At 41.2% G+C, this 144,179-nt stretch overlaps 3 protein-coding genes and 2 pseudogenes across 8 annotated transcripts in view; 2 read left to right on the forward strand and 3 right to left on the reverse strand.

The window, feature by feature from the left end:
- Positions 1-17,577: 17,577 nt before the first annotated feature.
- On the forward strand, positions 17,578-41,926 carry ZKSCAN2 (zinc finger with KRAB and SCAN domains 2). Of its 3 annotated transcripts, XM_028518135.2 has the most exons (7): positions 17,578-18,722; positions 19,707-19,884; positions 24,537-24,628; positions 30,147-30,273; positions 32,623-33,303; positions 35,224-35,715; positions 37,997-41,926. In XM_028518135.2, the coding sequence occupies exons 1-7, from the start codon at positions 18,330-18,332 to the stop codon at positions 38,914-38,916; spliced, it is 2,883 nt and encodes a 960-aa protein (XP_028373936.1). In that variant the 5' UTR covers positions 17,578-18,329; the 3' UTR covers positions 38,917-41,926. The 3 variants fall into 3 exon arrangements, with proteins under 3 accessions (XP_028373936.1, XP_035877256.1, XP_035877257.1); XM_036021363.1 differs by lacking the exon at positions 35,224-35,715 and having other exon boundaries at positions 17,973-18,722; XM_036021364.1 differs by lacking the exon at positions 32,623-33,303 and having other exon boundaries at positions 17,982-18,722.
- A 4,336-nt stretch (positions 41,927-46,262) lies between these two features.
- AQP8 (aquaporin 8) lies at positions 46,263-80,247 on the reverse strand. Its single transcript, XM_028523480.2, has 6 exons — positions 80,191-80,247; positions 79,294-79,547; positions 52,082-52,208; positions 50,238-50,452; positions 48,753-48,887; positions 46,263-47,585 (listed from the first exon to the last, which is right to left on the reverse strand). The coding sequence occupies exons 1-6, from the start codon at positions 80,245-80,247 to the stop codon at positions 47,537-47,539; spliced, it is 837 nt and encodes a 278-aa protein (XP_028379281.1). The 3' UTR covers positions 46,263-47,536.
- A 5,294-nt stretch (positions 80,248-85,541) lies between these two features.
- LOC114513126 lies at positions 85,542-86,485 on the forward strand (annotated as a pseudogene).
- Positions 86,486-94,942: 8,457 nt separating this feature from the next.
- The window catches only part of LCMT1 (leucine carboxyl methyltransferase 1), a 69,608-nt gene continuing 20,371 nt past the window's right edge, over positions 94,943-144,179 (reverse strand). For 2 of the 4 annotated variants that reach the window (XM_028523246.2, XM_036021366.1), the window contains exons 2-11: positions 141,158-141,249; positions 135,458-135,579; positions 120,877-120,953; positions 119,073-119,134; positions 109,396-109,498; positions 105,931-106,051; positions 101,383-101,484; positions 100,412-100,503; positions 97,229-97,326; positions 94,943-95,154 (exon numbers count right to left, since the gene is read on the reverse strand). In XM_028523246.2, the coding sequence (XP_028379047.1) occupies positions 95,132-95,154; positions 97,229-97,326; positions 100,412-100,503; positions 101,383-101,484; positions 105,931-106,051; positions 109,396-109,498; positions 119,073-119,134; positions 120,877-120,953; positions 135,458-135,579; positions 141,158-141,249 (892 nt within the window). In that variant the 3' untranslated portion in view covers positions 94,943-95,131. The remainder of the gene's footprint in view (positions 95,155-97,228; positions 97,327-100,411; positions 100,504-101,382; positions 101,485-105,930; positions 106,052-109,395; positions 109,499-119,072; positions 119,135-120,876; positions 120,954-135,457; positions 135,580-141,157; positions 141,250-144,179) is intronic. The other 2 variants (XM_036021365.1, XM_036021367.1) reach the window with 2 other exon arrangements.
- Positions 114,820-116,588, reverse strand: LOC114503074 (annotated as a pseudogene).

The raw sequence follows: 144,179 nt of genomic DNA on the forward strand, positions 1-144,179 counted from the left end.
TGATTCTCACTGCTAGGTCACATTCCTAGCTAATGGTAGAGCAGAGGCTAGAACTCAGAGCTATACTGTCACTTCATATACAGAAGATGACATAGATATATAGATGACATAGATACAGGCATAGCTATACATATTGAATTTGTTTTTCAGTTACTAATGAAGAGCACCTTAAGTATAAAATGCACCATGCACTATTTCCTCTTCTCACTCCATCCTCTCTTTCCTTCTACCTTCTACAGTGGTCACCAAAACTCCTGAAGGCAATACTCAAATATTTAACAACCAGGCAGCACAGACACTGGTCAATTGGAAGGGACCCTAGACTTAGTGTTACAGCAAGATGCAGACTTTAACCTTTATATCACTGGGTTCTAAAGATGCGAGGGATTTCCTAGGGAGTCACAATGTGTCACTCAGTGAGCTCAAGACAGCAGTTGTTTACTAACTGGTATGGAAATAGTTCAATATTTTAACAACTAGTACAGTATTGCCAGTGTCTGCCTGTGCCTAGACTGAAGTCTGAGTATTTATTTATTTAGTATTTTTAAAGGTTTTTCTAAGACGCTGTGCTGGTCAGGCAACTATTACATGTCTCTACCCAAAGACTGCTCCTTGAGTGTTCAGAGAAAAAAGAAGAGCCTGGCAAGCAATCTGTGATCCCTACCAGCTATGTGTGCCTAGCAGCCCCTGCTCCCAGCCCCACTCATTGCCAGCTCCAAAGGGGTTTGTTATGTTGCTGGTTATGCTGGTTATTGCCACATTTCCATCCTGAAGTGGCAGCTCCAGTTGTGTTTCCCAGATAATTTCCTAGATGCTAATTACCACCTGCTGATTTCCTGTAAACACTGCTTTACATATATGATTAATCAGAGAGCTGTGGACTGTTCTAAGGAAACGGACATACATTCGTGTGTGTGCACACAACTTTCACTACTGTAGCAGCTTTTTTTGTTGTTGTTAAATATTTTGTTTATTTATTTTTAGAGAGGGAAGGGAGGGAGATAGAGAGAGAGAGAGAAACATCAATGTGTGGTTGCTGGGGGTCATGGCCTGCAACCCAGGCATGTACCCTGACTGGGAATCAAACCTGCGACACTTTGGTTTGCAGCCCGCGCTCAATCCACTGAGCTACACCAGCCAGGGACTGTAGCAGCTTTAAATCACATGCAATGTTTGCTCACAAAACTGCATTAGCAAAACCAGAGGGAAAACAAAATTATAAAACCCCATAAACTGCAAGTTCAGAGACTGTACAAACAGCTCGAGTCAGCCAGACAATTCACTGAACTCTGGAAGTGAGCAGCATCTATAAAAGAGACTTTGAATCATAGGTGCTTGCGTTTCTTGAAGAAGCTGAACCTGAAAACACTTTCAAAGGTTTCTGGTAAAGTACATTCTCTTTAGATTCAAGATTAACTTTATGTCAAATCCTAGATCTTTCACTGACTACATGTAAGATCCATGCAAATTACCTGGACCTTCAACTCTCCATTTTCTCATCTGTAAAATAGAAATGATAATTTCTAAAGTCACCCGGAATAACATGTAAAATACTTATTCGGTGCTATAGCCAGAATCATTTGGGTTGTAAGTGACAGAAATTTAATTCAAACTGGCTTAAGCAAAACAAGAAATTTATTGGCTCAAAAAATGAAAAAAGCCAGGGGCTCTGGCTTCAGTTGCTGTTGGAACTGCGAACTCAGATAATGACTTCAGAAAACTCTAGGACACCCTCTGCATTTTTTGAGCCTTGCTTTCCTCCATGTGGACTTTATTCTGAGCAGACTATACTAATAGCAAGCTAGCAGGCTAGCTAACAACTCCATGCATATAACTTATCTTGTCAGCAACCACAGAGAACTGGTATAGATAGCATCTTGCTTGTAAAATGATCTACTAGCCAATTCTCAAACCACTTGCTTTGGATAGGATTAAGTTCCTACTCCAACTCCAGAGATATGCCCATAACCAGCCACATAGATGAAGACACAGCTGGGCCTCTGACCCCAAACCAAACAAGACAGTTTGAATGGCAGCCAGCCACATCTGACAGGATTCATTAAGGGGAAAATCAGGAATTCCAAACTCAGAATCTGAATTCTAGGAGTGATACTCAACCTTCCATATAAGTAGATGTGCTGTATGAGCAGATGGAAACAGAGAGGGGAGTCTGCTCAACTCAGAAGTTGGTCAGCACTTCCTACACATGCTCACATAAAATTAGTTCATTTCAGTGCTGGGACAACTGTGGAAAGTAGATGATTCACAGACTCAAACCCAGGCATATCAGGCCAGGGTAATGATTTGACATTTTCTTTCTAAGCCTCTCTGAAAGCTCATAACATTTCAACAGGAAATTTTCATAGTATAGTTGTCCTCACTTATCCACAAAGGGTATGTTCCAAGATTCCCAGTGGATGCCTAAAGTTGTTGACATTACTGAGACCTATATATACTATATTTTCCCCTGCATACATACACATACCTTTTCACTTAAAGAAAGCACCCATGGCTTCTATTTAACGTATCCAAATTGCCAGCATCATTATTCTTATACTTTGGGTCTATTATTAAGAAAAATAAGGGTGGATTGAGCACACGCACTATGATATGGCAAGCTGATCTGAAAACCTAGAAAGCTACTAAGTGAGTAACAAGTGGGGAGCATATGTACCAAGGATATGGGGATGAAGGAATGATTCATACCCCAGGAGGGACAAATGTGATGGTGCAAGATTTTATCATGCTACTCAGAATGGCATGCAAGTTAAAACTTATGATTTATTTCTGAAATATTTCATTTAATATTGTTGGACCACAGTTGGGTGTGGGTAACTGAAACCACAGAAATCAAAACCATGAATAAAAGGGGACTACGATATTGCAGCCAGTTCTGGTCTTAAAGGTATAAAACTAACTGCTTTATCTAATCACTTAGTAACATTATCCCACCCTACCCCCACTACTGTAGCAAGATGGGGTCTTCTGTCCCCTTTGTTTCCATTGTCCATCCTCCTTGACTTCTCCCCAGATGTGGAAAGTGATAATGCATCAAAGTTATCCTATGAGAGTTGATCAATATTAGTCATAGGGGTTTGATTGTCTTCAGGCTCTAAGAAATGTGAAGTTCAAGTTTCAGTCCCTTGTGGTCAGAGAAAGTCCTTGGTATGATTCCAATTTTCTTGAATTTGTTGAGGCTTCTTTTGTGTCCTAACATGTGGTCTATCTTTGAAAATGTTCCATGCACATTTGAAAGGAATGTGTATTTTGCTTCTTTGGGATGGAAGGTTCTACAAAAATCAGTCAAGCCCATTTGATCTAGGACATTGTTCAATGCCACAATATCTTTGTTGATATTTTGTTTGGATGATTTATCCATTTTTGACAATGGGGTGTTAAAATCCCTTACTATAATTATGTTGCTGTCAATATCTTTCTTGAAGTCCTCCAAGATTTTTCTTATGTATTTAGGTACTCCTATGTTGGGTGCATATATATTGGGATTTTATCCTAAGAATTTAGAAACACCAATCCAAAAGAACTTATGCACCCCAGTGTTCATAGCAGCACAATTTACAATAGCCAAGTGCTGGAAGAAACATAAGTGCCCATCAGTAAGTGAATGGATCAAAAAACTATGGTACATTTACATGATGGAATAGTACACAACAGAAAGAAAGAAGGAGCTCCTACCCTTTGTGACAACATGGGTGGAACTGAAGAGCATTATGCTAAGTGAAATAAGCCAGGTAGTGAAAGATAAATACCATACAATCTCACCTTTAAGTGGAACCCAAACAACAAAACAAACAAGCAAGCAAAATATAAGCAGAGACATTAAAATTAAGAACAGGCAGTAACCAAAGGGAAGGTGGGTGGGGAAAATGGGGGGAAATGGGTGAAGGGTTATCAGAAACAACTATAAAGGAGACATGGACAAAACCAAGGGGGGTGGAATCATAGGAGGGAGGTGGGGATGGCTGCGGGGGGGGAGTAATGGGGGAAAAAGACAGATGACTATGCTTGACAACAATAAAACTTTTTTTTTAAAGACTTTATTTATTTATTTTTAGAGAGGGAAGGGAGGGAGAGAGAGAGAGAGAGAGAGAGAGAAACATCAATGTGCGGTTGCTGGGGGCTATGGCCTGCAACCCAGGAATGTACCCTGGCTGGGAATCGAACCTGGGACACTGGTTCCCAGCCCGTGCTCAATCCACCGAGCCACACCAGCCAGGAATAAAACTTTTTAAAAAATGAAAATAAAATAAAACCAGAGTATACAAAATGGAGAATTTTTTTAAAAAAGAAATGTGAAGTTCGGGGTAAATGGGTCTTATCATAACAGGTAAAAGGAACAGGTGCCCAAGAAATCTGGAGATCTCATCAGAAAAGGATGGACGGACAAAAATTAAAACAATGGGGACTTCTAACTGTATATGAAAGGCAAACTTAGATTGACCAAAAGGTCATGCACATAAAACAGAAAGCAAATGTTAATAGCAACCTTTGGACTCAGAATCTCTTCCTAGCTAGCTATAAAGAGCATTAAAGTCCTTCATATAATGCACTGAGCTCATTTGCCTTTCCAGGCACTGGGGTTAAAGTAAAAATTAGAGCATAAAATGATGGTGAAGAGCATAGACTCTGAATTTAGGTCATATGGATTTGAATCTAGAATCCTCCACTCTGTAGCTAGAACATCTTGCACATGTTATTTAATTTGTGTCTCAGTTTCCTTGCAGGTAAATGAGGATAGTAATGGCATCTACCTCTCAGTGTTGGCATAAGAAGGAAATTAGTTAATATATATTAACATTATATATTATATTACTATATCATGTATTATAATATGATATTGTCATATTAATATTACATTATATTAAATATTCTATTATATATTTTAAATAATATAAATATTAATGCAAATAATATATTATATAAGTATTATATTAAATGTGTTGCATATTAAATATTAAATTATTACATAATCTTTATATTATATAAATGTTAATACAATGTAAATTATGTTATTTATATAATTTACATCATATAATGTATATTATAGAAATAAATCATATATAATATATTATATAATATATTGTTATATTATATCGCATATATATTTTGTTATATAATATGAAATAATAAAGTATATTATGTATTATGTGTAATGTAATATTATATAACAAATTATATACATATATTACATGTATTATATGTAATCTAGCATTATATTATATGTGATGTAATATATAATATATTGTATGCAATATATGTGTTGTATATGATATGTGATGTGTAATGTGTGGCATATATAGTGTGTGTGACATGTGATGTGTATGTAACATACATGATGTACATTATAACATGTATAATATAAGTTGTATTGTGGCATATAATGTATTGTGTATTGTAATTTATTGTGTTATAATATATTATATATTAATATATAATACATTGTATATTCTATATGATTATATAGAATAGTTAATACTGAACCTGGCTCACAATAAACACTGAATACATATTAGCTATTCTACAGGCAAAAACCTGGACTCCCTTCCTCCAGGACACTCTCATGTCTATATGGTTGATTGGGTAAGTACACCAGGAGTCATGATGGGTCTCTCCACAGACTCACAGTGGCAAAGTGGGGGTACCCAATAGGGGCATGGCTTGTACCCAAGAGCTTTGATTTCTCACAAGCTGCTACTTGCTTTTGCTGCACTTCATTTTCTTGTTTGGGAGAGTTTTTCTTCCAAACTCCTTGGAGGAATTGTTTTGCAGTGTTGCAGCAACCTCTTCTATTGGTTTACTCTGAAAATGGAGAAAGGTCTGCAGCACATTTTTCTTGCCCTAGGACAAAAAGGCTTGGCAGTCAATTATAGGGAATGATGTCGGCTGGTCACAGGAGGGCATAAATAGGCCCTGGACTTTGATAACAACTGGGAAGCAGCATCACAAAGCAGGCATTGGAGTCAGTAACAGGCATTCTCAGAACTCCAGAGGCAAAAGCCAGTTTGAACCCAAAAGCATCATCCATGCATCAGAGATAAGGGTGAAGAATAGCTCAGGCAAATTTTGCCATAGTAGCCTAGAGTATCTTGTCAATGTCATCTTTACAATCCAGCATTTCCAATCTTCCTCTGTTTCACCAATTATCCACTCAGGTCACTTGGTCCACAAAATATGCTGATTTCACTCACTTCTAGAATTCCTTTTCTTTATCAAGTTAATTCCTGCTCCTTCCTCAATGTTAACTAAATTTAAATCTCCTCTCTGGAGTTTGCTTTGACCACTTCCAAACCCTCTTAACTGAAAGCTCTTATTACCTGATACAATCAAATGAAATTATGTACTGTCTTATCACACCTCTTATACTAGGGCCTTGTAGGAGAAAGAACCTGTATAGCCTCCTTTATTCCTTCTTTTGGTAGTAAAAAGAAAAAAAAAGTCCTTCTAAGCTCTTGTTCCATGTGGCTCAGAAATCTAGGATCCAGGGATGGACATGTGACCCAAGCCTGACCAACCAGTTTTCCATCCCTTGGTCACAATAATTGGTTAAGGAAAGAGCACATGACCTAAGTCAACCCAATAAGTGTCACCCCCAGGACTTCTGCTGAAATTATTGAAAAAAGGTGGGGAGATCAACAGCCCCAGAAAACCTTCCTGAAAACAAGGCTGATTCAGAAGAAAGCAGAGCCAAGTAAAGGAAGGATTCAGATGCCAGGGGACATGATCTGGTTATCTGTATAAAGCCATGCCTGAACCTAAACTTACCCTGCACATTTCAGCTATGTGAGACAATAAATTCTCTTAATTCATGCATTAATTCAACAAATATTGATTGAAAGTCTATTGTGTGACAGGCACTGTTCTAGACACTAGAATACATCAGATAACAAGATAACATTTTTTAAAACTTAACATGGTCTTCACTTGCAACTGAAACAGCCTGGGTCAATAGATTTCATGTTGCTTCATTCCTGCATTATTTAACATATTTCATGCAAATAGATCACAAATTGATTAATAATAAAGACCCCACACTGTATTTTTCTGCATGATCAACTATGGTATGTACATAGTAAATAATCAACAAATTATTGGGTTAGCCAAAAAGTTCATTTGTTTCTCTTTTTCTGTAAGATGGCTATAGCAGTGCTTAGTTGTCTTTAACTTCATTCAAAACAATTCTGTTAGATTGTATTCAGACAGCTTTCAGTGTGCATTTTTTTAATTATCAAAATTAGTGAATATTTGTGTAGCTGCTTTAATATTGAAGATGGAAGAAAAGATACAACTTTTAGCATTTTATGCTTTATTATTTCAAAAAAACAGTTAAAGTACTATGGGAAAACACACACACAAAAAAGATTTATACAGCATAAGGAGAAGGTGCTGTGACTGACCAAAAGTGTCAAAAGTGGTTTGTGAGGTTCATGCTGGAGAAATCTCACTGAATGATGCCCCCAAGTTGGGTAGACCAGTTGAAGTGGATAGCAGTCAAATCAAGACATTAATTGAGAATAAACATTATACCACACAGGAGCTAGCTGATGTACTCAAAATATCCAAATCATGAAGTTATTGGTGAAAATAAAGTCTTTTATTTCAAAGAAAAAACTAAATGGACTTTTTGTCCAACCCAATATTTGTTAAATCAATAAATAAAGGTAATATATATTGGAAATTTCCACTGGTGGTGTTGATTCAAATACCATCATTCAGAAGAAATGTCAAATGATATTTTCCAGTGAATTCTGATTAGAACACAAATATGGCATGATGATGGAATCAATATAAATCCACAAAAAAGGAATATATCAGAGGTTTGAGTCACAATGTCAGGACACAGCATGTGCCTGCCTCTGCTCTGACACGGCCACCGACCGGCAGTGACCACGGAACGCTGTGGATGGCTCATCAAAACACAATGAAAAACATACACAGAGACAACCAGGTCCTGTGGGGAAATAGGAATGGAACAGCCACTCTCTCTAGTGGGGAGCACCTTGGCCACCCTCCCTAGGGGAGAGTGCCTCGTTCTCCCACCCGAGCAGGCTTTTATTGGGTTCGTTTACACACGAATTCAGGTAAAGCTCATTAATCATTGCCAGGAAGTAAGGATCAAACAAGAGATAACAAAGAACTCTGAGGGCCTATTTTGAGTCAGGGTCAAATAGCTAAAGAGCTGTAAAACTTTGAGGAACAAACTTACTTCTTGCTTGGACCTTTATCATTTCATTGAGAGCATTCTAAACAAAGCAGGTTTCACAGGATTTTACATATTCTTTCTTAAGCCTGATTGCCCAGGGAACTCGCCCTTCCCAGCACAGGGCTGCACCACCCTCTGTCATTGTTTCAGGCTTAGGTGGAGCAAGGGAAGTAAGGCAGCCAAGAGATTAGGAGATTTTCCTGTAGACAATGAGAATTCAGGCTATGTCAAAGCTGAGGGGCGAGGGTCCATCACCCCCTTTTGCTGTAGCCCCCAAAATCCTTTCTTAGGGGCCTCCCATGTGATCATGCCTGTCTTAGGTCATTCCCCCCTTTGGGAATCTTATCCATCATTAGCTAACTGACCAAGCATTGGGGACCAGACAGGGTGAAGTAAAAGGAGCAGAAGTGGCGCTCCTTCCAGGGAGATAAGCTTTTGTCTCCTTGCTGGCTTATGGTCCAAGGTCATTCCCTCAGCCTTAGCCATGGCGGGGGTTACGCTTCTGATACCAGGCAGGGTGGTTCCCAACACTGCTCTGAGTTCATATTCCTAGAAATGAACATAAGGAAAAGCTAAAAATGTGGACAGGAAGTGAAGATGGTAATGGTTCTGGGGATGGTCCAAATTCAGAATAGGAAGAAGTGGACAGTGAATGGTGAATGGAGTATTTGGAGAATTGATTTCAGCACAACTGAGTGGTCAACTCATTCACTGAGATTCTTATGCCATTGAGGAATAGGCAGCAACTATCTTTTCCCACAGAAGATGGCATGACTAAGGACACAAAGGAGGAAGACATAGAATGCTACCAAAAGTATCTTCCAACTCCCAGAAGATATAGGGAACATTCAAGTCAGAAAAAAAAAAAAATCTACCAGCTCACTCTATGTGGCAACATAACCAGTCTTTTCTAACAGCTAAAGATAAACTGATAAAGCAAAAATAATCACCAATAGGTAAATATCAAAAGTCAATCTCAAATATGAGAGGTGGGGGAATAAGAATGCCCAAATGTATTACAAAATCTAATCTAATTGTCCTTTTCCTATCCTCTTCTTATTTATCAACAGCTTTTAATAAAAGTTTTGACCACTCCCTTCTTGAAATACTTGTTTTCCTTGGCTGCCATGACACTATATTCTAGTGATTTTTCCTTTACTTCTCTAATGACTTCTATTTACTCTTGTATGCTAGGTCCTTCTATTAGTTTGCTAGGGTTGCCAGAACAATATACCACAAGCTGAGTGGTGTAACAGAAATTTATCAGGGGTTCTGGCCAAGGTGGAGGTGTAGATAGAAATGCTTCATTTCTTTGCACAACCAAAAGAAGGATAACAGCCAACTTAAAATCAATAAACAATCAGAAGTGCCAGAAAATCAAACTGCATGGGACTCCAACAACCAAAGAATTAAAGAAACATTCATCCAGATGGGTAGGAGGGGCAGAGATGGGAGAAGAAATGCAGCAAGGCAACAGACCCAGTGGGTAAGGTGGGGCTGGCTGAATGAGAAACAAAAGGCTCAAAACCTCTAGATGTAAAATATTGCAGGGTTGCCATAGTGGGAGAAACTCCCAGTCGCACAGGAGAGTTCGTTGGAAAGAGGGGCTAGAGACAAGCAAGTGAGCCACATCGTTCCCTCTCTGACTCCTCCCCCACAGACAGTGCCACAACACAGCAAAGAGGGCCACCCCACTTTGGTGAATACCTAAGGTTCTACCCCCTTACAACATAACAGGTGCACCAACACAAAAATATGGCCAAAATGAAAGAACAGATAAAAAAAATCCAGAAAAAGAGCTAGGAAACAAGGAGACAGACAACCTATCTCATGCAGAGTTCAAACACTGGTGATCAGGATGCTCAGAGAATTGATTGAGCCCAGTCGTAAAATGAAGGAAGAAATGAAGGCTACCCAAAGTGAAATAAAGCAAAATATACAGGGAACCAACAGCGAAGGGAAGGAAATCGGGACTCAAATCAATGACTTGGAACAAAAGGGAGAAATAAACATTCAACTGGAATATAATGAAGAAACAAGAATTCAAAAAAATAAAATGAGGAGAACCTTAGGAACCTTATGGGACAATTTTAAGTACCCCAACATCCAAATCATAGTGGTGTCAGAAGGAGAAAAACAAGAGCAAGAAATTGAAAACTTATTTGAAAAAATAAAGAAGGAAAACTTCTGCAATCTGGTGAAAGAAATAGACTTCCAGGAACTCCAGGAAGCCCAGAGAGTCCCAAATAAATTGTACCCAAAGAGGAATACACCACAGCACATCATAATTAAGTTACCCAAGATTAAAGATAAAGAGCGAGTCCTAAAAGAAGCAATAGGAAAGGAGAGAGTTAACTACAAAGGAGTTCCCATAAGACTATCAGCTGATTTCCCAAAAGAAACCGTGCAGGCAAGAAGGGGTTGGAAAGGAGTATTTGAAGTCATGAAAGGCAAGGACCTACATCCAAGATTACTCTATTCAGCAAAGCTTTCATTTAGAATGGAATGACAGATAAAGTGCTTCCCAGATAAGGTCAAGTTAAAGGAGTTGATCATCACCAAGCCCTTATTATATGAAATGTTAAAGGGACTTATCTAAGAAATAGAAGATCCAAAATGTGAACAGTAAAATGACAAACTCATAACTATCAACAACTGAACCTAAAACAAAAACAAAAGCGAAGCAAACAACTAGAACTGAAACAGAATCAGAGAAATGGAGATCACATGGAGGGTATCAGTGGGGAGTGAAGAGGAAGAATGTGGGGGGGAGGTACAGGGAATAAGAGGCATAATTGGTAGGCATAAATTCACAGGGTTGGGGGAGGTTAAGAATGGTATAGGAAACAGAGAAGCCAAAGAACTTATATGTACAACCCATGAACATGAACTAAAGGTTGGGGGTGGAATGCTGGAGGGTGGAGGGTTACAGGGCAGAAGAGGGATAAAGGGGAGAAAAAATTGGGAAAACTGCAATAGCATAATCAATAAAATATACTTAAAGAAAAAAGAAATTTATCATTTCACAGTTCTGGAGGCCAGAAGTCTGAAATCAAGCAGTCAGCAGGTCCATGAACGCTCTAAGGAGCGTTCCATGCCTCTCTTCTAGCTTCCGGTAATCCTTCAGTTTGTGGTAGCGTAACTCCAAGCTTCACATGGAGTTTTCCCTTTGTGTGTTGTCTATTTCCAAATTCCCTCTTTTTACAAAGACACTAGATATAATGAATTAGGGGCCCACTGTACTCCTCATCTTAAGTAGTTAATTAAGTACATATGCGGAGTATCTATGACCTCATCTTAAGTAATTATAGCTACGTTATTTCTAAATAAGGACACATTCTGAGGTACTGGGTTGGGGCTGGCGGGGAGGTGGTTAGGATTTCAACATAAAAATTTGAGGCCCTGGCCAGATAGCTTAGTTGGTTATTGAGTGTTATCCTGATATGCCAAGATTGCAGGTTCGATCCCCAGTCAGAGCATATACAAGCACCAACAAATGAATGCATAAATAAGTGGAACAACAAATTAATGTTCTCTATCTCTCTCTCTCTCTCTTTCTCTCTGCCCCTCTCCCCCCACCCTCTCTCTCTCTAAAATCAATAAATAATTTTTTAAATATGAATTTGAGGGGACACAATTCAACTACAACAACTCTTCCTTTCAACTATCTGCTAAATGATAGTGTGCTATATGGCATGCCATCAAGTCGTTCTTTCCTTTCTCTATACTTTTTATGTTTTCATCAAGTCTGATGGCTTTAAATATATGCTGATGACCCTGACTTTATCTCACTACTGACCTCTCCCTAGAGCTATATCCAACCGTCTACTTGATATTCACATCCCTAATAGAGATCTCCAAATTGTTGCATCCAAACAGAATTAATGCTTTTCCCAACCACAACTCTACTCAACAAACCAGTCCTCCCCATATCAAAAACTGTAGTGCTACCAATTCAGCTGCTCAAATAAAAAAAACCTAAAGGCCATCCTTGATCTTTCTCTTTCTCTTATGTTCCATCATATGTCCTGAATCTTCTGCATTCAAAATATAGAACATACCCATTTCTCTCCACCCCTATTATCACACCCAAGTCCAAGCCAGCAGCACTTTTGCCATAACTAAAGCCACAGTCCTATACCTGATCCCTCTTGCCCTCTTTCAACTCACTCTCAAAATCATCCAGTGTTATTGTGATAGAGCATGCATCAGATTATGTTACTCAGTAACTTAAAATCCTAAAATGCCATTTTTAAAAATCATCTACGTGCATCTTACCACAGCCTGAAAGGCTCTTCCAACATGGTCTGCAACTAACTCTGGTCCCATCCCTCCACTTGTTCATAATGCACCAGCCAAATGGTCTCTCAGTTTGTAGAACATTTCACACTGTTCCCCATCTTGAAGACTCTACATACACATGCTATTTTTCCCATCCAGAATGCTCTTCCACAGACTGTGTGCATGCATGGTTCCTTCTCATCCTTCAGCCTCCTTACAGCAAGCCTTAGAGAAACTTCTCACTAATCAAACTTTATAAATAACCCTGCTCAGTTACTGTCTGTCCCACCCCTATTTATAACAACCTAAACTTATCCTGTTTATATTTATGTTTATTTGTACATTATTTTTCTCTTCCAATCTCCATTAGAATGTAAGTTCCTCAAGGTCAGGAATCAAGTCTGTCTTTTACCGCCATATACTCAGTATTATTTTACCTGAAACACAATTAACTTCTATATATATAGGGCTTAATGTATGGGCAGATGAATAGAAAAATTAATAGACCCTAGAAATCACCTTATTCAAATCCCTGTATATTAAGTATGTAAACAGTGGCTCTAGCCCAGGAGCCTATGTGGAAGAGAACTTTCTTCCAGAGGCAGAGAGATGCCCTCACCTTCCTACAGCAATGGGCAAACTCCCCACTGCCTTCAAAATCCAAATTCTCTCCAACCTGTGCGCACAACTTCATCTTCTACAACTTCCTTCCCCCAACCTAAGATCATAAATACCACTCATGTTCATGATGTTACTTCCCTTTACAATGCTTTTTTCCCCCTCCTGCTAAACATCCTTCAAGATTCCCTCTATTGAGCTTTTCCTTGTAGCCATTGCTACTACTCTGTACTGTCATGGGCCTTCATGCATAGCTCTGCCACATTTATTCTAATGTATGACAATTATACAATTAATTTCCCCCATTTTACTGTTAATACTTTGCATAAAAGTTATGTTTTATGTATCTACCCACTAGTGCCTAGCATGGTGCATCAACAAAATATAGAGAAGAATGTGTTGACTGCTAGCTATGTGCATATCAAGAAACATTTGAGAATATTTCATTATTGCTCCATGGAGTGAGAGGAACTGGAACATTTTAATGCTTGTTATTCTGCCAGCTATCTGACCACCATTAGTGAGCCAGTGGGAGAGGAAATTTTTAATTTGTGAAATGGACATTTGTTAGTTATAGCTTATCACATTTGAAAATATTTACACTATGTCCAAAATGGACACACCAGTACACATAGACCCAACCTTTTCACCTCCAATTTTCAATTTTTAAAAGTAGTAAGAGGTAGCTGGAATTATTAGGAAATTCTCCAGCTTGTACTTTTTTTAACTTTTAGCATAGGCACAGAAAGCACTTCTTGAAACTATTTAATGTGTATTTAATGTTAACTTTTATAATAACCGTACATTCAATCGCATTGGTCAAAGCAAGTTATAGCTCTTCCGTTTGCCGACCAAAGGGTGGGTTGATCAGCACCAAGGACAGAGGAACATTGTGCCAAAAGATAGCCTTTTTTGCTGGTTTTTCTAATAATAAACAAATGTAAATGCCATTTGCATGGTAGAAATGTTTAATTTTATTTTTTAATTGCAGTTTACATTCAATATTATTTTGTATTAGTTTCAGGTATATGGCATAGTGGTAGACAATCATAGACACTACAAAGTGATCACCCCAATATTTCAATTACCCATCTGGCATCTAGAGGGTATTATGCTGAGTGACATAATTCAGAGATAGAAAGACAAATGCTTTAAAATAAAATTTAAAAAAAGAAAGACAAATGCCATATGATTTCACTTATTTGTGAAATCAAAAGGTCACTCTTAAGGCTGCTTATAAAATGACAGCTATGATATCAGATGTTTTACCAAGAAAACACTGGTTTGAATGCTCCTCTAGGGGTCATGAGAAGAGAGCTCCTCTGGATTTGGGTCAAATCAGAGGATGGGGTCTTAAGAAAATAACCATTCCTCTGAGATGTCTCCATGTAGCATGATTTCCTTTATATATTGACCTATGTTTATTCACTTTTTCCCTTTTTAAAAAAGATTTTTTTAAATTTATTTTCAGAGAAAGGGGAAATGGGGGAGAAGGGAGAGAAATGTTGATGTTCGAGAGATACATCAATCAGTTGCCTCTCACACACCCCCAGCTGAGAACCTGGGCCAAAACCCAGACATGTGCCCTGACTTGGAAGCAAATCAATGACCTTTTGTTTCACAGGCCAGCACTCAATACACTAAGCCACACCAGCCAGACCAATTCACTACTTTTTTGACAATGTGTTTTTCTTTTCCCAAACCGCCAACATTTTCATGCTGAAGTAACTGTAAACACCTACCTAGAAAATGTGGAGAAAATTTGCTCTTTTTACCTGTCTAGTACTTATGATCCTTTTTGCCTTTGCAAACCACCTTTCAAACAAATAAGCTGTTGTAAAAAGATACTAAGGAATTTTTTATGCTTGGAGGGGTAAAGATTTTATTGAAGTTGTGTTTAAAATGGGAGTCCCTGTCTTTCAGCAATAGATTCTGATAGTTACAAATAAAGTAATTTGATGTCTGGGATTTGCTTTAAAATAATCCAGGATCAGGGGTGTAGGTAGATATAAAGGGAAAGAAGACAAGATTGGCTATAAGTTGCTAAATGTTAAAGCTGGAGGATGGGAACATGAAAATTAATTCTACTTTTTCATATGTTTGAAAATTTCCATTAAGATATACATATATGTAAGTGTACATGCATACATGCTATTGAGAGGCCACAAAAAAACCCAGTGATTTCTGAAGATCTTATGGACCTGCACCTAAGAGATAATGAAGAGCAAGCTCTAATACTTCAGCTCTAAAAGCAGCTTAAAGAAGGCCAGGTTATAACTGTCCTGTGAAGATTTGAGATTTTGTCTTGCTCAAGCCCATGGGATGAAATAGGAAGTTCAGATGTCTAGGCATGATCACTTTCTTCTGGAGGAAGATGTCTTAGGAGATAAACTTCTAAAAAATGAAACCTTTCATGTACCTGCCTGACAAAAATCAGCTTGGGGCAGCCTAGAGTTGCAGGAGCTGAGGCTGAGCATAAGGAGGGGGTGCTTGGTTTGTAATGATGAATCCAAAGTCAAAACCTAAAGTTCTAGGTAAGAACCAAAAGAAAAGAAAACAAAAAGATTTTTAAATACAAAATGGGCTGGATATGTGCAGGGAACCAAGATATGATGCTACACACAACAGGATGGAAAGGAGCTAAAATGAGGAGGGTGGAGAGGTACAAAAACACACGTAAATATTCTTTGTGGGTGGGGGCTGGTAGTAGTTTTTCATGAAGCAGCCATGTCAGAAGCAAGGAGCTGACAGAGACAGATGTATAAAATTTTTAAATGAAAGTAAAAGTAAACCTGTGAAACTGCATACACAGGAAGAACTACTGTGACGCTATGGACTGTAGATAATGAGGTAGAATGTCAACCATTTGTGAGGCACACTCTAAGCACCTGCCATACGTAGTTTTTAAAAAAAAAAAAAAAAAAACCTGCAACGAGCTAACATTCTATTGGAAGAAATAAATGTATTTGCCAATTATTTAAAAATGCAATAATTTCACTTTTCATTTACACAGAAAGCATGGCCTCCAGTTTGCTGCAGTCCGCACCATTCTCTATTGTCTAATATCCTTCCTACTTCACTCAATTTATGTTATCTGCCTGAGCCCCTCAGGCTTTTGTGTTAGTGACACCAGGTCTCTAATGTCCCTGGGTTACTTGTAACACTAGGCTCTCTTAAAACCACCAAATTGCCCAAGGACTATATAAAAGACCCTATTCTTAGTTGAATATGAATTCTGGGCTGTCAATACAAAGAAACGTTGGGCAATGATATACCACTTCGCTGATATCTCAGCGTCCTTAACTCTAAAGTGAAGGTAATCCTATCTCCTTTATAGGATTTCTGTGGGACCAGACATAGGTCAGTTCTTACTCCTGCTTTGGATCTCATCCCTAACATTACTTCCTCAAAGAAAGCTTCCCAGACTTCCTGACTAGGTCAATAAAATATGTAGGTTCACAGCATCACGTTTCGCAGTTGCAACTGTACCTTAGTTTGTTGTCTATTTCATTAACCACACTGTAAGCTCAGAGGTGGCAGGGATCCTCTTTGTACTCACAACCTATCACCGTGCCTGGCATAAAACAGGTGTTCAATACAGATTATTTTAAAGACGGAGAGAAAAAGAAAGAAACGAAAGACAAGAAAGCCGGTTAGACCATCCCTGGCCTCCATGAGGTGCACTGCAGCTTCTCTGACCCTCTCTCACAGAATGCCTGAGGAGGGAGTGCCAGTAAGGCACAGTATGCTGGGCACAGCATGATCTGGGGTTCCACCGAAGCTGGCAGACTCCGGCAGCCGGTCCTGGTGCCACCAGGGCCGCCTCCGCCAGAAGGGGAAGTAGAGCCCGGGGTGGGTGCGCAATAGGCAGAGATCTCCTATCAGGTCTAGCCGCACCGCTTCCTCAGAGCTCGGGTGGCCAGAACTCCAACGCCAAGAGGCGGCCTCACCCTGCTTCTTCGAATGTATGGAGCTACGCACAGGTGCTAGTGCACAGGTGGTCCACAGGACAAAGACTGTTTCCCCCACACGCAACGCGAGACCGCCGCAGGTCCTCTCGAAAGCTACCGCCTGCACTAGGCCCGCCAACACGTCACCGAAACGGGAAACGGGGAGTAACAACCCCTACGCTTATCCCTCCGTAGGCCCTTCTTCTGCTGATGAAACGGCTTTGCACCTCCTCCCGAGTGGTGCGCCTCCCAGTGGGAGCCATCCCCGGGCCTCCCACATTCCCCAGGGTGAGGGAGGACTCCACGGCCCGTTCTCGCACTGTCCACTAGGTCCCGCTGTGTCCCTGAGCCCAAGGAAAGAGCCTCAGTACCCTTACTCCCTCCCGATGCCTCTCAGCAACGATTCTCAGCAATACGCGCTCTCGCGAGACTCCACCTACAGCCGCTCCCACCTCAGACCCTCGCGGGCGAGAAAGTACGTCCAGGCCCCCCGCAGCGCGAGGTTGCGGGCGGCGCATGCGTGGCCGCGGCTCCCAGTGCGCCCCGCGCAGATCTTGGGAGGAGTGGACGCGGTCGTACACTGGGAGCCAGCATCCGCCCCCTGAGGGGCCTGGCTTGGTCCCCTCTGCTGCTTTCCCTTCACAGGCGGAATCGCTTCGGGGCCCGTCCTCGGCGCGCGGAGGTTTCTTGAGGACGGCCAGGCAGCCTAGGGCCAGGAAAGTCGGTGCTGACCCCAGACACCGCTGGCCCTCACAGACCACCACAGCGGCCTGGGCACGCTTCCCTCCCCGAACCTACAACCCGAGGCCGGGCAGGGTCGCACATCCGGCGACTCCCACCAAGAATCCTCGCCTCTCCCCAGCCCAACCCTTGGTATACGGCACAACCCCTCTGTATCCGGCACAACCCCTCGGGGCGTGGCTGTGCGCCCTCGCCCATCCTTCCTTCAGTCCATTCGGTTTACTCCCAGCCCTCGAGCCTCGCCCTGTCCTCCACGGCACTAAAAGAAATGCGACCTGGACAGCCACATCGTGGGGACACATCTTATTCGGAGGAGAGGCCCAGTTTGGGGACTTAAGTGTACACATTTACCGTGTCAACGGCCGAGGGTATTTGATTAATTTAATCAGCTTGGAATACCAGTTCGGGCTGATACTGTTGTTTTCTCTCCCCACGTGTCCAATGAAGCAGGTTGCCCTGGGAGGTGTGCTTTATTTGAGTCTACTTTGAGCTGAACGTGAGGTTGACCCCCGTGTGAGAGCATGGACCTTCAGACGGATGTTCCCCTGGAGGTTGGGGGGCGCCTGATAATGAAGGTGGAGCAGGACCCCAGGTGGACATCAGAGCTGGGTCTGAAAGAACCGGGGAGCTCAGAATCTGAGAACTTCCGCAAATGCTTCCGGCATTTTTGTTATGAGGATGTGAGTGGACCCCACGAAGCTTTCAGTAAACTCTGGGAACTTTGCTGCCGGTGGCTGAAGCCAGAAATGCGTTCCAAGGAGCAGATCCTTGAGCTGCTGGTCGTTGAGCAGTTTCTCACCATTTTACCAGAGAAGATTCAGGCGTGGGCACAGAAGCAGTGTCCGGAGAGTGGCAAGGAGGCAGTGGCCCTGGTGATACATTTGGAGAAAGAGGCTGGAAGACTAAGACAACAGGTGAGAGGGCATTTTCAAATTTTTATTTTAGAAAGAAGGCGGTGAGTAGAGTATGTGTGCACTGCAGGAAGTGCTCATTATGTGGAAGGATAGTGGTATATACTAATGAAAGAAAGACCTTTGAAATGAAGAAAGACCACTTGAAAGGGAATCAGAATTTCATATTAAGTAGAACAAAAGCTTTAATTGAAATAGTATCTTGCAAGTAAAACTAAACAGTATTCATCTAAATATTTGTTTCAAGTCTTTGACATAATGTTTCCCCAAAAATTCTATGAGAGAACTTATGCTTCACAGGGTTTGACTTTTACAGCTTGGTCCTAAAGAGGGCTGTGGGGGGGGTGGAAGGAAGGGAGTAAGGATTTAAGTTACCCCAGGGTCTTCTCTAATCCTTTAATATTCTAATCAGTGTCTTCTTCTGAAGTGACCTCAAAGCCATCATCCTATCAGACTTTTCCATTTAACTGCCAGGTCTTCATTTGTCAGTGGCTTTGCATGGTCTTCTAGATATTTTTCAACAGCCCTTCCACTAACCTCATAAAATCCTGCAAGAATTGCAGGATTGCATTTTTGTAAAGATCTGACTACAAGCATGTTTCTGTTTTGGTCAGAGATAGACACTAAATGTGGAGATTATGTTTTCATTTCACTAGAGAATTTGTGTTCTGATAATTTACTTCTCTATGAATCTAGTCAATATGAGGACTCAAATAATATCTATTTTAAACAAGAAGGCTCTGTATTTCGTGCCTGACGGATTTCCCTCTCTGTATATTGATAAAGAGCACTCACCATTCCCTTATGTCCAGTCTTATGGACAGTACTATTAACCCAGTGCCCTTGGAGCCTCTGTTGGGAATAGACTGAAATTTTCACTCCTTTTCACATCTTCTGTCCTTCTTTGATGTCTTTCCTGGGGTAGTTTGGTCCCCATCTGGCCCTCTTTTCCTCTTGTTTTATTACGGCTTTGGTTTTATTCCCCAGGTTTGCAGTCCTGAGCACTCAGGGAAGCAAGCCCCACTTGAAACAGTGTGGGATGTGGCAGACTTTCAACCAGAGACCCAACCCAGAGTGATGTCTAGGGAAGAAGCTGGAAGCCTGCACTCAGGACACCAGGAGCAGCTGAACCCAAAGAGAGAACATCAGCCCTTACCCAAGAATGGTAAGAACTCAGAAGACGCCCAGTGCAGACAATGGCAGATTTATTTTTAAACTTTTAATCTGATTTACACAACCCCTCACCAAGAGGCAAGATCCACTACTACATATCCCACTTCCTTATCTCTCCCAAAATTCATGTTATGATAGAATGCATTAAAAATATTTATGGTTTCTGAATTTTCTGGTGTGTATTCACAGCATCTAGGTTCCCTGCTCACATGGATTAAATGCTCCCAGTTACTTTAGCTGATAAACTTAGTCCAGTAAATCCCTGGTGTTGTTTGATTCTGCCATAAATGGTAGGTAGAAAATAGAAAATAGAATTCCAGGGTGATAAGGAATTCCTAAAGTAGAAAGGTTTGTTCTGTTGAGGTACTTGGGTTGCGGAGAACAGAAAATTTGTGGGATAAATTTCTCAGAAAGGTGAATTCATTCTAAAAGAAGACCTGTGGCAGTCCGGGCTCCTGGGGAGCCAGAAAGCGGACGGAGAGTGTCAGGGCTCGGCTCGGGCTCGGGCTCGGCTCGGCTCCGCTGCAGGCCCCGGCTCCTCCCCGGCCTCCGCGCCGCACTCCGAGCCCCTCCCCCTCCCCCGCCCGCCGGGCCGCCGCCGCTGCCTCCCCGCGCGGGTTGAGGAGGAGCGGGCGGCACGGAGCTGCGGGCCTCGCCGCGGGGAGGCGCTGCGCCTGGGGAGCGGCGTCGCTGCACTCCCGCTCCCTGGCGACCCGGCCACTGCCCACGGGGACTGGCGCCGCCCTTAGTCCCCTCCAGCCGCCACTTGGACGCCTGGCTCCGTGCATCTCTCCATCCACCCAAGGTGCCAACCTCCTGCCCTGTATCCGGGGATTCCTGCGTTCGCACCCTACACGAACTGTCCATTCCGATTTGACACTAATTCTGATGAGAAAACTATGACTGAGAAATATTGACTGTGTCTCCACTTCCAAGGTGGAGGTGGGTACGCTTGCTTCCTCGCACAACCAAAATAAGGACAACAACCAATTTAAAAACAACCAAAACTGCCAGAAAATCTAACTGTGTGGAAGTCCAAAAAACAAGGAGCTGAAGAAGAAACCAGACTGGTTTCTTGTCATCCAGACTGGTGCGCTGAGACAAAGAAATACGGCCCAAATGAAATAACAGATCAAAGCTCCAGAAAAAGAACTAAGCATCAAGGAGATAGCCACCTATCAGATTCAGAGTTCAAAACACTGGTGATCAGGGTGCTCACAGAAATGATTGAGCATTGATGCAATATAGAGGAAGAAGTGAAATTATGTTAAATGTTAAAGGGACTTATCTAAGAAAAAGAAGAAGATCAAAGCTATGAACAGTAAAATGACAACAGACTCACAACTATCAACAACTGAACCTAAAACAAAACAAAAATAAAAATAAACTATGCAAACAACTAGAACAGGAACAGAATCACAGAAATGGAGATCACATGGAGGGTTATCAGTGGGGAGGGGGAGGAAGGAGAATGAGGGAAAAGGTACAGGAAATTAAAGCATAATTAGTAGGTACAAAATAGACAGGGGGAAGTTAAGAATAGTATAGGAAACTGAGAAGCCGAAGAACTTATATGTACAACCCATGGACATGAACTAAGGGTGGGGGGAATGCTGGTGGGAGGAAGAGTGCAGGGTGGAGGAGGATAAAGGGGAGAAAAAAATGGAACAACTGTAATAGCATGATCAATAAACTTTACTTTAAAAAGAAAAAAAAATAAAAATAAAAAAATAAATAAAAGAAGACCTGTGATTTCAGCCATGTGTGCTTAAGGGAATAATAAGTTTCCAAAGAAGTGATTGGATTTGCTTCTGTAGAAAGTAGTAGAGCAAGCCCTGACTGGCATAGCTCAGTGGATTGAGCATGGGCTGCAAACCAAAGCATTGCAGGTTCGATTCCCAATCAGGGCACATGCCTGGGCACCTGGGTAGCAGGCCACAGCCCCCAGGAACCGCACATTGATGTTTCTCTCCCTCTCTCTCTCTCTCTCCCTCTCTCTCTCTCTGTCTCCCTCTCTCCCTCCCTCCCTCCCTCCCTCCCCTCCCTCTCTAAAAAAATAATAAAAAATGTTTTTTAAAAAGTAGTAGAGCAATGATATATATATTTTTTTCCATCTTTTGAGGGTTGTGTTGCCTGTCCAGGACCATGTAACTTCTTTAACATACTAAAGGGGATTAACAGGCTAGAGATTGCAAACTGGTCACTCACATGCCAAATTAGATTTGTTTTGTTTCACCTACAAAGGGTTTTTGATTTGGGGAGTTTATTGGTTTGTTTTTAGTTCTCAAGTTTTAAGACTTTCAACACTTTACACAAAAGTCCAGAATTCTGGCTTCTATTGAAAAATTTAGAAGCTCAGCTATTCCAGGGCCATAGTCTCACAAGGAAGCATCAACTGGGGCTAAACATTGCTGTACCTTTTGAAATGCAACATGTACTCCCACACACCTTACCTGGCCCTTTTCATGATGCACTCTGTTTGCTTACTCTAAAAGGATTAGCATTTTTGAGTTCTGCTTTAGGTTACCATGGTTACAGGCATAGTTCTGAACTCATTGAGAAAGTGATCAATTTGTATTTCTTCCTTTTTTAAAATTTTTATTTATTTTTTTAATGTATCTTACTGATTATGCTATTACAGTTGTCCCATTTTCCCCCCTTCATTCCCCTCCGCCCTGCACACCCCCTGCCACACACATTCCCCCCATTTAGTTCATGTCCATGGGTCATACATGTAAGTTCTTTGGCTTCTACATTTCCTATACTATTCTTAACCTCCCCCTGTCTATTTTCTACCTACCATTTATGCTACTTATTCTCTGTATCTTTTCCCCCTCTATCCTCTTCCCACTTTCCCTCTGATAACCCTCCATGTGATCTCCATTTCTGTGATTCTGCTCCTGTTCTAGTTGTTTGTTTAGTTTGTTTTTGTTTTTGTTTTTGTTTTAGGTTTGGTTGCTAATAACTGAGTTTGTTGTCATTTTACTGTTCATATTTTTATCTTTTTCTTAGATAAATCCCTTTAACATTTCATGTAATAAGGGCTTCTTGATGTTGAATTCCTTGAACATGGCCTTATCTGGGAAGCACTTTCTCTGCCCTTCCATTCTAAATGATAGCTTTGCTGGATAGAGTAATCTTGGATGTAGGTTCTTGAGTTTCATGACTTGGAATACTTTTTTCCAGCCCCTTTTTGCATTCAAGGTCTCTTTTGAGAAATCAGCTAACAGTCTGATGAGAACTCCTTTGTAGGTAGCTGTCTCCTTTTCTCTTGCTGCTTCTAGGATTCTCTCCTTATCTTTAATCTTGGCTAATGTAATTATGATGTGCCTGGTGTGTTCCTCCTTGGGTCCAACTTCTTTGGGACTCTCTGGGTTTCTGGACTTCCTGGAAGTCTATTTCTTTTGACAGATTGGGGAAGTTTTCCTTCATTATTGTTCAAATAAGTTTTCAGTTTCTTGTTCTTCCTTTTCTCCTACTGGCACCCCTGTGATTCGGATATTGGAACATTTAAAGATGTCCTGGAGGTTCCTAAGCCTCTCCTAATTTTTTTGAATTCTTATTTCTTTATTCTTTTCTGGTTGAGTGTTTCTTTCTTCATTCTGGTCCACACCGTTTATTTGAATCCCAGTTTCCTTCCTGTCACTGTTGCTTCCCTATACATTTTCCTTTATTTCACTTAGCATAGCCTTCATTTTTTCATCTAATTTGCAACCATATTCAACCAGTTCTGTGAGCATCGTGATTACCAGTGTTGTGAACTGTGCATCTGATAGGTTAGCTATCTCTTCATTGCTTAGTTGTATTTTTTCTGGAGCTTTGATCTATTCTTTCATTTAGGCCATTTTTTTTTGACTCCGCACACCTATTACACAATAATGAGCAGAGCCTTAAGTGTTCACCAGGGCAGGGCAACCCATGTCCCTGCTCATGGACAGGTTGTGGTGCTGTATGTGGGGGGGGGTCCAAGAGGGGACAGTGGCGCTTGCTCCACTCTCTGCCAGTGTTCAGTCACTTCCCCTGCTGCCCACAATCAAATTGGGCCCTTCTGGTGCTGATTCTTGGGCAGGTGGGCTTGTGTACATTCTAGGACCCTGTGGATCTCTCCAGTGAATTCTTCTGTGAGGCTGGGAGTTTCTCCTGCTGCCACAACCCCCACAGGTGTTTTCAGTCAGAGGTTTGTCGCTTTACTTCCCCTCACTGAAACTGTCGGTTGCACCTTCTGTCTCGCTCCCCAGTTGTTTCTCCCAGTTTATCTGCCCACAAATGTGGGACCGCCCAATCTGCAATCCCTCGCCGGATCCTCCAGCCTTGCCCACCCGAGTCCTCCAGCTGCCGCCTTGCCACGAGTCTTCACAAGGCTGTCTGTCTCCGCCCCTCCTACCGGTCTAGATGAATGTTTCTTCTTTACCTCCGTGGTTGTTGGACTTCCATACAGTTTGATTTTCTGTCAATCCTGGTTGTTTTTTGTTTTTGAATTATTATTGCCCTTCTTTTGGTTGTGAAAGGAGGCACAGTGTGTCTACCTATGCTTTCATCCTGGCCATAAGTTCTTTTGCTTTTTTTACACACTCATTTCTTAAGAGACACAGCATGAATTCAAGGGCCAGAGACCAGAACACTAATTGTTTCTTTCTCTTATAGCTCAGTCTTCTCCCTGGATTCCCATCCCTGCTGAAGAATGGAACACCACGGATCAGGAAGTAACAACCACAAAACTTCCTGTTGGGTTTCAGGTAAATGGTATTGTTCTCTCTGACCTTCCTTTGTAGGGTATGCAGTCACAATGATTTCCTGGGCCTCCACAGTCCTCAGATTGTTATACTCCCACCAGGAGACCTTTTCCCCCTTGTTCCTTTTCCACAAAAGACGGCCATTTTTTAGTACTGGAACACCACAATGGATCATCTCTCTTAGGATTCTTTTTTTTAAGTAATTTTTATTGATTATGCTATTACAGTTTTCCCATTTTTTCTCCTTGTATCTCCCTGCACCCTGCCCCTCCAACCCTCCAGCATTCCCCCCCTTAGTTCATGTCCATGGCTTGTACATATAAGTTCTTTGAGTCCTCTCTTTCCTATACCATTTTTATGCCTACTAATTATGCTCTCCCCGCCTATTTTATGCCAACTAATTATGCTTCTTCCCTGTACCTTTTCTCCCCTATTCCTCCTTTTCCCCTCTCCACTGAAATCTCTCTGTGTGATGTCCATTTCTCTGATTCTGTTCCTGTTCTGGTTGTTTGCTTAGTCTGTTTTCGTTGTTTTTCTTTTTGTTTAGGTTCAATTGTCAATAGTTGTGAGTTTGTTGTCATTTTACTGTTCATATTTTTTATCTTCTTTTTCTTAGATAAGTCCCTTTAGTGTTTCATATAGTAAGGGCTTGGTGATGATGAATTCCTTTAACTTGACCTTATCTGGGAAGCCCTTTATCTGCCCTTCCATTCCAAATGAAAGCTTTGCTAGATAGAGTAATCTTGGATGTAGGTCCTTGCCTTTCATGACTTTAAACACTTCTTTCCAGCCCCTTCTTGCCTGGAAGGTTTCTTTTGAGAAATCAGCTGATAGTCTAATGGGCACTCCTTTGTAGGTAACTGTCTCCTTTTCTCTGGCTTCTTTTAGGATTCTCTCTTTATCTTTAATCTTGGGTAACTTAATTATGATGTACTTGGTGTGTTCCTTTTTGGGTGCAACTTCTTTGGGACTCTGTGGGCTTCCTAGACTTCCTGGAAGTCTATTTCCTTTACCACATTGGAGAAGTTTTCCTTCATTATTTGTTCAAATACGTTTTCAATTTCTTCCTGTTGTTCTTATTCTGGCACCCCTATAATTAGGATATTGGAATATTTCAAGTTGTCCCAGATGTTCCTAAACCTGTCTTCATTTTTTTTGAATTCTTGTTTCTTCCTTTTCTTCTGAATGGATGTTTCTTTCTTTCTTTTGTTCCAAATGGTTGCTTTGAGTCCTGGTTTCCTTCCTGTCACTGTTGGTTCCCTGAATATTTTGTTTCATTTCACTTTGAGTATCCATGGTTTTTCATTTTTTGACCAAGCTCAACCAGATCTGTGAACATTTCGATTACCAGGTTTTTTAAATTCTCCATCAGATAGGTAAGCGATCTCCTCCTCACTTAGTTCTCTTTCTGAGGCTTTGCTCTGTTCTTTCATTTGGGCCATATTTCTTTGTCTTGGTGCAGCTGATATGTTGTAAGGGGGCAGGGCCTTAGGTATCCACCTGGGCAGGGCAACCCTCTCTGCTGTACTATGGGGCTGTCTGTGGGGGAGGGACCAGAGAGGGAACAGTGCAGCTCGCCTGCTCATCTCTGACACACTTTTCAACGAACTCTGGTGTGAAACTGGGAATATCTCCCACAATGGCAACCCCAGCCATAGCCCACAGTCAGCTCTGAGTCTCAGTTTTCCACTTAAGTCAGCCTCTCCCACACAGCCCTGGAGCTAGGCAGCCAGCCCTGCCCCCAAGGCTGCCACGTCGATGCGGTTTTTCTGAGTCGACCAGCAAGGTTCACCACTTCCCAGTCTGGTTGTTTCAGTTGATTTTTTCTTTAATTCCTTGGTTCTCAGAGTTCTGTGCAGTTTGATTTTCTGGAGCTTTTGGTTGTTTATTGATTTTAGATTGGTTGTTATCTTCCTTTTGGTCGTACGAGGAAGTGAAGGGTTTCTACCTACGCCTCCATCTTGCCCAGAACTCTGATTGTCTCTTAGTATTCTTTTTTTTTAATTGATTATGCTATTACAGTTGTCTCATTTTCCCCCCTTCACTCCTCTCCACCCTGAACACCCCGTCCCACACACGTTCCCCCGATTTAGTTCATGACCATGGGTCGTACATATCAGTTCTTTGGCTTCTACATTTCCTATACTGTTCGTACCCTTTCCCTTTCTATTTTCTACCTACCATCTACTTATTCTCTGTACGTTTTCCCCCTCTTTCCCCATCCCACTCCCCTGCTGATAACCCTCCATATGATCTCCATTTCTGTGTTTCTGTTCCTGTTCTTGTTTGCTTAGTTTGCTTTTGTTTTTGTTTTAGGTGTGGTTGTTAATGATTGTGAGTTTGCTATCATTTTACTGTTCATATTTTTTATCTTCTTTTTCTTAGATAAATCCCTTTAACATTTCATGTAATAAGGGCTTCTTGATGATGAATTCCTTGAACTTGACCTTATCTGAGCAGCACTTTCTCTGCCCTTCCATTCTAAATGAAAGCTTTGCTGAATAGAGTAATCTTGGATGCAGGTCCTTGCCTTTAATGATTTGGAATACTTCTTTCCAGCCCCTTCTTGCCTGTAAGGTTTCTTTTGAGAAATCAGCTGATAGTCCTGTGAGGACTCCTTTGTAGGTAACTGTCTCCTTCCTCTTGCTGCTTTTAAGATCTCTCCTTATTTTTAATCTTGGCTAATGTAATTATGATGTGCCTTGGTGTGTTCCTCCTTGGGTCCAACTTCTTTGGGACTCTCTGGGCTTCCTGGACTTCCTGGAAGACTATTTCCTTAGCCAGAATGGGGAAGTTCTCCTTTATTATTTGTTCAAATACGTTTTCAATCTGTTGCTCTTCCTCTTCCCCTTCTGGTACCCCTATAATTCAGATGTCAGAATGTTTAAAGATGTCCTGGAGGTTCCTAAGCCTCTCCTCATTTTTTTGAATTCTTGTTTCTTCATTCTTTTCTGGTTGAATGTTTCTTTCTTCCTTCTGGTCCACTCCATTGATTTGAGTCCAGTTCCTTCCCATCACTGTTGGTTCCCTGTGCATTTTCCTTTATTTCACTTAGTGTAGCCTTCATTTTTTTCATCTAATTTGCAATCCTATTCAACCAATTTTGTGAGCATCGTGATTACCAGTGTTATGAAGTGTACATCTGATAGGTTGGCTGCCTCTTCGTCACTCAGTTGTATTTTTTCTGGAGCTTTGATCTCTTCTTTTGTTTGGGCCATTTTTTTTTTTTTTGCCTTGAAGTACCTGTTACATAGTGAGGGACAGAGCCTTAGGTATTCATGGGGCGCAGTAACCCACGTCACTGTGTTGTGACGCTGTATGTGGGGCAGGATCCAAGAGGTAACAATGGCACTTGCTCTGCTCTCTGCTGGATTTCAGTCACTTCCCCTGCTTCCCACCAGCAAATTGGGCCCTTCTGGTGCTGATTCCCATTTGGGTGGGCTTGTGTACATTCTAGGACCTTGTGGGTCTCTCCAGTGAACTCTCCTGTGAGGCTGGGGGTTTCTCCCGCTTCCACAGCTCCCACAGGTATTTTCAATCAGAGGTTTGAGGCTTTATTTCCTCCTCCTGGGGCCCTAGGTTACGCAGTCTGTCCCACTCCCCAGTTGTTTTTCCCAGTTTATCTGCCCGCAAATGTGGGACCACCCAGTCCACAATATGCTGCCTCTCGGGGTCTGCCTGCTGTTGCCTTGGCAGCCAGCTGCAGCCTTGTGCACCCCGCTCCACAATTCACCACCTCACTGGGTCTGCCAGTCACTGCCTTGCCCACCCTGGTCCTCCTCCACCACCTTGCCACGAGTCCTCTCCACCTGGCTATCCATCTCCACCCCTCCTACCGGTGTGGTGGAATATGTCTTCTTTAACTCCTTCGTTGTCGAACTTCCATACAGTTAGATTTTCTGTCAGTTCTGGTGGTTTTTTGTTTTTGAATTGTTGTTGTCCTTCTTTTGGTTGTGTGAGGAGGCACAGTGTGTCTACCTATACTTCCATCTTGGCTGGAAGTCTGTCTCTTAGGATTCTTTATAGTATCTCCTGCTTCATTTGTCACAGAATGTGTGAAATTTGTCCAGAAAGTATCCAGCAATGTGATAGGAAAAATAGAGGTATTTATTGAAAATACAAGATACAAAAAAACATTGTACATAGGCCATTGACACCTCAGTCCCCTTCAAAGTAGGCATCTTAGAACCTCGCTCGGTTATTCCAGTGTCTCTTCCTTCCACTGTCCAAACCACTCTGCAAAATCCTTTGTCGGAATTGACATTAGCTGTTCCATTGTATTTTCCTGAGTCTCATCAACAGTCTGAAATTTCTTCCCTTTCAAAGGTGATTTTAGTTTTGGGAAAAGCCAGAAGTCACAGGGCACCATATCTGGGCTGTAAGTGGACTGAGTTGCCTGGGTGATTTGATGTTTCATCAAAAAACTCTGCATGAGACATGATGCATGAGTGGGCAAATTGTCATGATGAAGTTGCCAATCACCAGTTGCCCATAGCTGTGGCCATTTTCATTGTATTGCATCTCTCAACTGGTGGAGAACATTGAGGCAGCACTCCTTATTAATTGTTTGGCCTGGAGGGGTATACTCATGATGTACAAACACTTTCCCAATCAAAAAATACAGTTAACATGGTTTTGATCTTACTGCAACTTTGTCATGCCTTCTTCAGGTGTGGAGAACCAGGCAACTTCCCACTGGGACAACTGGGTCTTTGTTTCCGGATCATAGCCATAGACCCACAGTTTATCGCCGGTTATGACCTTCTTCAGGAAATCTGATTCATTGGTAGCAGTTTGAATCAAGTCATTAGCAACTGCAGCACAATGTTCCTTCTGCTCTGGTAGCAGAAACTACACAACAAATTTTGCCACAGCATGTTTCATGCCCAGATCCTGCATCAAAATCTCAGACATAGTAGTTTTTGGAATTCCCAGATCAGTTTCTAATTCTCACACTGTCAGTTGCCAATCTTTGTTGATTGCAGCCCGTGTACATTCAACATTCACAGGTGTTCTGCGTGTAGCAAGCCTTCCAGAATGTGAATCATTTCGAAATATTCCCAACCACCTTTGAAGTGTTTGTGCCACACTTTTATTGGCACTGCACTTATTGCATCATCCTTGAAAGCCTTCTGAATCGTTTGAATAGTTTCTGTGGAGGAGTGTTCCAGCTTAATGCAAAATACGCAGATCCGTTCCTTTACTCACTCAAGTGATGGCCACACAATACAAATGCTCATTCAGCGGCATCTACCACCCCCACTAACTAGTACAGTGAAGTCGTCATTCATGCATGCACATTCCAGTCCACCCTCCTTAGCAGCCAAGTTACATTGATGTCACACAAACTATTCTCATTATATTAACAATAGCTGGACTTTTTCTGGATGGACCTTGTCGTACACTCGGTTCCTTGGTTTTAATTATTTTTTGAAGCCTTTCTGTGCTTCATTCAATATTGTTTATCTTTCAAAGACCCACATGGTTATATTGGTAGTCATTGTTCTTAGTGTTGTTACAGGGACCAGTGAAAGATGTCCTTACGTCAAAAGGTATTTCCTACAAAAAGAGTGTACATCAGATTCCTGTTCACAGAGATGTCTACCGGGATACTAGAGAAGAGAGTGTTGGGAACATGGTCTCCCTGGGTAAGGATTCTTTCCCTTTTCAGATAAAAAATTTGGGGATTTCTAATATACTCATTCTGTTGATGATAAAATAATTATAGATGATAACACTTAAAGGACTTTCATGGGCTGTCTAATCATTTTTCACTCTAGCTTACCAGATCTTGTAATCACTTACCCATATTCTCTTGCCTCATTCATCCCTTTTTTCTAGTTTATAATTTACGTATTTTTTTATAATTTAGTGATTAAAACATTGGACAGGTATTATATATGACTGTCATTTATATTATTTAAATGTAAACTTACACACATTGACTAGTTGTTTTTGTTTAAATATAGTAAACACAACAATTTTCACAGAGCCTGACGTATGGGTGGGTACCCAGTGAATATTTGTCGGGTGAATGGAAATCATGTAAATGGAAGAAAAAAATTTTAATACAGTAACCTCAATTGCATGTTGTGAATTATTTAAATGGCACAAATTCACAGGCACACATTACCACTAAAGTGTCACTTTAACAGCAAACTTCTGCTTCAATAGTAGGGCTAAATATGATTCATTCATATATATGTAAGCCACAAGTCAAAGAGTACTTATAAGTAAAATTATAGGCCTAAAATGTGCACTAATACATACTGTAGCTACTTTGTGTTGTATAATAGGGTAGCCACTAGCCACACATGGCTATTTAAATTTATAAAATTAATTAAAGTTAAAAATTCAGTTCCTCAGTGGTAGTGGCCACAGTTAAAATGTTAAAGAGTACATTTAAGGAATTCAGTAGCCATGTTGGACCCTGTAGTTATAGAACATTCCTATCATCCCATAAAATTCTGCTGAACAACACTACACATAGACACTAAAAAGTATAGAGATTATAAAATAGGCCATGTCAAACTGAATGAATAAGATACACTGACAATTGTTTATGTATTGATAGAAAACAATTTTTTTTAAATGACCAACTTCAGACCAACTGATGACAAACCAGTAACATAGCACTCTTCCCAAAACAGCAGGTATCCCAGCTAGTTGTGTGCAACTAGGCATTTATCTAATTGTGTACATGATGGATGTTTCCTAGTGTTGTCTTGGATCACACAGCATCCAGAGCTAGTAAATGCTGCTTGAGTGGGATAGGGACCATACTTTAAGAATACAGGTTTAGCCCAGCACCTTCACATATAATTATAGATTATTAAAGACTCAGGCCCCAATTTTTTATCATAGATTGTAAATGAATGGCTCATGGACTGAATCTAGCCTATACATGTATTTTGGCCTTGCACAGAGTTTTAATTTAAATTTAGATTGTAGGTCTGGATTTCCAGTATCTTGAAAAATTAAACCCAAGGCACTGTGGACCCAGAGTGACTTCCACAGAATAAGAGAGCTCATGCTGAACTGTGGCTGTTCTCACTCCTGCCGTCTCATGCAGTTAGGTTGCCAGGCTTGTCCTTATAGATACTGAACTTTCACTGTCTGTACACTTACTTCTCCAATGTAAAAATAAAGAGCAAATCTCCAATCCCAGGGTTCTTTCAGAAGGGGTTTGATTTGATGCTTCTTATCTAGGAGAATTCCATGAAGCTTCTTTTTGTGTTACCTAGAGAAGAAATATAGTTTTATTATAAACTTATTGGGCATTGGACACTTTACAAATCATCATTTATTTGATATTCCTAGCACCATCTTTGAATAGATGATATTATTCCCTAGGAAACTGAGGCTAGAAAGATTAAGAAACTTCCCTGATCAAAAAGTAAAGTGGTAGACCTAGGATGCACATTTAAGGCAGGTTGCTTTCTAGGTATTGTAAGTTAATATACTCTCAGTTTGCTTCCCTATTCTTACATTGCTTCCCTATTTAGCTTGCCAGATGTGTCCAGAAATCCTTGACTTCTCATCTCTCGTGGCTCAGTATGTATGTGTATGTTATGGGAGTGGGGAAGTATGGGGAGCAGATGTAAGCACACTTTATTTTATAAGTAACAAACAGTGGTTAGGAGGATACTTTGAATCTAATGCAGTGTAGGATACTATGAGGGATTCAAAGGTAATAAAATATGTTATTTACCCTTAAAGTTTTTCCTTTAAGAACCAGCTGGAGAAATAAGTGGTATGTACGTGGGAAGTAAAATGAGAGTATAAGTTAGTAGATGATTGTGCCAGAGAACTCATGTAATAGTGACTACAGTGCGTGCCATCATGGTTGAGTAGGGCCCTAGAAAAAGGTGATTGGACAAGACTTGAAGGACAGGTGTGAACAGTGGTTCAGGAGAGCATGCTGCCAGCAGAAGACTGGGGCATGCCGTAACGAATGACCTCCATGTCCACTATGAAGTATGTTTCTCTTACTATAGGAAGTGCAGTATCTAATTCTAACAAGATAGCCCAGGTGGAGCAAAGAAAGGAGCCATGGACCATAGGTCTGCATTCCTCTAATAAAAGGAATATTCTACAAAGCAGCTACATCAAGGAAAAGTCAGTGCATACTATTCAGATTCCTGCAAGAAGTACAGGGAAGATGTGGAGAGAACAACAACAGTGGGGCTTAGAAGATGAAAAGATAGCAGGTGTGCATTGGAGCTATGAAGAAACAAAGACTTTTCTTGCAATTCTCAAAGAGTCTCGATTTTATGAAACACTTCAGGCTTGTCCCCGAAACAGCCAGGTATATGGTGCTGTAGCTGAATGGCTGCGGGAGTGTGGCTTCCTCCGAACCCCAGAACAATGTCGGACCAAGTTCAAAAGTCTCCAAAAGAGCTACCGAAAAGTGAGAAATGGCCACGTGCTTGAGCCCTGTGCCTTCTTTGAGGACATGGATGCGTTGTTGAACCCTGCAGCCCATGCGTCATCCACTGACAAGCCAAAGGAGACTGTGTCTCTCCCTAGACTAAAACAGATTGGTATCAGCGCTAAAGAACAGATCAGTCTGATGGAGGAGGAAGCTGCAGAAGAATCTGATTGTGAGGAAATGGGCATTGAGTTTATCCAGAAGCCCGAGATTCATGGTACCCCTGTCTTGTTTCAGAACCTGAGCGGTAAGAATTATGCTTTTTGTTTGGTTTGAAAATGGATGATGCAGTCTTGTGGAAAAAGGAGTAGTCCTGGGGAGTGATGTCATGCATACCTTGCCTCTAATCCCTGTAACTAGCTAGAAGTATTCTCAGGGTTCTATTGCTGCCCACAGTGCAGTCTGAGTACAGCACTGAGTGGCCATGGAGGATTCATTTTGAGGTTAGAGTACAGCATGGATTTTGAGTACTTGGGGCCTGTGGAAGGAAGAGAAATGGAGTTAGAGGGCTCTAAGGACCTAATATTATCTGAGAATTGGTGTAAAGCAGTCAAGTGCATTAGATTGTAGTAAGTCAAAGATACATTTTTATACTATCTAGAATAACCAGTGAAAGACTGTGTAACAAAAAAAGTAAAAAAATGAAATCCTAAAAAGTCAAGAAAGAGAAAAGGTAGATATAAATCCAAATATATCTTTTTTAAAAGATTTTATTTATTTATTTTTAGAGAGGGAAGGGAGGGAGAGAGAGAGAGAGAGAGAGAAACATCAATGTGGGGTTGCTGGGGGCCGTGGCCTGCAACCCAGGCATGTGCCCTGACTGGTAATCGAACCTGCGACACTTTGGTTCACAGCCTGAGCTCAATCCACTGAGCTACACCAGCCAGGGCCAAATATATCTTTAATTACAAACTTAAAAGACTGTTATACATTTAATAAATAACTATACGATGCTTACAAGAGATACATCTTAAATATAATAACACAGAGACACTGAAATTAAAAGGACAGCAGATATACCATATACCATATAAAAGAAAGCTGGTGTTATAATTTGGAGGCTGGAATATGTAGGACTAAACTGCCAGTTAATAACTGTGTGACAATAGACACGTCATGTAAGTACTTTGAGCTTCAGTTTTCTTATCTGTAAAGTATGCCTGAGAATGCCAGAGTTATTAAATGAGATGACATACATGAAGGCATTCTGCAAATGTTAAAATGCAATAAAATATTGCCTGGTATCACTGTTATTAGTAATATTTCCCCATCTTATAAAAAGGTAAATTTTTAGATAGAATGAAAAAATAAATCAGGCAGGAGATCTGGGAGTGTACATATGACTGTACCCGTTCAAAAGAAATAGATGGAAAAAGATGGGAAGATGCATTGTTATGTGTGCACAGGTATTCACCAATCTGGAAATCCATAGACATAAGGGTGGGGCTCTTGATATGGTTTCAAATAGGAGAATCCAGTGATAGAAGTGGAAGAGACTACCCAGTAAGATAAGGACAGAATTGACTTTTTCCTACTTACAAGACATAAAAAGCATTGTTTAACAAACTATATTCTATATCCTAAAAAGTTTTATTCTTCTATAAAAGCAGAACCTCTGCTTATCTTACAGAACATTTCATCTCTCAAAATATAGAGGACTCACTGATGTCAAAAACCACTCTGAACTTAGCTCTATTCTTTGAGGAAGACTGGTTTAAAAAGTTATAGGAATTTCGGGGGTTGTGGGGAATTTTTACTGGGTGTCTCAGTCCATTATTCTTAACTGGGCTTAGCTAATCACCAGAGCAATGTCAGATTGGGGGACTGCATTTTTAGCCTACCAGGTAAACTGAGATTAGTTTATTGATTTTAGTTAAAAATCCTATTGGGATTTTTTACTTTATAGATTCATCTGAGAATTGATATCTATATAATTTGAGTTTTCCTACCCAAAAAAACATAGTATCTCTTCATTTTTTAATGAAATATTATAGATTTCTTTTATACACCTCATTTTTGACAAACTTTATACCAGGCATATAATAGTTCCTGCTGCTACTGTGAATGGGATTTTCTTTCTTTTACATCCTATATGTTTTATTGTAATATTGTATAGAGGCTACAAACTCCTTTTCTTATAACTTCAAACTTTATCCTTGAATTGCAGGTGTACACTGGGGCTACGAAGAAACCAAGACTTTTCTTGATATTCTCCATGAGACTCGGTTTTATGAAGCACTTCAGGCTTGTCATAGGAAAAGCAAATTGTATGGGGCTGTGGCTGAACAACTACGGGAATGTGGGTTCCTCCGGACACCAGAACAGTGCAGGACCAAGTTCAAAAGCCTTCAGAAAAGCTACCGCAAAGTGAAAAATGGCCATGTGTTAGAGTCCTGTGCTTTCTACAAGGAAATGGATGCCCTAGTAAACTCTCGGGCATCTGTCCCCTCTACCAACACCCAAGAAGAAGTCCCACCACCCTCAAGGCAAGAAAGAGAGGATATTGAGGTTGAATCCCAGGAACCTACAGGTTGGGAACCTGAGGAGACCTCACAAGAGGCAATAGTGGAGGATTCTGGCAGCGAGAGAATGAGTGAGGAGGATATTGTACAAGAGTCAGAATTCCAAGGACCTCCAGGTCTACTGCAAAGCCCAAGTGGTAAGGATCATCAAGGGGTTGTAGCCTAAAAGAAAGTAAATGTGATTTACTGAAAAATTACTAGACCTTGCCTGTCATTCAGGAGTATTTTTTCATTAAGCAAATATATGAGTGCCCTGAGCTGTTTGAAGGGCAGGGGGTATAGCAATGAATAAAACAGTCTCTCTGCTCGTGGTGCTTCTATTCAAGGAAGGAGCTTACATTCTAGTGATTCAGTCCTTGGGATCTCAGCCTATTTTTTCTGTATGGGTCAAGGAGTGTTTTGTATCTCCAGAAAATACTATGGGAAAGAAATTTTGGAATCTTACATAAGAAAAAACCCAGATAAAGGAAGTGTATCAGTGTGCCCAAAACAGAAATGTCTCAGTGATATGTGATGTGCATGAGAAAAAAAAAAAAAAACACAGGCAGAGATCAAATGAGAGAGAGGGACTTTATCCTGGTTGTCAGCTCCACCTGCATATTTCCCACTGACTGCTGGAAACCCTTTTCGGCATCTCATCATGCTTAAAATTTTCAAAACTAAAATCACCATCTTCCTTCCCATACCACGGCTCTTCCCTGTGTCCTCCTACAGGCCATCAGACTGAAAACTTTAGAGATATTTCTGATGCTTTCTCTCTCATTATTTACACCCAGGCAGTAACACTTTTTTCCCCCAACTATTGTAGAATTTTTATCTGTCCCTTATCCTACTCCATACCCTAGTGCAGTCTTTTCATCTATTGCCTAGACTGTTGTGAAGGTCTCCAAACCAGTTTTCTACATCAGTCTTGTATTAACATTCCACAGTCATCCTTACTCTGAGCTGTTATCTTTCTGTCCTTACCCACTATTATTTCCCTTCCAAAACACTATACTCATTCAAAATAAACATTAGAGGAAGAAATTCCTACACATGCTCTCTGGTAGTATTTATGTGGGAAGTTATAGTATGAAAGCTGAAATTGTAAATCCTACATAACCCTGGTTTCAATAACTTGAAAGAAAGCCCTGTGGCATCATCTCCTGTGAATTTTCTTTTAAGTTGAACTCCAGATCTTCATCAAATTATCGGGCTCTCTGTGAGCCAGGCTATCACTTCTTCCAGACCCGAAAGCAATGTTAGACCCAATCAGAGCACTTTAAAAGAACTGCTAAATGGACTATGACATTGTCATGGCTTTTTACTTAAGTTAATGGATTAATTGATGGTTTCTGCCTCCCCACAGCCCATGCTACAGCTGCCCTACTTGGGACAGAGGACTATCAGCAGTTTCAATTATATGGAAGGAAAGTAATGTTGAAACTGGCAAGTAGAAGTGAGGCAGTATAGCAAAGTGCTTATGAACAAGTGTTTGATAATCAACCAAGCCTTCATTGGACCTAAGTTAACACAGCTTGTGAAATATTTATGGATGAAATAATACAATGCCTGGAATTCACTTCCAAATAATCTGGGTAGAGGGAAGAGGGAGTGTGTAGGAATAGACATGGAGCAAGATTGGCAGTAAGAGATCATTGTTAAAGCTGGTGAGTGGTTCATGGAAGTTCATTGCACATACATACAATTCTCTACCTTTCTGTATATTTGAATTTTTCATAGCAAAATGTTAACACAAAACTACATAATTAAATGACCAGGACAGACTCAGAACCAGAGCTGATTCCAAAGATTGTGTCTCTTCAACATTATATGTTCTCTGTCCAGAAAACCTTGGAAAAGCTGGAATCCAAGATGTACATTGTAGTGAACATGGGCTGTAGGTGAAAAAGTGAGGAAAAGATCATGGGAAACAGAACTAAGGTTGAATTAGTGTGACCTGTGTGTATGACAGCCAGAAAAACAAAGTAACAGGAACAGTTGAGGAGAAGAAAGAAACACCCTTTGGTAGGATATGATTAGATATTGATGAACTTTAAAGTTCATTGGGGAATTTGAACTTGATCACTAGAATCTACTCTAAACACTAGTGATGTTCATGTATTTTAGGATAGAACAAATTTTGAAAGGATGAATTAGAGTGAAACTTCAGGGAGATAAACCAAGTTAATCGGGATATGGATGAGGAATAATGGCTTGGATTACAATTCAATTCAGAGGACATTTCCTGAGACATTTGAGCTCAGTGTTATTATTGGATGTCCTTGGAACTGAATGGCAATAAGGCTTAATGAATCAGGGAGGAGTAACAGGACCTGAAGCCAGTTAAGAGTACAGGGATCCTAACAGATAAAGCTATGAAGGCCCTGTTTATGTTAATATGGACCTGCTCTGAAGTTTTTATTATCTTTTTTTCAGATTTTGAATTTGGAGGTAGTATCAAGGAGGATGCAACGCAGGTAATATTTAAGGATATGGAGCAGCACAGGGCATTAATAGAAAAGTCTAAAAGGGTCGTTTCCCAGAATACTGATCCAGGTAAATATTGTAAAAAGGAATGCATCTCAGGAAGACACTGGGAAAACCATCAAGGAATCAGACAGGGAAAGTTGATGTCTCAGCCTAGAGATTTGGGGAAAGCTGTAGTGCATCAGAGGCCTTTCATGGGAAAGAGATCCTACAGACTTCTCAAGTATGGAGAAAGCTGTGGAAGAAGCACTCGTCTTCTCTGCCGGATAACCCACCAGAAGGAAAATTCTTATAAGTGTAGTGTCTGTGGGAAGTGCTTTGGTAGAAGCAGGAGCCTAATCAGACACCAAAGAATCCACACAGGAGAAAAACCTTTTAAATGTCATGACTGTGGGAAAAGCTTTAATGACTCCTCAAACTTTGGTGCCCACCAGAGAGTCCACACTGGGGAGAAGCCCTACAGCTGTGGAGAGTGTGGAAAGTGCTTTAGTCAGAGCTCAAGTCTCATCATACATCAGAGAACCCACACAGGTGAGAAACCCTATCAGTGTGGAGAGTGTGGGAAAAGCTTCACCAACAGTTCTCATTTCAGTGCCCACCGCAGGGTCCACACCAGTGAGAATCCCTACAAATGCATGGATTGTGAAAAAAGTTTCAATAACTGTACACAATTTCGAGAACATCGGAGAGTGCACACTGGAGAGAAGCCCTATGGGTGTGCCCCCTGCAGCAAACATTTCAGTAAGAGTTCTGTTCTGACCAAACATCAGGAGGTCCACGTGAAAGAAAAGGTGCCGCATCCTCCATCTGTGTACTACCCAGAGAACCCACATAAGGGAAGGACTGATGACTTCAGGAAGACTTTTTGATGATGATCTCTTCCCTTCCTCAATGCCCTTTAGCCATCCTACCCCGATCTCACTCTTGGGATCTTTTGTTGGCTATAAAGTGTAACTCCCAAGAGTTACACTTGAGAATATAAATAAAGACTTGGATCCTGTTCTCACCTCTGCCTCTAATGTGACCAGCCCATTTTTCTCCTTTTATGTGTCTCAGCGTCTCCCATAAAAAAGTGGAGAACATACATTGTCTGAGTTCAGAATGGAGCTCTCGTCAATATATCAAGTCTACTGCTATGGGATCACTACAACCAGCAACATTTAAGATCCTTCTGTGTAGGTGAGAGTTGTTTTCAAGGAGATGAAAAATGCTGAAAGGTTTGTTGTTGTTTTGTTATCTGCCACATGAAATCCTGGATGCAGCTTGACCACAGAGTTTCATGTTCGGGTAGAGCTTTCAGAAGTCTGGTCAGTACTACATCAAGTCCATTTTCATTCTGAAGATATCAAAAGGAGACTGAAAATTTTGTAGCTTCCATAGGAAGTCTGTTGCAGTGTACCTTTTTTGTGTCAAGAACTTGACCTAGAAAGCTAGGGTAGAATCCCTGTGTTGTCCCTGAAGTCATGTTAGCGATGCTTTGACCTCCACTGAGATGAAAAGCAATTGATTACCCATAATCCTCTGTATACCTACTGTTTCTTTCCCTGAAGACTGAATCCCCTTAGCTGCTGCTTTCCTGCCTGTAAGAATCTAGTTCCTGTTATCATTTACCATATGTCCTACACTTACCTCTTTATGTTTTAGGTGCTCTTATCTGTCTCTTCTGAGCTCTCACATCCTCCTCAGATTGACTAGGCTGCATGCTCATGGTGTGTTTTATTAAGATAAAGTAGTATTTCAGGCACATTCTAGTTGTCTCCTGTAACTTCTCCAGTTCTTACCTAGAACATGATGTATGTTGGCATATTTATGCCTTCCAACCTCACACTTTAAGATTATATAATCATAGCTTTCTAAAACTTAAAAGGGGTAGAAAGAAGTAGAGACCTGAAATATTTCTAAGACCAGTCAGATTTCTTAGGCCTGCTAAGGTTGGATAGCCACCTTAATCCAGACAAAACCTCTAACGTTGTTTATCAAATATTCTCTTTTTTGAGTTCTATATCCTATTCGTAGGATCATGACCCACACTGTAGAGCCTTGAGTAATTTGTAGAATTCTATAGCTCATTGAGTGAAAGCAGAAATATTTACCGAAACTTCCAATCCAGAACATGTGTTTTCTTCATTTACCTGTTCATCTGAAAAATCTTTTTGATAATAACCCCCTAGCTCTAGCCCAATAAATAGTGAAGGAAGGGTTCAGATGGATGGATAATTCTTTCATCTCTGGAAGTTACAGATGAAACCCAAGAATTTGGTCGTCCAAGACTAGTTCCTTTAGGCAGTGAAAAGTCATAGTTTGGTGGAAAAAACCAGAGTTGGGTAGATTTTTCTTTTGATCTTATCTCCTTTCTTTTATCATATCCTCTCATTTTAACATATGTGGAGATAATATTTTTTCTTTAACTCTGTTTTAATCTGTTGAAACTTGTTCAGCAGAATACCAAGAAAGGTAGGCAGTTACAATGCCAACATAGGGTATGGCCTTCTGGAAGGCAGGTGACTCAGGTAAATGTTGATAAATGTTCTGATTTACACTTGTTGAAAATGTTATGCTTGTTCACATCTGAATAGATTGATTTCCTCTGTGTTCTCTGAATCATAGACTTTCAATGGTGAATGCAGCTTTGTGTTAGTAATATGCCTAGCACAGTAAGACACATTAGTGCCAGTGGGAGTATGCTTATATTGTGTGGATGTTCTGGAATTCCAGCTCTAGAGAAGGTGAACATTAATAGAAGTAACCACTTAGTAATACACACACAGGATTGATAATTATATCAACTTATACATGATTCAGGAAAGGTGTCTATTCATAAATATTTATTAAGCACCATTATATGTTAAGGCCGTGTTCTAGGCACAATAAGAGATACAAAAGTGAAAATGGAGGCATGGTACCTGTACTCAAGGAACTTGAAATATGATAGAGGAATTATTATAGCAAAAGTCAATGCCAATTAATGCATGTAACTTACAAAAGTCAGTGACTCAATCATGAGAAAAGCACCTTTACTTGCAAAAGACTTTTTCTAACTTGCCTAAAATCATATTCTTTACTTCTGTCTTTCAGACTTCCCTAGTAGCAGGGAAGGTTCAGACCCAATCCATCTCCAGTGGGACAAGCTGATTCTGGTTTAGTCTCCTATGTCTGGGATCAAGCTAAGTTGGAACTTGGATTCCCCTACTGATATTTGTAATTGTAACTGGGCAGCTGAGACATGTGTTAAGTTAACTCATTGAAGTTTGTCTCTTCTTTCTGAGGAGACAGAAGGTTCTGCCCACATTAGACAAGACTCCTTGCATTTTATCCTTTTTCAGCTGGAACATGAAAGTCCAAATGAATGATGTGTCTTTTATATCACATAGCACTGCTTTATGACAATCCGTAGGAACAGGCTTTTTTTTTTTTTTTAAGATCTCAGTACCAGGGGAAGCTACTCTGATCCTAAGCAAAAAGAAAGAAAAGAAAAGAAATTAAAACACTGTGATTTTTATAACTTACTGTTTTTCTCTTTGGTTCTGGCTACTGCAAAGTTCAACAAAATTTACAACCTACCTTACCAACTACCTAAAATCTATATTTATTTAATCCTGTCTTATTTGTTTCAAAATTGTCCCAAATCCTATTTTTAATGTTACTAATAAACGTATTTTATTTTGTGACACCTTACCCAAGGCACTTTGGAAACTGGCTTGTATTCCCTGCCAAGGCTTGCTTGTTACTCTCACAAATGCCTCCAGTTCTTACTAGTCACTTTATTACACATACAACCTAATTTATTCATATGGAAGGAAACCTTACTTTAAAGAGGAAAACTTCACACATATGCCAACACAGCTCAGGGCCGCCTGCTGTGGTAAAGTAAGCATTGGACCAGAAGCCAAAAAAGACAAGTTTTAGCCTTGTTACTGCCACTTACTGACTCGTTCAACAGGCCATATCCTCTCTCTGGGTCTTAGCTCCTTCTATGAAGAGAGGTCGAATCTGATTACCAAGACTAATTAGAACCCTGGCTCTAATGTTCTGTGAGGCTGTGGAGCATGGTGTGGATGAGAAAGAGTTTATAAGACCAGGCTACCCAGCCTGGCTCAACATTGCACATAGTGTCCCCACCACACTGAGTCTATTTCCTACTTCAGGCAGAGGGATGCTGTGCATAGCCCAAGAGCTTACTCAGTAGAAAAGGAAAATATCCCTCATGTCTTACAGGTACCTCTGACTCACTCACCTTGATGGCCAGTTGCAGATAGCCAACTCAGTAAAAAGCTTATTTTGTGAGGTCTGGTGCCTAGTGATGGACAAGATTCAACTGTGAGGGAGCTGGGGAAGCCCCAGTGCAAGTAGTGTCCAAGTGACTTGTATGGCTACAAGCCTTTACCTCAGTCTGAATGTATTCCAAGTATGTGTCTCTCTATTCATTGTTTTTGTATTGATGTTCACTTAGATGTATCTTCTTAAAAACGTATATGTGAAATAAATGTCTGCAATAAATGACTCCCATTGGTTTTCTCCATAATTTGAAGGATATCCTTTATTAAGGGAAAAGAGAACTTGTCTAAGAGGTAATAAAGCTAATCCTAGTAGCTAAAGAATTTCAGTCTTGTTCCAGTTCACTGTTCTCCCCCACAACTAGTGGGATCTTTTGTGAGTCCACAGCCATTCCTGTGCAGCTATCCTCCAATAGTGGCCATTGCCATTGTCTCAAATAATGGTTGGATCTAATTCTAGGGTGGGATTAGTCTTGGGTTCATACCTTGCGTGTATCTGGAGGATGCACTCACCCCACAGCCTTTTATGGTGGAACTAGACCCCACAATTTCCCCCAAAGGTATACAGTATTCCTCTTCACTTACTATTTTGATATAAAGAGTTCCACTGGCTTCCACTTAGTCTTTTTTCCAGAACGATTCCAACTCTTAAAATCAATGTAGAAATTTTGCTACTTGCTGAGCATGTATTTCCACTATACACATGAACTGGAGGAACCACAGGGTGGGTCACCAAAACATGAGATAGATTCCAGACAAAGTGCATCTCCCACCTGGACTTTATAAGCTTCTACTCTTTGCAGCAGACTGCAGTAATACCCAAAGTTCTCAAGAATCATAACTTCTCAGACAGTATTTGAGAGCCCCTGTAAGCTTCCTATATTTTCACTGAGTAAACAGCCATCACCTTTAGGAGGAAAGCTGTGATAAAGGCTCTTAATATATATGATGTCCTATCTGAGTTCTCCCACAAGAATACTGACCTACCTGTATTAGAGATTGAGGTCTGTGAACTGACTCAGGTTGGGATTTAGATGAGAGACTAAATCTTTAAGGGCCACAAATCTTCAATTCCTATAAACCAATTAAAAAATTAAGGGAAGAGAATGAATGCTTTTCTGTTCCAAGCACTTAAATGAACATGACTAGTCATACCCTCCAAACTCCACAATGGGTGGGACTAGAAGGGAAAACAGCTTTGGGTTCCAAGAGAGGCCAATGTCTAAACCCACCCTGAGGTGATAGAACTCTGGAGGAGAATGGCAGTGTGGGTAGAGGGGTGAGGGAGGAGGCAGGCTTGAAAGACCTCAGCCTTAAGGGTTGCTTAGATACACCACAGAGTCTGGAGAGCATGTGGGTGTGCTTGGCATGGAAGCTGTGGAACTGTTAGTAAAGGACTCCTCTTTCAAGGAAACGCCCCCCCAGCCTGGTCAAAAGTGCAATTTAGCAATAGCACACACATCAGAGGACCACTCCAATGGCAGTACCATGAGACAGAGGCAAATGGCAGCATACAGGGCACAAAGTAAAAAATTACATGAGAGTAAAAGATTGGTATGTTCCCCTTTTTGGATTGTGTAAGCTCTCAAGAGTTCTTGGAAGATCTGGTGAGGGAGAGGTACAAGAGTTTTATACCAGGCTTCCCAGCATTATGACATGTGAGGACTCAAGCTAATTGTAGCAATAGGGAAGAAGTCAGTACTTGCACCCCAAAGGTCTACAGCAGGACATGCCTGTTGCAGTAGGAAGAACACTAGACTGTCCAAAATCCTGGTCCAGCTCTGCCATTAGGTCACTCTGTGATTATAGTCGATTTATTCAGCCTTTCTTGGTTTTGGGGTTGGATAGCATGAGTGCTTCCCAAGCTTTGCCCATCAAGGGGCCCAAAGAGCCTTATGGGGGTAGCTGATTGAGAAAATATATTTGTACCAAGTGCATTTAGAAATTCTACCCACTTGCCCTGATTCTGATACCTGCAGGTTGCAAAACCATTGATTATAGTAACAATGAATATAAGAGCTGATACATTGTCCACTCACAATGTACTATATATGCTCATGCTTTACAAACGTATTATTTAATTCACACAAATATTCTGAGGCAACATTTCCATTTTACAGACAAGGAAACTGAGGCTGAGAGGAGTTATTGATAAATAGTTTCTCAAGTTTATACAGCAAAAGAGTGAATGTTTGAGCTTTAAATTTGTATCTTTCTCAGAATCTAAACTCATAGCAACTACATTTTACTGCTACTATAGAGTTTCCAGCTCTAACATTTTAAAATTTCACAGAATTCCTTGTTCTTGAAAAGATGGGAGGTGCAATAGAGGTGAACTTAGGAGATATGGGTCAATTCTGGATTCTACTCTGTAGGGTCAGAATGAATTTGGGATTCACTGGGACCAGCCTGTGCATTCTTTCAGTCAACGAGTACTTAGTCCCTTCAATGTAGGAAGCACTAAGCCAAATGTAGTCACAAAGATGAATTATCATTGAATTTCCTCTTGAGAGCTCATGGTCTAGAACTTGACAGGGAGGCCAGGACTTCAAATCCATGGAGTGAGAAGTTAGGAGTGAAAGGAGTTATGATGCATGTCTGTCTGTTTTTCTCTTAATGGGGACAAACAAGCAATTAGAAGACAAGGCAAGGGACATATTGTCCCTTATTCAGAAACAGTAAAATGTGATTACAAAGGTCCTCGACCTGCAGTGAAAAATACCTGATCTTAAATTTTAGCTCCTTCAGGCCAAATGGAGGCATCTTTGCTGGGGGTCACATTGAGTTGCAAGCAGCATCAGGGAGCCAACAACATGGCAGAAGACTTCAAGACTAAAATCAAGAACTACAAGACTACCCTTTTGACAGCTGCTCCCCCAACCAGAACCAGACCTGAAATTACTGGCAAAACTACCCAAAATTCCACCGCTGTGAAAAGGCAATGACTGCTAAAGGGGGTGATGGTTCCATGTGCAAATGGTACCAGCATGTATGCCAGTCCCTTTGCCCCATATCCTGGTTTTCAGCCTGGGATGACTGCTGGGAAGAAGATATGTTTCCTAGGAAAATCTAAACTAGCTGTATCCCACCTGTCCTCTGTCCTCATCCTTCTCCCAGGGAGGTGAAGGGGCACCTGGGTACATCCTACCCTAGAATCCTGAATTATAGCTTAACTAATAATAAATACTTATTGGAAAAGTGTGAAAAAAAATTTGGCTCCTTCTACTTGTGAGATTTTAGATGATGTCATCTCTTGGAACCTCCATTTGCTCCTCTGGAAAATGGGAAGAATAAGAGTTACCTACCTGTATTAGTTTCCTGAGGCCAGCTTAACAATACCACAAACTTGGTAAAAACAGCAGAAATTTATTATCTCATGGTTCTGGAGGTCTGAAGTCTGAAATCCAGGTGTTAGCAGGGCCATGCTCCCTCCAAGGGACATTGGGGCAAATCCTTCCTTGCCCCTTGTAGCTCTTGGTGTCTCCTAGTGCTGTCATGTAGCCACCACCCTTCTCCACGTGCCTCCTTCTCTGTATCACTGTGTGTCCTTTTTGTCTCTCATAAGGACGCACATTGGATTTAGGGCCCACCCTAACCCAGTCTGATCTCACCTTAATTGACGCTTCCTCAATTATGTTCACAAAGATCTTATTTCCAAACAAGGTCACATTTTTATGTTCCAAATGGACATGAATTGGGGGGGACACTATTCAACCCAAATAGTAGGACACTACCCTACCTTACAGACTGTTGTGGGGAAGAAATGATATAATGCATGGAAAGAATTCTACACAGTGCTGGGCACGTAAACACAATAAATGTTAGCTACACACATGTACGCATATATAACTGTTCTGTTACTAGTTTACCAAAGGCTTATTTCATTATTTATTTCACCAAAAGAAACGGTAACTTTCAATATTCTTTGCTCTTTATGGGTGTTCTAATTTGGTTGTTTCTGATGTTATCATATTATTTCCTCCATTTTTCTTTTCTTTAGGTTTGTGGTTGTTATTCATATTTGTCTTTCTCTTTTTCTCCAAAAATGTCCTGGATGTTTGGGCACATAGTATCCATTTCTCAGTAGGCAGTCTCTTATTATATGGGTGATTTTTCTCCAGTGAACATTTTATTTTTTTCTCAGGCAAGTATTTTGATCATCTTGTAGAACTGGGTGAGCTTTTTGTTTGTTGTTGAGAATGGCCATCTTCCATAAATAATGCATAGATTCTTACAGAAAAGATACACCCTCTACTTACAAGGGGCGATGTTTAGAATATGTCTTTTTATCCTTTTTTATTCTTTTTTATCGGTATACTCACATCTTCCATCCAAATGTCCTTCCCGAGGAACACATGTGTATTATGCCACATTATCTATTTCTTCAGGAAATCTTTGCAGATCTGACCCACCCCACACCCACAACTCATCCCCATCTGGAGTGTAGCGAGTGGGCCAATCCATGTTCTGAACAGGTCTGGATCCTAACCCAGACCCAGAGACTGCAGTGGGCTTTTCAGCAGGGTCCTGAGATCTGTGATCCAGAATTGATTCTTACTAGCATCCAAACTGGATTCTAGATTGGTCTCTGAGCTCCAGACAGAGTTCCAATGGGTCTGGCTACATGGGAGACAGATTGAGTTGGCCTGCACCCTAAATACTTATACTAAGCTGGACTCAAGCCTTAACTAGACTCTGGATAAACAAGATCAAACCTGGAATTTTCTTCCTCCCCAGCAGTGCCCATTTCTGAAATGAAAGGCAAGCCAATGGGCATGTGAAAAGAAATATGAGACTATTAATTACAAAGCTAGATTGGAAGCTCAGGAAGCAAGGAAATAGAACAGAAGGCTTCTCTGTAACAGAGGACTCAGGGCACAAGAGGACCAAATAAGGGGATGGGGAAGTGAACTGCTATATAGAGAGAGCCCCCTTTTCCAACTGCTTCTCTGTTCCTGGGACTGTCTTTCTGATACATGCTAGCTACATGTTCCCCAGGTTGAGGGCTCTGATGAGCACAGGGGAATTCCCAGAACCTACAGCACTCTCAGGACCTAGTAGCAGTCTGTCCATCTGAGAAGCAAGGCCTCAGTCTGGGGAAGAAGTTGGTTGCTCCTCTGGGTCTGTGCAACAATAGGAAATGCAGCTGCCCTGTCTGCAGGCCAGGATCGGTCTGCTGAGGGCACCAGGGCAGCAGGAAGTCCACCGTCTCAGTTTAGCATCCCTTTAGGATGAGGCGAGTTTTCCCATCTCCAATAAAGAACCTACAAAAACAGTGGCCCAGTGAGGTCTCTGAGCCCCTGAGAGAGAGATGTTGAGCCCTTCATCAACATCTCCAGGCCCAGAGTTTTCCAGAGAGATGCCTTCCTGAGCCTTCCCAACCTCAATGATTGGATCCCCTTGGGGAGAGGGAGAAACCCTTTTCTGCTTAGTGTCCAGTCCTTTTCCTAAAGATGCTCATCCCTGCTATTATGAAAGCAGCAGAAAGAATAATCAGTGGCGCTTCTCACTAATCCATAGGCTCAGCCAACACTGCCAAGTAGTGGTGATGCAGGGATTCTAGATCAGCCCAGCCCAATAACTATCCTCTCCCAAGACAGCAGGAGGTAGACTCAGCATGTATCAAATCTAGACCCTATCCCTGCACAACCTGGAGCAGGAAGAACAGGACCCTGCAGATACTGGAGGCTCCCAAAAAGATTGCCCAAGGAGAAGCAGTCAAGTAGATATTATCCCTCTGGTAACATCACCTTGTTATCCATTACAGAAATCTACAAAACATTGTCCACATTGTATTTTATGTAAATGACATCCCTGATGTGCATGCTCATGGGGGCACTATGTTCATAGTTTTGTATATGAGTAGGGCCTCCTGGAGTTGGACATCATCTCTACTCTTGGACCATGCCCCAAATCCAGGATTAGGCTTATGGTCCAAATATAGCCAGTAGGAGTGCCTGACCCCATGTCCACAGTGACTGATTCAGAGGTAGGTATGACCCAGATGGGCTAGTCCAAACAGTGAACATCAGACCCAAGATCAGCTACAGCTGTTGCTCTATTTCCTCTGCACCTGGTAAGCATCTCTGCCTCTACTGGGGAGCCTGCCTAAGCATGACGCCAACACAGAGGACAGAGTCTATGAGAAAGGCTGAGTCCTGAGACATTGTTTGGGCACCTACCTGAAACCAGTGCTACCTGTGTATTTTTCAATTATGTAAGCCAATGAATTCTCCTGTATGACTTATGTTGTGTTGAGATGGATTTCTGTCACTCGCAATCAAAGCTTCCAGAATCATAATATTTGCCTCTGAATAAGGCTTCCTCTTCTCTTCTACAAACCCAAGTGAAATCCTAGTCTTCTAGCCTTGGACACCATGGGAACTATCACCAGGTGGCCATCAGATAGTGACCCTGTGTCACATTCCTACCTGATAAACACTCCCACAAGCAGGCTGGCCAGGAGTGGGACCAGCCAGTAGATCCAGTGGAAGTCCCAGTGGTTGGCCACCGCAGCAGGTCCAAAGGCACGGGCAGGATTCATGCAGGCTCCAGATATAGTACCCCTGCAAACACCCAGCCACATGTCACCAGGATTCCAGCCAGGCACCTACTCACTTCAGGTTCCTTTCCCCAACTAGGCCTAGGTCACTCACCTCCCCAAAAACTTCCTTATCATGGGGTTCTAGAGGCTTCCAAAGAAGACACAGGTAAAGAGGCTATTAGGATTGGGTTTACAGCCTTCCACTCTGCACATGCCCTTCTAGAAGAATTTCCAGGAGGAGTGCCTGCTCGGGGATGGTGGGAAGAGAAAAAAGGTAGATTTTCCCTCCAAAGTTGATAAAGCAAAGTCAAGCAGTTGTCAATCATGTGAACTTCGGAATCAAGTGGACCTAGATTCAAAACCTAAACCAGCTGTCTCTAACTGCGTGACCTTTGTCTAACCTTTCTGTATTTCAGTTGAGGTGAAAATATCTATCTCATGGATAGTGAGAAAGCACATATATAGCCCATGTCTCACATATAATGTATGTACAGGTGTTAAATCTAGTTGTCCTAGTACCTCCTATGGGGAGACTGTGGCCCAGGTGCACCTCTCTATTTCTGGAATCTAAATCTTTGTCCCATTCACTCAAGTTGGGGTTCTGCAGACTGGGTCCCTCACCAGACCCTGCATCGAGTAGCCATGAGAATGAGCATGCAAGGAAAACGATAGCCACTAGGGGGCAGCAAAGCATCGCCACAGCTTTCCACACACGTTCAACAGATCCTCTCTGGCTTCTCCTTCCTGCTCCCAAGAATGAAATGGAGTTGGAGGGCAGAGCCAGGAAATTGTGTCAAAGAGAAAAGAAAGAGCTGGACAGTAGGGAGGGGCTCCCTCATCCTCTTTAGCAGGAGATTTGGGCTCTGGTCTCAGATCCGTCACTTAACGTGCTGCTGCAAATTCAGTAAGTTACTTCTGTCTTCTCTGAACCTCAGTTTCCACTTACATAAAATGAAAGAAATAACACCTCACCCAACCTTATCTCTTTAATCCCCTTCCAAACACACTAACGAGCTCAACATGGACAAATACATCCTGCAGAAATGTTTTACTGATACTACAAAAATAATTTCACATAAAAATCCAGTTTTCTGACTTTCTTGGAATGAAATTAAAAGGTTCCCTCCAGGCTCACACTCTCACATAGCAATACATTCCCAAAGGTGAATAGTGGTACCTCCAAAGATACCACAGTCCTCACCACTCCCTATTGTCTGCCTAATGCCAGCCCATTTCCCCCATTTGTATTACCTTCCTGGCCCCCATTGGCACTGAGTCTATGTCCCTCAAGTAAGTTCTGCAGGCTCCACCTCCAGAGCCAAGGCTGGGCTCAGGGCCAAGGACTCCAGTCCCATAGCCAAGGGACACTCACCCTGCCAAAATATCCACAGTGATGGAAAAGCCGATGGAGAATGGGGCCAGAGGGCCCTGTATCTTCTTGTTGATGGAGCCCATACAGACAGCCAGTGCCAGCAGTACAGTCAGGACAATCTCTGCCACCACTGCCCCCGCCACTTGCCCTGGCTCCTGAACTGTCACAAAGGCTGCCCCAGATGCATTCCAGAATCTCTCTTCTGGACTCACCACCTGCGGAGAGAAGCCACTCAGCCCCACAGTGAGGGTGAAGAGGTGGCCAGGATCCGAGGGGAGGAACCCACAAGAACATACCCTGACCATTAGTGATCCCACTCCACTCGTTTTTGCCATATGGCAATGTGTGAGCTATTGAACTCCTCTGAGCCTGATTTTGCTCATCTGTAAATGGGGATGACCAGTGGTGGCTCCAGTAGGTCTCAAACCTATGTAACTTAGATGAACCTCCTTCAGAAAGAAAATATAAAAATACCATATTTTACAAATTTCACAAACACACATGACCAGGTCAACACATTGCCAGCCCATATAAGGGGCAAGGGGAAGCTTGAGGCTTAAGCTCCATTGGTTTCAGAGAAATCAGCCTCAGGGGTCATCACAGCTCCTGGAGCGGGAAGACAGCAGAGCAGACAAGGTTCTGGATCCCAAACCCAAATCCGGCCCTGCTGCTCAGCAGCTCATCTGAACTTGGGCTAGTTACCGACTTCTCTGTGCCTCCATTTCCTCTTCTATATGGGAATAATAATAGCTCTGTCCCCAGGGAGTGAGCGTCCTCTAAGGACTTGTGAAATTGTTGAGAAATGAAATGAGAGAAGATATGTAGAGTGCTTGGCAGAGAGGGTGCGTTTAGTGAGTGGCAACTACTGCTTTGTACCAATCACTGTCAGGTTTGACAAGTTTGCAAGTGGCCCAACCAGAGGCAGTCTGAAAACTGCTTTTCACCAAGGATCAGAGCAGAAAGGTACAGGCAGAGAACAGGGTTTTGAATGGGGGCATTGGGAGACCAGGGCAGGGAAGAGAGCATAATGGACTTTGAAACTAAGGTCTACAATGGCCCCGAGCTTAGAGCCACAGGCCCAGCCAGGCTAACAGGGCGGCCCCTCCCCCACCACTACACTCCCCACTCACACACGTGCCATACAAGGCCTACATCTTGAACGTCCTGGTTGAACTGACATTTCAGGGCAGCAAGCAAGAAAGAAAGAATGAAAGGGAGAAGAGATGCAGGAAGGAAAGAGGGAAGGAAGGAGGGAGGGCATCCACCCATGGAGTTATGTGTAGAGCTCTGAAAATTCCAGGACAAAAAGGAAGAGGTAGACTTCCTGTTGGGATGGGAGGATTCCAAACATAAATTGAATATTAACTTCCTTCAAAGGCAGAGAACTTGGTTTAAATGGGAGTGGGGGCAAGCTGGAGAATACACAGATAAGTAAGTCAGTTCAAGAGTTTTTCAAGAATAACCATATTTACCATGTATCCCAGTTAGTGCTTACTGAGACATTTGTAGAATAAATGAACAAGTGAATGAACAAATGAATGAATGAACATGAGAAAAAATATTAGAACTAGCAAATCCACTCCAAAGCCAGAAATGAACTTGGGAAGAAAAACTTCTAGTCCTGAATTCTGCTTCCTGATCTCTCCTGGTTTGTCCAGACATGAAGACAATAGGTGGGTTTGTAGTGAATCAAAGGCCCTTGGAGTATCCCCCACCCGAGTAGAGAAGGGTCCACCCAGTCCCACTGGAAAATACAAGAAAAGTTTGACAGTCCCCCTCCTTGCCCCCAGCAGCCCCATTAGAGCAGAAACCACCAGCCTAGCCTGCCACTGGGGGTTACCCACCTTGACCAGGGTGGCCCCAATCAGCCCTCCACACAGCTGGGAGATCCAGTAGGGAAGGAGCATCATCAGGTTAAGACCTCCTATCAGCATGGCTGCCAGGGACACGGCAGGGTTAAAGTGTCCACCGCTGTCAGTCACAGAAGCAGAAGGTCAAGGTTCAGGCTGTGGCCAAGGGTATGCATCCCAACAAGCCATCTAGGCTGTCCTTGCCCTGCTAGTCAGGCAAGGGCTCAGCCCAAGTAGAAAGAGGCACTAGTGGGGCTAGGGACCTTGCTGGAGCCCAGGAGGGGAGAGCAGCCCAGTCTCTGGATGCCCCAGTATACACAGAGGAAGAGCACCTCATCTCCTTCCAGACTCCCTCAGAGACCCCTTCCAGCCCTTCAGAGATGTGGCCACAGGTTAGAATGAGACCTCAGACTCCAAATTAGTAGCCTAAGAGAGGCATCCTGGTTTCTTTCCCCTTGTAAGTACCATCTTTTGCCATGTATAATACGCTCCCATATATAATGCACACTCAAGATTTTGGACCAAACTTTTAGGAAAAAAGTCCTTTGTTTTAATTTTTAATTCAACTTTTCATTTATTTATATTTAAATAAATGAAAAAATATTTGTTTTTTTATTATAAAGGAATTTTAGCATTTGTTTTTTAATATATTATGGTATAAGATATTTTATGTAATAAATAATTACAAAACACAAGAACAGATACAAGGTATTTCAGGTACCACCCATGTGTAATGTACATCCTCGTTATCACCTCAAAAATTGGGGCAAAAAAGTACACATTACACATGGCAGAATATGGTAACTGAGCCTTGAACAAATGATCTTGGTTGGTTGAACTGCTCAACCAATAAAAATCCTATTTTGTTTTTATTGAGGTACTATTGACAAATAACATCTTAGTTTCAGGTGAACAATACAATGATTCAATATTTGTATATATTGCAAAATGATCAGCACAATAAATCTAGTTCACATTTGTCAACACACATACAGAATTTTTTTCTTGTGATATTTTTTAAGACCTACTCTCTCAGCAACTATCAAGTATACAGGATAGTATTATTCACTATAGTCACCATACCAGAACTTACTTATTTTATAACTGGAAGTTTTTACCTTGTGACACCCTTCACCCATTTCACCCCCACCCCATGCCTCAGGCAAACACCAATCTGTTCTCTATATCTAAAAGTTTGGAAAACCCCTGTTTGGGGGCTGAATGTGTAATTAGTGTTGAAGATAAAATAGAGAGTAGAGCTTTAGGTTGGATGTGGCATTGAGAATCAGGAGAGAGGTTAGAAGTTCACAATAGGGTTTGGGATTGGGATCTAGAGTTTGGGATGTGAAGGGGATGGATGGGTAGACAATGTCAAACCTAGGGCCAAAGGGCAGGTTCAGGTTGGCTGGCCTCTCCACTGGCCATGGGTAAAGAGCCTTCCTTTCCACCAAGATGCTCAACTAGTGAGGACTCAGAGCCAGCAGGCCCCCAACACCCTCCTACCTGTGTCAGCATCCCATTTAGTCTTGCTATCTTCAGAGGATGGCCCATTAAATTCCTCTGGTGCAAGGAGTGGAATGGACACCCTCATAAGAAGAAAAGTGACCCCAAGATGTTAAGAGCCCACAGTGGATCTGGCCTCAGCAGATACAAGGTATCAAACAAAGACTGAACAGAGGAACTTGGCTCTGGACGAAAGGACTTTGTCCAACATGCTGATGTCTTGGTACAAGCAACCCACCTCATCTGATCCAAATCTGTGCAGAGGCCCTTGAATGAGCTTCCTGCATGACTTGGAAGCCCAAGGTGTAGCTCAGACTCAGGTGGGCAGAGGGTAGCCAGATCAGTGTGGCCTCCATTTGGATCCATTACCAAGTTCAGCCTGAGCTCCGCCAAAGCAGAGATGAAGTAGGGTGGGGGGCCTTCCATGGGAGACTGCAGAATTAAAGCCTTTTTCTCCAGCCATCAGCCTCTCCTCCACCATCTCACCTGGCCCAAACAGTGAGAGAAACTTACTCAGAGTATGGCTCAAACCGGAGAGGGGTAGGCTATCTGGGATACCATACAAATTCCCAGGACAAACTAGGTATTCATTAACAATAACACAATCAAGACACTGAGTTTATTCATTCCTTATGTGCTCAACAAATATCCATTCAATACCTACTATGCGCCAGGTGAAGTGTTGGGTGTTTTACATATCTTACCTTGGTTCCACTGAGCAACCTCAAAGTCAGTGGCTGGTGCACAGTGGGTGCTGAATAAATATTTGTTGGATTTACTTATATTCAGCAGACTTACAGTGTACACCTCTTGTGTATGAGACATTTTTGTGGCACCTTGGTTAATAAAAAGAGGAGCAAGCCTAGCCCTTGCTTTAAGGAACTTAGATCTGTTTAATTTGTGAACAATAACATCTCTATGAGGGGGGAGAAGATGACGGTGAGGTAGGTGGGAGTGGAGCCCAGTTCTCCCTGTGCCCAGCTGGAACACCTAGCTAATCTTCTGAGGAACAGAGTCAACAGCCAATGGAATCCCAGCTTATATGAAGTTTGGAGGCCAAAAATTGCAGAGGACATTGAAAAACAGGCAGTGAGGAGATTGCACTGGGATGGTAAGGTCCCTGGGATCTGCACCAGCCTGGGGATCAAGGCTACTGCAGCCCCCTGCCTGGCACCTGCCACAGGATACGGGGAGGAGAGTTAAATCACCAGTTCCCTCCCCAACCAGAGCAGGGAGGGCAGCCCCATATCAGGAGGGACCTGGATGGTGGAAGTCACTGAGGGGAATAGAGACAAAGTGGGAGACACATGGAGGTAGTACACATCTGCTGGGACTGTAGACACCTGCACCAGAGAAACTGAGGTGCCAGGTCACACCTGGAGAAGGGAGGAGTTGGGCTGTGTTGGACCCTGACTCAGTCTCCGGACTGGTTGGAAAGTTGGGCTATGAGAAAAGCCATGTGCTTGTTAAGAATGGAGGGCAGCTGCTTTCTAAGGAACTCTCAAGCAGTAGCTGGCTTCCCCCAAGTGTGATTTGAGCTGCATATGACCAGAGACTAAGTGGCTAAGTGGAACCACGCCCAAGCTGGTCTCATGATGCACCCAGAGGCTAAATGGCTGAGTGGGACAGCACACCCAAGATTGATTCATGCTGTGTGCCCAGAGACTGAGTGGCTAATTAGAGTCTGGCAGCTCAAGGACGACCTGGGCAGGAGGCTGCACAGCTGTGAATATTGCAGCCCAGACCTGGTCCCCATCCTCTCAAACCCATAGGAAGGGAGAAAAGCAAAGCCTAGCCCCACTCTTCCTGTGGCATCTAGGAAGACCAGCAGAACTCCCTGAACAGGTTTAAAGTCAGCACGAGGCTTATTTTTGTTCCTCTCTCTTCTTTTTCCTTTTTTTCCCTCCCCCAAGTGGACAATAAGACTTGGAGTTACAAAGGGTCCAGAGACAGATCCAAAGGGGGAGCACAAGGCTAAGTCCAAAAATTGAGAAACTGAGACAAATGTCACTTTGCTATCCCATAGAGCTGGCATTTTATTGTTTATGTGTATTATTATTATTATTATTATTATTATTATTTCATTATTTTTACCACTTTTATTTTATTAGTTGTTGTTTTTTTATTTCTCTTCCTTGTGTTTAGTTTTCCTTGTTTTATTTCTATGTTTAATTGCATTGTTTGGCTGGTTTTCCTTATTCTCTCTTTATTCTACTTTAATTTTCCTTCTTTCACTTCACCCATGTTCCAACAACACACAACTCTTGATCAGGTACTTAATATTCTGGTTATCCAAATCATATATTTCTTGTCATATTATTGTTGTTCCAGTACTATTATAAATAATTGTTGTTCCATACAACTGCACTACTACACAGCAACCCTCCCTGATCTTAGCCCACTTCACTAATTCTTGATCATTATTATTGTTGTGGTTAACTCTATTCTCTCTTACACTATGCCTACTTTCTATCCTTTAATCTCACTATATCTCATCATCTAACCTTGCATAAGAGCTCTATTTTCTGGCTTCAGCTCACAATCTTCCTCCCCTCTAACAAGCATCTTATCCCTCTTTCACCTTCTATAAAATGTGGCTGGTTGGGTAAAATATCATTTAATGCTATACTTATCCAAAGAATTACATATCGCTTCTCTACTTGCTGGTACTTTAAATCCCATAAAATACTCTCCCACTGTCTTAATCCATTTTGCCTATCTCCTGCCACTGATCACATACAAGAATAGGTAGGAGCTGTGAACATCGTTATACCTGCTGGAGGAGAGACACCACCACCAAAGGAACCACCAAAAAGTAAAAGCCCAAGTACAACAAGAGAGCTCACACAAACAGAAGAATGGGAAAACCTAGAGCATCCAGAAAAGGAGATTAAAAAGAACACACCACTGAACCACATACAATTCCTACCATAAAAATTCACCCTACAAAGACAGCTAGCAAAGTGAAACATCAGGAAGCACAGAAACAAACACCTAAGAGTCACCTAAAATGGGGAGACAAAAAAAAAAACAATATGAAATCAAAAGGAATGAACTCTCCACTAAAAGAGCTAAATGAAATAAAGGTAACCAAACTATCAGATACATAATTCAAAATAATGGTTATAAAGATACTCAAGGAACTCACAGACAATTACAAGGAACTGAGTGAGAACTATGACAGCATGAAAAATGAAATAGAAACAATAATCAGGAAGAAATGAACAATAAAATCTAGGAAATAAAAAGCACACTAGAAGGAATTATAAGAAGACTGGATGAAGCAGGGGATGAATCAGTGAACTGGAGGACAAGATAGAAAAAAATACCCAGATAGAGTAAGAAAAGGAAAAGATCCTCAGAAAGAATGAATAGGTGGTAAGAGACTGCAAGAAAACTTGAAACAATAATATCCATATAATGGGAATACCAGAAGGAGAAGGGATAGAAACCTCTTTGAAAAAGTAATGATGGAAAACTTCCCTAATTTGATGAGAGAAAAGTCACACAAATCCAGGAAACACAGAGAGTCCCAATCAAGGGGAACCTAAAGAGGCCCACTTCAAGACACATCACAATTAAAATGGCAAAATTCAAGGACAAAGAGAGAATCTTGAAGGCAGCAAGGGAGAAACAGGAAGTGACATACAAGGGGCCCCAATAGGACTAGCACGTGACTTGTTAATGGAAACACTCCAAGCCAGAAGAGAATGGCAAGAAATATTCCAAGTAATGAAAACTGGAGGGCTGAAACCAAGACTACTCTATCTGGCAAGACGCAATTAAAATGGAAGGCCAAATAAGGAGTTTCCCAGACAAAAAGAAATCTAAAAGAATACACCTCCACCAAACCATCTCTGTAAGAGATGCTAAAGGGACTGCTTCAAGAAAAGGAAGGAAAAGAGTGAGAGAGGAACACAAGCATGAAAAAATGGCAATGAATAAGTACCTATCAACAATAACTTTAAACATAAATGGATTAAATACTCCAATCAAAAGATATAGAATAGCTGAATGAATAAGAAAGCATGACCCACACATATGCTGCCTACAAGAGACTCACCTCAGAGGGATCTAAGATGGCGTCGGAGTAGGAAGGACCAGATTTGGCTTTCCTCTGCTCAGGGGAGAGTCCTGACCGATCTTTGGAGTGGAAAGGCAAGCAACCAACATATTTCAGCATTTTTGAGAACGGAGGACCAAGGATTGTGGCAAAACCGAAAGAACAAAGAACAGATCGCTGCATCAAGGTAGGCTCCCGGGACAGGCGTGTGGTACCGGGGCTGCAGCCCCAGGCCCGGGGGCCGCGGCTGGGTTTGCCGTAGGGTTAGTGGGAGAGAGCCAGGTCGGCTGCTCCCTCCCCAGCCGAGCAAGGTCTGGGCGGCTCTGGGAGGAGTCCAGGTGCTGGCGGGCACACCGGGTGGCGAGCAGCTTTGGAGGCGGTGAACGCCAGAGCCGAGTCGCGCTGCGGACCCGGACTCCCAGGGTCACCGTTCTGGCTGGAGCTTTGGTGGTGAGAGAAACCGGGCCATTGGAGAGCGGCAGGCTCGATCGGGAGGAATTTCCCAAGAGGAAGGAGTGAATGGACACAGACACTGTTTGGGGAATTCTCCTGAAGTGATCAGTGGCTCTGGCCTGTTTGCTCCCCAGCTGTGAGCGCGCAGGCTGCGGACAGGCCGCGCCCGCCCGCGGGGGCACCGGCGTGCGGCAAACGGCCGTGCAGGCGCAGACGGGCCGTGCCCGCTCACCGGAGCACGGGGAGCGAGGGTCGCGCGGGTCGCGCCGGGCGGCGGACGGGCCGCGGAGCCAGTGCGAACCCCACGGGCCTAGGAAGAAAAGCCAAACAAGTCATCCTTCAGACTGCCTCAGCCAGCAAGAGCAGAAAAACTGGTTTGGCCACTTTGAAATCAAGAGACTTTTTAATTTGATTCTATTTTTTTAACAATTTTTAATTTTTTAAGTTTTATTGTTTTTATTCTCTTTTGATTTCTTTTTCCTCTCTTACCTGATTTCTTGTTTTATTCCTTCCTCCTTCCTGTCCTCCAATTTTATCTCTTCTTCCTGCCTTCGTCTGCCTTTTCTATTTTTTTTCCTTTTTTAAATTTTTTCCTAAATACCTACAAGTGAGACAAAATCCTGGAATGGTGAAAAGACCAAAGTTGAACCCAAAGAAGGGGCATCACAACAGCTGGGACAGTGAGATAAATGTCACTCTGCTATTACAAAGAACCTGCAAGTTATTGCAAATTTGTATTATTATTATTTTTCCAGTGTTCCTACATCCTTTTTTTTTTTAAACAATATTTTTATATCCCTCTTATTTTTGTATAGCCTGCTTTGCTAGGCTGGTTTTATTGTATGACCTGACAGCTTTCCCCTGATATCTCTTTCTATACCGTATTACTAATCTACTGTCCATTAACTCACCTGTGTCCTATAAGCATACTACTCAATGTTCGGTACTTCATATCCTTATTACCTAGATTTCATAGACTCTGCCATATGAATGTTGCCATAATATTATTGTAAATAACTGCTGTTCCATGCAAGTGTAATTACTTCACAACACCCCCCCCCCCCCCAATCTTAGCCCATTTCAAAGTTTCCTGAACTCTATTACTGTAGTGGTTAACTCTATTCTCTCATACACTACACCTATTTACTACCCTTTACTCTCACCTTACCCCAGAATCTGACCGCCCACAACCTCTCTGCTTTATAGATCCAACTCACAATCCTTCCTCCCCCAACAAGAGTCTTATCTTCTTTCCATCCTTTCTAAAAATGAGCTAGCTGGGTGGAAGACCACGGTTGACACTATACATAGTGAAAGGATCTCCTATATCTTCCCTACTTGCTACTACTGTAAATAGCATAGAATTCTCGGTTGCTGTCTTAAACCATTTTGCCCTCCCCTCCATCTGATGACAAAAAAGAATAGGTGGAGGAGGTGAACACCAGGATACCCACTGGAAGAGGAAACCCAACAACTAAGGAACCACTAACAGATAACAGCAGAAGAAGGTGAAGGAGGGAGTAGTAACCACACAAACCTCAATCCAGGGCTTATCTGGAAATACAACTAAACAGTAGAGACAGTACCCAATACAAACAACTGAACAAGATTTCTTTAAACCTTGTACACACAGAAGAACCAGCTTCAACACAACCTGCCCTCACCAGCACAACAAAATATAGAAGGTGGTGGACAGAGTGACCCACATTTAACCAGCTGGCGGGAAGGAACCACCAAAGAAAGACTCAACAACAATCAGAACCCAAAGGCAAACACAAAGCCAACTTAAACAACAGCCCAAGACCAGTGAGCTTGGGGGGTCAAGGAAACAGTACCACTGAAACTCACTGCTACTCTACTAAAGAAGTTTACATCATAAACCGAGGGAGCCAGAACAGATCAATATAAGAAGCTGAGGTGAACAAGAAGAGTCTCACAAACAATGGGAAGACAAAGAAATACTCCCCAAATGAAAGGAAAGGAGGAAGCCTCAAAAAGAATGCTAAATGAAACAGAGGCAATTCAACTATCAGATATTGAATTCAAAGCAGTGATTGTCAGGAAGCTCAATGACCTCACAATGAGCTACGAAAAACTACAGGGAAGCTACAATGAACTCAATGAAAACTACATCAGCATAAAAAAGGAAATAGAAACTCTCAACAAGGGCCAAGAGGAAATGAAGAATACAATCTCTGAAATGAAGAACACAGTAGAAGGAATGAAAAGCAGGATCAATGAAGCAGAAGATCGGATCAGCGAGCTAGAGGACAAAATAGAAGAAAACACCCAGAAAGAGCAAGAAAGGAAAAAGAGGCTCAGAAAGAATGAAGAGGGATTAAGAGAAATGCAAGACAATATGAAACGTAATAATATCCGTATAATAGGGATACCAGAAGGAGAAGAAGAAGAACAAGGGATAGAAAACCTAGTTGAACAAGTGATGATGGAAAACTTCCCTAATTTGATGAGACAAAAAGACACACAAATACAGGAAACACAGAGAGTCCCAATCAAGAGGAACCCAAAGAGGCCCACCTCAAGACACATCATAATTAAAATGGCAAAATTTCAAGACAAAGAGAGAATTTTAAAAGCAGCAAGGGAGAAGAAGGAAGTAACATACAAGGGGGCCCCAATAAGGCTAACAGCTGACTTCTCAATGGAAACACTCCAAGCCAGAAGAGAATGGCAAGAAATAATCCAAGTAATGAGAACCAGAGGCCTGCAACCACGACTACTTTACCCAGCAAGGCTCTCAATTAAGATAGAAGGCCAAATAAGAAGCTTCTCACACAAAAGAAGTCTAAAAGAATACACCTCCACTAAACCAACTCTGCAAGAGATGCTGAAGGGACTGCTTTAAGGAAAGAAAGGAAAAGAGAGAGTGAGAGAGGATCACACGTTCATAAAAGGGAATGAATAAGTACCTATCAATAATAACCTTAAACGTAAATGGACTAAACGCTCCAATCAAAAGACATAGAATAGCTGATTGGATAAGAAAACATGACCCACACATATGCTGTCTACAAGAGACCCACCTCAGGATAAAAGATCTGCACAGGTTGAAAGTGAAGGGCTGGAAACAAATTTTCCAAGCAAATGGACAGGAGAAAAAAGCCGGGGTAGCAATACTCATATCTGACAAAATAGACTTCCAAAGAAGATCCATAAAGAGAGGCCCAGAAGGTCATTTCATAATACTCAAGGGAAGAATTCACCAAGAAGACATAAACATAGTAAATATATATGCACCCAACATAGGAGCACCTAAATACATAAAGAAAATCTTAGAGGACTTCAAGAAAGATATGGACAGCAACACAATTATTGTGGGGGATTTTAACACCCCTCTATCAAAAATGGACAGATCTTCCAAACAAAACATCAACAAAGATATTGTGGCATTGAACAATACCCTAGACGAGCTGGGCTTTACTGATATTTACAGAACCCTCCATCCCAAAGAAGCTAAATACACATTTTTTTCAAATGTACATGGAACATTTTCAAAGATTGACCACATGATAGGACACAAAACAAGCCTCAACAATTTCAAAAAAATTGAAATCATACCAAGCAATTTCTCCAATTACAAGGGACTGAAACTAGAAACCAACCACAAGGAAAAAAACCCAAAACACTCAAATTCGTGGAGATTAAACAGCATGCTATTAAACAATGAATGGGTCAAGAATGATATTAGGGAAGAAATCAAACGGTTTTTGGAAACAAATGAAAACGAACTCACAACAACCCAAAACTTATGGGACACAGCCAAGGCAGTCCTGAGAGGGAAGATCATAGCGATACAGGCCCACCTAAAAAAGTTAGAAACATTTCAAACAAACAACCTAACCCTACGTCTACAAGAACTCGAGGAACAACAACAAAGACAGGCCAGAGCAAGCAGAAGGAAGGAAATAACCAAGATCAGAGCAGAATTAAATGACATAGAGGCTAAAAGCACAATTCTAAAGATCAATGAATCCAAGAGTTGGTTCTTTGAAAAGATAAACAAAATCGACAAGCCTTTAAGCAGACTCATCAAGAAAAAAAGAGAGAAGACCCAAATAAACACAATCAGAAATGAAAGAGGAGAGATTACAACAGATACCACAGAAATACAAAGGATTGTAAGAAATTACTACAAAGAGCTGTATGCCAAGAAATTTGAAAACCTAGATGAAATGGACAAATTTCTAGAAAAATATAACCTTCCAAAACTCAATAAAATGGAAGCAGAAAGCCTCAACAAACCAATAACAGCAAAAGAAATCGAAGCAGTAATCCAAAAACTCCCAACACACAAAAGCCCTGGACCAGATGGTTTCACAGGAGAATTCTACAAAGCATTTAAGGAAGAACTAACACCTATCCTTCACAGACTATTTCAAAAAATCCAAAAAGATGGAAGACTACCAAACTCTTTTTATGAGGCCAACATCATCTTAATCCCAAAACCAGATAAAGACACAACAAAGAAAGAAAACTACAGGCCAATATCGCTGATGAACATTGACGCTAAAATCCTCAACAAGATACTGGCAAACTGCATCCAACAGTACATTAAGAAGATCATACACCATGACCAAGTTGGATTCATTCCAGGTATGCAAGGATGGTACAATATACGCAAATCAGTAAATGTAATACATCACAGAAACAAAAGCAAAGACAAAAACCACATGATCATATCAATAGATGCAGAAAAAGCATTTGATAAGGTACAGCACCCATTTATGATAAAAACACTCAGTAAAGTGGGAATAGAGGGAGCATTCCTCAACATAATAAAGGCCATATATGAGAAACTTACAGCCAACATTATACTCAATGGGCAAAAATTAAAATCTTTTCCACTAAGAACAGGGACAAGACAAGGATGTCCACTTTCACCACTTCTATTCAATATAGTACTGGAGGTTCTAGCCACAGCAATCAGACAAGAAAAAGAAATAAAAGGAATCCAAATCGGAAAGGAGGAAACAAAACTGTCACTGTTTGCAGATGACATGATAGTGTACATAGAAAATCCTATAGACTCCACCAAAAAACTGCTTGACCTAATAAATGAATTTGGTAAAACAGTGGGATACAAAGTCAATATCCAGAAATCAAAGGCATTTCTGTACACCAACAATGAAACAGCAGAAGCAGAGATCAAGAAAAAAATCCCATTTGAAATAGCAAAAAGGAAAATAAAATACCTAGGAATAAACCTAACCAAAGAGGTAAAAGACCTGTATTCAGAAAACTACATAACACTGAGGAGAGAAATCAAGGAAGACACAAACAAATGGAAACATATACCGTGTTCATGGATTGGAAGAATTAATATCATTAAAATGTCCATACTACCAAAAGCAATCTACACATTCAATGCAATACCGATTAAAGTACCAATGGCATATTTCACAGACATAGAACAAACACTTCAACAATTTATATGGAACCATAAACGACCCCGAATGGCTCCTGCAATTTTGAGAAAGAAGAGTAAAGTAGGAGGAATCACAATACCTGACATTAAACTATACTACAAGGCCACTGTAATCAAAACAGCCTGGTACTGGCATAAAAACAGGCACATGGACCAATGGAACAGAACAGAGAGCCCAGAAATAAACCCAAGCCTCTACGGTCAATTAATATTTGACAAAGGAAGCAGCAACATAAAATGGAATAAAAATAGCCTCTTCAACAAATGGTGTTGGGAGACCTGGACAGCTACGTGTAAAAAAATGAAACTCGAGCACCAACTTACACCTTATACAAAAATAGATTCAAGGTGGATAAAAAACTTAAATATAAAGCATGACACCATTAAAGTCCTAGAAGAGAACGTAGGTAGGAAAATCTCAGATATTTGACGCAGAAACTTTTTTACTGACTTGTCTCCTAGAGCAAGGGACATAAAGGAAAGAATAAACAAATGGGACCTCATCAAAATTAAAAGCTTTTGCACAGCTAAGGAAAACAGTATCAAAATAAAAAGAGAACCAACTGTATGGGAAAACATATTTGCTAATGATACCTCAGACAAGGGTTTAATCTCCAAAATATATAAAGAACTTACGCGACTCCACTCTAAGAAGACAAGTAACCCAATTAAAAAATGGGCGAAGGACTTGAACAGACAATTCTCCAAGGAGGACATACAGAAAATCCAAAGACACATGAAGCAATGTTCAATATCGCTAGCCATCAGAGAGATGCAGATTAAAACCACAGTGAGATACCACTTCACACCAGTCAGAATGGCCATCATAAACAAAGCAACAAACAACAAGTGTTGGAGAGGATGTGGAGAAATGGGGTCCCTAGTGCACTGTTGGTGGGACTGCAGACTGGTACAACCATTATGGAAAGCAGTTTGGAACTTCCTCAGAAAACTAAAAATGGATCTGCCTTTTGACCCAGCAATTCCATTGCTGGGACTCTATCCTAAGATCACTAAAACACCAATACAAAAGAACCTTTGCACCCCGATGTTCATAGCAGCACAATTTACAATAGCTAGGTGCTGGAAGCAACCTAGATGCCCCTCAGTAAATGAATGGATCAAAAAACTATGGTACATTTACACAATGGAATTCTATACAGCAGAAAGAAAGAAGGAGCTCATACCCTTTGCAACAGCATGGATGGAGCTGGAAAGCATTATGCTAAGTGAAACAAGCCAGGCAGTGAAAGACAAATACCACATGATATCACCTTTAACAGGAATCTAAACAACAAAACAAAACAAAACAAAAAACTAGCAAAATATAACCAAAGACACTGAAATAGGGGATAGTCTGACAGTGGCCAGAGGGGAGAGAAGAGGGAATTTCAGGGGGGAATGGGTAGGGATTACAGGAACAAATTTGGAGGACACATGGACAAAAACTAAGGGTGGGGGGTAATGGGGGGAAGGGGGGAGGGTTGGGTGGAGGGGCTGGAATGGGAGTAGGGGGCAGAAAACTGTACTTGAGCAATGATTGAAATAAAAAAAAAAGAGAGAGACTCACCTCAGAACAAAAGACTGACACAGATTGAAAGTGAAGGGTTGGGGAGGGGAAGATGGAAGCTTTGCTCTAGTCAGCGTGTTTCTCGGCTTCTGTGAAGAGAAGGGAAACTCGTGGTTCGGTGGAGAAGCGGAGCAAGTGGACTAGGTTACCGAATCACTTTTGAAAGCAGGGCATCAAAAATTATTGTGATCATTGAAAAACCAGATGGTAAGGAGACTGCTTCAGGACAAAAGGGACCTAGGGATCAGCACGGGGACTAGGGCTGTGCAGTCCCCAGGCCCGGGGCTCCCGGGAGAGGGGAGTCACTGCTCCCTCCCCTGGATACGGGGGTTGAGCAACTCCAGGGGAGGGCTTGTTGCTTGAAGGCACAGATTGGCCAGTTGGACTGGGAGGGAATCGCCCAGGGACTATGAACACCCACCCAGAGACCTGGGAGAAGTGAGGGCCTCCAGCTGGCATAACCAGGGGCAGCCTGGAAGAGCTCCCGCACCCCTAGCCTGGTGGAAGTGCAGATCGGTAGAGGACACAGAGCCAGCAGGGGCTCGGGCATTCTCAGGTCTCCGGAGCCTGCAGTTGTGATCTGGGGAAGTGCACCCCATCGGGAATCTTGACTTGCACGCTGTGACCCTGGAAGGGACGCGGCGCTTAGTGCCTTCCTATAGCCCGAATCTCAAAAGTTCAGTGGAGGGGCGTGCCCTTTTACGACTCCCAGGGAGGGCGCAGTGAATCCCAAAATGTTGCAGGTGCCTCCTGAGATCATAGAGCTGGAACCCTGCAGGGGCCCCAGAGTCTGGAAGAAGGTGGCAGTGAGCTCCAGAGAACGAGTGTGCTTGGGAGTGCCCAGGGTTCCTGAGGGACTTGATGATATCTGGCTGGGAAGAGAGAGAACCATTTCAAAGGTCCCTCAGCCAGCTGAAGCCAGCAAGATCAGAAAAACTGGTCTGGCCAGTTAGAAACCAACAAGAGTTTTTTTTTGTTTGTTTTTCTGTTTTTTGTTTTTGTTTTTTTTTTTTAATTTTGTTTGGTTTGGTTTGGTTTGGCTTGATTTTTGTGGCTTTTGTTGGATGATTGATTTTATCTTGTGTTTTATGTGACATTTTATTTTTCAATTCTTACTATTTTTATATCTCGCAATCCCTTATGTTTCTCTTCTATTCATCCTAATAATATTCTTCCCAATCCAAATTTATCTCTCCTGCACTCCATCTTCTGCTTTTCTTTCCTTTTCTTTAATCTTGCAAGTTACTGTAAATTTGTATTATCTTTTTCTCACTTTTCCGACATCTTTTATTTTAATAATATTTTGGTATTCTTTTTCTTTTTGTATAATCTTCTTTGCTTGGCTGGTTAAACTGTCATTTGATAGGTTCCCCCTGGTATCTCAGTCACAGTGTGTTGATAATTTACTGTCCTTCATCTGTAATACACCTCTCAAGGTTCTATACTCTTTATTTTTGTTATCTGGATCTCATCGATTCTGCCACAAGACTGTCACTTTACTATTACTGTTAGTAAGACCTAGAGTCCTTACAATTGTAAATACTACTCAATACCCCTACCTGATCTCACCCCACTTTGCAATTTCCTGAACTATACTATTGTGGGGGTTCTCTCTATACTTTTACACACTACTCCTATATACTAATCTTTAATCCAACCCTACCTTAGAATCTGACCTCCCACAGCCTCACAGCTTTCTAGATCCAACTATCAATCCTTTCATCCCCAATAAGAATCTTACCCTCTTTCCATCCTTTCTAAAACGTGGATAGTGGGGTGGAGGATCACGGTTAACACTATAAGGAGCCAAAGGATAACCCATCTCTTCTCTACTGGTTGCTAATGTAAATATCATAGTACACTGTCTTGCTGTCTTAAACCATTTTGCCTTACTCCTCCAACTGAACACAAAAAAAAAGAGGAGGGGGAAGCTGTGAACACCAGAATACACGAAGGAGATTGCACCACTGAATCCCACAAGTATTCTACCACAAAAGTTCACACCATAATTGCAGGGAACCAGAACAGATCAATTTAAGAAACAGAGGCTAACAAGAAGAAAGCCACAAACAATGAGAAAACAAAGAAACAACTCCCAATTGAAGGGAAACAAGGAAGCCTCAGGAAACATGCTAAATGAAATAGAGGCAGCTCAACCATCAGATAGTGAGTTCAAAACAATGATTATCAGGAAGTTCAATGAACTCACAAAGAGCTATCAGAAATGAGAGGGAAACTACATAAATCTGACTGCAAACTATATAAACATGAAAAAGGAAATAGAAACTCTCAACAAAGGCAAAGAGGAAATGAAGAATACAATCTCTGAACTGAAGAACACAATAGGAGGAATGAAAAGTAGGATCAATGAAACAGAGATCGGATTAGCGAGCTAGAGGACAAAGTAGAAAACAACAACCAGAAAGAGCAAGAAAAGGAAAAGAGGCTCAGAAAGAATGAAGAGGGATTAAGAGAAATGCAAGACAATATGAAATGTAATAATATCTGTATAATAGGGATACTAGAAGGAGAAGAAGAACAAGGGATTGAAAACCTAGTCGAAAAAGTAATGAAGGAGAACATAGCTAATTTGATGAGAGAAAGAGTCACACAAATCCAGGAAACACAGAGAGTCCCAATCAAGAGGAACCCAAAGAAGCCCAACTCAAGACACATCATAATTAAAATGGCAAAATTTCAAGACAAAGAGAGAATCTTAAAGGCAGCAAAGGAGAAAAAGGAAGTAATATACAAGGGAGCCCCAATAAGGCTAACAGCTGACTTCTCAATGAAAACCCTTCAAGCCAGAAGAGAATGGCAAGAAATACTCCAGGTAATGAGAACCAAAGGTCTGCAACCAAGGCTACTTTATCCAGCAACGCTCTCAATCAAGATAGAAGGCCAAATAAGAAGCTTCCCAGACAAAAGAAGTCTAAAAGAATACACCTCCACCAAACCAGCTCTGCAACAGATTCTAAAGGGACTGCTTTAAGGAAGGGAAGGAAAAGAGAGAGAGAGAGAGGAATACGCTCACATAAAAGACAATGAGTAAGTACCTATCAATAATAATCTTAAATGTAAATGGATTAAATGCTCCAATCAAAAGACATAGAATAGCTGAATCGATAAGAAAAAATGACCCACATATATGCTGTCTACAAGAGACCCACCTCAGGATAAAAGACCTGCACAGGCTGAAAGTAAAGGGCTGGAAACAAATCTTCCAAGCAAATGGACAGGAAAAAAAAAGCCGGGGTAGCAATACTCATATCAGAAATATAGACTTCCAAAAAAGGGCCATAAAGAGAGACCCAGAAGGTCACTTCATAATACTCAAGGGAAGAATCCATCAAGAAGACATAAATATTGTAAATATATATGCACCCAACTTAGGAGCACCCAAATACATAAAGAAAATCTTAGAGGACTTCAAGAAAGATATGGACAGCAACACAATTATAGGGGGAGATTTTAACACCCCACTATCAAAACTGGACAGATCTTCCAAACAAAATATCAACAAAGATATTGTGGCATTGAACAATACCCTTGATGAAATGGACTTTACTGATATATACAGAGCCCTTCATCCAAAAGAAGCTAAATATACATTCTTTTCAAATGTACACGAAACATTTTCAAAGACAGACCACATGATAGGACACAAAACAAGCCTCAACAATTTCAAGAAAATTGAAATCATACCAAGCATTTTCTTGTACCACAAGGGACTGAAGCTAGAAACCAACCCCAAGGAAAAAAAAACAAAAACACTCAAAATCATGGAGATTAAATAGCATGCTATTAAACAATGAATGGGTCAAGAATGATATTAGGGAAGAAATCAAAAGGTTTCTGGAAACGAATGAAAATGAACTCACAACAACCCAAAATTTATGGGACACAGCCAAGGCAGTCCTGAGAGGGAAGTTCACAGTGATACAGGCCTCCTAAAAAGTTAGAGACATTCCAAACAAACAATCCAACCCTGCGTCTACAGGAACTCAAGGAACAACAACAAAGACAGCCCAGAGCAAGCAGAAGGAAGGAAATAACAAAGATCAGAGCAGAATTAAATGACATAGAGACTAAAAGCACAATTCTAAGGATCAATGAATCCAAGAGCTGGTTCTTTGAAAACATAAACAAAATCGACAAGCCTTTAAGCAGACTCATCAAGAAAAAAAGAGAGAAGACCCAAATAAACACAATCAGAAATGAAAGAGGAGAGATTACAACAGATACCACAGAAATACAAAGGATTGTAAGAAATTACTACAAAGAGCTGTATGCCAAGAAATTTGAAAACCTAGGTGAAATGGACAAATTTCTAGAAAAAATATAATCTCCCAAAACTCAATGAAAAAGAAGCAGGAAGCCTGAACAGACCAATAACAACAAAAGAAATTGAAGCAGTAATCCAAAAACTCCCAACACACAAAAGCCCTGGAACAGATGGTTTCACAGGAGAATTCTACAAAGCAATGAAGAAGGAGCTAACCCCTATCCTTCACAGACTATTCCAAAAAATCCAAAAAGATGGGAGTCTCCCAAACTCTTTTTATGAGGCCAGAATCATCCTAATTCCAAAACCAGATAAAGACACAACAAAGAAAGAAAACTTCAGGCCAATATCACTGATGAACATTGATGCTAAAATCCTCAACAAAATACTGGCAAACCGCATCCAACAATGCATTAAAAAGATTATACACCATGACCAAGTGGGATTCATTCCAGGGATGCAAGGATGGTTCAATATTTGCAAATTGGTAAATGTAATACATCACAGAAACAAAAGCAAAGACAAAAACCACATGATTATATCAATTGATGCAGAAAAAGCATTTGATAATGTACAGCACCCATTCATGATAAAAACACTCGGCAAAGTGGGAATAGGGGGAGCTTTCCTCAACATAATAAAGGCCATATATGAGAGACCTACAGCCAACATCATACTCAATAGGCAAAAATTAAAATCTTTTCCACTAACATCAGGAACAAGACAAGGCTGTCCACTTTCACCACTTCTGTTCAATATAGTAGTGCAAGTTTTAGCCACAGCAATCAGACAAGAAAAAGAAATAAAAGGCATCCAAATCGGAAAGGAGGAAACAAAACTGTCACTGTTTCCAGATGACATGATAGTATACACAGAAAATCCTATAGACTCTACCAAAAAACTGCTTGACCTAATAAATGAATTTGGTAAAACAGCGGGATACAAAGTCAATATCCAGAAATCAAAGGCATTTCTGTACACCAACAATGAAACAGCAGAAGCAGAGATCAAGGAAAAAATCCCATTTGAAATAGCAAAAAGAAAAATAAAATACCTAGGAATAAACCTAACCAAAGAGGTAAAAGACCTGTATTCAGAAAACTATATAACACTCAGGAAAGAAATCAAGGAAGACACAAACAAATGGAAACATATACCATGTTCATGGATTGGAAGAATTAATATCATCCAAATGTCCATACTACCCCAAGCAATTTACACATTCAATGCAATTCCCATTAAAGTACCAATGGCATATTTCACAGACATAGAACAAACACTTCAAAAATTTATATGGAATTATAAACGACCCCGAATAGCTGCTGCAATTTTGAGAAAGAAGAGTAAAGTAGGAGGGATCACAGTACCTGACAATAAACTATACTACAAGGCCACTGTAATCAAAACAGCCTGGTACTGGCATAAAAACAGGCACATAGACCAATGGAACAGAACAGACAGCCCAGAAATAAACCCAAGTATCTATGGTTAATTAATATTTGACAAAAGAGGCAGCAACATAAAATGGAGTAAAAATATCCTCTTCAACAAATGGCATTCAGAGGACTGGACAGCCACATGCAAAACAATGAAACTTGAACACCAACTCACACCATATACAAAAATAAATTCAAGGTGGATAAAAAACTTAAATGTAAAACGTGACACCATTAAAGTCCTAGAGGAGAACATAGGTAGGAAAATCTCAGATATTTCATGCAGAAACTTTTTTACTAACATGTCCCCTAGAGCAAGGGACATAAAGGAAAGAATAAACAAATGGGACCTCATCAAAATTAAAAGCTTTTGCACAGCTAAAGAAAACAGTATCAAAATTAAAAGAGAACCAACTGTATGGGAAAACATATTTGCCAATGACACCTCAGACAAGGGTTTAATCTCCAAAATATATAAAGAACTTACAAGACTGCACTCTAAGAAGACAAGGAATCCAATTAAAAAGTGGGCAAAGGACTTGAACAGACACTTCTCCAAGGAGGACATACAGAAAATCCAAAGACACATGAAACGATGTTCAATATCACTAGCTATCAGAGAGATGCAAATTAAAACCACAATGAGATACCACTTCACACCAGTCAGAATGGCCATCATGAACAAAGCAACAAACAACAAGTGTTGGAGAGGTTGTAGAGAAGAGGGAAACCTAGTGCACTGTTGGTGGGACTGCATACTGGTACAATCACTATGGAAAGCAGTATGGAACTTCCTCAGAAAACTAAAAATGGATCTGCCTTTTGACCTAGCGATTCCACTGCTGGGACTCTATCCTAAGAACACTAAAACACCAATCCAAAAGAACCTGTGCATCCCAATGTTCATAGCAGCACAATTTACAATAGCTAGATGCTGGAAGCAACCTAGATGCCCCTCAGTAAATGAATGAATCAAAAAACTATGGTACATTTACACAATGGAATTCTATGCAGCAGGAGGAAAGAAGGAGCTCCTACTCTTTGCAACAACATGGATGGAGCTGGAAAACATTATGCTAAGCGAAACAAGCCAGGCAGTGAAAGACAAATACCATATGATCTCACCTTTAACAGGAACCTAAGCAACAAAACAAAGAAACAAAATATAACCAAAGACATTGAAATAGAGGACAGGCTGACAGTGACCACAGAGGAGAGTAGAGGGAATTTCAGGGGACAGTGAGAAGGGTTCACGGGAACAAACTTAAAGGACACATGTTCAAAAACTAGGGGGAGAGTGGTAATGGGAGGGAAGTTGGGAGGGGTGGGAGGGGTGGCTGGACTGGGAGTAAAAAGGTGAAAACTGTATTTGAACAATGATTAAAATAAAATTTTAAAAAAAAGAAACAAAAAAAAGAAAGAAAGTGAAGGGTTGGAAACAAATTTTCCAAGCAAATGGACATTAAAAAAAAAAAAAAGCCGGGATAGCAATACTCATATCAGACAAAAAAGACTTCAAAAATAGGGCCATAAAAAGAGACCCAGAAGGTCACTTCAGAATACTCAAAGGAAGAATCCATCAAGAAGACATAAAGATTGTAAATATATATGCACCCAACTTAGGAGTACCCAAATACATAAAGAAAACCTTGGAAGACTTCAAGAAATATATTGACAGCAATAGAATTATAGCAGGGGATTTTAACACCCCACTGTCAATAATGGATAGATCTTCCAACAACATATCCACAAAGATATTTTGGCATTGAACAATGTCCTACATCAAATGGACTTAACTGATATATACAGAGCCTTTCATCCAAAGAGGCAAAATACACATTCTTTTCAAATGCACATGCAACATTTTCCAAGACAGACCACATGATAGAGGCAAAATACAAATTCAAGAAAACTGAAATCATATCAAGCATTTTCTCTGAACACAGGGACTGAAACTAGAAACCAACCTCAAGGGAAAAACTCAGAAACACTAAAACTCATGGAGATTGAATAGCATGCTATTAAACAATGAATGGGTCAGAAATGAGATAAAGGAAGAAATCAAAAACTTTCTGGAAACAAATGAAAATGAACCCACAGCAACCCCAAACTATGGGACACAGCGAAGACAGTCCTGAGAGGGAAGTTCATAGAGATACAGGCCTACCTAAAAAATATAGAAACATTTCAAATAAACAACCTAACACTACACCTACAAGAACTTGAAGAACAACAACAAAGATAGCCCAGAGTAAGTAGAAGGAAGTAAATAAATAAGATCAGAGCAGAATTAAATGGTATAGATATTGAAAGTGCAATTCTTTTTTTAAGTTTCACATTTTTATTATTTTTGTAAAACTAATAACAATGAAATTTGTTGATACAATTGACATATTTTTGAAGGCTTTCAAAAGTGTTTGCAGTAAAGAGTTATACATTTATTTATGCTATTATTATAAGGGATGACAAAGTCTCTTCTGTCTTTTTTTTCTTTTAATTGTTGTTCAAGTACAGTTCTCTGCTTTTTCCTCCCATCCCAGCCTACCCCCTCAGCCCTCCCCACCTCCCTACCATTTCCACCCCCACCCCCTTGTTTTTTGTCCATTAAAAGGCACAATTCTATGGTTCAATAAGTCCTTTTCAAGGAGGTCCTTCCTTGAAAAGATAAACAAAATCAACAAGTCTTTAAGAAGAGTCATCAAGAAAAAGAGAGAGAGAACCCAAATAAACACAATCTGAAATGAAAGAGGAGAGAATACAAATCATACCACAAAAATACAAAGGACTGTAAGAAATTACCACAAAGAACTATATGCCAAGAAATTTGAAAACCAGGTGAAATGGAAGAATTTCTAGAAAATATAATCTCCTAAAACTGAATGAAGAAGCAGCAGAAAGCCTGAACAGTCCAATAACAGTTGACTAACTTGAAGCAGTAATCAAAAAATTTCCAGCACACAAAAGCCCTGGACCAGATGGTTTCACAAGAGAATTCTACAAAGTATTTAAGGAAGAGCCAACCCCTATCCTCCACAGACTTTTCCAAAAAACCCAAGAAGATGGAAGACTCCCAAACTCTTTTATGAAGCCAGGATCATCCTAACCCCAAAGCAGATAAAGACACAACAAAGAAAGAAAGCTTCAGGCCAAAAATATCACTGATGAACATAGATGCTAAAATTCTCAACAAAATATTGGCAAACCACATCCAGAAATACATTAAAAAGATCATACACCACGACCAAGTGGGATTCACCCCAGGGATTCAAGGATGATACAATTTTTGCAAATCAATAAATGTAATACATCACATAAACAAAAGCAAAGACAAAAATCACATGATCGTAGCAATAGATGTGGAAAAAGCATTTGATAAAGTACAACAACCATTTATGGTTAAAAAAACACTCAGCAAAGTGGAAATAGAGGGAGTGTTCCTCAACCTAATAAAGGACACGAGAGACCTACAGCCAACATCATACACAATGGGCAAAAACTAAAAACTTTCCCACTAAGATCAGGAACAAGACAAGGTTGTCCACTTTCACCACACCTATTCAACAAAGTATTGGAAGTCCTAGCCACAGCAATAAGACAAGAGAAGGAAGTAAAAGGCATCCAAATGGAAAGGAGGAAGCAAAACTGTCATTGTTTGCAGATAACAGGATAGTGTACATAGAAAATCCTACAAACCCTGCCAAAGAACTGCTCAACCTTATAAATGAATTTGGCAAAAGAGTGGGATACCAAGTCAATATTCAGAAATCAAAGGCATTTTTGTATACCAACAATGAAACAGCAGAAGCAGAAACTGAGGGGAAATCCCATTTCATATAGTAACAAGAAAAATAAAGAACCTAGGAATAAACCTAACCAAGGAGATGAAAGACCTATACTCAGAAAACTACACAGCACTAAAGAAAGAAATTAAGGAAGACACAAACAAATGGAAACATATACCATGTTCATGGATCAGAAGAGTTAACATCATCAAAATGTCCATACTACCCAAAGAAATTTATAGATTCAATGCAATGTCTATTAAAGTACCAATGGCATATTTCACAGATATATAATAAACACTTAAAAAATTATATGGAACCATAAATGACCCTGAATAGCTGCAGCAGTTTTGAGAAAGAATAGCAAAGTAGGAGGGATCACAATACCTATTATCAAACTGTATTACAAGGCCACTGTAATCAAAATAGCCTGGTACTGGCATAAGAACCAACCCATGGACCAATGGGATGGAATAGAGAGCCCAGAAATAAACCCAAGTCTCTACAGTCAATTAAAATTTGATAAAGGAGGCAGAAGCATAAAATGAAATAAAAATACCCTCTTCAACAAATGGTGTTGGGAGAGCTGGACAGCTACATGCAGAAAAATGAAACTCAATCACCAACTTACACCATACAGAAAAATAAATTCAAGGTGGGTAAAAGACTTAAATATAAGTGGTGACACCATAAAAGTCCTTCAGGAGAACATAGGCAGGAAAATCTCAGATATTCCATGGAGCAATATATTCACTGATATGTCCCCTAGGGCAAAGGACATAAAGGAAAGAATAAACAAATGGAACATCATAAAATTAAAAAGCTTCTGCATGGCTAAAGAAAACAACATTAAAATGAAAAGAGAACCAACCATATGGGAAAACATTTGCCAATGATACCTCAGACAAGAATTTGATCTCCAAAATATATGAAGAACTCACATGACTCCACTCTAAGAAGACAAGCAACCCAATTAAAAAATGGGCAAAGGACTTGGACAGATACTTATTTCTCCAAGGAGGACATACAGAAGGCCCAGAAACATATGAAAATATGCTCCATATTACTAGCCATCACTAGCCACCACTGCAAATTAAAACCAAAATGAGATACCACTTCACATCACTGAGAAGGGCCATCACAAACAAAACAACAAACAACAAGTGTTGGAGAGGTTATGAAGAAAAGGGACCCCTGGTGCACTGTTGTTGGGATTGCAGACTGGTGCAACCATATGGAAAACATTAAGAAATTTCCTCAGAAATCTAAAAATGGAACTGCCTTTTGACCCAGCAATTCCACTGCTAGGATTATATCCTAAGAACCCAGAAACACCAATCCAAAGAATTTACGCACCCCAATGCTCATATCAGCACAATTTATAATAGCCAAGTGCTGGAAACAACCTATGTGCCCATTAGTAAATGAATAGATCAAAAACTTATGGTACATTTACACAATGGAATTCTATGCAGCAGAAAAAAGGAAGGATCTCCTACCCTTTGCAATAGCAAGGATGGAACTGGAACGCATTATGCTAAGTGAAATAAGCCAGGCAGGAAAGACAAATACCATATAATCTCAGCCTTAACTGGAACCTAATCAACAAAATAAACAAGGAAGCAAAATATAACCAAAGACATTGAAATTGAGAACAGGCTAACAGTGACCAGAGGGGAAAAGGGAGGTGGTAATGGGGGGAACAGGTAAAGGGTTTACAGGAACAACTATAAAGGACACATGGACAATAACAAGGGGTGGTGGAAACAGGGGGAGGAGGTGGGGAAGGCTTGAGTGGTGGGGAAGGATGAGGGGAAAGGCAGAAACTGTACTTGAACAACAATTTAAAAAATAGTGTTAAAAAATGATTGGATAAAAGTTTTGTATTAACACTTCTAACCAAGATGGAAGCATAGGTGTATACACTGTGCCTCCTCATACAACCAAAAGAAGGATAACAACAACTTTAAAAACAACCAGAACTGTAAGAATGTTGAACTGTATGGAAATCCAACAACCAAGGACATAAAGAAGAAACATCCATCCAGACCAGTAGGAGAGCCAGAGATGGGTAGTCAGGACAGAGAGGACTCCCAGCAAGATAGCAGCTGGAGGACTGGGGTGGCAGCAGCAGCTGGTAGACCAGGTGGTCCCACATTTGCATGTGGATAAACCAGGAAGAACAACTGGGGAACGAGACAGACAGCGCAACCCAGGGTTCCAGCATAGGGAAAGAAAGCATGAAAACCTCTGACTGAAAAAACTTCTGGGGGTTGTGGTGGCAGGAGAAACTCCCAGTCTCATGGGAGAGTTCTTTGGAGAGACCCACAGAGTCCTAGAATGTACACAGGCCCACACACCCAGGAATCAGCGCCAGAAGGATTCAATTTGCTTGTGAGTAGTGGAGGAAGTGACCGAAAGCTGGCCAAGAGCCAAGCAAGGAGCATTGTTCCTTCTCGGATCACTCCCCCACATACAGTGCCGCAATGCCTCAACATGGGTTGCCCCACCTTTGCCAATACCTATGTCTCCGCCCCTTACCATGTAACAGGCATGCCCAGACAAAAGAATATGGCCCAAATGAAAGAGCAGATCAAAGCTCTAGAACAAATACAGCTAAGCATTGAAGAGATAGCCAACCTATCAGATACAGAGTTCAAAACATTGTTAATCAGGATCCTCTCAGAAATAGTTGAGTGTGGTCACAAAATAGAGGAAAAAGTGAAGGCTATGTAAAGTGAAATAAAGGAAAATGTAGAGGGAACCAACAGTGAAGGGAAGGAAACCAGGACTCAAATTAAAAATTTGGAGCAGAAGGAAGAAATAAACATTCAACCAGAACAGAATGAAGAAATGAGAATTCAGAAAAATGAAGAGAGGCTTCAGAACTACCAGGACAACTTTAAATATTCCAGCATCCAAATCATAGGGATGCCAGAAGGAGAAGAGGAAGAAGAAGAAATTGAAAATTTATTTGAAAACATAATAAAGGAGAACTTCCCCTATATGGCAAAGGATATAGACTTCCAGGAAGTCCAGGAAGCTCAGAGAGTCCCAAAGAGTTTGGACCCAAGGAAGCACATACCAAAGCACATCATAACCTAAGATTCAAAATAAGGAGAGAATTTTAAAAGCAGCAATACAAAAGGAGAGTAACCTACAAAGGAGTTCCCATCAGACTGTCAGCTGATTTCTCAAAAGAGACCTTACAGGCAAGAAGGGGCTGGAAAGGAGTATTCCAAGTCATGAAAGCCAAGGACCCACATCCAAGATTGCTCTATCCAGCAAAGCTTTCATTTAGAATGGAAGGGCAGATAAAGTGCTTCTCAGATAAGGTCAAGTTAAAGGAGTTCATCATGACTAAGCCCTTATTACATGAAATGTTAAAGGGACTTATGTAAGAAAAAGAAGGAAATAAAAAATACAAACATTAAAAGGATAACAAACTTACAACTATCAACAACCAAACCTGAAAAACCAAAAAATGAACTAAGCAAACTACTAGAACAGGAGCAGATTCACAGAAATGGAGATCACACGGAGGGTTATCAGTGTGGAGTAGGAAAGAAGGAGAATGGGGGGAAAGGTACACGGAATAAGAAGGAAAAATGATAGGTACAAAATAGACAGGAGGAGGTTAAGAATAGTATAGGAAATGTAGAAGCCAAAGAACTTATATGTATGACCCATGGACATGAACTAAGGAGGGAAGGGGGAATGCAAGTGGGAAAAGGAGTAAGGGCAGAGGGTAATAAAGGTTGACAAATGAGATAACTGTAATAGCATAATCAATAAAATATATATTTAAAAAAGCAAAAAATGTTTTGTATCATAGAGAGGTAGTCTATCGCAATACATAAAATTGGTCTCTCCAGTAGCTGGTTTGGATTGAAATCCCAGCTATGTCACTGAATACCTGTGTGACCTTGTGCAAGTTACAGGTGCTGTGCAAGAGAAGCCCCTCCTCTCACTGTCCTCTCTGGTCACCACTCAATGGGCCGGAACCACTCAGGTTCATGGACATCCAAGTGCAAAATTCGTCTACAACCTGCTTTCCCCAGGGAAAACGTGAGGCAGGAATAAAACCCCATTCTAATATTAACAGCAACAAAGCAACCAATAGTGACTGAGCCCTTAATGTGTACTAAGCTTTTCACATAATTTCATCCTCCTGCTTCCCCCAAGAGACTCTTGTGTTTAGATGCTGTAGGTAGACAGCTTGGCTTGTCTCCTGGTTCTGCCCCTCACTATCTGTGTAAGCTTGGATGAATGACAGGTGTTCTCTGTCATAGCTGGGAAATGGGGATAATAAGAATACCTACTGCACAGGGTTGTTGTGAGGATTACTTGAGTTAATATCTGTAAAGTGCTTAGAACTGAGCTTGGCACATGTTAGCAGTATAGTATATACATGGGCTTATGAAAAAAATAACTTTAAACATACTCTATGGTTCCCATTTTCTAGATGGAGAGGTTCAAATTTGAAGAGTGACTTTCCCAAAGTCAAAGAGCTTATAGGCTGCAGAGTGAGGATTTGAACCCAGGTAGTCTTATTCCAAAGCACACTTATCCACAGTGCCCCCAGTATTCTGAGTGTATATCCAGGGGTCCCTGCTCATAGCTCAGCTCCCCAGGTTAGCACTGGCTGAATGCACAGCCTGCCCTCACCTGATATTCCCCAGCATGGCAATGATGAGTCCCAGGGCCAGCCCATGGGCCAGGGCCGGCTGCAGCAGCCCAGTTTCTGGCTTGTTCTCGATGAATGACAGGCACCCAGTGAAGATAAAGAGGGCAGAGCCCAGCAGTTCAACCAGGCAGGGCTGCACAAACCGCTCATACCAGGACCCACGCCACCTGTACTCCATGCTCAGCTCCTTTCCTTCACCACTGCCAAATTCAAGGTCACCTATAGATGCAGTTGCCTGCAGAAGAGGAAAGGGAGAGTGGACTTGGAAGGATGGGCATCCCAGGAAGAAGCTCGCCACCTGCCAACCTTAAATTGATTTTCAGTAACCTGGAAGGGCCAGGCTGGAGATGAAATGGCAGTGGTGGGCTCACCTCTGTAGACACCAGGGCTAAGGCCACACAGAATAGACTGTGCCTAAACTGGCTGGGAACCCGCACCTGCTCTCCTGGATTCTCTTATCTCCAGAGCCAGAGTTGCTGATCCCATCACAGGCTCTGCCCTTTAAAAGGGTGCCAAGAAAGCAATAAAACCTGGGCGGGAGGTGGCCCTGAGGCCCAGAGGAGGAAAGATTTTTTAAAAATCTGAACTGAGCAGAGCAAGTGGTGGTCAAGGATTGCTGAGCTTTCTGCCATCTAGGGGGAAAGGTGCTGGCTGGGGGAGCCTCTGGGCCTTCCCCAGAAGAAGAGGGAGGACCCAGCTCCCCGTGATCACCACCAGGATCCAAAGGAGACCCTCATGTCCAAAGTGGACATGAGGACTGCCCCACTGGGTTAGAATCACACATGGAAGGTAACAGCCAATTCATCTTCAGTGTCTTTTCCACCGATTCCCACAGACATCCCCTCGTACATGAAGTCCCAACACCTCCACTCACTTACCCGGATCTCCTGATTCAGGACTGAGTTGTGCACAGATGACTGTCCACTGACAGGCATCAGAGGTAATTTGGCCCCATGGAAAAGCCATGCCTTTAGAAACAGGCTGCCTGGATCTCAACCCCAAGTCTGCCATGTACTAGCTATGTAACTTTGAGCATTTACTTACACTCTCTGCACTTTAGTTTTCTCCTCTACAATGTGCAGATCATAGTGACATAGGATCATTGTGAGATTTAAATGAGTTAATACTCATATGTAAAGTACTTACAACTGTGCTAGACATATGATAAGCACAATCCCAGGGTTCCCTGATTCACAACACATATATATACATAATTCAATATTTATTGAGCACTTTCCATGTGCCAGACACTAGGCTACATACCTTAAATGTATTATCTCATTTAAACCCTAAAACAACCTATGAATAGGTACTATTATTACAGCCATTTTACAGATGTGGAAGTGGAGATTCAGGAAAATTAAGTTTCTTTTTTTAATATATATTTTATTGATTATGCTATTACAGTTGTTCCATTTCCCCCTTCACTCCCCTCCACCCTGTACCCCCTCTCCCACCCACGTTCCCCCCCCTTTAGTCCATGTCCATGTGTCATACTTATGAGTTCTTTAGCTTCTACATTTCCCGTACTATTCTTGCCCTCCCCCTATCTATTTTCAACCTACATTCTATGCTACTTATTCTCTATACCTTTTCCCCCTCTCTCCTCCTCCCACCCCTACTGCTAGCCCCCCATGTGCCCTCCATTTCTGTGGTTCTGTTCCTATTCTAGTTGTTTACTTAGTTTCTTTTGGTTTTGCTTCAGGTGTGGTTGTTAATAATTGTGAGTTTGCTGTCCTTTTACTATACATATCTTTTCTTTATCTTCTTTTCTTAGATAAGTCCCTTTAGCATTTCATAAAGTAAGGGCTTGGTGATGATGAGCTCCTTTAATTTGACCTTATCTGAAAAGCACTTTATCTTCTCTTCCATTCTAAATGAGAGCTTTGCTGGATAGAGCAATCTGGGATGTAGGTCCTTGTCTTTCATGACTTGGAATATTTCTTTCCAGCCCCTTCTTGCCTATAAGGTCTCTTTGGAGAAATCAGCTGACAGTCTGATGGGAACTCCTTTGTAGGTGACTGTCCCCTTATCTCTTGCTGCTTCTAGGATTCTCTCCGTTTTTACCTTGGCTAATGTAATTATGATGTGCCTTGGTGTGTTTCTTCTTGGGTCCAACTTCTTTGGGGCTCTCTGCGCTCCTTGGATTTCTTGGAAGACTGTTCCCTTTGCCAGTTTGGGGAAGTTCTCCTTTATTATTTGTTCAAATATCTTTTCCATTTGTTGGTCCTCCCCTTCTGGTACCCCTATAATTCAGATGTTGGAATGTTTAAAGGTGTCCTTGATGGTCTTAAGCTTTTCTTCGATTTTTTGAATTCTTATTTCATCATGCTTTCCTGCTTGGTTGATTCTATCTTCCTTCTGGTCCACTGTGTTGTTTTGAGACTCAGATTCCTTCCTTTCACTATTGGCTCTCCTCCGTATATCTTCCTGCATCTCTTTTATGGTAATCTGCATTTTTTTCATGTAATTTGCATCCAAAATCAACCAGTTCCGTGAGCTTCCTGATCACCAGTGTTTTGAACTGTGCATCTGATAGATTGGCTATTTCTTGGTCACTCAAAAGGATGAGTCCTGGGGGACTGATCTGTTCTGCTGGAAACATGTCTTCTGTCTTTCCCTGTCTCTCCTATTATTTTATTTATTTATTTATTTTTTCTCCGGTCTGGTCGCTCTTGTTACGGTGGGGGGTGGAGCCTTAGGTGTTCACCGGGGCTGGGCGCCCCAGTCGCTAGATTGTGACGTTATATGTGGGGGCAGGGGCGCGAGCGGGGACAGGAGGGATCAATGGCGACCGTTCTGTTCTCCTGGAGTCAGACACTGCCCTGGGCTTCTGGGCCGTGAGCTCTGCCCTGGTCCATAATCGCTGCCCCACTGATTCCCCCAGCCGCTGCTTGCGTACTCAGGAATCACCGCTGCACTGCTGCGCTCTTGTGCCCCGGATTGCTGTCGCGCCGATTTTGCGCCAAATTTCCCCTGACCTACGCGTGCCTGTGACCCGCGCCAGCCCTGCGCCCACTCGGCTCGTCGTCCCCTACCAGTCTGGATGTACGGGTCTACTTCAACTTCTTGGCTGTCCAACTTCCATTTTGATAAATCCTCTGACAGTTCTGATATTATGACTGCAAATCATTGTTGTAAATTATTGTTGTTCTGTTCTTGGTTGTGCGAGGAGATACAGTGCATCCACCTATTCCTCCATCTTGCCGGAAGTCTAAGTTTCTTAAGAACATACAACTTTTATGATTGCAAAACTTGTAGGCCAAGTCAGAAAAAGGACAAATACTATATGATTCCACTTAGAAGTACCTAGAACAGTCAAATTATCAGAGAGACAGAATGTACAATGGTAGTTGTTAGGAGCTGGGAGGAGAGGAGAATAGGGAGTTATTGTTTAACGGGGACAGAGTTTCAGTTGGGGAAGATGAAAAAGTTCTAGATATGGATGGTAGTGATGGTTGCACAACAGTGTGAATGTACTTAAAGCCACTAAATTATACAGTTAAAATGGTTAATGAGGTAAATTTATGTTATGTATATTTTACCATAATTTTAAAAAAAAACTTTGAGTTAGGCCACTATACTTGACTGCCTTTCTAAGAAGGATGGATGGTAGGAGGGAAAGAAGGCAGGAAAGGAAGAAGGAAGGAAGGGAGGGATGGATGGATGAAAAGAAGAAAAGAAAGATGGATTTTTCTTATTCATCCATTTAACAAATATTTGGGTACTATTCTGAGAGCTGTGTGGAAATATAGCAGTGAACAAGACAAACAAAGATTCTGTTCAGTGCTCATAAGCATCTCAGTGTTTGTATGTACAGATAGAGAAATTGTGTCATGAAAGTGAGAATTTGGATGATCATTTCTACCCTTTATTGACTTCTCACTAACATGGTGCTAAGCCCTCTGCATGTATTCACAATAACCCTAGAGATAAGTCCTATCATTTCTTATCCCCATCTTCAGATGATAAAAACAAGGCACTAAAAACTTGCCCAAATTTTGTAGATAAAAATGTATCTGCTGAATTCTGGCCAAGATAGAGGCATAGGTAGACACACTGTGCCTCCTCACACAACCAAAATAAGGACAACAACAATTTAAAAACAAAAAAGGAACCAGTACTGACAGAAAACTGAACTGTATGGAAGTCCAACAACCAAGGAGTTAAAGTAGACACATTCATCCAGACTGGCAAGAGGGGCAGAGTCAGGGAACCCAGACAGACAGGGCTCACAGCAGGGTGGCTGGCAGACCCTGGGCACCACAAGGCAGCAGTGGGCGGACCGAGCAAGGTGGCAGATTGTGGAGAGGTGTGGTGCAAAAAGCAACTGGTGGGCCTGGTGGGCCCACATTCACGTGCAGATAAACCAGGCAAAACTGGGGAGCAGGAGAAACTGCACAACTCAGGGTCCCAGTGCAGGGAAATAAAGCCTCAAAACACCAATTGAAAACACCTGTGGGGGTTTAGGTGCAGGGAGAAACTCCCAGCCTTACAGGAGAGTTCATTGGAGAGACCCACAGGGACCCAGGATGTACACAAAACCACCCACATGGAAATCAGCACCAAAAGGACCCAAACTGCTTGTGGGAAGTGACTGAAATCTGACAGAGAGCAGAGCAAGTGCCATTGTTCCCTCTCGGACCCCTGCCCCACATACAGTGTCACAATCCAGCCACTTGGTTGCCCCGCCCTGGTGAACACCTAAGGCTCCACCCTGTACTACATAACAGGTGTGTCAAGACAAAAAAAAAAAAATGGCCCAAATGAAAGAAGAGAACAATGCTCTACAAAAAGTATCACTAAGCAATGAAAAGATAGTCAACCTATCAGAGCACAGTTCAAAACACTGGTAATCAGGATGCTCACAAAATTTGTTGAATTTGGTCACAAATTAGATGAAAAAATGAAGGCTATGATAAGAGAAATGAAGGAAAATGCACAGGGAGGCAATAGTGATGGGAAGAAAACTGTGACTCAAATCAATGGAGTGGACCAGAAGGAAGAAACAACCAAACAGAAAAGAATGAAGAAACAAGAATTCAAAAAAATGGGGAGAGGCTTAGGAACCTCCAGGACATCTTTAAACGTTCCAACATCCAAATTATAGGGGTACCAGAAGGAGAAGAAGAAGAGCAACAAGTGGAAAAGTTACTGGAGCAAATAATGAAGGAGAACTTCCCCATTCTGTCTAAGGAAATACATTTCCAGGAAGTCCAGGAAGCTCAGAGAGTCCCAAAGAAGTTGGACCCAAGGAGGAACACACCAAGGCACATCATAATTACATTAGCCAAGATTAAAGATAAGGAGAGAATTTTGAAAGTAGCAAGAGAAAAGGAGAGAGTTACCTTTAAAAGAATCCCCATAAGACTATCAGCTGATTTCTTAAAAGAAATCTTGCAGGCAAGAAGGAGCTGGAAAGAACTATTCAAAGTTATGAAAGGCAAGTACCTGCATCCAAAATTATTCTATCCAGTAAAGCTTTCATTTGGAATGGAAGGGCAAATAAAGTGCTTCCCAGATAAGGTCAAGTTCAAGGAGTTCATTATCAAGCCCTTATTATATGAAATATTAAAAAGACTTATCTAGGAAAAAGGAGATAAAAAATATGAACAGTAAAAGGACAACAAACTCAACTATCAATGACCAAACCTAAAAAAACAAAAATGAACTAAGCAAACAACTAGAACAGGAACAGATTCACAGAAATGGAGATCACATTAAGGATTATCAGTGGAGAGGAGGAGCGGGGACAATAGAGGAAAAGTTACAGGTTATAAGAAACATAAATGGTAGGTACAAAATAGATAGGGGGAAGTTAAGAATAGTATAGGAAATGTAGAAGCCAAAGAACTTATATGTACAACCCATGAACATGAACTAAGGTGGGAGAATGATGTTGGGAAGGGGGTACAGGGCAGAGGGGAATAAAGGAGAGAAAAATGGAACTGTAATAGTATAATCAATAAAATATATTGAAACAAAACAAAACAAAAAGCTGAATTTAAGAAAGGTAAACACAATTGCACTAAAAATACAAAACATCCATAGAGAAAAACAGAGATACATGCAGAGACTAAAGATAAAGAATAAACTAGGAAAATATTTTCATATGTAAGACAGACATGGGCAAATTAATTTCTTCACTGGCAAAGTACTCACATTTGAATAAGGAAGGCCTTTCTTTCAAGCTGAGCATTTTGGTGGTGGGTCCCCATGTACATTTAACATGTGTATCGAGAAGTGATATTTCTGTTCCAGGCCCATATACTCTGGCCACAGCATGTTGTTCATCTGCAATGACCGCAAGTTGTTCAGGTTCTGTAAATCCAACTGTCATAAAAACTTCAGAAAGAAGCACAATTCTTGCAAGGTCAGGTGGACTAAAGCCTTCCATAAAGCAGGTGGTAAAGGAGCTTATAGTTGATAATTCATTTGAATTTGAAAAATGTAGAAATTAACCTGTCAATTACCAGTGAGAGCTGTGAAATAAAATCAGTGATGCAATGAATAGAGTCAAGGAGATCAAACAGAAACAGAGAGCTAAATTTATAGTGAACAGGTTGAAGAAAAATAAACTACAGAAAGCTCAGGACATCAAAAAAGTCAAGCAAAACATTCATCTTATCTGGGCCCCTTTATACGCAAAGGAAAGCAGCTGGAAGACAAAGAGGATGTGGACATGGAAGTTATTTCTGACAATCTTACTGTTTAGTTATTTCTAGAGCACAATGGAAAATCTCCTTTAGAGATTTAGATGATCTGAGTTATTGATTTATTTTTTACATAAGGTGACTCAAATGAAAAAGTGATTAAAATCACATCTCTTCTGCATTACTATCTGAAAAACATCAGATAATATGGATGGTAGATTGCACCTCACTGTTAAATCTTCACCAATAGATTTACTTACGTAAAACATGAAAATTCTGTAAATACAAAGTAAATTGCAGACATAAAATGATCGTGCCACTTGGATAATGGAACCAGCATTATGTAATAACTATTGACAAAAATTCATGGCTAGTGGTATATAAAATAAAATTTTCTTTGCAATAAAAATATTCCCTTTATTAATGTTATAGAAGGAGAGATACATTTAAGGAATAACAATCTGTATGATAATTAGCCTCAAGTACTAATATCTTTTGTTTTGATTTTGGCATTTCATGTTTTGGTTTATTAACATCTTAGAAGAACATAATGGCCTCATGCATTGAAGCTTAATTCTCTCGGACAATTTCACCTAGTTTAGCTGTTAGGGCAGGCAGTGGTAGATGTCATTTCTGAAATCGCACTCTGCTCTCTCACTGCCACTTTGGAGACAGTTCTAACTTGAGATTCCTGATAGAACAGGCTTTATTTATCCAGCTCAACAATGATTTAGAAGCAGAGGAAGTTAGAGGCTTTTAAAAATTTTTTTGTGTGCTTTTCTTTTAAAAAGCTAATTGGGGGAAATTTGAATTTATGGGTAAAATGTCTATACATTATTTACACATAAAATCATTTCTATGGTTAAGTGCCTATATATTTATTATTTGAAAGTACTAAACACAGTATCAATTACTTGGAAGAAAATAACTTTACTCACATGTACTACTGAAGTAGGAGATATATTTTAAAAAATATATAATACTTAATACTTCATGTTTCTGTATTTTTACATTACTTAGGAGTAAGTATATTAAGAGTATTAAGTAACTCAGTTTTATATTTTTTAGGACAGAATTTAGAATAAATTACAAACTCTTAGGGTTATATATATATATAATTATATAGTAATGGATAAATTTTTATTTTAGTATTAGTAATAAAGTGGACTAATTACTGGACCAAGTATAAAAGAATTGTAAAAAAAAAAAGAACAGGACTACACTGTTTTTAATCAGGCAGAATATTGATAAAGATATGGCTGATGAACATAGGAAAAGTTGCTCAATTTCACTCACTATGACTTAACCATACTCATAGTTGTAGGAATGCAAACTGATGCTTTCAAACCCCACTGGTGGAAAGTACAGGCTTATTGGGAGAAAATTTGTGGAGCATTTTTCAATGTGTAAAATGTACACTCCCTCTGATTCAGCAATTTCATTGCTAAAAAATTACCCTTTAGATAACTGCACAAAAAACTTCCCATAACATGTATTTAAAGATATCTGTTGCAACATTTTAAATAAAAGCAACACACTACAAGTTACGGAAATGACCATCAATGGTTAAATACTTTCTGCTAAATCTAAACACAGGTGATAAAAATGAGGTCAACCCATGTGTACTTACATGGAAAAACAATTAAGTATTTTATTAAATGGATCTAAAAATGTTTTATCACATGAATTAAAAAATAAACAAGGTATGGTGTCTACAGCATGAGTGCTCTTGTGAAAAAATTTTAAAGAATGTATTTGTATGCCCTGGCTGGCATAGCACAGTGGATTGAGTGCAGGCTGCGAACCAAAGCATCTCAGGTTCGATTCCCAGTCAGGGTACATGCCTGGGTTGCAGGCTATGACCCCCAGCAACTGCACACTGATGTTTCTCTCTCTCTCTTTCTCCCTCCCTTCCCTCTCTAAAAAATAAATAAATAAAATCTTTTAAAAATGTATTTGTATGTGTGGGTGTTGCAGCTGCAAAGAATGCAATTTTCAGTGTATTGTAAACATTGCAGTTTCAAGTTAAAACCATTACGTGATTTTTTTTAAAGATGCACAATAGAATACAAATACCACAGTGACCTTCAAATTTACCCAACATCTATTTTAAAAATAATGAACAAGCTCATCTTTGGCTTTGGAAATTCTACATGATTGCCATAACTCCTCTAACTTGTATGTTCAACCTAACCTCCCACCTTAGATTTTTTTAAGTTTGAACATTTTTTTATTGATCATCTATCACACCACTCCCCCAAAATTATATAATAATACATTAGCATATATAGAGCATGCATATATTTTACACAGGGAGCGAGAGAAGGAGAGATTAATACTTTTATAACTTTTCTGTGGCCATTGCCTCTAAATGTTCATTTTATTCCCTTCTGGTTTGAGTTATCACTACCATTACTATTAGCAGAAAATCAATCAATACAACCCAACTCTACTACAAATGTAGATAACTAATTATTAAACATAAAAAAAATTCTATTGCAAATGTGTTTTTTCATGAAAGGGATAGAAGAGAGGGTTTTACTTATTTTTTCAATGGGGTCAGACATGCCAGGATGCCTATAGTTTATTTCTGTGAGACTCACTCAGTTCAGCTTCGCTTAGGTCTCCATTATTTTTTACAGATGCAGGCATGAAGAGACCTTCCACAAAATAAATAGGTGATTGTAAAAGGTTTTCTACAGCACTGCTACACACTTCTTTGTATACCTTTTGGGTTGTATGTCAAAAATAACCTAGTATCTATTCTTTAAAAAATATTTTAATCAAGCTAATAATGCCAACATACTCCTTCAATTTTGTTGAAAACAAACAATACTTCTCATACATAAAAATAGGATTTGCTAATTGGTCGCTATTATTATCACTTTCTTGATGCCCACACATTTTTCTCATTATCCCCCACCCCATGTTTTAATCTCTGAGGCAAAACAGCAACAAAGATTTTCGATGAGTAAGAATTATGCTGTTCTGTGAGATGGAAGGAGGGTGAGGGAGCAGATCACACGAGGTGAGGATCCAAAGATGAATTCCCTTAAAACCAATGTTTCTCAAACTCTTTTCCATCGTCTCCCCCTCAATGGAGACATTCTAGACATTTTTCTTCCTGAGTACCCCTCCATTACATTTAATACCACAGACAGGCTGTGAATCTGTTTCTGTATGGTGGCTGTTTAGAGGGCTACAAACTGCTATCCAAGAATCAGTGGTAGCAACACTGGGGGCAATATCATGTCCAATGGCAATGGATGCCTTAAAAAGTATCCTTGTGAGGTTATGTGGAGAAGAAAGCCAAGATGGCAGCCTAGGTAAATACAGCTTGCCTCCTCAAACAACATCAAAATTACAACTAAACTACAGAATAATCATTACTCAGAACCACCAGAAATTAACATGAATGGAGGTACTACTGATAGGGGAACTCAAGGATTAAAGATTTTAGCCTTAGTTGATAGACTTAGGTGATTAATGTGTTTGGAAGGCTGTTACTCCAGGAACTGGAATGCATGACCACAGGACTCCATGGAGTCAGGAGGTCCACAAGCAATTCAACCTTTGTGCCCCAGAGGTCTGGAGAAGTTATCTGAGCCATTGTGTTCCAGGGAGGGATGAAGAATTGTTGATCAACAGATAATGAAGTACTAGTAAAGTTGTTGCTGGACTATAACCCTTATCCAGTTAACTTTTCCAAACCCCTTACCTACACTTCCTTCTTATAAAAAATGTTGGCTTGAAATGAGATGTTAAGATGGTTTCTGAGGGTACATAACCTACCATCTTCTCAGATCACCAGCCATCTGAATAAAGGGGCCCATAAAGAGTCAAGCCTCAACTCTACTTATTGGTTCTGGTAGTGACAGGCAGCACAAACACCAACTTTTCCTACAACTACAGAATTAAAACAGAAACCATATCGAGACTGGTAGGAGTGGTGGAGATGCAGAAAAGGCTGGTCCTACGTGACACAGAGAGATCTGATCAGATCACTGGGGAGGAGTAGGGCGTGGCCGTAGGAGGAGGTTGCCCGAGGCAATAGTAAACAGTCTAGGACAGGATTGGCTGAGAAGCTCAATGCCTCCAGAAAGCATGGATTTGTGGGTGAGAAAGTTTGAAATAAAGAAGGGATCTTCAGCTCTTGAGCTTGCTGGTTTTCTGACTCTCCTTCTTCCCAAGTATGCCTGGATGATTGTGCTGCAGCTGCCTGCATTTCCCAACCCAGAGGCAAATGGGGAGGAACTGAAGTGTCTGGAATAAGGGCAAGAACTGGGGGGCAGCTTTGTGCCAGACAAGTGCTGACAGAGGTTACTGTTGCTTTCCTGAGGCTCCCCCCACCCTTAAAGAGCTCGCTAGCAAGTGCCATACCTGAGGCTCTGTCAACCTGGTTTACACTGTTTGCCCCACCCTGGTGATCCCCTGAGGTTCCACCCCACCCAACATTCAAATCCACTCAAGTTGTTTCCAGTAGCTTTTCCATTCAAACAGCTTGTCTTGGCTCAAGCTTCAGATTTTCCTAAATTCTAACAAGCAGCACCTGGCTATAGCAAGCCCTATATCTCTTGCTAAGGGGTCACAGGCCTGGCATTAGCAGAAGTTGGCCTTGGTTCATAGTTTGGCCTTTCTTGGGCACCTCCAAGACTGGCTCAAGTAGCAGCCATCTACAGATTGTTGTGTAGCTTATACCAGGTGGCATTGGACCAAACACAGGCAGTGCCTGACCTTGGTCTGCACCTCCTGGGAAGCCCCAGAGCCTGTACACCTAATGGACAGCTACGCATCATGTTGGAGTATCACCCAACCAACTCCACAAATGTTACACTCAATGGATGAACTCAGCAGGTACCAGAGCCTTACTAAATTAAGTCCTGCTTTGTTGAGTGGTCCTCTACATTGCTGATCTTCCACAGAGATCAAAGATTGGCAGTCAAGGGTCACAGCCAGTCCTTGAAGCTGATCAGCTTTGGGTAATCCCTACCATTGACTTTCTAACAGCAATCAAGTTTCAACCTTAAGAAGAGGATGTACACAGCCCACACAAAGGGCACAACTCAAGTAAGTACCCAGTTTGGGTGATGAGGAGGCTATGTCCCTGAACCCTCCAGGACATGTACTACATTAGGCCACACTACCAAGACACCGAAGTCAAAGCAGCTCTACCTACTACATAGAAATAAACACAGGAAGGCTTTCAAAATGAGGAGACAAACAAACATGGCCCAAATGAAAGAACAGAAAAAAACTCCAGAAAAAGAACTAAACAAAATGGAGATAAGCAATCTATCAGATGCAGAGTTCAAAACACTGGTTATAATGATGCTCAGTGAACTCAGGTGAAGAGCAGATGAACTCAGAACTTCAACACCAAAAAAATAAAATGGCATGGAAACCGTAAAAAAAAAAAAAACCAGTTAGACATGAAGGATACACTCAGTGAAATGAAGAACAATTTACAGGGAATCAACAGTAAAGGGGATGAAATTGAAAATCAAATCAGCAATCTGGAATATAAGGAAGCAAAAAACGCCCAATCAGAACAGCAAGGAAAAAAAATTTTTAATGAGAATAGTGTAAGGAGCAACTTGAGCAACTTCAAGTGTACCAACATTAGCATCATGGGGGTGCCAGAAGAAGAAACAGAGCAAGAAATTGAAAACCTGTTTGAAAAAAATGTCAGAAAACTTCCCCAACTTGGTGAAGAAAATAAACATGCAAGTCCAGGAAGTGCAGTGTCCCAAACAAGATGAACCCAAAGAGGTCCATAACAAGACACATAATTAAAATGCCAAAGGTTAAAGACAATGAGAAAATCTTAAAAGCAGCAAGAGAAAAGCAGTTAGTTAACTATAGGGGAGTTCCCATAAGACTGTCAGCTGATTTCTAAAAAGAAACTTTGTAGGCTAGAAGAAACTGGTAAAGAAATATTCAAAGTCATGAAGATCAGGAAACTACAGCTGAGACTGCTCTACCCAGCAAAGGTATCATTTAGAATGGAAGGGCCGATAAAGTGCTTCTCAGACAAGAAAAAGCTAAAGGAGTTCATCACCACCAAAGCAGTATTATATGAAATGTTAAAGAGTCTTCTTTAAGGAGATCAAAAATATGAACAACAAAATAGCAGTAAATACATATGTATAATAATTGAATCTAAAAAAAACACACACAGAAATAAACGAACAACTAGAAACAGAATCATAGATAGAATGTTTTGATGGTTGCCAGATGGCAGGGGCACTCAAGCAGATGGGTGAAAAAGATGAAGGGATTAAGAAGTACAAATTGGTTGTTACTAGTCATGGGGATGGAAAGTACAGCACAAGGAATATAGTAGCCAAATAACATATATGCATGACCCATGGACAGGGACAATGATATGGGGATTGCCTGAGGGAGTGGGCAGGTTTGGGTGGAGGGGTAAAAGTGGGAAAAATTGGGACAACTGTAATAGCATAATCAATAAATTATAATTTAACTTTTTTAAAGATTTCATTTCTTTATTTTTAGAGAAGAGAGGGAGATAGAGAGGAAGAGAAACATCAGTGTGTGGTTGCCTATCATGCACCCCCTCCTGGGGATCTGGCCTGCAACCCAGGCATGTGCCCTGACTGGGAATCAAACCAGTGACCCTTTGATTTGCAGTCGGGTGCTCAATTCACTAAGCCACACCAGTCAGGGCTAATTTAAATTTTTTAAAAAATATCCTTGTGAGCCCCTTGGAATATCTTTGCAACCACACAGGGGAAATGTGTGCCCCTTTAAAGCACATGACTCCAACCAAGGGGAATTATTCTGTCTACCACTCCATACTCACAGTCAGAAACTCTTTCTTTCCTCTTTGTCGACCCCAGATGCCACCCGCTTGGCATACCCTCTGACCTCAGTTTACACAGCTGTCTATGCAGCATCTTGCAGATCTCCCTCCTGCAGTGGTCACAGGACACTGAAATGGCCAAGCTCTTCACTGGGGCTACTACTGGATGATACTCTTGTGAGCACAGACCATGTCTGCTGGGTCCATTGTTAAATTTGCACACCAGCACACAGCTTCACACAGAACATACATTAATAAAGGAAGCAACCTACTGATAATTTGCTTTCTTCCCCCAACCCACATCTTCACCTGTATTGGTTACCTACTGAGGAGTAACAGACTCTCCCCAAATCCAGTGGCTTAAAACAATCACCATTCATTTTGCTCACGATTCTACAAGTGGGCTGGGTGGTTCTGGTTTGGGCTGGCATGGTCAGCTGGGTCTAGGCAGGGCCTCGTCTGGGACAGCTCATGCCTGCCCTACTTGGTCTTCTCACTCTACAGGCAAGCCCTCCTCCCTCAAACCAGAGTCACCACGTGCTTCCCAAGAGCTGCAAGTGAAGGGGAAGCCCAGTGTACAAGCACCTACAAGCTGCCACCCATGTCTGCTTTTGACTGTCCCATTGGCCATAGCAGACCACACAGCTACTCTCGATGGAGACTCTGGTGGACATCTCTGCAGTCTACCCCAGCACATCACCAACACTGAGGTGGACGCTGCCCTTTGTAACTCCCCTTCATGTGATGTTCCTTTCAGTGCAATTTCACCAGGATACAATTAGGGTCCCAGTCCCTGACTCCCACTCAAAGATACTCACCCCTCACTCCCATAGTGGGTTTCATTTCCTTGTCTTTAAATTTTCTCCACTCTGCCCTCTGGAAGCCTTGATCCACCTCAGGCTTCAGACCTCCAGGACCAAGCTCACCCACAATTGAGACAATGAGTCTCACCTGAGTTCCCAGGGCTCTCCCAGATCACTTCATTCCTCAGTCACTGAGTTTAGCAAGTTCTGTTTGCAGAGATGAAGATGATTCCCCACACTAAGCTGAGCGAAAGCTTAGATCTAGTTCACTGACTTGCCTTTCCCTCCAGAGGTTCCACAGGTGGCAGTCCAGCCTTGACAGGCACCAGACTTTATCACCACAAGACCTGTTGCTACTGGAGGCTAGAGGCTTTTCTCTTGTGTTGATCTTCAAGCTGACAAATGTGAAGAACCACAGGCCCCAAATGGAGTCACTTGTGCCTAACCTGTGACAGCGAACCAAGGCTTAATACCTGACTTATCCACAATTTCAACCTTCTCCAGGAATGCAATCTTAACCAATCAGTCTGGAATTTTCTGGTCAGTACCATGAGATAGTCTGTCATGATACATAAAGGTGCTTGATAAATACCTGTGGGATGAATATGAATAATAACAAATGCAGGCAAGGGCCACAGAGGCAGCAAACAGGATGCTGAAGTTACAAACACAGGGTTTTAAGGTGGATGCAGCAGATCCATTTTGTATTTGAAGCAGCTGCTTTGCAATGCTCTGCCTCTGGTATCAGCTGTTTCATTTTCCAATGAAGACCTTAGCCCTACCCTCCACCTTTAAAACAGTTAAGCATTGTGAGCTCTTAACATTTTTGAGGTGAGCCACTCAGTAAATTTGACCTCCAGGTCTTCGCCAAAGGTTTAGACTTCACTGATATAGAATCGGGTAAAAGGCCCAGTTTTCAGGAATATTTAGACAGCAATTCTGCAGGCCTTCCATTGTTTCTAGATTTTCTAAATTATATTCTTGTGTCCCAGAGATATATAGCTTCATTCCCCCTTACCTGTGGGGGTACCTTCCAAGACATTTTAGGAGGCCCTCATTTGGCCTCCACAATAACTGAGAGGAAAGAGTACTTCTGTAGGCTAGTCTGGTGGGGGCAGAAACAGGAGCGCAGAGGAGCTCCTACACCCGGTGGCCCAGGGTCAAGGTACAGGTGCATCGTCAGCTGCTGCAAACAAGAGCATATGGAGTAAATCCCAAAGGATGGGAGGGCAAGAACTGCATGTGACCCCAGGCAATCAGCCAGGTCAGAGCAGGAGCCGAACCTTGGGTTTCAGCTCATGTGGAAGAAAACCACAGCCCACCCAGGGAAGGGAAGGACAAGCACACAGGCAAATGACAACTGAGATTTATTTAAATGATGAGTCAACAGAACAGGAAGTGGTGCAACAGCCCTAGTAACTGGTTTCTCAACTGTGGAATGATTGGTCGATGAGGCCTGGCCATCACTCAGGAGACTTGTATATCAACTTCAGGAAGGTCAGTGGCTGCAGCTTCTGGCTCAGCATGAGCCTGGAAAAGGTTAATAAGTGATCTCCTCCAAACCTGAGGGAAACAAACACACAGCTGAGTGACTCCAAGTGCCAAGGAGAGAAAACACAGAGGTGGGAGAGTGTGACCCCTCTGGGCCCCAGCTTCCATGGCTGGTCCTGAGCACAGGCCATACCATGGGTGCTGGCCACACCCCTAACCCCTGCAGTTCTGGTCTCCTGCTTCCTGAGATTTCACCAGGAAACAAGCTGTGTACAAGACTGTGTTCATTGGTGGTTTTAAAGGTATGAAGCAAGCACCATCAGCCCTGGCCAATGTGGTTCAGTTGGCTGGAGTGTCATCCCAAAAACCGAAAGGTCACGGGTTTGATTCCTGGTCAGTGCACATGCCTAGGCTGTGGGTTCGGTCATCACTGTCAGGGTGCAAATGAGAGACAACCAATCAATGTTTCTCTCCCTACCCCTCCTTTTCCTTTTCTCTAAAATTCAATAAGCATGTCCTCGAGGGAAGATTAAAAAAAAAAGACAGAAAGCATTGTCATAGTTTAAGGGTTCTCACAGTTAACACCAAGCCTGTCTTTTAAGGGCTGAACTCAGAGCAAATGTAGACATGCTTCTTCACCACACATGTACACTGCAGGACATCATGGCACCCAGATAAAGTAGGGGCAAAAGTCCCCATCACAACAATGTTCAGCATACTGTTACTCTGTAAAACCCAAAATCAACTCAAAATATTACACACAACCCACGTTTCCAAAGTTTGGGAAAGTTAAGTAAATTTGGAAATAGCCTCATGATGGAATTTCATGAAGCCATTCAAGTTACACTCGGTGAGTTTTTAATAGCAAGAGGGGATGCTCATGTTATAATGCTAAGTTGAAAAGATCAGGAATCAAAGTTACACAAATCTATAAATTCAACTCTGCTAGAAATGCAGCAAGAGCTAGAAAAACATTAGGAGGAAGTTACTAGAGGTTCTGAGGGATGGGCACCCTCTCCTCAGAGACAGTGATTATTCTTTTCTTTCTCATACTCAAAATTACATTGTTTTGAAAATTTGGAGGGAAATAGCAATATAAAAACCCCACTAAGTGATTTTAGTTTTACCCTCACTTGAGCACATCCCTAATGACTTTTACAGAGAGGGGAAGGGAGGAAGAGAGAGGGAGAGAAACTTCAATCAGTTGCCTATCATACAAGCAAGCCCCAACAGCAGCAGAACCCACAACCCAGGCATGTGCCGTGACCAGGAATCAAACCTACGACGTTTTGGTTTATGTGATGATGCTCCAATCCACTGAGCCACACTGGCCAGGGCTAATAGTAAGTGATTTTAAATTTAAAAAAAAAAAAAAAAACTGAAAAGAAGTTATGGGCTAAAGTGCACAGCTGAGTAAATTTATAAACTACTGGGGAAGACAAGACCCAGGGGAATGATTACCTCCGTGAGCCTGGAGTCTTCACATGGGGGACAGTCCCTGCCTCTATGACTATATATCTTTGGGACACATCTGTAGGAAGCCTGAGGGGCAGCTGCTATGTTCAAGACCATAACCAGGATCTAAGTGGTCTCCACAGGGCTGGAGAGATGCCCAAGGGATGACCCTTGAGGAAGAGGGATGAGCCCAGGGTGGCTGTAAGGAGAAACTGGAGCGAGACCAAAGGAACAGGGGATTCATGCTCTCCCCCACAGCCCTACTCTGCAGGCTGGGCAATGTCACCTTTATCGGAAGGTATCAGAGGGAGATATTCAACCCACAGTTGCAAGGGTTTATTACAGGGATACCATGACATGTGCTTACTCTCTAGTAAACCTGGTTATAAGCTTATTAAAAAGGCAGACACTGGTTACTTTTATTAGGATCATTATTTTAAACTCTCAAAGCTTGTCACCGTCCCCCCGAGGCAATTCCACAGCAGGTTCTGGTGCAGGGGCTCTACCTGCCAGTTTTCCTGCTTCGGTGTATAGAACACGGGTATGACGGCTAATCCTGGATGCAGTCACTGGCACATACACACAATGAATGCTCTAGTACTCTCTGGGCTACAAGTTTAGCTATATCTTGAATCCTTTGCACATGGAAAGGTTCTGATTTATAGGCCAAAGCAAAGGTAAAGGCAGGTACCTAGCTCACTTCCCCCTCTGGTCGCCCAGCACAGGCAGTAATGCTTCATGAGCTGCTCCAGAAGCTCCATCTCGTCCAGGAGTTCCAGGGCCTCGATTCTGGCAGAACAGCACAGGTGTGCAATTAGAAATGAGGACAACACCCAGTCACAGACACAGAAAGGTGTTCATGACACAGGCTATGGGAAGAGAGGCAACAAATAGAAGGTAAGTAGTGGTTACATTTTATTTTTATTGAAAAGAAAAAAGTATGATAAGCAAAATCAAAAGACAAAGGACAAACTAAAAAAAATTGTGATACAAATAACAAAGGGTAGATTCCCTTGCTGTATAAAGAGCTATTGCACTTCATTAAGAAAAACTTCAAAAACTAATTTAAAAGATGGGTAGGGGCTGGGGGGATGGATAAAAAGGTGAAGGGGAATAAGTGGTGCAAACATCCAGTTATAAACTGAGTAAGTTAAGGAATGTAATGTACAGCACTGAGAAAATAGTCATGTATATAAATGCTGAATGCCTATGTTGTACACCTGAAACTTATATAATATTTTATGTCAACTATACTTTAACTTTTAAAAAGGCAGGTAACACCAGTTCACTGGAAAAGTAAAACAAGAGGTTTTCCATCTCATTTATGAGAAAAAATATGTACATTTCACTATTCGACATCTTTTCAACTACTGGGTGGAGAGAAATAAAAGGCTGCTTTGCTGTAGAAAGGACACGGAGAAAAGGAGCCCCTCTGCATTACGGGTAGGATTACAGAACAGGATAGCCTCTCTGGAGGACAACTTCACCTTCCTGTCAGTGTTTATGATGTAGATCCTTTCACTCAGCAACTCACTCTGATAATCTACCCTGTATGTGTACACAGATCCATGTTCAAGAACACTCACTGAAGCATTGCAGCTGCTATCTATGTAGGGATAGCAAAAAAGAGATGAGCTAATTAAGCACATTCACACAGGACACTGACAGCCATTTAAAAGAATAGAGTAGGTCTATAAATGTTGATATCAACAGCCTCTAAGACACATCATGGCATTTAAAAAGCAGGTTGTTTTAGTATATGATGTGCATGGCTGACTACTATCTATGTAAAGAAAAAGCAGGTATATATACTTGTACATACATAGAACTTTTACAAGGTAGACTATTTTGGAAAATACAGAAAAACTGACAGGAGGGAGTAGATGAACAGTGAGGGTGAGTGGGGTGAGAGCTTTTGTTTTTACTCTATACTAATTTCTTTTTTTAATCATATGCTTGTACAATTTTTTTCAAAAATGTATTTTAAATATAAACTTTTAAATGTATGCACAGAGAAACATGCAAATACATGAAATAGCTTTTTAAAATATTTTCTGTCATAGGCACAGACCGTGGGGGAAAAATTCAGGCATTTCCAAAAAGTATAAAAAACAATAAAATAATCCACAGTCGTACTATTCACAATAGCCAATACTAACACTGTGGGACTGCCTTTTATCCAGGCTGTGTGTGTGTGAGGGTGCACGTTTCCCTATTTGTACACTTATTCCTGCCTTGGTATGCAGGCCCAAGGGTCACATCTGAAGTGAGAATGTCTACTCATAAAGGATATTGGCTGTTTCCTAACTAACGTTCTCAACTAACCAGAAGACATTCAAGGCGGGCTTCCTAATACCAAGTTCTAGAAGAAACCAGAACCCTAAAAAGGAGGTTATTACCATGTTCAGCTGCCAGAAGATGGCTGTTCACAAGAATGTGAACTCCACAAGCAGGCACACCCCTGCCGTATTCTGATCAGTTATTCCCTGTGCTTAGAAAGTGTGTGGCACAAAGCACGCACTCAGCACCTGTTAAATCGCTGGTCCTGCTTTATGCACAGTATCTGGCAAAACCCTTGGCAGATGTGGACACACACACTTTGTGGCATTGACAGAGCTGGGAGGACCACTCTGCCTGGGGGAGACACACCAGAGCTGTCCCACTCATCACCCACCTCTGTTGGGGACACACGCTGCTGTCTACAAAAGGCTATGGCAACACAAGACAAACACTGCCTAGAAGTTGCTGCCCTGTGGCTGATGCCAGTTACAGACTCTTCCCTGCGCACCAAGAAAAGCTGGGAGAGCAGTTTCATTACAGATGCCAGACCGGGGCTCTTCAGAAGAGTCACCTTGACATGAAGCAAATGAAAACCAGCCTGTGGGAACGGAAAACTCGAGACAAATCCAGGAAGCATTGACCTGCTCATGTGGAGATAGCACAGACCTTCGAGGCTTTGACATACGGACTTGAAAAAAAGTGGCACTTCTACCAATAAAGAAGGCACGTGGAGAAGCAAGACCAAAAATTCTCATTATCTTGCAAGAGACCAACAGCTATTCCTGTAGATCCCCAAAGGCAAGAGGAAACACAAAGCAGGAAGTACAAATAAGTATTTAAAAAAGCTGGCAATAACAATGTAGAGATGAATGCAGTGTGTGCCTCCCAATGTTTTTTGTAACAGGGAAATTAAAACTAAACAAAAAATAAAACACAGGACAACTCACCCACACATGAAAAGGAATAATGTGCACCATTAAACTTAGTGACCTTCAATGTTTTGATAGGTAAAGACAAATACAATCTACTGTTCGATTCTTTTAAAAGGAGGGTGATTTACAGACTGTATAATATGAAGCTACTGATTCAAAAAATACAAATCCACAAATCAGTAAGTACTTCTCTTTCTACATGCAGAGAGAATCACCCCACTCATGAACCGCAGCTCTCCGGACGGTGTGGGTGCAGACAACATGACTTTACACTTCATGTACTTTTACACTGCTTCAAAATTGTTTTAGAATGAGTGTGTATTTCTGTTATAATGAGAGCAAAAGTCCATTTAGAGGTCTGCGAGCAGGCTTTTTCTACGAAGCCCTTGAACAATGTCCTTCTCCTCCCACTCCCAAAAACGAGGATTATGCACAATTTCCACTGCAGATGCTGCTCTGGGAATTTTGCAGGTGTAACTGCTGGTTTTGAAAAGATCACCTATTTTGGCATAAACCCTATCTCGGCTGATAGCTAATGAGTTACTGTTGTGGTGCCAGGAAGTTTAATCTGTGGGAGCAGGTTAACTTGTTTTAAAATGGGTGTAGTTAGGGTTTTGTTTGTTTCACACTAATGCACAGACTTAACCCTTGCACTCCTGTACCTGCTGACTTCGGTCCGAGGTAATTTGCTGTACAATTCCATCATGTTCATGGCTGATGCTGTTTCCCACCCGTTCGACAGGAGCCGTTCTTTCTGAAACATGCGGAGGAGAGAAATGGAAAACCACAAGGCACTGTCATAAATGCAGACATCTTTAAACACGTGAGAATTTCTTACATGACTCCTCTCTCAAAAGCCCATTCCAGCACCTATCGTCTTCCTTCTTTTTATTTTCCAGAGCTCTATACTGAACACACACTGTTACCTATTTAAATAAGGGCAGGAGTGGGAGGTGTCTCTTCAGTCAAAAACTGACGTTTTTAAAAAGAGGTGAGACTACTATTGATTCCAAGAGATTCAGGGACATAAAACAGTGTGGACCATGTTTGGATCCTGATTCAAATGCACTAACTATGAACATTTAAGTAATTGTGGAAAACTGAACATGAGCTGGATGATAGATGCTACAAAGGAGCCATTGCCAATTTTAAGATATAATCATGGTATTATAATTAACCCAGGGGGAAGAAATTCCTATTGGTAGAAGATTTACACTTAAGTATTTATGGGGAGGAAATTATATACTATCTGGAATTTGCCTTAAAGTATTCCAAAGACAATACCAATAAAAATTTGGAGGGAATAAACAATATTTACAAAATATTAATTATTGATGCTGGCTGATGGGACATGGTGTTTTGTTTTACAATTCCTTCTACTTTTCTGTTGTTTAAAAAACGCATAATAAAAAGTTAAAATGATAGGGTGTAGGAAATATGTATTTTTGATAGCAAGGTGGAAAAGCAGGCTTGTACTCCCCCAGCATGCTGAACTAGTGGCCCACATGCAGCACTAGCTGCCTGCACACAGGCCCTCTAGAGGGCTGCGCACATTCTACTCTCAGTGAAGGGCGGACACCCTTTCTTGCCTGGCTAAGGGTACAAGAGGACATTCCAGTCTCTGTTCTCTGACCTGTGACTCTAAGGACTTGCAGGTTTCCACCCCCGCCAGGTCACACTGTCGTCTCCGCAGGTGTTCGATCATGATCTGCCCAAACCGGTCATCCATGTTCACCTGGGAAGGGACAGAACAGCCAGGCACTGCCATAACGGTTTTATTCTTAAATATGCAAAATAAAATAACATCCTATTTTTAATCAGTCAGTACTGAGGTTTGTTAACACCTGGGCAGGTAAAGGAATCTGTGTGCAAGTGCTGACAGGAACACAAACTGGGGCAGCCCCTGGAGGACACCTGTACGCCCACTGTACACATAGCCTGTGGCCCCACTATCAACCCACTGCAGGCAATCTCTCCTGCAGATGCACTTGCACGTGTACGCAAAGATGCAAGAATGTCTACTGCAGCATTCTACTGAACAGAATACTCTGGAGAAAACTTAAATGTGTATCATTTGAGGTTAAATTCTGGCATGTTTCATATATAATGAAATACCATATAGCAGGAGAAATAGGAAAGACATAGATATGAGGAGAGACCCCCAAAAAACCAGAATTATTTTCTGGAGGGTGGGCCTCTTGTAGTAGAGGGTTTCTCCACTAGGTGAGTGTTCTAGGAACCCATCTGTATCAGTGTACCAACTGGTGGTGTTGTGAGAGGCTGGGTTCAGCTTCAGTGAATTATTTTTGAAGACTCTTGAAACATATTTGCCCATTTCAAGATAATGCACCTGCCCACACTGTACTGAATGTTCAGCAGTTTTTGGCCAAATACAGCATGACCACGCCGTGCCCTACCCTCACTATTCACCTAGTTTCATCCTGAATGATTTTTTTTTGTTTCCCCAGATGAAAAAGTCCTCACAGCCGGAAACGTTCTGCTAATGTGGAAGAGGTAAAACAAAAAATGGTAGAAGTGCCCTGACTGGTGCAGCTCAGCAGCCGGAGCACCAGCCTGCAAATCAAGAGGTCACCAGTTCAATTTCCAGTCAGGGAACATGCGTAGGCTGTGGGCCAGTTCCCCAGTTGGGGATGTGTGAAAGGCGACCAATCAATGTCTCTCTCCCTCTCTTTCTCACTCCTTTCCCATCTCTCTAAAAGTAAATAAATAAAATCTTTTTTAAAATGGCAGCAGCACATTAAAAGGCATCAATATTGACAAGTTCAAAAATTATTTTGGGCAGTGAGGGAAAAAAGTGTCTTGATAGGTGTATTGCATCAAATGGAGAGTACTTTGAAGGTGACTGAAGTTTAAACATCTAAGAATACACCATTTTTAATAAATAAATTTCATTTTTGGTACCCCCTTCATACATATATTAATATAGACAGCAATATGGAAAGATCTCTTAAGATCTAAAAACTCCTGAAAATTAAGGTATAGAGGAGTGTGTACTATATTACCCCATCTGCCTTTAAGAAAAAAATTCTCTCTACATTTACACATATAAAAGAATTCTGGAATCTGGCAAAGTTGCTTACCAGGTGAGGGGGCTGAGGTCTGGGGACAAGGACTTACATTTCCTTATCTATACTTTTGTATTACTTATTTTTATTCTGCTTTTGAATAAAAAAGTGTATAAAAACCCATAAACCATAATTAAATTCTATATATGCCCAAATGCCACAAAACATAATCTCACATACACTGTTACAACATATATATACTGTTACTTTGTCATATACAAAGTACCAAAAATTCATTATTAACAATATGTAAAATGAATCCCAGAGTTCACATAAGACAACAAGGACCAGTGCTTTCTCTTTTAGTGGATGAGTAAGGCTCATGTGGCACTAATGGTCAGGTTGAACACTATTCAATCGGGATAGAAGTGGTCTGGGAGCACACTCCATCATTTTACTGCCTGAGTGTGAATCCTGGCTTGATTTTTAATTGTTGTGAGACTGTGAGCAAGCTGCCTTACTCCCTGTGCTTCAGGCCCCTGACCTGTAACACCAAAAGGACAAGTACTTACCCTGTGGGTTGCTATAATATTAAGCTAGCATACGTAAAACTCATAGCATATATAACACCTATATATTGTAAATAAATTATACAACTTTGCTGTCATCATTACCATTACTGTAGTTATTGTCCATGTGATTTTGTCATTTTAAACTAATTAGGAAGTAATGTAAGGCATGTGAGCAATTAATAAATGTGAGGATGCTAATGATTTTGTATTTGTTAGAAAATTATTGAATTAAGTGGTAGGTGGGATCTGAACCAGTTTGGGGACAGCCATGGACAACATATTGGATGATGGTCCATTCCTAGGCCTGCTCCAAAGTGACAGGATCTCTGGGTAAAATTCACTGATCCACCATCTCCATTTGATGTTGCATAAATGCTTGTTGAATAGAGGAATACACGAATGAACCAAAGTGAATGAAGCAGTACACATTCAAGGTGTGTGGAAACGTATGGAAAGCAGAATTCATTTTCCCCAGGTGTGGTATCCTGAAAGCAAAGACAGATTCCCAGGATTTATTCACATGAAAAAAGAAAACACCAGGAGGCCAGCTGCCATTATATCCACTCACCAGGAATGAAGACTGAGTCTGAAGACAGCCCCCAGTTAAAGAGAGAGAAGGAAGAAATCAACCAACCAGAAACCACCTACACAGGAACCTGGACCAGGGGTGGGGGGAACCAAGGTTTATCCCTAATCTGTCTATAATCACATAAGCTTAGGCAAGACCCTGTACTGCTCTTACCTGTAATAAAATTTAAAAATAAAATTAACGTGAGACAGACAATAAAATCAATAAAACTAAAATAAAATAAACAACAAAAATAGCTACCATGTGCCCACCACTGTAACATCTCATCATCTCATGAATTCCCATAATACATGAGAGAGCTAGGCATTCCTTATTCCTTTATGAACAAAGAATGGGGACTCAGAGATCCAAATAATAGCCAACATTTAACAGCCAGGTAATGCTGTAACAACCCTATGAAGCTGGGACTTCTTTATCCTCATTTTTCAGATAAGGAAACAGGCACAGAAATGTTATGCAACTTGCCCAATTCACACAGCTAGATGGTCTGCCTCCAGGTGGTGGACTCCCAACAACTAATCACACTGTCAATAGTAAGAAGTAGGTCCAGGTGTTGTGCCTCAGTTGTTTGTGCATCATCTGCAAACCAGATAGGTCACCAATTTGATTCCCAATCAGGGCACATGACTGGGTTGCAGGTTTGGTCCCCTGGGGTGCACAGATAAGGCAACCAACGGATGTTTCTCGCCCTCTCTCTCTTCCCCCCTCTCTAAAATAAGGGGAAAAATAAATAAATAAAAATAAATAAAAAATAAAATATAATAAAATAGAACAATAAAAACCAAAACAAAACAGCTAGGATTCGGAACCAAGCTGGATAATCCAAAGTTCTAAAAAAATCCATTCTGCGCTAGCTCAGAACAGGCAAACCAGCAGCTAGTGGACCAAACTCAGTGATTTTAGAAATTAGGAAATGTTACATTATAATCCTGCATTTCTAACTTCTGAAAAATTGGGAGTTCTGGCAACTGTAGGCTCACAGGCCCACATGGTGACAACAGGCTGGGACTGAAGAGTGGCCACTCCCATGAGACAGGATATGGGTAGCCAGTGTCCCCTGGTCCTCACCACTCTACAGTACTCACTTGCCAACTTCCTCTGCCTGCATCATGTGTCCACCTCTGAGGGCATTAAGTTTGCTACCCCTACAGTAAAGGCAGACAAAACTCCCTCAATCAAAGGCTTGACTTGAAAGTAAATATTGGGTTGGCCAAAAAGACTCTTACTTTTTTCCTGTATGATGGCTCTAGTAGTGCTAAGTTGTTTTTAACTTCATTCGAAACAATTTTGTTAGATTGTATTGTGACAGCTGTCGTATCAGCACACATTAAAAAAAACACAATTGGTGATTTTTTTTTGTGCAGCCATTTTAATATTGAAAATGGAAGAAAATATGAAACATTTTCAGTGTATTATGCTTATTACTTCAAGAAAGGTAGAAATGCACTGAAATACACACAAAGGTTCCTGCAGTGTACACAGAAGGTGCCATGACTGATGGAATGTGTCACAAGTGGCTTGGGGAGCTTCTTGGTACTATTGACATTTTGGCCAAATAATTCTTTGCTGTGGGGCTATCTTAAACACTGTAAGATGTTTTGCAGAACACCTCTGTCCTCTACCTAGTAGAAGCCTATAGTGGGAGATAGCTGATATACTCAAAATATCCAAATCAATAAAGTTATTGGTGAAAATTAAGAAAATGTCTTTTATTTTACAGAAAAACTAAATGGACTTTTTGGCCAACCCAATACAATGATCAAATATCTCAAAAAACTCATAAGGGCCAAAACAGCAGTTCCAAAAACTCTGGCTAAAAGTTTGCAGGAAGTCAGTAAGTCAGGAGCAGCAGGACTACTGGCATCAACTAACAAATGAGACACATCTGGCCAGAGGCCAAAAGAAACCAGAGTAGCAGTATGTACAGGCTGCTCAGAAGGAGAGCCATCCCTAGGCTCCTGTACAGAACACAAGGTTCCTGTGCTTCCTTTTACCTGTTCGTAGTTTATGAACATGGCGGTCCCAAAACTGTTGGCTGCCCACTTGATTAGGTTTGCAGACTGCTCCGGAGTCATGTAGACCAGCACACATTCTGTTATCAGGAGTGTCGGCAATCTTGAGAGACGAAAAGGAGGCATATACGTGTTTTCATCAGGTTGGGACTCTGGCTGTACACATGTCATGGTACCGGCAGGGCAGTTCACAGCCCAGGAAAACCAGAAGCACTTAGCAAGCACATGGCCAATCAGCACAGCAACATATGTGTGACACCATCACGTCGCAAAGATTTATACTGCACAAAGGTGAGGAGTGAGCAATGGCTGCCTGGCTTGTGAAAATGTGTTAAATGGCTACAGATTCTCCCTCACCCTGCATCTACACCATGGCAATACCAAACTGCAGCTTCCACCACTCAAGAGTGGGAGATCATATTCTTCCCTTGGAATCTGGGTCAGTCATGTGACCTGCTTTGGCCAGGAGCAAACAAGAAGCCTGCTGATCACTTGCACAGGGGTGTTTGCCCTCCTGCTGCATTGGCAACCTAAAACCACTGTGCAAGTGATCCCAAACTAGCTCCATAGGAGGGGCAGCCCCCTGCATGAACGAGATAGTCCAGGTGACAGTGAGTCAGCCCCCAGCTGACCTGCCCTCTGTGTGTGCATGTGCACACATGTATGGGCACACACACACACACACACAAGTGAATCCCAGGGGATATCAATTAAGTTTTACCTTCCAGCAGAGGAACTACCCAGCTACACCTAGCCCAAACTGTCATTTCAGGACCCCGAGCAACTAAATTACAAGCTGTCTGAAACCTCCTGAGTTTGGAAAAATTTGATACACATGATGAGATGACTGGTATAATGCAGAAATACTGATATTTACTTAACAGAATCTAGTTCTTCTTATATAAGCTGCTACCATGAAAAATTCAAAACATGAACAGTCTTCAAGAAATTACATTATACTTAGTATCCATTCTCGCTTACCAGACCCAAACTACTGAATGGATTAGGAAAAGCAACAAACTCCTTCAGAAATATCTAAAAGCTTTAATTTGTGTAAGGGAACATGGACTCAAAGATGTTTTTAAACAAACAAACAAACAAATAAATAAGAAACCCCACTCCTATTCAATACCAAGCAGGAGCAGTCACATTGGAACCCAAATTCCAAGATGCAGGGTGGGGCTCCAGGCTTCCTGTATCAGCTTTAACCATCTACTACTAATCATCACTCACTAACTTGCCCAAGAAAAGCAGTGTGGCCTTAAACAATAAGACCCACCTTCTGCTAAAGAACACACTACATCTTGCAATCCACGTATCATTTTGAGGGTTCCCCAAAGGGAAAAAGGCGGCAGATGGGTATGTAAATCCTAATGACTTGGCTGATGATTCTAGGCTAAATACATAAAGAAGAACTTCAAAATGTAGACAGCCATCTCCACGTGAATGAAAGATTTGTCAGAAAGATCAAGATTTAACTTCCTATACTTCCCTTCCCTCTGTCACCCAAAGCACACCTGTATTTGCAGCTGTTCTTACTCCTCATTCTCCCCTCAGAAGAATGGGGATCTTTCCTTTCCGCTGAAGGACACTTAGCCTCAGTCCCTGCTCTACAGACCCCTTCCCTTTCTAACAATGATCCCCTTAGTTGCTAAATTCTTTAATAATTCGCCATCGATTTTTGCCTTTGTTGGGGACTCCTCTATGTGGTTTTGGAGACTGTAGCCTTGTGAGAGCAAGCCCTGAAAGGGGCTAGTAAGTCTCCCTGGAAAACCAGGTAAAAACATAGGTGGCAGGCATGACCCGACTCTTAACACTAAGGGTTCCTATGAAAATCAGGCCCTTTTGAATTCTGTCCTTTGAAGCCTGCTCTGCCTAGCATAGCCCTGTTGATATAAACCAGATGTTTAAGTTTAAGGCATAAGGAGGAAACTCCTCATCTCATGAAACATGTCTTAAAGACCATCTGGAGTCAGCATGTCTCACAGACCCTGACCTATGACAAATCTCAGTGTTCCTTCAATTGTTATCTATAGACAATACCTGTTTTTGTATGACTATAGCCTTTTGACATTGATTGATGAGCTATGCATGTATGCTGTATACACCTACACATACCATTCCCAATAAAAGCCATTTGGGAGAAGGGCTCAAGGCATTCCCCACTAGAGGGAATCGCCATCCCCTTTCCCACCGGAACAAGATTGCGTCTGGGATGACTTATTTCTCATCTGTGGCACCCAGGAGAGCTCTGCTGGATGGAGTTCCTCCCGCATGCCTTCACTTTCTTCAAAATATTCCCTTGATCTTATCCCCTCAAGCCTCTCCCTTGAATTTTTCAGTCTTGAAAGTGTCATCTTCACCTACAGGAGATCATGTAGACATGTCTTTATCTCCCACTAACTCTTTAATTCCAATGTAATTATGATCAGCATCGCTGTGCTAAAATCACACATCTCACTCTCCTCCCCTGTGTCCCAAAGGCCCTCACTCTCCAAAATTTGGTGTGAGCCCTTCTCCTCCACTTTAAAAATATTTCTGTGAGGTATACATGTAATCATGAAAATACAGTATTTGGGGGATTTGATTTTACAGTATTTGGGGGATTTTATACATCTGGTAACACACTAAATATATTACTCTGCAACTTGGTTTTTTTTACCCAACTTTTTGAGCTCTCTCCATGTTGACCTAGGTCATAAATTGTAAAGGCTATTCATCCATTCCCCTCCTGATGGATGTTTAGATTGTGTCCAATTTTCTGCTACTAAAAATGGTGGTTGCAGTGAACATCCACCTTGTGCACACATGCAGGGGACACACCTGACTGTGGAGCTACTGTCATGTTACCCACATCTGCAATCTTACCAGATATTTCCAGACTGTTCCTCGCCATGGCTGTACTGAGTTCACTTCCACTAGTGGTGTGTAACCATTCCTTTTACCCTGTCATTTTGCCAACAGTTAATATTGCCAGATTTACACTTTTTTGCCAACTTGATGGGAGTAAAATGAAATTTCATCTGATTATTACTGTGGTTCCTTACCCTTTTTCTATGATATTCAGTTTCATCTTTGAGCTACCTAGTCTTTTTTTTTTCCATTTGCCTATGGGACTTTTTTCTTTTTTCATAGTACCTGTTCTTCATATATTTTGGATGCTAATCCTTTCTTAGTATGTTGCAACTGTATGTTTCTATGCACACAATTATCTTCTCTCAAGCTCTGTTTATATTACACATCAGTACTATATTTTACAAAAGCAATACAGGTCATTCTGATGTGAAACAGACTTGAGAAACACTACTTCTAAAAAACTCAGAAAATCACTCAAGGTAACAATGAAATGAAGAATGGGACATGCGTTATCATGCTGCACTGCCAACTGGCCTTGTCTCATGTTAGCATGAAACCACAAATGTGTAAGAAGTCAAAAAAAAATCTCACTGTGTATTCATGTTACATTTCTTTAGTTTCTCTTCCAGTTCAGATAAATCTCGAAGATCTGCTCCAATAATGGCATATCTCTTTGAATCCAACATGTGCCCATCTGTGAATACAAGGAGATAATTTCAACAGAAATTAATCAAGAAGAGATTATATTCCAATGGATATGGCTTCTTCAAAATTAAATGTATTGTTTTTCTCCATTATAAGAATATACACTCATTATTTTTAAAATTCAAATAAGAAGAGTGAAATTAACTAAATCACATTTCCCAAAAATATCTATTAGCGTTTTGGTGTATAGCATTCCAGCCTTTTTCCAAAGTGCTTAAACGCATATACTCAACACAAACACTGTCTCACTGTCTCTTTGTCTGTGTCTTTCTCTTTCTCAACACACACATACCACACACACACTCCACACAGAAAAAGAAAATAGGGTCACTTAATACTTATTTTGAAAAATGCTTTTCCCACTTAAAAGTGATTTCATGGTGTTCTGCTGAGTGAATAAAACAACTGGCTGAGTCAATCCCTCACTACTAGATGTGGTATTTGCAAGTTGCCTCTGTCTTAGGCACTGGGACGAACATCCTGTATAGGTATCATGAAGCATCCATCTAATTATTTCTTTAAAATAAGTACAGAGTAACCTGTGTGATATATACATCCAGGGATGTTCCTGCAGTGTAAGACAGAGATGTTTTTAAGGGTATAAACTTGCAATGAGTAGCACATAAGTCCTAAAGATCTAATGCAAAGTATGTCAACACTGACACCCATACTGTACTATAATCATCAAACTTGCTAAAAGGCTAGATCTTAATATTCTAACCACTAAAAGGAAATGATGATAATGTGATGTGACAGAGGTACCAATTATCATAATGGCAGTCATACTACACAACAAATAAATGTGTCCAATTAACAGGCACACCTGAAGCTTACACAGTGTTGTATGTCATATGTATTTTTTAAATATATTTTATTGACTATGCTATTACACTTGTCCCAATTTTCCCCACTCTGCCCCCCTCCACCCAGTTTCCCCTTTCCCTCTAGCAGTCCGCCCCCCTTAGTTCATGTCCATGGGTAGTAAATATAAGTCCTTTGGCTTCTCCATTTCCTATACTATTCTTGACATCCCCCTATTTTGTGCCAACCAATTAATGCTTCTTTTTTAAAAAGTATATTTTATTGATTATACTATTCCAGTTGTCCCATTTCCACCCTTCATTCTCCTCCACCCTGCACACCTTTTCCCACCCACATTCCCCTCCTTTAGCTCATGTCCATGTGTCATAAGGCCTTTAGCTTCTACATTTCCCATACTATTCTTGCCCTCCCCCTGTCTACTTTCTACCTACCATCTATGCTACTTATTCTCTGTACCTTTTCCCCCTCTCTCCTCCTCCCACTCCCCTATTGCTAACCCTCCATGTGATCTCCATTTCTGTGGTTCTGTTCCTGTTCTAGTTGTTTGCTTAGTTTGTTTTTGTTTTAGGTGAGGTTGTTAATGATTGTGAGTTTGTTGTCATTTTACTGTACATGTTTTTTATCTTCTTTTTCTTAGATAAATCCCTTTAACATTTCATATAATAAGGGCTTGGTGATGATGAACTTCTTTAACTTGACCTTATCTGAGCAGCACTTTATCTGCTCTTCCATTCTAAATGAAAGCTTTGCTGGATAGAGCAATCTGGGATGTAGGTCCTTGGCTTTCATGACTTGGAATACTTCTTTCCAGCCCCTTCTTGCCTGTAAGGTCTCTTTTGAGAAATCAGCTGACAGTCTGATGGGAACTCCTTCGTAGGTTACTGTCTCCTTATCTCTTGCTGCTTCTAGGATTCTCTCCTTCATTTTTACCTTGGCTAATGTAATTATGATGTGCCTTGGTGTGTTCCTCCTTGGGTCCAACTTCTTTGGGACTCTCTGAGCTTCCTGGATTTCCTGGAAGTCTATTTCCTTTGCCAGATTGGGGAAGTTCTCCTTTATTATTTGTTCAAATAACTTTTTCCACTTGTTGCTCTTCCTCTTCCCCTTCTGGTACCCCTATAATTCAGATGTTGGAATGTTTCAAGTTGTCCTGGAGGTTCCTAAGCCTCTCCTCATTTTTTTGAATTCTTATTTCTTCATTGTTTTCTGTTTGGTTGTTTCTTTCTTCCTTCTGGTCCACTCCATTGATTTGAGTCCCAGTTTCCTTCCCATCACAATTGGTTCCCTATGCATTTTCCTTCATTTCACTTAGCGTAGCCTTTATTTTTTCATCTAATTTGCGACCAAATTCAACTAATTCTGTGAGCATCCTGATCACCAGTGCTTTGAACTGTGCATCTGATAGGTTGGCTATTTCTTGGTCACTTAGTTGTATTTGCTCTGCAACTTTGATTTGTTCTTCCATTTGGGTCATTTTTTTTTTTTTTTTGCCTTGTCATCCTCCTTACATACGAGGGGCAGAGACTTAGGTGTTCACCAGGACGGGGCAACCCAGTGGCTGGGTTGTGACACTGTATGTGGGGGAGGGGTCTGAGAGGGAACAATGGCGCTTGCTCTGCTCTCTGTAGGATTTCAGTCCCTTCCACCGCTTCTCCCAAGCAAAGTGGGCCTTTCTGGTGCTGATTCCTATGTGGGTGGTTTTGTGTACATTCTAGAACCCTGTGGATCTTTCCAACGAGCTCTCCTGTAAGGCTGGGAGTTTCTCCTTGCACCTCACCCCCCACAGGTGTTTTCAATCAGTGATCTGTGGCTTTATTTCCTGGTGCTGGGACCCTGGGTTTCGTGATCTGTCTTGCTCCCCAGTTTCGCCTGGTTTATCTGTGTGAGAATGTGGGACTGCGTGGTCAGCCAGAGTCTTGTGCGTAGTGCCTCACCTCATAATCACTGCCTCGCTGGGTCTGCCCATTGCCTTCTTGCGCGCCCAGGGTGTCTTGCATGCCTGCTGCCACTGCTTTTTGTGCCACAACCCTTCTCCACCCAGCCATCTGACTCTGCCCCACCTACCGGTCTAGATGAATGTGTCTATTTTAACTAACTTCCATACAGTTCAATTTTCTGTCAGTTCTGGTTGTTATTTTGTTTCTAAATTGTTGTTGTCCTTAGTTTGGTTGTTCGAGGAGGCACAGTGTGTCTATCTATGCCTCCATCTTGGCTGGAAGTCTTCAAATATATTTCAATAAAAAGTAGGGGGCTACAAGGGAAATGAGGAGGCCAAAAATTAGACCTATTTTACTTTGGTACTGATTGGCAGGCTGCTCTCTTAATGGTATGCCAATTTGTAAGATACTACGTTCAAAGGAAATAATTTATGATCTGAACTATTTGCGAATAAAATAGCACTTGCTTTAAGAATATTCCAACAGAGGCTGGATGGCACAGTACCTCCAATGGTTCTCAAGCTGTGGCTGCATCAGAACCACACACATTGATAGGCTCCACCCCCACAGTTTCTGATGCAGATCTTTCAAAATGTAGAGATTTGCATTTCTGACAAGTTCCCAGATGGTGCTGATGCTGCTCATCTGGGACTTCACTCTCAGAACCACTGGTACAGATGACTGGCAATAGTGAAAAGCAGGTGAAGGGTTCATGATGGAAGTTCAACAATCTAGTCAGAGCATTTCTGTGTACACCTGAAATTTTTTTCAGTTAAAGTTAAAAAAGAGATTTATGATAAAAAGAAAACTGACCGTTTTTCCAAAGCATTGCCCAACCTCCACAAGTGTACAAATCAGGGAAGGAGTTAGAACATCCAACAGACATCCTGTGTCACTGCTGGTAACTCAGGTTCTCCTGGCTTGAGGACCCACAGCAAACAATGTGGGAAAGGGTAATAGCTCAGCACAGAAGCAGGTTCTCTCTTATGATCTTGATGACCCCAACTGGCTGATTCCACTACACTTAGCCACACACCATAAGCTAAAGGAAATACCTCCCAGGAACCTACTAGGTGTTAGGAAAGCACCTAAGAACAAGTGGGGAAACCCAAGTCAGCCCCTGGCACTACAATGCCTGAGTCAGGGAAAGAATATAAAGAACAGGAAGGCACTTGTCTGCCGCACTATGAAGTCAAATGGTTCCCAAATGCCTATATGCCTTCTTGCAAATAACATACATATTAATAATAAGCATATTTTAAAAAATATTGTTTTACATATTTTTAGAGAAAGGAAGGGAGAGAGGGATAGAAACATCGATGTGTGAGAGACACAGTGATCAGTTGCCTCCTGCACTCCCCCAACTGTGGACTTGGCCCGCAACCCAGGCATGTGTCCTCCCTGACTGGGAATTGAACTGGAGACCTTCTGGTTTGCAGGCCAGCACTCAATCCCCTGAGCCATGCCAGCCAGCACAATAATAAGCATATTTAATGTAAGTTTTCCATCCCTAACAACAACAACAACAACAAAACCCCACAAAATTTTGAAGCCTGAAGTTCAGGGGAGACATGTCTTACCAGAAATTTGGAGCTACAGGTAGCTCATAAAGTTGAAATGCACACTGTTATGATGACTCTTTTAAAAATTTAGCACAAGGTATGGAGAAGATGAGGGGTCAGTGACTTGAAGCACACTTGGCCATGGCCCAGCCATATCCATAGTATGCTGACATGTCACCCAGGAGACACTGGAGGAGATGGCCCAAGTCTCATTAACAATAATAGACTTTGATGATTCCAACAGTGCTGGGAACCACCCTGCCTGGTTTCAGAAGCTATAACCCCCTATGGCTAAGGCTGAGTAAAAAGACCTTGGGACCATAAGCCACTAAGGAGACAAAACTTACCCTCCCAGCAGGGGCACAACCTCTGCCCCCTTTACTTCACCCTGCTTGGCCCCTGGAGAATGGCTGGTTAGTCAATGACGGGTAAGATTCCTCAAGGCAGGAACAACCTAAGACAGTCGCAGCCACAAAGGGGCCATCAGGGAAGGACTTAGGGGATTATGGAGGAAGGACAAAAGATCCTCATCCCTCAGCTTTGTCATAGCCTGAATCTTCATTCTATCTGTAAAAAGTCTCCTAATCTCTTGGCTGCCTGCAACCCCCACCTGCTTCAGGCCTGGAACAATGCCAAAATGGGGTGCAGACCTGTGCGGGAATGGGTGGTTCCCAGTGTGGGGGGGGGGCATCGATCAGGCCTAAGAAAGAATGCATAATATCCTGTGAAACCTGCTTTGCTAAGAATGCCCTCAATTTAAATGTTAAGGGTCCAAGCACAAAATAAGTTTCCCAATGTTTTATGGCCCTTTGGCGTCACTCTTATCTATCTGACCCTGACTCAGAATAAGCCCTTATAGGTCTTTGAATGTTATCTACTCCTTGATCATTACTCCCTGACAATGATTGATGAGCTTTACGTATATGCCCTGTATTCCTATGCAAACTAAACCCAATAAAAGCCCAGGGAAACAGGTGCTCGAGGCTCCTTTCCTCAGAGAGATTGGCCACCTTTCCTCCCCAAGTAGATCATGTTTTCATAGATTTACTCTCAACCACGGCAGCAGCTGGGAGGGCTCTGCAGGACGGAGCTCCCCTATACAAAAGCACACACTCCATCATGATTCCGGTGCCACTCTGAAGTCGGGGCTACTCAAGTTTTGGACCTTGTAGGTCCATTACCTGACCTCCCAGGATGTCTTACCCTCGCTATGCTTGGAATGGAAGGTGTTCACTACAGGACACAGCCTCAGAGTGAGTTTCAAAGGAGTTTTACTATTCTGGGAAAATATGCCATCTCAGCATGCAAAGTTATATAACATTTTAAAATAGCAGGACATCATTTCAGCCTATCAGATTGGGAGAAGTTTTACTTATTTTTTAAATTTATTTTTATTGTCTGTCATAACTTTACTGGGTCTCTCCCCTAAAGACAGATGTTATACATATATGCCTTCAGCATTAAAACCAGATGAGATAGGATTCTGTAGCATACAGAGATTCCTGGGGAGCTGCCGAGATGATCCCCGCCTCTTCAGTCACCCAGACTGGAACGGTGACTCCCTTCCTATGTCTGCATGTGAGACCTCTACATCAATGGGCTCCAGTCAATGGGTTCCACTGGAAAAACACGAACTTTTGTTCCTCTCTGCTGGATAAACTGCTGGAAATGGACTTAACCAGCTCTTCAGTCTACCGCTCCAGTTCTTTTTCTTTGCCATCGTTTGGTGGCTTGTCCAAGAGATCTTTTCACAGCTTTAGTACCATTTTCCAGCCTCAGACTCATCTGGCCTTGAATGCCAGTTTCCCCTTTCACCTTACTGATCTTTCCTTGACCCTCTTCTTCACTGAGTTGTGCCTCCTGGACTTCCAGCTGCAATTTTTTGGCTTCAAGACCCCATTCCAAAATCTGGATTTGATACAAATAGTCTTTTCACTTTCTCTCACATTCTGTTCTTTTCTGTCTTATTTCTTGAAATTGATCCTTCAGCTGTTTTTCATTTTCCTGTCCAATCTGTAATTCATTTTCCCAAAATTCTTCCTCTTCAATTTTGACATCATTTCTTTTGATCTTTTGCTCCAGACAATTTTCTCTTCAAAGGTAGAATTATAATTTTGCTCCCAAAATCATATTTCTATTTCATTTGATTCTAGCTCTTTCTCAATGGAGAGAAGCTTTCTGTTGCAAATAGATCAGCTCCTTTAACTTATCTGCTGTTGTTTTGCAGTTACTCAGCATCTTTTGCTTGAATTCAGTTTCTCTACCTTTTCCAAAAATGTCCATTAATCCTTTGGCACCTCTGTAAAATGTTTATGATTTTCTATTAGATTCTCTTCTTTGGGTTGATTTGTGAATTTGAGGTCTCACCTTAGCTAAAGGGGTCAAACTATGCCTGTATAAAGTTCTTTCAGAAATTTGTGCCACATTATCTGATGTGGGTCACTCACTGAGAGATGACCCAGCCTCATTCCACATAAAATAAGTGGTGCATCACTAGCATACTGTCCCCATTTGTTTAAGAATATGATAGGATTCTCATGAGGCTCCAAATGTCTCAGTATCTCTTGTTTTCTATCAGAGTGTACCTTCCAGTCTGACCTATCACTCGAGCTAAGGTTACTACACCCTCCTGACAAGCTCTGACTTGGGTGACCTCAAAAACAATCCTCTGAACTCCATCCACCCATACTTTAAGTTCTAGGGTGCACCAGCCAAGGGTCAACCAAGGGCCCTGACACTGGTCATCAAAGGTGTAAGGTCATGTCTCTGGCTACGGAAACATGGAGAAAACAGTCTGTATAGTCAGCTTAGCACTCTGGAGACCCCAAGCAGAAAGACTATAAGGTAGTCTCAAGGAATGGTAAAGCTTCAGACAGGTATTCTAAGAGGAGCTACACAGGTCACCCGCAGTGTTGGCCCAGGCACTGAGGACACAGCAGCACCTGGAGCACCTCAGCTGCCCAGCACCTAAGGCAGGCTGCACAGCTCCGTATGCCTCCATAGGAGGGAGGCCCCAACTCCCTGGTGTGCCCTGCCTGTACACCTGCCCTGGCAGCCCACACTCAGGAGTGAGGATGCTCTTGGCCTGGTGGGGGTGTGTGAGAACGCAGCAGCAGAGTTAGCCAGACTGGGAGCGATTTTAAAAATGAGAATACCCAGTGAAAAGGTAGGGATTGAGAATCCTTACTCCCTCTAGTGGAAACAAAAATTAGTAATTAGGATCTTAAAGAATGGTAGCTTTAGCTAGTAGAATCCATAGTATGTAATTCTTTATTTTGCTAGCAATGTGCACATATACATGTTTTCTATAGTACTGTTTAATATAAAAACATTAAAAAAGGAAGCAATCTAAATGATCGTCAGTAGGAAATAGATTAAATAAAATGGAATTTCCATGCAAAGAGGTGCTATGAAGCCATTGAAATTAATGATATAAAACAGTGATTTTTAACCAGTGTGGCACAACACACTGATGGGCCCCAAGAATTTTTCAAATGTGCAATACCTGACTATTTAGTCAGGGGCACTGACCTCTTCTCCCTTAGACTGTCAAATTTAAAAAATGACAACAGCTAACACAATAGGTCTCTGATATGAATGAATCAAAATTATACATTTTGGGGGGTCAGAGAGCCAAAAAACATATTATATATATTATACGCATGTAAGTTTAAGTACTTAGTTTATGTGTGCCATGAGATGAAAAAGGTTGAAAATCGCTGACATAGAAAGCTACCCAAGCAGACGGGTAGACAGTGATGATTTGCTGGGATGTGAAACGAGCAAGTTACAAACATACATGTTAATCATTCGGTTTGTTAAAATTACACATGAATATAGATTTGTACACAGAAATATAGATTCATTCACTCAACACATCTATTGAACTACAACATATATTTATTCAATGTACACTCCTTCAGCAGAAACCTACTGAAACTTCTATGTGCGAAGCACTGGGCTGCATTTGTGTGTTCTTCTCCTGATCTCTGGGTACAACATTCAGCTGTAGTAGAAAATGACAAACATTTGTTTTCTTGGTGTGGGGCAGGATTGTAGAGGATCTTTATTTTCCACTTCATATTTCTACATTGATCAAAAGCAATGTAAAGTGCTAGATCTTGTCTACATATAATTGTTCTGACACAAATATTAATCAAATATGTAGAAGTCACGATAGCAGAAGTGTGAAAAGGCAAACGCATGGCAAAGCCTGACTAGGTTGCACTCACAACTGGTATGAGGGAAACTAAGAGTGGGGGAGACATTTTCTGTGGAAACATAACTGGGCACCCAATCACGACAAAGACAGAATGACTAATGCAGTGTGGTTGTGAGTAAAAGGGGGCTTATGAGTTGTGTGATGGCTACTGGATGATCTGAGCCAGCCATCTCAGAAGACCACCTTCTCCAACCATGTTTTCTGACCTGAATTATTATTAAGCTCCTTGCACTTCTCTGTCAGACACCAACTGAAAATGATAGAAGATTCTGCAAGAGATTTATCTTAATTTCAAAAATGTGAAAATGCAGAAAGTGTTGCTGGAAACATTCATAATTAAAACTGAAGGGGAAAACAAGAGTACAGGGGCCAAGGAGCTAATATAAGTGGGTGACAGAGTGGTAGGGACAGAAGTGGCAGATGCTTGGCCCCTCTCAATGACTTCCATGTAGGAGTGAGGGTCCAAAGTTGCCAAAGCTGGTCTTTCCAAAGAAAGCCAGATTTTCACTAAAAATCTCCTATCAATATGTTGGCAAGTAACTGAAAAAATTTTTTAAAGCACACTGGCAAACACAAGGCCTGCAAGTTGAGCCCGGGCCTCCACTTTGTTTTATATGGGCCGGCACCTCGTTTCTACCTGGCAGCCTCGCCGAGCTCCTTGCCCCTGGTTAAGGAGTGGTTACATTTACACAGCCCTAAAATTCCATTCGGCCCTTTGAAGGCAACTGCAAGACTGATGTGGCCCCCAATGAAAATGAGTTTGACACCCGTTTTAAAGAGTTAAGACTGGGGACCTATGGACATCTAAGAAGAGTCACACAAACGCATTTTAAACTGTTTCACGGTAACTGTGAAGGAAGCATAAAGGGATCAGAAGTAAACTGTGTGACATCATATGCATACACATGCACACATGCACACACATGCATGCACACACCATCTTTAGAAAGGAAAGGGAAATCAAGCAAAAATAGCCATGTAGTTTACAACGAACGCATTGCTTAAATTAAGGATACTTGCCTATTTGAAATGTATCCTCTGAATGTAATTCTAAAATTGGTTTTGATAGAAGAGGCTTGAATCTATGGGAAGGTGGGAAAGAGGAGAAAGGTGAGTCAGGCAGCTTATTTACTGCAAAAATGCACACTCACTATAAAAATGGCAAGTAGGTACTGCTACTGTAGAGACTACTGTTCAATTCCATTTAACCAGAGGCACATAAAGTCGAAACGCAATGGCCACGTGTCTTGGGCTAGGTCAGCTAAGCACCATTATACTCAGAATTTGATGTCAATCACAAACTGATCATAAACACTCAGACTTAGAAATGGCTACAGACATGCTAGCAAGAATTTCCCTGGGGCCCTGGCTGGCGTAGCTCAGTGGATTGAGCACGGGCTGTGAACCAAAGTGTCACAGGTTTGATTCCCAGTCAGGCCACAGCCCCCAGCAACCGCACATTGATGTTTCTCTCTCTCTCTTTCTCCCTCCCTTCCCTCTCTAAAAATAAATAAATAAAATCTTAAAAAAAAAGAATTTCCCAAATGTTCCAGTATTTGTCAAGCAATTTCTACTTTTTTGCCTCTTCTCTAAATTTTAAAGATAGCTATTATTTCTCAGATAACTTAAAAAGCTAACTTAGACCTAATGCCCATAACATTTATGTGATAACTACCCCAATCAAGACTATGGAAAAAAATCAGAGAGCCAAATGATCAGTAACCCAGCCACCACGGCTCAGATGCCAATGCATTTCCCACTCTGGTAACCATCACTAGATTGAATTAGAGCCTCCTTTCTTATACTTCACTGAGGTCTAACAGGCTTTCTTGTACTTCATAGTTACCAGAGTGTCGGAATTGCCATATATCATTTGAAAAGCACATTTAATATAAAATGCTGTTTTCTATTGGAAAGAGTAAAATCTCATTTTCATAGGATAAAGTAGAAAAAGCCAAAGCTGGAAAAGTATTTCCAGTTTGTGAGGATTGGACATCTCTAAAGGACAAATTTAAACTTTTAGGTTTATTACATTTTTGTAAATATAAGAATTAGGATTTTATTTCAATGACTGATTTAAACAGGAGGGAGAAAGTGTGGATTAACACTATCAAGAAACCTTGACTCTGGGCTTGAAGCCAGGATTTAAATCTCAGCTCCACTCTTCCTAGCTGGATAACCTTAAGCAAATTAGCCAAACTTGTTTGGGCCTCAGTTTTCCCATCTGTAAAAAGGGCTAATAGTACTTAACTCAAGTCTGCTCTGAGGACTGGATGAGACAACCTAAGGGAAGCATGTACAATGGTCCCAGGCGAAGACAAGCTCTCAGCAAAGGTTCCCAAATTCATCTACAACTTTGCAAACCCTTTGAAACCTGGAATGGCTTCCACAATATCTCATATAATCGTGGATTAACTTCAGTCTCCATTCATTCATTCAAAAAATACTTACTACATATCTGTTCTGAACAAGGTACCTTTCTATGCCCTGGAGGTAAAGAAGCAAACAAAACCAACACATAACGAAATTATTTAAACTACAATCACTGGGTAGAGGCACAGGAGAGGATGCATTTCCTTTTGAGAACTGCATGCCACATTGGAATGAGGGTCCCAAAACTACAATCACTGGGTAGAGGCACAGGAGAGGATGCATTTCCTTTTGAGAACTGCATGCCACATTGGAATGAGGGTCCCAGGGCAAGAATGAAAGTCCGGAGATGCTCAAAGGAAAGTAGTGCACAAAAATGAGGTCCTGGAGATCAACCCTGCCACCTACTGAGAGCCGGTTCTGAATTCTTTCTTCTGGCCATACCCACACTTACTTGATGCTTTGCAGCTTTCTTGTGACTATCATTGGAAAATCAACTTCAAAATATTTACTTGGGAGAAGATCCTGATCCTGAGGAGAAAAACACAGTAATCTTTAGAATCACTTACTCATGCATACATATACTGATCATCTTCATGGACCAAGTATGAGGCCCCAAAGAGCAATGTGGCACTTAAGGATTTTAAATCAGGGAAACTGTATGGTCAGAAATCCATTCTTGTCTCGAGCCAACCAACAGCTGACCCCTGACAGAGTCAGGTCAGATGAGATGCATCTGCACAGCAGAGGCGACTGTAGCCGGATCTCCTGTCTATCTCTTCCTCTATGCCTGTCCCTGCTAGCAACAGGTGATAGGATTTTTAGATACCTGTGTGTTATAACAAAAAATCTGCACAATGCCTCTGATTCTGTGAGAAGTGATTTGCTGACCACAGAACAGAAATCCCTGACAACCCTAATGCTGCCTACTTCCGCCACCTGGGTAGTTAAGGACAAAATTAAACTTGGGTAGACCAGCTGCCAGAATGTTGGAGGAAGTCATTGCTGGGAATGTCCCTTAAGGAGTCACCACTTAAAAGCTCAAGATTTATTAGAGCCACTACCCCTCCCATACCCTGGATAGAAATGTTTATTAGTGAGACCAGGTGGGTGCAGAAGCAGGGAGTTCTGGTTGAATATAATAGTCTCGATGCATGGAGGCAAATACAAAGCACGGACCCCCCAAGATGTATAAATCAAAAGACCTAGGCAGGAAACCAGTTACCTAACCTAGACAAATCTAACCTCAACAGACAATAGCTAATTTCCATATAACCTATAAATCACCCCTTGCACCCTTTTAACTTAGACCAATCCCTACAATCCCTAGAATGGTTGGGTGTCATCCCAAAAAAACTGAAAAGTCACCGGTTTGATTCCTGGTCAGAGCTTATACCTGGTTTGTAGGTTCAGTCCCCTGTCAGGGCACATAAAAGGAGCAACCAATTGATTTTTCTCTCTGGGATTGATGTCTCTCCTCTTTCTACCTCCCTAGCCCTCTCTCTAAAACTAAATAAATAATATCTTTTAAAAAAAGAATTCATTAAAAAAAAGCATGACATGGAAAGAGGATTAGTATTATTTTGATATACATTTATTTTTCTTTCTGTGAGAGTTGAGCACAGCAGAAAGGTTTAAAAAAAAAAAAACAAGTACTCTAGAGCCCAGGGACAAGGGTTCAAATCGTAGCTCTACCACTTGCTTGCTGTGAGGCCTCTAGAAAGTCACTTAACTCCCTGGGCCAAGGTTTCCTCACCTGAAAAGTAGAGAAATGACAACACCTCATGGTGTTGTGACCATTAATGAGGAAATACACAAGTAACATTCAGAACAGGGTCTGCCTTAGTAGGCCCATATGTGTTCCTATTATTTATTATTTACAGACATAGGTACATAGATGGGGGTCCTGGCTGAGGGTGTACATTTATTTTCTACTGTGGCCTGCAGTAAAAAAACATGTGAAGCATACACACACACACACACACACACACACACAGCCCTGCTTTCCTTTCCTGCTTTTGCTAGCTTATTTGGGACCATTCTCGAATGCCTCCTCTCCCTGTTGGCTCTGTTACCACCTACACAGTCTGTAACACCCCTCTGGTGACTCTCAAGAATACATGTCATGTTGTAGCAGCTATTCATGCCTGAGAACCAGCCAGAAACAAGGTGCTCCACACTTGGCCTACCTGACTAGTGGCTCCCCCAGAGACACATTTAACAGCCTTGCACCCACCTGCACTTATATTCCATTCAAATGTAGAACTAATGTAGTTTTTAAAAAGACAAAAAAGAAGAAAGAAAAGAAAGTTGCTGACATCCAAAATGTGGTGGTAGCTATAATGCTGCACGACGGGATGAATGGCAAGGCTGACTGACACTCTTATTTCTGACTTGAGCAACTTGCATAACCAAGTATGCAGATAGTAACAAGAGATGGAGAACAGGTACAGAGGGCAGCAGACAGACATCCCTGAGGGCTGCAGAATGGGGGCAGAAATCATGAGCAAGCATTTCCGAGTAGGCAGGGGACCCCTAAAGGTGAGTATTGGAATTGTGGGATCAGCCATTCCTCACCCATGTGGAGAATGGTCCTCAGATAAAATCTCAGGGGATCTGGCCTGGGGAAAAAAGGGGAAGGTAAGGAGTGGGAGACAGAAAAAGGGAGAGAGAGAGAAGAAAGGAAAAAAGGAGAAAGAAAGAAAAGGACAAGAGCAGATTATACCCTTTACCATACAATATTGCTACAAACTGAATGATCATCAAATTTCTATTATACCCTATACATTGTATCTCCTGTACCTGCTTACCAGGTGCAAAGTCCTTCTTGCATGCAACTTCAACCATATATCCTATAGCACCTCAGTGCAGTATTAACTCCTATACGAAGTGTACCATGTCACTACAGCCCACATCTATGATCAGCCCTCTGGCCCAGCAGACGAGTCACCTGTCACATGGAAGCTCCAAACACACCTGGCTACAACCTCAGCTCTGCAAGGAGTCTATCTGCCTCAGTACACACAAATGCAGATGACAGCGGTTCCTGTTGAAGAGACAAGTGTCTGTAGAGATGTCTAATGACAATTCTCCATATACTTTCAACCCAGTAACTGGAAGATATACAGAAAGGTGTTCTTACATGAAGAAGACAGTGAAGGCAGAACAATCATGGGTTTTTCTGATCAACTGTGCTTTGGGAAAGTATTAACAGTTTTGTACAGGTTCCTGAAAACATTATTTATAGGGAAATCAACAAAAACTATTTTTTGTTGTAAGTTCTATAAGGTGCACAATACCCTCAAATTATTCTAGTAGCTGTTCCACTGAACCACTTTATTGTAGGGAGAAAAATTTATCAAATGTTATTGCAAAAAGAAAGAGGAAAAAAGACAAGAAAAAGGGGGGAAAATAAAACTTCAATTTTCTGGATACAAACAAACACCATAAACACTTATGATTATGCCTTGGCTGGTGTGGCTCAGTGGATTGAGCACTGCCCTGCAAACCAAAGAATTGCTGCTTCGACTCCCAGTCTAGGGCACATGCCTGGGTTGCAGGCCAGGTCCCCAGTAGGAGGCACACAAGAGGCAACCACACATTGATGTTTCTCTTCCTCTTTTACTCCCTTCCCCTCTCTAAAAATAAATAAAGTCTTTTAAAAAAGACTTATGATTATGTGACTGAATTTTTGTGATAATGTGTTTGTGCTTTTCTCAGCCATATGAAATAGGCTTTCTGACGTTTAACTAGTCCGACTTCGCCCATGAAGTTCTGTGCCTGCTGTGTGACTGTCATTCAGTGTTGCCCTCAGTGTCTCTTCTTCACTTTCTATTTTCTTTCAATGTAGTATGAAGCATCTTATTCTTTTCTAAGAATTCCAATTTGCCTTAACTCTTTTGATGCTGCAGCCATTTAAGTAAAAGTTCGAACTAATGTAGAATGTTTTGATGCTGCAGCTATTTAAGTAATAGTTCAAACTAATGATGTAGAATGTTTTGACCAAATGAGCTGGTCTACAATCCCTCATAAAACAGCAGTGTAGAGCTTTTAAAAGGCATAAAAGAGGTTAAGGGGGAATAAATGGTAATGGAAAAACTACAAAAGAAAAATCCAAAGAAGTGGAATTCCTATATCAAAAGATGTATAGGTGTGAAATTTATAAGAAATGGTCAATTAAAAATGAGTTGAAACATTTTACATCCTTACTAGCAATATATGTGAGATGTAGTTACTCAGCATCCTTGCCAACATGTCATTGTCAGTCTTTATGACTTTAGGCATTTTTATGGATGTGTAGTAGAACCTCCTTCTGGCTTTAATCTGTATCCTCTAGAGCAATGATATTGAGCATCTTTTAATCTGGCTATTGGACCTTCACATACCTTTTTGAAAGTATCTGTCAAAGTCTTTTGCTCCTTTATACTGAATTGGTTTCTTTTTATTATTGCTTTGTATGTGTTTTTCATATACAATAAAGTAAACTGTTGCATATTTAAAAAGGTAGCCCATAAAAGTTGCTTGTAAAAGAAAAAAATGAATGAAGGAGGCATATACAGTCCTACAGCTTCTACAGTATCTTGATTCTCATTATATCCAGAAAAAGAGGTCGCTGTGGAAGAAAAGAGTCCAACATGCATACCTGGACCTCTTACAAAACAAACACTCACTCTCATTTTCACAGCCGTGGCAAATGAGGTTACAACTTTTTATTCTGGGATTCTCTGGCTCTTCTGACACTCTGCTCCAAAGAAGCTCCAAAGAAGCTCACATGTCACAGGAACAGGAAGGACACCTAACACCAAGTATAACTCCTAGAGGGCAGCCAGGAGCAGCCAAAACCTCTCAACCTCAAAGGGGACCCAACAGGGCTGACTGCTTCACAAGCTGCCAAAATCAACACTGCTTCCCTATGTACATGATCCTCTGATTGTGTAGAAACAGCATTCAGGCAACACCAAAAATTCAGGCCCCGTGAAGGGTTTCACTCACCATTTATTCTTTGTTAATGACAATACTGGAACCTTTCCTTTCCCTATTTTTGCCTGCTGCCTGGAGATGGGAGTCTTCAACCATCCAAGTAGTCTTGAGTCCCTGAGAGCCCACGAACCAGCTCATACAGTAGTGGCAGCAGAAAGCCTGTGATTCCCAGCTAAGACTCTGCTGGGGCATCAGAGCACTGTGCCAGGTAGAAGTTACATGAGATAACAAGATCAATGGGAGGAAGGAAGATGGCGGCTTTGCTCTAGGCAGCGTTTTTCTCGGTTTCTGTGAAGAGGAGGGAAACTCGCGGATCAGTGGAGAGGCAGAGCAAGTGGACTAGGTTACCAAATCACTTTTGAAAGCAGGACATCGGGTATTACTGCGATCACTGGAAAACCAGATGGTAGGGAGACTGCTTCGGGACAAAAGGGACCCGGGGATCAGCGCGGGGTCTGGGGGTGTGCAGTCCCCAGGCCTGGTGCTCCAGGGTCTGCCTCAGGGCTCCCAGGAGAGGGGAGTCACTGCTCCCTCCACCGAATATGGGGGTTGAGCAACTCCAGGGGAGAACGTGTTGCTTGAAGGAACAGATTGGCCAGTTGGTCTGGGAAAAAATCACCCAGGGACTATGCACACCCACCCAGAGACCTGGGAGAAGTGAGGGCCCCCAGCCAACACGACTGCCCCTGGTTGGGAAAGGCGCCAACACCCCTGGCCTGGTTGGGCTGCGGATCGGTGGAAAACAAAGAGCTGGGAAGGGCTCCACTTGCGCCCCATCGGGAGGCCTGACTCGCGCACGCTGTGAACCCGGCAGGGTCGCGTGCTCCATCGGGGAGCCTGTCTCACACTCACAGTGAACTCGGAAGAGTCGCGGCATGGCGATTAGGGCCATCCTAGAGCCCAATCTCAAAAGTTTGGGGGAGGGGCGCACACTTTTACGATTCCCAGGGAGGGCTCAGTGAATCCCAAAACATCTCGGGTGCCTTCTGAGATCATAGAGCTGGAACCCTGCAGGACCTGGAGTCCGGAAGAACGTGGCAGTGAGCTCTAGAGACCAAGTATGCTTGGGAGCACCCAGGGTACCTGACAGTCTTGCTGAGATCTGGCTGGGAAGAGAGAAAATAATTTCAAAGGTCCCTCAGCCAGCTGAAGCCAGCAAGATCAGAAAAACTGGTCTGGCCAGTTAGAAACCAACAAAAGGTTTTTCATATTTTGTTTCGTTTGGTTTGGTTTTGTTTTTGTGGCTGTTGTTGGTTGATTGATTTTTATCTTGTGTTTTATGTGACATTTTATTTTTTAATTCTTACTATTTTTATACCTCGCAATCCCTTATGTTTCTCTTCCATTCATCCTAATATTATTCTTTGCAATCCAAATTTATCGCTCCTACACTACATCTTCTGCTTTTCTTTCCTTTTTTTTAATCTTGCAAGTTACTGTAAATTTGTATTATCTTTTTCTCACTTTTCCGACATTTTTTATTTTAATAATATTTTGGTATTCTTTTTCTTTCTGTATAATCTTCTTTGCCTGGCTGGTTATACTGCCATTTGATAGGTTCCCCCTGATATCTCAGTCACAAGGTGTTGATAAGTTACTATCCTTCATCTGTGTTCCATTAATACATCTCTCAAGGTTCTATACTCTTTATACTTGTTATCTAGACCTCATCGATTCTGCCACAAGACTGTCACTTTACTATTACTGTTAGTAAGACCTAGTCTATGCAATTGTAAATACTTCTCAATACCCCTACCTGATCTCAGCCCACTTTGCAATTTTCTGAACTATACTATTGTGGGTGTTGTCTCTATTCTTTTACACACTACTCCTATATACTAATCTTTAATCGAACCCTACCTTAGAATCTGACCTCCCACAGCCTCACAGCTTCTAGATCCAACTAACAATCCTCTCATCCCCAATTAGAGTCTTACCTTCTTTCCACCCTTTCTAAAATGTGGATAGTGGGGTGGAGGATCACAGTTAACACTATAAGGAGCCAAAGGATAACCCATCTCTTCTCTACTGGCTGCTAATGTAAATATCATAGTATACTGTCTTGCTGTCTGAAACCATTTTGCCTTATTCCTCCAACTGATCACAGAAAAGAGTAGGGGGAAGCTGTGAACACCAGGATACATGAAGGAGATTGCACCACTGAATCTCACAAATATTCTACCACAGAAGTTCACACCATAATTTCAGGGAATCAGAACAGATCAATTTAAGAAACAAGAAGAAAAAAGAAGAAACCCACGAACAATGAGAAAACAAAGAAACAACCCCCAATTGAAGGGAAACAAGGAAGCCTCAGGAAAAATGCTAAATGAAATAGAGGCAACTCAACTATCTGACAGTGAGTTCAAAACAATGATTACCAGGAAGTTCAATGAACTCACAATGAGCTTTCAGAAATTAGAGGGAAACTACATTAATCTCACTGCAAACTATATAAACATGAAAAAGGAAATAGAAACTCTCAACAAAGGTCAAGAGGAAATGAAGAATACAATTTCTGAACTGAAGGACACAGTAGAAGGAATGAAAAGCAGGATCAATGAAACAGAAGATTGGATTAGCGAGCTAGAGGACAAAGTAGAAAACAACATCCAGAAAGAGCAAGAAAAGGAAAAGAGGCTCAGAAAGAATGAAGAGGGATTAAGAGAAATGCAAGACAATATGAAATGTAATAATATCCGTATGATAGGGATACCAGAAGGAGAAGGAGAAGGAGAAGAGCAAGGGATTGAAAACCTAGTTGAAAAAGTAATGAAGGAGAACTTCCCTAATTTGATGAGAGAAAAAGTCACACAAATCCAGGAAACACAGAGAGTCCCAATCAAGAGGAACCCAAAGAGGCCCAACTCAAGACACATCATAATTAAAATGGCAAAATTTCAAGACAAAGAGAGAATCTTAAAGGCAGCAAGGGAGAAAAAGGAAGTAACATAAAAGGGAGCCCCAATAAGGCTAACAGCTGACTTCTCAATGAAAATACTTCAAGCCAGAAGAGAATGGCAAGAAATACTCCAGGTAATGAGAATCAGAGGTCTACAACCAAGGCTACTATATCCAGCAAGGCTCTCAATAAGATAGAAGGCCAAATAAGAAGCTTCCCAGAAAAAAGCAGTCTAAAAGAATACACCTCAACCAAACCAGCTCTGCAAGAGATCCTAAAGGGACTGCTTCAAGGAAGGGAAGGAAAAGAGAGAGAGAGAGGAACACACGTACATAAGAGAAAATGAATAAGTACCTATCAATAATAACCTTAAACATAAATGGATTGAATGGTCCAATCAAAAGACATAGAATAGCTGAATCGATAAGAAAAAATGACCCACATATATGCTGTCTACAAGAGACCCACCTCAGGATAAAAGGCCTACACAGGCTGAAAGTGAAGGGCTGGAAACAAATCTTCCAAGCAAATGGACAGGAAAAAAAAAGCCGGGGTAGCAATATTCATATCAGACAAAATAGACTTCCAAAAAAGGTCCATAAAGAGAGACCCAGAAGGTCACTTCATAATACTCAAGGGAAGAATCCATCAAGAAGACATAAATATTGTAAATATATATGCACCCAACATAGGAGCACCCAAATACATAAAGAAAATCTTAGAGGACTTCAAGAAAGATATGGACAGCAACACAATTATAGGGGGAGATTTTAACACCCCACTATCAAAAATGGACAGATCTTCCAAACAAAATATCAACAAAGATATTGTGGCATTGAACAATACCCTTGAGGAAATGGATTTTACTGACATATACAGAGCCCTCCATCCAAAAGAAGCTAAATATACATTCTTTTCAAATGTGCACGGAACATTCTCAAAGATAGACCACATGATAGGACACAAAACAAGACTCAAGAATTTCAAGAAAACTGAAATCATACCAAGCATTTTCTTGTACCACAAGGGACTGAAGCTAGAAACCAACCCTAAGGAAAAAAAACAAAAACACTCAAAATCATGGAGATTAAATAGCATGCTATTAAACAATGAATGGGTCAAGAATGATATTAGGGAAGAAATCAAAAGGTTTCTGGAAACAAATGAAAACGAGCTCACAACAACCCAAAACTTATGGGACACAGCCAAGGCAGTCCTGAGAGGGAAGTTCATAGCGATACAGGCCCACCTAAAAAGGTTAGAAATATTCCAAAAAAAACCCCTAACCCTACGTCTAGAAGAACTCGAGGAACAACAACAAAGGCAGCCCAGAGCAAGTAGAAGGAAGGAAATAACCAAGATCAGAGCAGAATTAAATGACATAGGGACTAAAAGCACAATTCTAAGGATCAATGAATCCAAGAGCTGGTTCTTTGAAAACATAAACAAAATCGACAAGCCTTTAAGCAGACTCATCAAGAAAAAAAGAGAGAAGACCCAAATAAACACAATCAGAAATGAAAAAGGAGAGATTACAACAGATATCACAGAAATACAAAGGATTGTAAGAAATTACTACAAAGAACTTTATGCCAAGAAATTTGAAAACCTAGGTGAAATGGACAAATTTCTAGAAAAATATAATCTCCCAAAACTCAATGAAAAAGAAGCAGGAAACCTGAACAAACCAATAACAGCAAAAGAAATTGAAGCAGTAATCCAAAAACTCCCAACACACAAAAGCCCTGGACCAGATGGTTTCACAGAATTCTACAAAGCACTGAAGGAAGAGCTAACCCCTATCCTTCACAGACTATTCCAAAAAATCCAAAAAGATGGGAGTCTCCCAAACTCTTTTTATGAGGCCAGAATCATCCTAATTCCAAAACCAGATAAAGACACAACAAAGAAAGAAAACTTCAGGCCAATATCACTGATGAACATTGATGCTAAAATCCTCAACAAAATACTGGCAAACCGCATCCAACAATGCATTAAAAAGATTATACACCATGACCAAGTGGGATTCATTCCAGGGATGCAAGGATGGTTCAATATTTGCAAATTGGTAAATGTAATACATCACAGAAACAAAAGCAAAGACAAAAACCACATGATTATATCAATTGATGCAGAAAAAGCATTTGATAATGTACAGCACCCATTCATGATAAAAACACTCGGCAAAGTGGGAATAGGGGGAGATTTCCTCAACATAATAAAGGCCATATATGAGAGACCTACAGCCAACATCATACTCAATGGGCAAAAATTAAAATCTTTTCCACTAACATCAGCAACAAGACAAGGCTGTCCACTTTCACCACTTCTGTTCAATATAGTACTGCAAGTTTTAGCCACAGCAATCAGACAAGAAAAAGAAATAAAAGGCATCCAAATTGGAAAGGAGGAAACAAAACTGTTACTGTTTGCAGATGACATGATAGTATACACAGAAAATCCTATAGACTTTACCAAAAAACTGCTTGACCTAATAAATGAATTTGGTAAAACAGCGGGATACAAAGTCAATATCCAGAAATCAAAGGCATTTCTGTACACCAGCAATGAAACAGCAGAAGCAGAGATCAAGGAAAAAAATCCCATTTGAAATAGCAAAAAGAAAAATAAAATACCTAGGAATAAACCTAACCAAAGAGGTAAAAGACCTGTATTCAGAAAACTACATAACATTGAGGAGAGAAATCAAGGAAGACACAAACAAATGGAAACATATACCATGTTCATGGATTGGAAGAATTAATATCATCCAAATGTCCATACTACCCCAAGCAATTTACACATTCAATGCAATTCCCATTAAAGTACCAATGGCATATTTCACAGACATAGAACAAACACTTCAAAAATTTAAGCCCTGGCTGGCGTAGCTCAGTGGATTGAGCGCGGGCTGGGAACCAAAGTGTCCCAGGTTCAATTCCCAGCCAGGGTACATTCCTGGGTTGCAGGCCATAAACCCCAGCAACCGCACATTGATGTTTCTCTCTCTCTATATCCCTCCCTTCCCTCTCTAAAAATAAATAAATAAAATATTTAAAAAAAATTTATATGGAATTATAAACGACCCCGAATAGCTGCTGCAATTTTGAGAAAGAAGAGTAAAGTAGGAGGGATCACAGTACCTGACAATAAACTATACTACAAGGCCACTGTAATCAAAACGCCTGGTACTGGCATAAAAACAGGCACATGGACCAATGGAACAGAACAGAGAGCCCAGAAATAAACCCAAGTCTCTATGGTCAATTAATATTTGACAAAAGAGGCAGCAACATAAAATGAAGTAAAAATAGCGTCTTCAACAAATGGCGTTGGGAGAACTGGACAGCCACGTGCAAAAAAATGAAACTTGAGCACCAACTTACACCATATACAAAAATAAATTCAAGGTGGATAAAAGACTTAAATATAAGTTGTGACACCATTATAGTCCTAGAGGAGAACGTAGGTAGGAAAATCTCAGATATTTCACGAAGAAACTTTTTTACTGACTTGTCCCCTAGAGCAAGGGACATAAAGGAAAGAATAAACAAATGGGACCTCATCAAAATTAAAAGCTTTTGCACAGCTAAAGAAAACAGTATCAAAATTAAAAGAGAACCAACTGTATGGGAAAACATATTTGCCAATGACACCTCAGACAAGGGTTTAACCTCCAAAATATATAAAGAACTTACAAGACTACACTCTAAGAAGACAAGGAATCCAATTAAAAAGTGGGCAAAGGACTTGAACAGACACTTCTCCAAGGAGGACATACAGAAAATCCAAAGACACATGAAACGATGTTCAATATCGCTAGCTTTCAGAGAGATGCAAATTAAAACCACAATGAGATACCACCTCACACCAGACAGAATGGCCATCATAAACAAAGCAACAAACAACAAGTGCTGGAGAGGTTGTGGAGAAAAGAGATTCCTAGTGCACTGTTGGTGGGACTGCAGACTGGTACAACCACTATGGAAAGCAGTATGTAACTTCCTCAGAAAACTAAAAATGGATCTGCCTTTTGACCCTGCGATTCCACTGCTGGGACTCTATCCTAAGAATACTAAAACACCAATTCAAAAGAACCTGTGCATCCCAATGTTCATAGCAACACAATTTACAATAGCTAGATGCTGGAAGCAACCAAGATGCCCATCAGTAAATGAATGGATCAAAAAACTGTGGTACATTTACGCAATGGAATTCTATGCAGCAGAAAGAAAGAAGGAGCTCCTACCCTTTGCAACAGCGTGGATGGAGCTGGAAAACATTATGCTAAGCGAAACAAGCCAGGCAGTGAAAGACAAATACCATATGATCTCACCTTTAACAGGAACCTAAGCAACAAAACAAAGAAACAAAATATAACCAAAGACACTGAAATAGAGGACAGGCTGACAGTGCCCACAGAAGAGAGTAGAGGGAATTTCAGGGGACAGTGGGAAGGGTTCACGGGAACAAACTTAAAGGACACATGGTCATAAACTAAGGGGAGGGTGGTAATGGGAGGGAAGTGGGGAGGGGTGGAAGGGGGGCTGGATTGGGAGTAAAAAGGAGAAAACTGTAATTGAACAATGATTAAAATAAAATTAAAAAAAAAAGATCAATGGACACAATTTTCCTTACTCTTTCAGAAGTACAAATATCTCTAAAAACAAGGATTAGTAAACTTTCTGTAAAGAGCCAGGAAGTATTTTAGTCTTGCAGGCTCCACTGTCATAACTACTGGACTCTGCTATCACTGCTCTAGAGCAGCAATAGGTAAGATATGCCTAAATGGAGTTGCTGTGCTCCAATAAACTCGATGCACAAAGGTAAGTGGCAGGCCAGTGGCCCACACAACTTTGGCTCTAAGAGAGCAAAAAAGTATAATTTTGTTCTTTTCAAAAAGAGGAACTTCAATTTAAAAAAAAAAACTGTTTACAGCAACAAAAACTTCCACAAAGAACTTTCAGACCATATGTTGTTCTCCTTCCTCACTACTGATGGACGACCTTTTCCTTGGAAGGGGCACCTAAGCCTTAATATACCTTGTTCAGAAATAAAAACCTCAGATTTGTTATTAACCCATCCACAAAACAGGAAAAATAAAAACCACACATGACTAGGTCAAAAGGTGTCAGGCGCAGAAGAGGGATTTCTCCCAAGGCCCCTGTCAGCACCCCACCACACACTCCCCTCCAGTGCCTTCCGCCATGACCTGGTCACTGCATGACAGGCACAATGGACCCCCAGAAAAGATGCCTCCAAATGAACACAGGGCTGCACTCAGAGGAGAGAACAAGGGGATCTGGGAGTTGACAAGCTGGAGCTGAAGGTTTGTTCCATGTTCCAATACACTGGCTGTGCAATCTGGAAAAGATACCAGGTCTTGCAATCCATCTGTGTACACCCCCTCACAAAGCTCTGAAGTGAATTCACAAGGTCCTGTTTGCACTGGGTTGGCCAAAAAGTCCATTACACTTTTTCCATAAAATAAAGAACACATTTTTCATTTTTCACCAGTAACTTTATTGGTCTGGATATGCTGAGTATATTCACCATCTCCTGCCACTGGCTTTTAGTGGGTAATTGCCAGGGGTGCTGCTAAACACCTTCCAATGCATAAGACAGCCCCACAGCAAAGAATTATTTGGCCAAAACATCAATAGCACCAAGAAACTTCACAAACCGCTTCTGACACAAATGATCAGTTATAGCAACTTCTTCGCAAAGTTTTTTTTGCATTTCAGTTGTGTTTTTACCATTCTTGAAATAATAAACCATAATACACTGAAAATGTTACATACATTCTTCTATCTTCAGTATTAAAATGGCTGCACAAAATTTCACCAATTTTGATGAGTTTTTTTTTTACATGTACACCGATACAACAGCTTTCACAATACAATCAAACAAGTCTGTTTCAAATGAAAATAAGACAACTAAGCACTACTAGAGCTATCATACGGGAAAAGCCAAACAAACTTTTTGGCCAACCCAATTAAAAGCACTTCATCAATGTGAATTACTCTTATCCTGAATGCAGAACAGAGGCAACCATTAACACTAAAACTAAGCTGAGGGCACTGAGTTCTTGCTTCAGTAAGAGAAAGGCTGAGAGCTCTAATGACCATAGCCCTTCTTATCAGGTAAGCTGCTATGGAACCAAAGAGATATGCAAGTTGGGTTATACCCATACATTCTAATTTATCTTCATGTCCACCTGCAAGAAATCTGGGGAAACGCGTGTATTCATTACTGCCTCATGGCTGACCTCAAAGAACAAGGAAAAATCTGTACAAACCTATAAAACAGGAAATGCGATCAGTGAGGTCCTTGTAGAGAAAGGATTTGGCAGTAAAATTCCAGCCCAGGAGTCAAAGACCAGCACCGTTTTTCTGGTTCTGCCACTGACTAGACCCAACTTCCCCTTCCTGAGAGTGTTTCTGTACCTACTCTTGAACCCTAACAGATCAGTTAAGGGACCAAATCAAAGAATGGTGCCCTGGCTGGCATAGCTCAGTGGATTGAGCGCGGGCTGCGAACCAAAGTGTCGCAGGTTCGATTCCCAGTCAGGGCACATGCCTAGGTTGCAGGCCATGACCCCCAGCAACCGCACATTGATGTTTCTCTCTCTCTCTCTTTCTCCATCCCTTCCCTCTCTAAAAATAAATAAATAAAATCTTAAAAAAAAAAAAAAAAAGAATGGCTACAAAAGGGCTCTGTATCACATTACTATCGCCCCGCCATGCAAACCTCCAAACCTTACCCAAAACACCATTATGCCGACAACAGAATCTTAGTTATCATCAAATTACAAATGTACATGCTCTTTGTCTCAACAATTCCACTAGTAGAATTCTTTTCTCCTGATATATTTCCACACATGCAGAGAAAAACATACACAGGATTATTATTAATGCTCTGTTTGTAACAGCAAGAGATGAGAAACAACCCACATGTCCTTCAGTAGGACCCCGGTGCGATGAAATATGGGGCTGACAGTGGCTGGAAGCATGCAAACAGCTGGGGACAGGGCTGTGAGACGGGCTGTCACTGCATACATTTTAATATATTCTTTAACTTTTTCAAGCAGGTAAATGTCTTCAAAAATGAAATGTAAACAATTGGGGAAAGAGGAGGAGGAATTTTAATGTACCTTTAATATCCAGAAGGTGGTATCCATCCCAGCCCCAAGGTTTATAACTTGACAATGACATTCTGTCTTCTGCAGAAATGCCTTTGTAAGCTGATTGATGCCATGAACTCGAGCAAAATAGCCTAAGAGAGAGACATGGAAACAAGCTATTCCTTGGTCACGACAGCAGCGATACCTGCAAAGTCCACCAGAGAACAAAAACAGAACATTCCTGCCTGCCTCAACCGTCAGCAGTGTAACTGTAGACATTATGTGAGACATGGCAACTTCCAAATTCTCTCCTTGCTTTTTTTAAAGCTGTCTGATCCAAAGCAAGCACAATCTATTTAATGGTGGAATTAACTATCTTAAGAAAAATAAATTGCCCTATAATTTTACTTAAAAAAGACAAGGGTCTTATATGAAAACATTTGATTTAAATGTTCCTCTTGGAAATGACCTCTGGGAATTTGACCTCTTGACCTTTTTCATGGCCACAGAGAAAGCTAGTCGGTACTCCAATAAAACTCAATATTGCAAAATCTAATGGAAAATATTTTTAAGTGAGGAAATTAGGGAGATAAATGTCAAAGCAAAGAAAGTGGTATTTCATCAAAGCCCTGCAGCATTAGAGCCTCAACCTTTATCTAAGAGCATCAGAAGGGGCAGGACAGGGCAGCAGCACTGGGCTGCCTGATGAAATGACTTGTTAAGCTCCGGGCTGGGGAGATAGGGTATGGGATGTAGGAAACACAGAAGGCAGAAAGAAACCCCGCTGCTCAAAGTGCACATATTCTAAGAACCAAATTTGAGAGTAGCATTTAGGAACTTTTATTGCAACTTCACAGGAATTTTATGTCTGTTGAATCTACTTATAAATAATTTGGGCTTGTAATTCGTATGTCTTCTTCATTTGTTTTTCTAGTAAATCACTTATTACATTTTATAGAAATATACACAATAGATTGGGTATTGGAAAAATACATATCCTTACCACACACTGTTTGGGAAGCACTCTTCTAGTGGGTTGCAGGTCCCCAAACTAGAGATTCAAACCCAGAGTGACAAGAAGGAAGGAAGGAGGGCTGAAATGCTGCCTGGGGCACTGAGACAGTCACTATGGCAGGTCCCTGCCTCTGGAGCATTCATTAGGAAACCTGCACTCTGAGAACAGGAAGAAGGCCGAAGACCTTTTAGGCAGGTTTTGCTCAATCTTACTGATGTGTGGTTTCACCCTCAGCTCAAAGTAAATATCACATCCTTATTCTTGGAAATCCCCATTTTAACATATGTATGCATTTCTTTTTTGTTGTTATTTTTTTATTATATTTTATTGGTTATGCTATTACAGTTGCCCTGATTTTTTCCCCCTTTGCCCCCCTCCGCCCAGCACCACACACTCCCTCAGGCAATACACCCATCATTTTTCATGTCCATGGGTCATGCCTATAACTTCTTTGGCTATTCCATTTCCTACAGTGTACTTTACATCCCCATGGCTATTCTGTGATTACCCATTCATACTTTTTTTTTAAAGATTTTATTTATTTATTTTTACAGAGGAGAAGGGAGGGAGAAAGAGAGGGAGAAAAACATCAGTGTGTGGTTGCCCCTTAAATGCCCCCTACTGGGGACCTGGTCTGTATCCCAGGCATGTGTTCTGACTGGAAATCGAACCAGCAACCCTTTGGTTCAGAGGGCAGTGCTCAATTCACTGAGCCACACCAGCCAGGGCCCTATTTGTATTTCTTAATCCCCTCACCTCTTCACCCATTCTTCAACATCCCCTTCCCATCTGGCCAACATCAAAATGCTTTCCATATCCATGATTCTGTCTCTGTTCTTATTTGCTTAGTTTTTTTAGATTCAACTGTTGACAGATATGTATTTATTGCCATTTTACTGTTCACAGTTTTGACCTTATTATTCTTAAATAAGTCCCTTTAACATTTCATATAATAATGGTTTGGTGAGGATGAACTCCTTTAGCTTTTTCTTATCTGGGAAGAACACTGTATGCCCTTCCATTCTAAATGATAGCTTTGTTGAATACAGCAATCTTGGCTGTAAGTCCCTGCATTTCATCACTCTGAATACTTCTTGCCAGTCCCTTCTATCCTGCAAGGTTTCTTTTGAGAAATCAGCTAATAGTCTTATGGGAACTCCTTTGTAGGTAACTTTCTCCTTTCCTCTTGCTGCTTTTAAGAGTCTCCCTTTATCCTTAAACTTTGGCATTTTAATTATAATGTGTCTTGGAGTGGGTCTCTTTGCATCCATCTTGTTTGGGATTGTCTGTACTTCCTAGACTTGCATGTCTACTTCCTTCACCAAATTAGGAAAGTTATCTTTTATTATTTTTTCAAATACATTTCCAATTTCTTGCTCCTTCTCTTCTCCTTCTGGCACCCCTATGATGCAAATGTTGGAACACTTGAATTTGTCCCAGAGGCTGCTTATAGTATAGTCATTTTTTAGATTCTTTTTTCTTCATGTTATTCTGATTGGTTGTTTCTTTGCTTTCTAATGTTCCAAATCATTGATTTGATTCTCTCCTTCATCCACTTTACTCTTGTTTCCCTTGGAATTGTTCTTTATCTAGCATATCCTTCATTTCTGACTGGCTCTTTTTATGCTGTCCAGGTCCTCACTAAGTTCCTTGAGTATCATTATAACAAGTGTTTTGAACTCTGCATCTGATAGATTGCTTATCTCCATTTTGTCTAATTCTTCTTCTGGAGTTTTGAGCTGCTCTTTCATTTGTTCCAGGTCTCTTTGCCTCCTCATTTTGGCAGTCTCCCTGTGTTTGTTTCTATGTATTAGGTAAGGCTGCTTTGATTCCCTGTCTTGGTAGTGTGGTCTAATGTACTAGGTGTCCTGTATGGTTCAGTGGCACAGTGCCCCCTATTACCCAAGCTGGATACTCAAGGTGCACCCTTCATGTGGGCTGAGTACACCTCCTCTTGTAGCGGAGCCTTGACTCTTGTTGGCAGGCCAATGGGAGGCATTTACCCAGCTGCAAGGACTGGCTGTGACCACTGATCATCACCCTCTCCCCTCCATGGAGGATGATCTGTGCAGGGACAAGCTGGTGGTACTCTGACATGGTCTGCAGCTGCCCACTGGGTGCACAGGTTCTGGGGTTTCTCAGGTGGTGCAGGGTAAGGTCAGTCCTCACCTATGTTTTGCCAGGGGCTACCTGCCTTAGTTATAAAGCAATCTGAGATGGCTGCTACTTGTGCTCGGCTTGGAGATTCTCAGACAAAGCCAAGCTGCGAATCTAGGCTGGCTGCTTCTAGTGCCAGGCTTGGGGTTCACTGAGGACAGCTGCTACTTGTTTGAGAGGGTTTAGGAAATTGTGAAACATGAGCCAAGACCAACCACTGATGTGGAAAAGCAGCTTGGGGGGCCTATAATTTGGGTGGGGCAGAATCAGGGGATCTCCAGAATGGGGCAAACAGTTTTAGCCAGGTTGATGAACTCTCAGATATGGCAGCAGCTTGCCAGCTCTGTGGCTCTATGGGGAGAGGGTTCAGAAAAGGGACAATGGCTTCTGTTCACCTAGATGACAGACGCTTCAGTTTGTCCCTGTATGCCACTAGTGCCTTTCAAGATGCTCCCCTGGTGCTGGACCTCAGAGGAAGTGAGTCTAAGTAGGAGAGTCAATGTGTGGGTTCTTTAAGAGGAACTGCTTGGAGCTCCAGACGTTTCTTCCACTGACTCAATCCCTGCTAGTTTTTACAGCCAAAAGTTGTGGTGACTTACCTTCCTGACACTGGAATCCTGCATTGGGCAGGGCCTGGTGTGGGGCTAGGACTCTTCATTCCTGAGACATCCATCCCAAGTTTTACCCACCACACATGGGTCGAGGGCCAGCCTGTTTCGTGTCTGTGCCCCTCCTATCTGTCTGGATGGATGTGGTTTCTTTAGTTTCATAGTTGTCAGACTTCCATTCTACTTGGTTTCTGGTGGTTCTGAGTGGTAGTTGTTTTGTTTTAGTTGTAATTTTGATGTGACTGTGGGAAGGAGGCAAGCCACGTCTGCCTAGGCTGCCATCTTGACCAGAAGTCCTCTTTGCATTTCTTATAGACCCTACTTTTAGGATCTAGTCTCAGAGTCAACATTCCCTAAACACATAGGAATGGTTGTCAATTGGTTAATTTCTCGGTCTGGCTGAAACAAGTCAGGCCTACCAAGTCCTTTGACTTCCCTGATGGAAATTACTTACAGAGCCTAATGACATAACCAAAAATGTACTAAAACAACAAAATGTAATCCCTTAATGTGAACAGACACTTCACAGTAAAAGCTATATCTATATATACATACACACACACACACACACACACACACAAATATATATATATATATATACACACACACATAAAAATATAAATAAGTGAACCCTGGCCAGGTAGCTCAATTGGTTAGAGTGTTGAGTGTTGTCCTAATATACCAGTTGCGGGTTCTATCCCCAGTCAGGGAACATACAAGAATCAACCAACGAATGCATAAATAAGTGACAGAACAAAATATTTCTCTCTCTCTGTGTCTCTCTCTCACTTCCTCTCTCTCTCTAAAATCAATAATTAAAAATTTTTAAAAGGTATATAAATGGCTTTTCAACATATGAAAATGCTCTTCAACCTTACCCATAAGAGGAATAAAAAAATAAAATTATCCTAAGATACCATTTCACATTATTAGATTAACAAAGATTTAAAAAATTTACACCAGGCCCTAGTCAGATGGCTTGGTTGTTGGAGTTTCGTCCCATACACCAAAAGATCATGGGTTGAATCTCCAGTCAGGGCACATACCTAGGTTGTGGGTTTGATCCCTGGTTGGGGCACATACGGGAGGCAACTCTTTGGTACCTCTCTCTCACATTGATATTTCCACCTCTCTCTCTCTCCCCTGCTTCCTCCTTCTCTAAAATCAATAAACATATCTTCAGGTGAAGAGTTAAAAAAAAAAGCTTCATACGATGGCCAAGATCTGATAATTATTGAAACTGATCAACATATGATTCTACTTTTATATAGTTTAAAATTATCTAGCCCTGGCTGGTGTGACTCAGTGGATTTAGTGCTAGCCTGTGAGACAAAAGGTCACCAGTTCGATTCTTGGTCAGGACACAAGCCTGCGTTGCAGGCCAGGTCCCCAGTGAGGGGCGTGTGAGAGGCAACTGATCACTGTATATCTAGCACACCGATATTTCTCTCCTTTTCTTTCTCCCTCCCTTCCCTCTCTCTAAAAAATAAATAAGTAAAATCTTAAGGAAAAATTATCCATAATAAAAGTTTTTTTAAAAAATTAAAAAAGTTTAGCCCTGGCTGGCATAGCTCAGTGGATTGAGTGCAGGCTGGGAACCAAAGTGTCCCAGGTTCGATTTGAAGGCCATAACCCCCAGCAACCGCACATTGATATCTCTATCTCTCTATCTCTCTCTCTATCTCTATCTCTCTCTCTCTCTCTCTCTCTCTCTCTCTCTCTCTCTCTTTTCCCTCTCTAAAAATAAATAAAATCTTTAAAAAAAATTTTTTAAAGTTTTTTTTAAATAATAAGTTTCATAATACACTGTGTTGTTGAGAATATTGGGAGATAACTACTTTAATATACTATTGGAGAGAGTGCATACTGGGACCCTCTTTTTGGCAATTAATTTTTAAAACTTCAGGCCACTTAGCTGATGAGAAGTTAGGGAGAAAGACAGTCACTTGCCTCTGTTAATTTCAGGGGCCTTCCTCTCTTTAGACGGTCTTACAAGATGCTGGATGTAAGGGTCATCCCAATAGCCAATGCTTACTGCAAACCTGAAAGGAATGAAAAAGAAGGCATATGAGTAGAGATTAGTGTATTTCTGGCCAAGATTCAAGGCTACATTCCCAGGAACCAGGTCAAGGATCCAGAGGAAAATTATTGACCTCAAAGGCCAACAAATGTACATTCAGGGTTCCATTACGCATTTAAACAGACTCACTCACCTATCTTTATATTTACACACATTTCCCATCATGTTTCCCACAGTGGCCATTTTTCACCTTTGTTTTTCCTCTTATAACTAATTCCTTTCCCAGAATATTAAACAGCAAATAATCTCACCTCATCTTCACATACAGGATTTACAACAATTTATTCACTCAGTAAACTCACTGGCCAAAGCTTTTGGTCAGATAACTCTATTCAACCAAAAAAGTTCTCTGTCGAAAGAAAAAGAAATTCAGAAATATTTGGCAAATATCACTAATAAAGACCTAAATTTTTCTCCTGACTCTGTATTTCACATCCTTTAAGGCAGTCACAGTGGGGAGAGTAGGAATAAACAAAACCACAACTTGGAAAATGCTGTGGTAGCCTAAATTCTCTCTACCTCAGTCTACACTACACAGAGTTAAAGTTTTAGTGTCCAAGTCTGGGCACTGAAGCCCAATTACACTGGAAGTTTTCTGGCAACCATGAGTGGATCGAGCCATAGGACCACTGCCAAGTCATGGAAGGAACCTGGATCCCTAAGGTTAGGCCAGGCCACTATGGGCCTGGAGACTGCTCTCCCTCTCAAAGGACATTCTGTGAGATAATAAACGTCTTTACCATCTGAGCCAATCTGAGCCAGGCTTCCATTACTTTCAGCCTAAAACATCCTGACTAATACCTGAGTAATGCACTCATTCCATGTTGCTTAATAAGAAAGCTGAAATTTAAAGGGGGTGTGTATGTATGTTATGTGTTATGTTTCCCAGATAGGTTCTAAACTCCCAGAAGCAGATACTATCTCTTTTCTTTGTATCTACTGACAAGGCCCTGACTGCAACAGGTGCTGATTCTGAAAAAAAGATGTCCCCTACAGAATCTCACATTTGTTTACCCAACCACAGGCACTTGTAAGAAAGCACATGTGTTCAGCTACTCAATGTAATCACTCAACAAAGAATTATACAAAATATTCACTAAGAATACCACTTGCTGGAAGCCCAGACTGTCCAAGGAAAACAGACCTATAAAGTATTACAAGAGCAAACTTTCTCAGTGGTCCAAAGGTATTTTACAAACAGTGAGTTGTGATGCATCAATATCATAAAATCAATTTGACAGTCTGAAAACTTGCATTAAAAAAATAAAGAATAGAGTAAAATAAGTGTCCCAGGTTCGATTCCCAGCAGGGTACATTCCTGGGTTGCAGGCCATAACCCCCAGCAACCGCACACTGATGTGTGTCTCTGTCTCTGTCTCTGTCTCTGTCTCTCTCTCTCCCCCTCCCTCCCCTCCCTAAAAATAAATAAATAAAAATCTTTAAAAAAAAGAATAGAGTAAAATAGAAAATACCAGCATGCTTTATGCATAGTAAGAGATCAGACTTCTGTGAAGCTTTTGCTTCACGTCCATGTTGGAGGAAATAAGTTTTCTCACTGAGTGTGATGAACAGATTTCAAAGGAATCATCTAGTGCCACCTAGTGTTCATTGTCATTCTGCATTGAAGGAAGAATGGTAGCCCAATGATTAGAATACTCATCAAATACTTTAAGGGTTGGAAGAGGCCTTGGAAATTATCTAGCCAACCCCAACATCCAGTACAAGAATTCCTTCAATGCTATCAAGCCACTGCTGAACTAGGCCCCACAAAGAAAGCACTCACTCCACTGCAAAGCAACTGCTGGAAAGCTGATCAGTTGGCCTCCCTCCAAGCATTCCTTATTGGACTATCACTGCCCTGGTGGGTAACAAGGACCAATTCCTATTCCTCTCAATTCTGTATTACCTGTCGATTTTATACCATCAATTCAGTAGGGCAGTATTTACTGAGTGTCTTCTCAATGCCAGGCACTGGCGATACAGTAGAGAACAAGACAAAGAAGGGCCAGAGGCAAAGATATGACATTATGGCCAATAAAGGGCATGAAGAATGGAGAACAAAGGGATGTCACTGAGAGAAGATAAAAGAAAGCATCTCTGAAAGGGGGATGGTCAAGCTGAGCACCAGAGAATGGAAAGTCACTGTGCAAAAGGTATTTTAGACAGGAGGAAGAGCCACAGAAACACTCTGGAGTGGCATTGGACTTGAAGTGTCCCAGTAGCAGAAAGTAGGCAGGGGAAATGGAGAACACTAAGAAAATAGGAGAAACTAGGGAAGAGGTTGAAGAGAGATGCAGGCTCAGGTCACAGAGCCTGGCAGGAGCCTGGGATTGACCTCAACAGTACACTGGATGGCTGAGGAAATGTGCCCATGCAGACACAAGTACATTTGATCACTAGTTTCCATGATTCCTACTTCCCAGTGTTTCTAAGAAGTCCCTTTCCAGTCCTCAGGTCCTCAAACTTAAATGACTGCCAGTGGTTTCCCTGCTCCAAGGAAAAAGGATCTTACTGATTTGCCTATCAGAGTGACAAGACAAAAAGATTCACAACGTGACTGGGAAGAAGAGGAAGATGGCACTGCTCCTAGGAGTTTTGGAGGGAGACAGGCACCATGTTTCAGAATTTACAGACTAACAACTGCAGATTAACTGAACCAATTATGGTATACCTATACACTATACTAACCAGGCACTTAATCTGTGAACTCAAAGAATTGGACATAGAAAGATATTCAAAATACACTGTGAAGAGAAAAAGGGAAGACCAGAAATACAGATAGTGTATATGCCCATAAATACATGTGTGTGTCTTTACATAGAGGAATTACTGGAGGATTCATACACAAATATTAACAATAATTATCTCTGAGATTTCTGGTGTTCTTTATTA

This window comes from Phyllostomus discolor, chromosome 3 (assembly GCF_004126475.2).
Source record: "Phyllostomus discolor isolate MPI-MPIP mPhyDis1 chromosome 3, mPhyDis1.pri.v3, whole genome shotgun sequence".
Lineage (NCBI taxonomy): Eukaryota > Metazoa > Chordata > Mammalia > Chiroptera > Phyllostomidae > Phyllostomus > Phyllostomus discolor.

Excerpts from the sequence above, each read along its gene's own strand:
- AQP8 (XM_028523480.2), bottom strand. The coding sequence starts at position 80,247 with ATGCCTGTCAGTGGACAGTCATCTGTGCACAACTCAGTCCTGAATCAG. Across the intron at positions 52,209-79,293 it reads GCCATGCTGGGGAATATCAG|CGGTGGACACTTTAACCCTG; the intron begins GTGAGGGCAGGC and ends TGTGACTGACAG. Across the intron at positions 50,453-52,081 it reads TTGGGGCCACCCTGGTCAAG|GTGGTGAGTCCAGAAGAGAG; the intron begins GTGGGTAACCCC and ends TTCTCTCCGCAG.
- ZKSCAN2 (XM_028518135.2), top strand. The coding sequence starts at position 18,330 with ATGGACCTTCAGACGGATGTTCCCCTGGAGGTTGGGGGGCGCCTGATA. Across the intron at positions 33,304-35,223 it reads CTTGTTTCAGAACCTGAGCG|GTGTACACTGGGGCTACGAA; the intron begins GTAAGAATTATG and ends CTTGAATTGCAG. Across the intron at positions 35,716-37,996 it reads TCTACTGCAAAGCCCAAGTG|ATTTTGAATTTGGAGGTAGT; the intron begins GTAAGGATCATC and ends TCTTTTTTTCAG.